This window comes from Gorilla gorilla, chromosome 4, assembly GCF_029281585.2.
Source record: "Gorilla gorilla gorilla isolate KB3781 chromosome 4, NHGRI_mGorGor1-v2.1_pri, whole genome shotgun sequence".
Classification (NCBI taxonomy): Eukaryota; Metazoa; Chordata; class Mammalia; order Primates; family Hominidae; genus Gorilla; species Gorilla gorilla.
Window position 1 is genome coordinate 17,822,677 of NC_073228.2, and position 143,435 is coordinate 17,966,111.

The following is a 143,435-nucleotide window of genomic DNA, read 5'->3' on the forward strand; positions in this document are numbered from 1 at the left end:
GTCCCCACTGCTGCTCCATGCTGGGGATGACAGCAAGGCCTGGGGGGGGCTGATGTTTCTCCTGGGAACAAGGGTTCTTGATAAGGTTGAGGGGTGGTTATACGGCTCCTACTCTTACTGGAAGGCATCCAGGTCTGAATCTGGCTAGCAGCCAGGAGGCTTCTTTCCTCCTGGGCAGGGCCATCCTGGTCCTGGGGCTAATTTCCCAAGGAGAATGGACAGAGTGAGAATTGACTCAGTGCTGGGAATAGGTGACGCCAATTTTACGATTTACTCAAGATCACACAGACAGTGAGGAGTGGGGCTGGGATTTGAACCCAGGTTTCTCTAAATGAGGAGCTTGCCCACGTATCCAAAGCCTCCTGCTACTTCCAACCACCATCTTGGGCATGGCATCTGTTGCACCCCAGCTGTCTGAAACACGGCTAGGGACCTCCCTGTTACCCACGCCTGCACAGGGTGGGATCTGTGATGTCAGAGCCATCTGTCATGCATGGGCAGCTTCCTGCTTCCTGGATCCTTCTCTACTCCCCATCCTCCTGCATCAGGAATCCCCTGCCCACCCTCAGGGCTCTATGCCATGCCCAGAGCATGTGGCCAGTGCTGGGCTATGTGCACACAGGGCCCTCGGCCGGGTAGGCGCTGACTCCAGGCCTTTCTGGGAATTGCCCCTTGCCCTCCCCTTCCCCTTTTCTACTTTAGACCTCACTTTGGCCCTTCTTATGAACCAGGGAAAGAAGTAGCCTCTCCTGGTAGGAAACCTAATAAGATCTATGGGATTTAATAAGATCATCCAAGACTTGGCACTGTGGCAGTTTTCCAGTGACATTCGTTCTTTTGGGAGGTAAATTTCCTTCTCCTTAATCCACTGTTTCTTAAGCAGGTGACCCACTCCGTGTTATTACAGGCCGGTTATTATTTCCATAAATCCTTCTGCCTCCGCTTCTTCCATTTACATTAAATACAGTCTCTGTTATGGTGCCTAAATTAGCTTTCATACACGGAAATCTTTGTATAATTTAAAAGGGATGAAGACGTCGAGTGAGGCTGGGGAAGGGGAGGGCAAACGAGGGAATGCAATGAAGGTTTCGACCCCAAATAGGGGAAGGGGCCTGGGCTCACTGCTCCATGGGATGCTCCAAACCCTATAGAATGTGGGCATCTCTGAGTCCTTTCATGCATTCATTTGTGTATTTGGTAAATGTTTGTGGAAGATCTGTAGTGCCACAGGGGTCAAAATGATGGAGATACTGTGTGATTCTCACTATATGCCATTCTGGACAAGACAAAACAATGAAGACAGTTAAAAGATCAGTGCTTGCCAGCGGCTCATGGGGAGGGCAGAGAGATGGATAGGTGGAGCACAGAGTTTTTTTTAGGGGAGTGGAACTGTTCTGTATGTTATCGCAATGATGGACACATGTCATTCTACATTTGTCAAACCAGCATAACACAGAGCAAACCCTAATGTAAAATATGGCCATTAGTGAATCATAGTGTATCAATATCGGTCCATCAACTGTAACAAGTGTTCCATACTAATACAAGGTATAAATAGCAGGGGAAATGGTGGGGGCAGGGAGAAAGGGGATTGGGGAAATTTGTACTTTCCAATCTTTTTTTTTTTTTTTTTTTTTACATACTTAAAACTGCTGTAAAAAAAAAAAAGTGTGTTAATTACAAAAAAAAAAAAAAGGCTGGAGAGAATGTGCTAGCTTGTGTCTGGCAGCCTGCTGGGGAGGCAGTAATGTACCCATCTGTTCATTTTCTCAAAGGATTTATGGCACACCGTGCATCTGTTTTAAGTACAAGGCACTGTTCTAGGCACTAGGGATACGTTAATAGATAGGACAGTCCCCAGATTCCTGGGGTTTATATTCTAGAGGAGGGGCGTTTGGTAACCAGCAAGCCACCAAATAAAAAAGTAAGATGAGTTCAGGTGGCGGTAAGTACCATGAAGAAATTAAGAAGGGAACAGGACCGAATCGCTGTGTAGGTGGGAAGCCAGGGGCAGTGTCTGCATTGAATATTATGTTTGATCCCCTAAATTTCTTCTCCATCCTTCTCCACTCCGTGTCCAGGGGCTGACCTATAGCCGAGGGCTCCCTTGCCCTCTGAGTTCCGATTCAGTGTGCCCATGGGGAGCACTGACAGGGACAGGAGGGAGGAAGGAGAGTGAAGCTGGGTTTTATTTCCTGGCTCTCATCCGGACAGATCAACACTTTCTGGAAAGGGCTTCCCGTTCTCCTCCCCCACCCCTTTCAGGCCCAGGGGCATGAGCACCAGGCACTGTATTCTATCTAGTGGGCTCCCTACACTCTGGCCTCGGCTTTGGAAACGGTCTCTTTCTGAACTCACCTCCATTTTCCCTGTTTCGCCTGCCATCCCTTTTCTGCAGGAAACCTGATCCATGGAGCCTCTCTTAGGAACACAGTCCTGCAAGGATCTGGGAAAGAACTCTGGAAATGGCGGCAGGGGGTGGTGGGTGCGGGGGAACACAAATGCAAAGGTTCCCAGGGGTATGAGCTTGATGTGCTTGTGGAACTAAAAGAAAAGCTGGCAAGGCAAGAGCAAGGTGAGTAAAGGAGTGAGCTCTGCCAGATAGGGTCCTGTCTAGGTAGGGCCAGATCTTATAGGGCAGGCAAACCAGGCAAAACCCATTAGGTTTCCCATTGTGTCGTGTTCTACTTTTTTTTTTTTTTTTTGCTGACAGGGTGTCACTCTGTCACCGGGGCTGGAGTGCAATGGTGCAATCTTGGCTCACTGCAGCCTCTGCTTCCCTGGCTTAGGTGATTCTCCCACCTCAGCCTCCTGAGTAGCTGGAACTACAGACACATGTTACCATCATGCCTGGCTAATTTTCATATTTTTTTGTAGAGATGGGGTTTCATCATGTTGCCCATTCTGGTCTCCAACTCCTGGGCTCAAGCGATCTGCCCGCCTTGGCCTCCCGAAATGCTGGGATTACAGTTGTAAGCCATGGCACCCAGCCCAGTTCTTTTTAAACTTGTGCTTTTGTAGCATTTTTAAAGGTAAAATTAACAAAAAAAGGAAATGCACAGATCTTAAGTGTACAATTTGATGAGTTCTGACAATGGAAATACCCATGCAACCCAACCTCTCTCCAATCAAAGTATAAAAATTCCCTGTGCTTTTTTCCCGTCAATCCCACTCTTGCCAGAGGCAATCACAGCTCTGATTTCTATTACTGTTGATGAGGCTTGCCTGCTCTTGAACCTCATATAAAGGGAACAGTACAGCAAGTACTATTTTGTGTCTTTCTTCTTTTGCTCAACACAGTATCTGTGAGACTCATTCATGCAAGTTTGTACCTATCACTAGTTTGATACTTTTAATTCCTAAGTAGTATTCCATTGTATCAGTACACATATAATTAATAAAGTACAGGTCGGGGCACAGTGGCTCACACCTGTAATCCCAGCACTTTGGGAGGCCGAGGCGGGCAGATCACCTGAGGTCAGGAGTTCAAGACCAGCCTGGCTAATGTGGTGAAACCCTGTCTCTACAAAAATACAAAAATTAGCTGGGCATGATGGCGGGTGCCTGTAGTCCCATCTACTTGGGAGGCTGAGTTGGAAGAATCATTTGAATCTGGGAGGTGGAGGTTGCAGTGAGCTGAGATTGTGCTATTGCACTCCAGCCTGGGTGACAGAGCAAGACTCCATCTCAAAAAAAAAAAATAGTACATACATACATACATACATACATACATATAATACGCATATATGTATAATTAGTACATGTTAGTATATATATTTTCTCTCTATATTAATATGTACTAATATACTATCTCTTCTTCTGTTGATAGATATTTGGATTGTTTCTGGTTTGTGGCTTTTGTAAATGATGTTGCTGTGAATTTTCTTGTGCAGGTATTTCTTACGGACATTTGTTTTCCTTTCTCTTGAGTAAATACAGCTGTGGTTTAAATGTTTGCATCCCCTCCAAATTCACATGTTGAAATCCTAATTCCTAAGGTATTAGGAGTTAGGGCCTAGTGTTAGGAGTACCTCCTAGTATTAGGACGTAGAGCCTTTGGGGGATGACTAGATCATTAGGGTGCCCTCATGATACCTATCCCCTAATAAGAGGCCCAAGAGAGACCCATGTGAGAAGACAGCAACAAGGTGCTGTCTGTGGCCAAGAAGCCAGTGATATAATCTGCCAGTGCCTTGATCTGGGACTCCCAAGCCTCCAGAATTGTGAGAAATAAATTTCTGTTTATAAGCTACCCAGTTTATGGTATTTTGTTAGAGCCACTCGAATGGACTAAGACAATATCTGGAAGTGCAATTGCTGAGCCATAGGATAGGTAAAAGTTTAATAGTTTTCCAAAGTGGTTGCACCACTTCACCCTCCACCAGCAATGGATGAAGTTCCATTTGGTCCACATTCTTGTCAACACTTGTTAGTCCTTTTGATTTTAGCTTTATAGTTGTACCAGTCGGTTCTCACACTGCTATAAGGACATACCCAAGACTGGATAATTTATAAAGGAAAGAGGTTTAATTGACTCACAATTATGCAGGGCTGGGGAGGCCTCAGGAAACTTACAATCATAACAGAAGGGGAAGCAAACATGTTCTTCTTCACATGCCAGCAGCAAGGAGAAGGGCAGAGCGAAGTGGGGAAAACCCCTTATAAACCATCAGATCTTGTGAGAATTCACTCATTATCACGAAAACAGCATGGAGGTAACTGCCTCCATGATTCAATTTTCTCCCACTGGGTCCCTCCCACAGTACATGAGGATTATGGGAACTACAATTCAAGATGAGATTTGGGTGAGGACACAGACAAACCATATTAATAGTTTTATCTTTTATGTTAAGGCCTGTGATTCTTCTCAAACTAATTTTATTTGTGGTATAAGGTTGGAGTTCAAATTTTATTTTTTTCTATATGAATACCCAGTCATTCCAGCACTGTTGCAGATATTTTTTCCTTAAATTGCCTTGGTGCCTCTAAAAAATCAATTGACATGTGTGAGTCTATTTCTGGACTCACTATTCTACTGCATTGATTTATTTGTCTATCCTTACACCAATAACATATTGTCTTGTAGCTTTATAGCAAGCCTTAAAACCAGGTAGTATGAGTCCTCCAATTTCCTCCCTTTTTCAAAATTGTTTTGGCTATTCTAAGTCCTTTGTACTTCATATAGATTTCCTTTTATTTTGAAAAAACCATATGCAGCACCATTCCCTGTTTATTCTCAGCACCAGCAAGGGAAGAATGTGCCTTAAAAGCAGCTCTGCCCAGGGCTTGCCCAGCGGCTTCTGTGAGGTTTCCTATCAGTCCATGCAGTCATCTTCCTCATTGGTGCAGTTAATGAGGCTTTCCACCCTCCTAATGAAGGGCTCCTGAACTCTAGTTCACAAGTTTATTTTATGCAGAGAAGAGGAAAGAATTAGATATATTGATTGTTCCTCATTTAAACCATAACTTGATTAAAATACAAAAAATGGGAGGGGAAGAAGGGCCAATAGAGCATAGACCATGCTGACATAGAGACTTTACATTTTAGTCTGAGTTAAGACTCATTAAAAGCCAACAGATAAATTTTAGAATTACATTATTTTCTACAAAATGCCTGCTGGGATTGTGATAGGGATGTTGAATCTACAGATCAATTTGAGGAGGAATTACATCTTAAAATACAGAGCCTTCCAATCTATGAACATGATATGTTGTTTCATTTATTTAGGTCTTTTTAGATTTTTTTCAGTTGTGTTTGTAATTATCAATGTAGAGGTCTTGCAAATGTTTTGCTAGATTTATTACTAAGTATTTTACATTTTTGGATGCCATTGTTAATAGGATTTATTGCTATTTTATTTTCTAATTGTTTGCTGATAATATATATATAAAAATTAATTTTGGCCTTTGTCCTTCAGTTTTGTTAAATTAATGTTTTAGCTCTAGTAGATCTTTTTCTTTAGTAGATTAGTTTTTTTTTAAATGTAACCAATCATGTCATGTGTGAAAAAGAGAGTTCATTTCTCTCCCAATAAGTATACTTTTAATTTCTTTTCCTTATTTTATTGCTGTGGTTAGAACTCCAGTTCAATTTTAAGTAGGAGTGATAAAGGCAGAAATCTTTGCATTTTTCCCAATCTTAGGAGAAAAGCATTCAGTCTTTCACCATTAAGTATGATATTAACTATAGCTTTGTTGTATATGACCTTTATTTGCTTGAATAATTTATCCTTCAATTCTTAGTTTGCTTTTTCTGAATCCTTTGAGATCTTGTGCTTATTCTCCTTTAATTCATTAATATACTGAATTACATTCCTTGGAAATTGCAGTGTTGAGCCAACCTTGCATTTCTGAGGTAAACTCTACGTGGTTGAGTTTATACATTCATATGCATGAAATGTGCTATACATTTTATATATTGCTGGATTTGATTTGCTAATTTTGTTGAGAGTTTTTTTTAAAAAGCTATGCTCATAAGGGATATTAGTCTGTATATCATTTTCCAGGGTTTTGGTACAGAGTACCATAAAATGAATTGGGAGTATTCCCTTACCCTCTATTTTCTGAAAAAGCTTTGTGTAAGTTTTATGTATTATTTCTTTTTTAAGTGTTTAATACCATTACCAGTGAAGCTATCTGGGCCTAGCATTTTCTTTGCTGGAAGATTTTTTTTTTTAATTAGGATTTTAATTACTTAAATAGTTATATAGCTATCCTCATTTTCTATTTTTTTTCTTCAGTCTGCTTTGGTAATTTGTGTTTTCCAAAGAACTTGTTCTTTTCGGAGAAGTTGATAAGTATTTTGGCATAATGTTGTTTATAATATTGTTTTATTATCCTCTGCGTTTTTGTAGGATTTGTCCCTTCTTTCACTCACTGGTAAATTATGCTTTCTCTTATTTTCTTTTGTTAAAAAATTTATTAATTATATCAATCTTTTAAAGGAAGAATATTTTGAGCTTTGTTAAATTTCTTCATGGTTTGTCTGTTTTCTATTTCATTTACTACTGCTCTTATCTAGTTTCTTTCTTTTTTTTTTGAGATAGAGTCTTGCTCTGTTTTCTAGGCTGGAATGCAATGGCTCACTGCAACCTCCAATTCTCATGCAAAGTGATTCTCGTGCCTCAGCCTCCTGAGTAGTTGGGATTACAGGCATGCACCACCATGTCCGACTAATTTTACATTTTTAGTAGAGACTGGGTTTCACCATGTTGGTCAGGCAAACTCTTGACCTCAGGTGATCCATCCACCTCAGACTCTCAAAGTGCTGGGATTACAGGCATGAGCCACCATGCCCAGCCTCTCTCTTATTTACTTTCTTTTGCTTACTTGGTTTCAATTTTCTCTTCTTTTTCTAGCTTCTGAAAGTAGAAACCTAGATATTCGATTTTTAAAGCTTTCTTCTTTTCTAATAAGGGCATTTAAAGGTACAAATCTTTCAACAATCACTGCTTTGGTGACATCCCACAGTTTTTAAAAAATGACTTTATTGAAGTACAAGTTGTATACAGCAAAATTCACCCATTTTCAGTCTATGATTCACTGGGTTTTGACTAATGTTGTTACTCATGGGTCCACCACAACATCCAAAGTATAAAATATTCTCATCGCTCCAAAAAATTCCCTTGTGGCTGTTTTAGTCAATCCACTCCAACTGCTATGCCAACCACTGGTTTGTTTTCTGTCACTACAGTTTTGCCTTTTCTAGAATTTCACATAAATAAATTATGCAGCTTGTAGTCTTCTGTGTCTGCTTCTTTCACTACGAATAATACTTTTGAGTTTACCCATGTTATTGTATGTATCAGTAGTTTGTTCGTTTTATTGCTGTGTAGAATCCCACTTTGCACCACAAATAGTTTATCCATTCTCTTGTTGATGGGTATTTGGATTGTTTCTAATTTGAGGCTATTATAAATAAAGCTCTTACGGACATTCATGTACAAGTCTTTGTGTGAACATATGCTTTTATATCTGGTAGAAAAAGATATTAGAATCACTGGGTCATATTGTAAGCATGTGTTTGACCTTTTTTTTTTTTTTTTGAGATGGAGTTTTGCTCTTGTTGCCCAGGCTGGAGTGCAATGGCACAATCTTGGCTCACTGCAACCTCTGCCTCCTGGGTTAAAGCAATTCTCCTGCCTCAGCCTCCCGAATAGCTGGGATTACAGGCATGTACCACCATACCTGGCTAATTTTGTGTTTTTAGTAGAGATGGGGTTTCACCATGCTGGTCAGGCTAGTCTTGAACTCATGACCTCAGGTGATCTGCCCACCTTGACCTCCCAAAGTGCTGGGATTACAGGCGTGAGCCACCGTGCCCGGCCGACCTCTTAATTTTCCAAAGCAGTCGCACCATTTAGCATTTTAGAGTAAATCCATTTTCTGTTACTCCATCTTGGCCAGAAGTAGAACTATTATGTGGATTTAAGCAGCTAGTTATCTTTTGACGAGACTGAAAAATGGATATTATAGATATCCACATATTAACCATTTCTGACATTCTTCCTTTGTGTAGATTTAGATTTCCATCTGATATCCCTTTCCTTCTGCCTGAATATCTTCCTATTACATTTCTTAAAGTTCAGAACTGCTGGTGAGGAGTTCTCTCAGCTTTTGTATGTCTGAAAAAGTCTTTTTTTTTTACTTTTACTTTTGAAATATATTTTCACTAACTAAAGATTACTAGTTTGACAGTTATTTTCTTTCCCTTCTTTAAAGATGTCATTCCACTGTCTTCTGGTTTGCACAATTGTTGAAGAGTCTGCTGTCATTCTTATCTTTAATCCTCTTCAAAATGTGTCTTTTCCCCTTGGTGTGTGTGTGTGTTTTAATGTTTATTCTGTTTGGGGTTTACTGAGCTTCTGGATCTGTGGGTTTATCATTTTCATCCAATTTGTAAACAATTTGATTATTCTCTCTCTCTCTTTTTTTTTTTTAGATGGAGTCTCTCTCTGTCACCCAGGCTGGAGTGCAGTGGTGCGATCTCAGCTCACAGAGGCCTCCTGGGTTCAAGCAATTCTCCTACCTCAGCCTCCCGAGTAACTGGGATTACAGACATGCACCACCGTGCTCAGATAATTTTTTATATTTTTAGTAGAGACAGAGTTTCACCATGTTGGCCAGGCTGGTCTTGAACTCCTGACCTCAAGTGATCCACCCACCTCAACCTCCCAAAGTGTTGGGATTACAGGCATGAGCCATGACACCTGGCCAATTATTATATCTGCAAATATATATATTTTTTGGAGTTTTAATTACACATAGGTTAGAACATTAATACTGTTCTGCAGGTCACTTATTTTCTGGTTGTTCTCTTTTTTTTTCTATTCTTTTTCTATCTGTGCTCAATTTTAGATAGGACGTATTGCTCCACTTTCAAGATCAGGGATCTTCTGCAGTATCTAATCTGCTGTTAGTCCCCTCAAATGCATTTTTACTTTTTCTTTTGGATATTGCATTTTTGGTGTGTCTGAAAGATATTTTGGGGATTTTACATATATTTCATTTCTCTATTCATCATGTTCTTGTTTTCTTTCATAGTCTCTAGCCCAGGGGTCCCCAACCCTTGAGCCACAGACTGGTACTGGTCTGTGGCCTGTTAGGAATGGGGCTGCACAGTAGGAGGTAAGCAGTGGTCCAGCAAGTGAAGCTTCATCTGTATTTACAGCTGCTTACCATTGCTCACATTACCACCTGAACTCCACCTCCTATCAATGGCAGCATTAGGTTCTCACAGGAGCATGAACCCTATTGTGAACTGTGCATGTGAGGGATCTAGGTTGCACGCTCCCTATGAGAATCTAATGCCTGATGATCTATCACTGTCTCCCATCATCCCCAGATGGGACCATCTAGTTGCAGGAAAACAAGCTCAGGGATCCCACTGATTCTACATCATGATGAATTGTGTAATTATTTCATTATATATTACAATGTAATATAATAGAAATAAAATGTACAATAAATGTAATGCAGTTGAATCATCCTGAAATCATCCCCCACACTGTCCATGGAAAAATTGTCTTCCACAAAACCAGTCTCTAGAGCCAAAAAGGCTGGGGACTGCCACTCTAACCTATTAAAGTATTTGTCATCATTTTTAAATGCTTTTATGTCTTAATACCATTATTTCTGTAATTTCTTGCTCTGTTTTCTCTTCGTCATGGGTTATATTTTTCTACATCTTTTCATGACTTGTTATTTTTGATTAAATGTTGAACATTGTGAATTTGTGCTGGATTTTATTTCTTTCTTTAAAATGTTTTGGATTTCATTCTGGCATACAATTACATTAACTTGGATCAGTTTGATCCCTTTGAGTCCTGCTTTTAGTCTTTGTTCAGGCTTTTTCAGAACATCACTTAGTCTAGAGCTAATTTATCCCCACTACTAAATCAATACCTTTCTGAGGACTCTATGAAATCCTGTGTGTTATGAAGTCCTGCCACTCTGGTTCGTAGGAAAACAAGCTTGGTAAACATTCCCAGACCCGTGTGAGCTTTAGGAATGGTTGAATCCACTGCTTTCAAGTGGTTCCTTCCCCTGCCTTGTGGAATTTTACTCCCCACAGAGGCAGATCAATGCTTAGCTAAAGATTTGCAGTGACTCTTTTGGACATCTTCTGCATGCTCTCTCTCTTTGTGTCTCCTTTCTGCCCAGTGTTATGCCCCCAATTTCGGTCCCTCAGCCTCCACAAACTCCAACATTTCTTTTCTTATCTTAGCCAGACCCTTTGCTCTGTTTGAGTTCCTCCTTGCTTTGCTGAGGCTTGGAAATCCTCTTAGCTGTAAGCTGGGGCTTACCTTGTTTGTTCTTTTATTTAAGGGATCACTGTTATGTTCTGTCCATAGTCCAGTATCTGAAAACAGCTGTTTTTTATATTTTCTCCAGTTTTCTGATTGATTACAATAAGAGGGCAATTCTTGCAGCAGTTATGTCTCCATGAATGGAAACAGAGTTTTTCTCATAGATTTTCATATATTTTCATTATGATTCAATTCAACATGTTTTCTTATTTTCCTTCTATGGAGAAGTATGCTGTAATATTTTAATGTTTCAAGTTTATCAAGACTAATGTTGCAGAATATAGTCTATCTTGGTGAATATTCCATGATAATTTGAAAAGAATGTGTGCTCTGCAATTGTTGGATAGAATGTTCTATCAACATCGATTCGGCCAAGTTGATTGATAGTGCTATTCACATCTTCTATGTCCTTTGATTTTTTTTCTAGTTGTCCTATCAAGTATTAAGAGAGAAGTGTTAAGATTTCCAATTATGATTGCAAATTTGTCAATTTCTTTATATAGTTTTGTTAGTTTCCTTCCATATATTTTGAAATTCTGTTAGTAGATACACATATTTTGGGGCTGCTATGTCTTTTTGATAGACTTATCCTTTTATCATTATGGAATGTTCTGTTCTATCTCTGGTAATATTCTTCACCTTGAAGTTTGCTTTATCTCATAGTAATATAGAGACATCACCATTCTGATGTTTATTGTTTGCATGATATATCTTTCTTCATACTTTCACTTTTAACCTAGGTGTGGTATTTAAAATATACCCCTTTTATTTTAAATAGTAAGTTACCCAATCTGATAATCTTCCCTCTTATTTTGAGTTTTTAGTCCATGTATACTTAATGTAATTATTGGTATGATCTGATGTAGGTCTACTGTTCTGTTGTAATAGTTATCCACTGCTGTATAACAGAGTACCATAAATTTAATTGCTTAAATAGCACATATTTATTATCTCACAGTATTTGTGGGTCAGGAATCTGGGCATGGCTTAGCTGCTTCAGGATGTCTCACAAGGCCACAATCAAGGTCTTAAAGGCTAGAGTCTGATCTGAAGGCTTGACTGGGGAAGAGTTTATTTCCAAGATCATGAGGTTGCTGGTAGGATTCGGTTCACCTCAGGCTGTTGGAATGAGAGCTTCCATGTCTTTCTTGCTGGTTGTTAGCCAGAGACTACCATCAGTTCCCTGCCCTGTGGGCTCCTCCACAGGAACGCTCACAACTTAGAAGTTTGTATCAGCAAAGTCAACAAAGGAGAGAATCTGGCAATACAATGGATGTCATGGAAGGGGCATCCTGTCATCTTTCTGTATTCTACTGGTTAGAAGCAAGTCATAAGTCTTGCCTACATCCCAGGGAGTGTCTTACACAAGGGTGTAAATTCCAGAAGGTGGGGATTTTTGGGGACCATCTTAAAGTCTATCAGCCATACCTAGTATTTTGTTTTCTGGTTGTCTTGTCTAACTTGTTTTTTGTTTTTTTCCTGCCTTCTTGATTAAAAAAAAATATTTAATTTTAAGAACTCAATTGGCTTTTTATCTACATTTCTTTATCTATTTTTGATGGTTGTTCTATGCATCCTTATCACAGTATATTTAGAATTAATATTGTAACACTAAACATGAAATACAAAAATCTTAGTACAGGAAAATTCTATTTACTCCTTTGTGCTACTGTTATTATGTATTTTACAATTACACACATAATACATCCCAACTTACAATGCTAATATTTTTACTTTAAATAATTAGCTATCTTTCAAGAAATATATCTCTCAAAATTCTTTTTAAGGGAGCACATGAGGAAACAACCTTTCTGTTGCTGTTGTTGGAGGATTGTCTCTAAATATTATTTGAATATGGCATTTTGGTCTTTTAAAATCTTATGATTCAAAAGCATTCTCCTAGAGGAGATGGGTGGGTGTGTGTGGGGTCACTGAAACTCCTGGTGAAGTGGGAGGAGAAGGTTACCTGAGTAAGAAGAGACTCTCCCATGACACAGGCTCAAATAGTTGAGTCACCTCTGCTTTACAGGTAACCTGGTAGCTGGAGGTAATATAGCTGAATAGTCAGCAGCCTCAGATCTGGAATCAGACAGTCCCAGTTTAATCTCAGCCATGCCACTTTCAGCTATGTGCTGTTGGCCATATTCGTTGGCTGGCCAGAGCCTCAGTTTTGTTATCTATCATATGGGTATAAATTGTGAGGATTAAATAATATAGTATATATTAGTGGCCAGAACAGTGTCTGGCATACCATAAGCACTTAATAAGTGTCAGCAATTCTTGTTCTCATTATAGCTGCTTTCATACTGGAATCAGGAACTCAATTCAGCAGGGGCTCCCCACATCAAAAAAAGGAGCCAGTCTTGCCTTATCCGAGGCTGGGAGCTGACTTCAGGTGGAGAGAAGGTTGGTATCTGGGACTTGCCTTGAAGCCCAGAGACCATTGCTCAGTAGAGGCACCGGGCCCTGGTGTCTGCCTGGACCAGCAGGGAGGAACAGCAGAGCTTCACGGAAGGGTGGAACCAGAGAAAGCCGAGCAATGAAGGCAATTGCTGCAGCCTGGTCCTTAGAAAGTGGAGCCAGGCGAGGACACCAGCAGCTCTTTGTTACATCAGGTCAAGGATCTGGGATATTCACACCTTTTTTGGTTGTTTTTTAATCCCCACAGAGTAGGTTCTGGGTTAGTGGTTCTCCAGATTTGTAGAGTTAATAGTGGGGTGGTAGTTGGCCTCCAAGATAGTGGCCAATGATTCTCACCTCCTGGTAGTCATACCCTCTTGTCGTCTCTCCCACATCAAGTATGGCTGACCTGTGTAACCAATAGGATATTGTGGAAATGATGGTGTGTGACTTCCAATGATGTCATAAAAGACACTAAAGCTTCTCTCTCTCTTCTGGCTCCATCTGGGAGATGCCAGCTGCGATGTCATGAGTTTACTTACATAGTCCTATGGAGAGCCCACACGGCAAGGCACTGAGGCTTTCTGCGAACAATCAGCTCCATGTGAGTGATTGAGTCCTCTTGGAAGCAGACCCTCCAGCTCTAGTCAAGCCTTTGGCTTTGGAAGCAGACCCTCCAGTCCTAGTCAAGCCTTTGGCTTACTGCAGCCCTTGCCAATATTTTGACTGCAGCCTCGTGAGAGACCCCAAGCCAGAACCACCCAGCTAAATCACTTACAGATTCCTGACCCTCAGAAACTATGTGAGATAGCAATGTCTGTTCTTTTAAGCTACTTAGCTTTTGGGATAATTTAAAATTATTTATTTAATTTATTTTGTATTATTTTTTTGAGATGGAATCTTGCTCTGTCACCAGGCTGGAGTGCAGTGGTGCGATCTCGGCTCACTGCAGCCTCTGCCTCCCGGGTCCTAGCTATTCTCCTGCCTCAGCCCGCCCCCTGAGTAGCTGGAATTACAGACGCACACCACCACACCTGGCTAATTTTTTTTTTTTTTTGTATTTTTAGTAGATATGGGGTTTCACCATGTTGGCCAGGCTGGTTTTGAACTCCTGACCTCAAGTGGTCCACCTGTTTTGGCCTCCAAAATTGCTAGGATTACAAGTGCGAACCACCGCGCCTGGCTGGGGGTAATTTTTAAATATAGCAATATATAAATAATATAGGTGGCATTGAGGAAAAAAAGAGCTAATGCTTAAACAAATTTTGGGTTAAATAAAGATAACAGGCTTCTTTACTTAAGACTTCTCCAAAGCCTTTAACATGAATGTGCAAGGGAATGACATAGTGTTCAGGCCTTCTAGAATTTACTTGACTGCAGGCCCCCGGTCTCTATACACCACCCCTTCCCTTTGGTTTTTGTAGAGCATTTCTGGGAACTAGTTTGCAGGAGGCACACTAGGGGTGACGCTACCTGGGGTGGCTGGTGGGAGGAGAAGGGATACTACTTCACCTCTCCAAGGCTCAGTTTCCTTATGTGCAAAAAGAAAGAGTTGGATTTAAGAACATTGGGACTCTATTTCTGCTCTATCATTTTAACGCTGAGGCTGGGTGAGGTGCGCACTCCCTTACGTCCTGGTCATTCCTCAGCCTATTAGGTGCAATTGGGAGAAAAATCCAAGCCAGATTAATCAAGGTATACAGAAGTTATAGATATGCTAATGCTTTATGTTAATGACTGATGAGAGTGGTTAATTGGAGATGGCAGGAAGGTGCAGAGTTGTGAAGAAATTTCAGTTCTTAGAGAAAATATTGTATTCAAAGAGCTTAAGAATGATTAATGGGGGTTCTGGAATTACAAAGAACAGCTGGTAGAAACTATTTGGAACAGAAATTGCTCAGGGGGAGTAACCTTGAAGAGACTGCAGGACAGGTTGGGAGGTTTTGTGAGCAGAACCCAGGGGAGGGGCTGGATTGAGTGTTCAAGGGCAGACATGTGACTGGAACCAGGGTGGGCTGTGGCCCAGCAGGTGACCCAGGAAGATCTGGCTCAGTGTGTGGACAGGGTTGGAGCTGGGGGGATGGAAGAGATCATAAAGACAGGACCTGTCTATGTCCCTGTCCCCCACCTCATTTGGATCGGTTTGTGACCCATGACTACTTCCCGCTGTCATCGGTGGCTGGGAGACTCTGTCTGCTGAACAAGACCCAGTGGAGAGAGACACCACCAGCAAATAGCCACACTTGAAAGGACACTGTTTCCAGATTCTGATTGCCTGGTCCCTTGGGTGTTGTTAAAGGGAAGGTACCAGGTTGAAAAGGAAATGGCAGAGAAGCCCTCTGCTTCCTTGATAAGGTATCCCGTATCTCTTCCCCTGAATGGGGAGAGTCTCTGGGAGGGCTGGATCCAGGCACACTCCAGGGTGTGCTTGTTCTCTTGTAGGAAACCTGAACCCGGGTCCCAGAGCCAAGAGCTCAGGGGCACTGGCCTTGCCTCTTCCTGCTGGGACCAACATGGTTAAGATTCTGGACACCACCTCTTCACATTTATAATCCTCCTGACAGCGGCTGATGAAGGATGGGGAAGTGTGTCTATTCTGGGAGGTTCTGCCCTGAGCCAGATGCTGCGGGTTGAGGCTGTCTCTCAGCCCCTCCATCTTCTTCAGTGCCCACCCCACAGCACCTGCCACCTTGCCTCCCTTCTTGCCTGAGTCAATATCCTCCTCCCAGACAGCCTGGCCAGCGAGTGGGCGCTGGGTGGCACCACTGGCCTTTCCAGCTCTCTGTGTGATGGATGAGTGGGCTGCACACCTCCTGTTCCTGCTCCCAACCTGTCCCCACCCTCCCCACCCTCACTTTCAGTGCAATGGAGAGTCCCTGGTTCTCTGGGTCCCCTGGGGCCTGAAGTCACGATGCCAAGAGTTCATGAGGGAGGGAACTGGTTAAGGCCTGGGAGGAGCCTGGATTCCTGGGGTGAGCTCAGCTTATTTGGGGGGAGTGTATTTTGTCCTGCTCTAGACCCAGAGAAGCAGGACCCATCCTCCTTGCTTGTGGGCAGAACTTTTCTTTAGAAAAAACTCAAGCCTCTCAGCCAGTCCTTCCCAATCCAGGTCTTTCAGATGGTCTCATCCAGTCACTTTCTGACTTCAAAAAATAATCTTCAGAGCCTTATACTCAAATGCAATCAAATCCAGAAGCCTAATAGCTTAAACAGATTAAAATGGAGCTTTGCTTACTCATCTCTCTGCTACCTGCTCCTGCTCTTAGCAGCCCTCTAGGGGCCCGAGATTAAACCCCGGGGCTCCATGGAAACCAGGTTAGAAACCAGGGGTACAGGAGAAGGGGAATGGGGAGTGTTCAATGGGTGTAAAGTCTCAGTTCTGCAAGATGAAAAGGGTTCTGGAGATGGATGGTGATGACAATTAGGCAACAGTATGACTGTACCATACAAATGTGAATGAACCATATGAATGTAATACCGCCGCGCTGTACACTTAAAAATGGCAAAGATGATAATGGCATTCAGGACATGCTATACCTAGATATGCACCTTGGCATTTGAGGAAACAGCAGAAGCGGGAAGGTCTCTCTCACCTTCCCCAAGACCTTGGCTTGAAGTGGGTCATAAGACCCTCATGTGAGATGAACCCTCCCTTATACCCAGAGGAAAGGAACGTCCTTATCTCCGAAGATCCAGGGATGCAGAGAAGAATCTGAACAAGCAGGCTTTGCTAAGTGCCCCCAGTGTATGACTGTTAGATCATATATATTTTTGGAGACAGAGTCTCGCTGTCACCCAGGCTGGAGTACAGTGGTGCAATCTCGGCTCACTGCAACCTCCACCTCCCGGGTTCAGGCAATTCTCATGCCTCAGCCTCCCAAGTAGCTGGGATTGCAGGCATGTGCCACCATACCCAGCTAATTTTTGTATTTTTAGTAGAAATGGGGTTTTGCCATGTTGGCCAGGCTGGTCTTGAACTCCTGAACTCAGGAAATCTGCCCATCTTGGCCTCCCAAAGTGCTAGGATTACAGGTGTGAGCCACCGTGCCCGGCCTAGATCATACTTTTTCATCTGAACATACTTCTCCACAACTGTTCACTTCTTTATCAAACCTAGCATAAAAAATACATAGGCTTATTTGTTTTTTCGGATCTTCATTTCCTTATGAAGTCTCCTGTGTCATGTAAAACATTAAATAAATGTGTATGCTTTCTATGCTTTCCTCTTGTTAATCTGTCTTGTTATTGGGGCTTCGGCCGTGAACCTAGGATGGTGAGGAAAAGATATTTTTTTCTCCCTTACGATGGTAAGTTTTGTTATTATATTTTACTCACCCCCACACAAAAACGTAGTGGTGCAGTCCCATTTGCTGATGGGAAACAGGCCGAGAGAGAGGAGTAATGCGGCCAGGTTCATGAGCTGCTCGGCGACCAGGTTAAAACCTGAGTCTGTGGTCGCCCAAGTCCTGAGGTCATCCCACGCAGGCCCTCTCAGCCAGGCTGGGCTGAGTTCAGCGAGGCATCAAGTTCAACACAGGGAGAGTAAGACAGAGAGTGAGGCAAAACGCATCACGTTCCCGGGTAGGAAGGTGAGATGGAGGAGGCGCCGCTCTTCGAAGTTCTGGTCGGGAGGGCCCACCGGCATCGCTCATTTTGGGTGGGTTGCTACATTTTCACCAAACGACTTTTTTAATTGCTTGATTTACTTATCTCGTCTCGGATCTGCTGATATACTTTGCTGCCTTTTAATTGCTTGAAAAGTTGAGCAGTTTTTCATGTTTTAAGGAGTGCTGAATTGTATAATTAAAACACTAACAGTGTAAATCAACAGTGCAGAAGAAAGACAGCAGAGAATTAAGCAAGTGTGTTGGCATAATAATAAAATCAAACCAGCATGAAGAGGGACCATTACCGAGAAGATGCTCAATACTAATGGCGCCCCGGCCTGGGGGGGGGGGCAGGGAGAAGACCCTGACCTGCCCCCTCCACCCTACCTAGAATGGCTGGGGAGAGAGGGGAGTTGAACAAAAAGATTGCAAACTGGGAAATCCTGTGTGGCTGAGGCCCAGGGCTCATGACAGATGCAAAGCCTCTGTCATGGAAATGTTTTTTGTTTCTTTTTTTTTCTTTTTTCTGAGGCAGAGTCTCGCTCTGTCACCCAGGCTGGAGTGCAGTGGCGCGATCTCGGCTCACTGCAAGCTCTGCCTCCCAGGCTCAAATGATTCTCATGCCTCAGCCTCCCGAGTAGCTGGGACTACTGGCATGCACCACCATGCCCAGCTATTTTTTTGTAGAGACGGGGTTTTGCCATGTTGGCCAGGTTGGTCTTAAACTCCTGCCCTCAAGTGATTCACTAGCCTTAGCCTCCCAAAGTGCTGGGATTACAGGCGTGAGCCACTGGGCTTGCCTGGAAATGGCTTTTAATTCATGTGTGATTGGTGATGTTTGGTTGGGAGGGGGTGGAGGTGGGAACTGAGTGAGGAAGATGAAGGGGGTACTTGGGAGGGGGACGCCTGTGCCTGCTGAACCTTCTCTCATGCCAGAGATTTTCTCTCACTTGAGGATGGGCTGTAGGAGCTGCAAACCCCAGGATCACGTTCACTCTGCCCACTTCTCTCTTCTCTCTGTATCTTTCTCTTCTCTCCCTTCCTCCTCCTTCTCTTCTTCTGTTCCTTTTCTTTCCTCCTTCTCTCTTCCCTCCCTCCCTTCTTTCCTCTCCTGTTTTCTTTTTTCCTCTCTCCTTCCCCCCAGTTTAGTCAATGCACCTGATAGCAATATCTTAAGCACATCCTGAGAATGACCCTGTATGGCAGACACACCTGAATGCGGTTTGGAGTTCTGAGCTAAGGAATCTGGAGTGGCCAACCCAGAGATTCATTCCTTATCTATGAGGAACATCTGAGCCGAGAGGGTGCTAAGTGAAACTGCTATAGAAACTGCATGCCTTTTGCAAACAGTTGCGGTTCTTCTCCCCAGCCTCCTGCCACTGAACTCTCTCCCCTCTGTGTAAGCTCCCAGTAAAACCCCATGTCCCATTTGCTGGCTCTGGGTCCTTTCTTCAGCCTCTTGAACTTGATGCCATTTCCATTGGAGTTGATAGGGGTCAGCACAACACTCCCCTTCTTCCCCTGTCCTCTTTCTCCCCCTTTCCCTCCCTCCTCACAAAGTAATTCATGTGCTGTGTGAGACAATCAAACAATACAGAAATAGTTAATGTAAAATCTGAAAGTCCTTCCTGGGCTTCTCCTAAAGCCCCTCTCTCCTCTTCCTTCCTCTTACACCAAGGCAAGCTAAGTTGGAAAATGGGGCACAGCATAGAGGTTGATGGGGTTTAGGAGCCATTACCCTAAAATATGGCACCTGGCACTTGAGGAACAGCAGAAGCGGGAAGGTCTCTTTGGCCTTCTCCTGCCCTTCTCCCCTGAAACAGGCCATAAAGGAATTCTCTGCCCTTCCTCTGAAGCAGGTCATAGGTCCCTAATGTAAGAGGTGCTCTTCCTGTGTCCAGAGAAAAGGAGCATCCTTAGACCTGAAGACCCAGGGGCACAGAGAAGAATCTGAACAAACGGGCCTTGCTGAGCCCCCCTAGTTTATGACCGTTAACATCAGACCCTCTGTGTCCCATTCACTTCTGCTCGACTGTCCGCTCTTTGACAAACCTAAGCACAGGAATACATGGGTTTGTCTGTTTCTTTGGGTCTTCATTTCCGAAGGCTCCTGTGACACATAACACTTACATTAAATACGTTTGCATGCTCTTCTCTTATTAAGCTGCCTTTAGTTACAGGTGTCTCAGTCATGAATCTAGGGGTGAGAAAAGAAACCTCCCCTCCCCTACAAGGTCAAAGTGCAGGTATGGGTCCTGGCAGGACCCATCAGCAGAACCTGGCTGGAAAACTCTCACGCTAAAAACAGGTCAGTATTTCCTGACTGTATAAGATGGACAACTGGCCCAGGGAGATGTTCCACGAAAGAAGAGTTTTGAGGTCAATGAGTTTGCAAAATGCTGAGTTAAAATCAATTTTTTTTTTGAACTGTAGAACTGCCGAGAATCTTTGATGTCTTCCTCGTGATGGCCCTCCACGCACATCTGCGGGTCATGCTTCTCCAATCATGAAGCCAATCCTTTCAGGTCTCACAAATACACAGCCCATGGAATATGGGTTCCAAGGATGACACTGTGGGAAATGTTGGGTTCTGGTGAAAAGAGCATTTTGCTAGAACCACATCCCAGGTCCACTAATGCTCAACCAGCTGTGTGAATCTGGCGAGTCCCACAATCTCTCTGGGCCTCAGGTTCCCCACCTGACAAAGGAGGCTGACGGTGCCCACCTCTCAGGAGCTGGGTGAGGGGCAACCAGATAGTGCCAGAAAGCATGCAGCTTGGGGCTGATGCGGGTACTCCCTAGGGAGAAGGCACTGATGGCAGGAGCTCTCCTCCTTGCACTGCCTCCGCCACCAGATGCAAAGGCTGATCGTCACTGAGGTGGGTCGTGAGACCATGGGGCTGGGGTGGGGAGTGGGGAGATGGAGTCAGAGTCTAGAAGACTAGGAAGGTCGAGTTGGAGCCAGCTGAAAGTGGGTTGGATAACTGGAAGCCGAGAGCTGGTAAGCAGGGGGAATAATCCCAGAAAATGCAGTCACTTGCAGAGCTGAGGGTAGGGTGAGGCATCATGCTGGACACAAAGTTTAATGGGGCACCAAAGATGCAGTAATCAAGATAAATAATATTTTAGTGCAATATAAAAATAATCAAAAGCCAACATTAATGCAAAAAAAATTATGATGAATGAAATATCCCCCAGGCTTGGGCACAGGCTCATAGCCATAGGTCTGGGCTCCCTCCGGGTTTGCTAAGAGCAGGAACATCCCGTCCAGCTCCTGCTCTGCACGGGACCCAGGCTGGTGGGTGAGCTTGGATCCACTCCCTCTTTTGCTGCCGACTCTCGGCTCATCTCCAGGAAGCCCCTCTCGACTCCCCTCAGCTGGACATGACCTTGCTCTTTAAGCCCCTGGAGCACTGAGCACCCCTCTAACAGCACTTGCTCAGCCTCAGGTTTTAGGTGTTCTGGTCCCTTCCCCCACTGTAGCTTGAAATTCCCGAACGCAGAGACCGGGTAAGGACCGGCTGATTTCCGAGCCCCATGAGCCTTCACAAGCTGTGTGGGCATTCAAACTGAAATCCACCAGGAAAACCAAACTGGGGCTTGAGGGGTATGGCTAGGGTTAGGCTGCTCCTTCCTCAAGTGTGATGTCACTTTACTGGGCACATCTTCTGGAGGTAGTGATGGGACACTCTGGATTGGAGCTGTTCAGCGTCATGCCTCTGATATGGTTTGGCTCTGTGTCCTCACTCAAATCTCACCTTGAATTATAATAATCCTTATGCATCAAGAGTGGGACCAGGCAGAGGTAATTGGATCATGCTGGCAGTTTCCCACATGTTGTTCTCGTGAGAGTGAGCGAGTTCTCACGAGATCTGATGGTTTTATAAGCATCTGGCATTTCCCCTGCTGGCACTTGTTCTCTTTCCAGCCACCCTGTGAAGAGGTGCCTTCTGCCATGATTGTAAGTTTCCTGAGGCCTCCCCAGCCATGCAGAACTGTTAGTCAATTAAACCCCTTTTCTTTATAAATTACCCAGTCTTGGGTATTTCTTCATAGCACTGTGAGAACAGGCTAATACAGCCTCCTGGTCTCATGGCACCAGGAGCCCTTGGCCAGTCTGCATAGTAGTCATACCTACCATGGACACTGGTGGTTATAGACGTTGACCCATTTAATATTCACAACCTTGCCGATTGCTGTCAACATTCCCATTTTACAGATGAGTAAACCAATGCTCCAAGCAGTTAAACTTGTGAAGTTTACGAAGCTGGCAAACAGTGGGCAGGGCAGGATTCCATGCCCAGGTCTCCCTGACTCCACACCCACATGCTAAACCTTAGGCTATGTTGCCTCAGCATACATGGGGATGAGAAACCCTCTCTACCCTGGGGTGGAGATTTGGGGAGCTCAGATGACGGCTTTTCCTGCCATGGTAAAGGAGAAAAGGGGAGGCTCTCTTTCTAGAATCCATGCATATGAATATCTCCTTTCCATTTGAGGGGTCCTCTGTCTCTCCCTCCCCCTCACAAACCACACACACTGTGGCGGGGGTGGTGGCGGGAGGTTGCTGGAGTTGCTCTCATTATAAAATTGCCTTGGGGACTGTCCCAGCCTTAGACCACCTATATCGATAAGTCTTGGGCTGCAGACTTATTATTTGATATTTATAACACCCTGTTCTGTACTCTCATGATGGATGGCTCATATGTTGGGATCAATATGGCCCTCATAACATTTACATATTTATATTATTAATAAGCAATAAGTCACCCAGGCAGCCCTGCTCTGGGTGTTCCATGCGTTCCCTACAGACAGCTAACCTTGTCCTCCGTCTCTTGGCTCAGCCCTGATGGCTGGTATTGATCCACACGGCTGGAAGGGGGCACAGAGCAGAGCATGGAGCCATGCAGTGTCAGAGCTGGGGAAATGGCACTGGTGTCTTTTGCCTTCTGTCTGACAGACCAGCTCTTGACATTCCAGTGTGGAGGGGGACCTTCCTGTGTGGTCCTCTGCAGACAACAGCCACCCAGTTGGGGGATGGCTTTTTCCTTAATGCCTCCTTATCCACCTTGCCCTCTCTGTCCTCTCTGCCCTCCCTCCAGGTCCTCGGTGGTGCATGCCTGGATGCTGACCAGCCTCCTCTCTGCCTCCAGCCATCCACACTCCTGTGTCCCACCCGCTCTGCCGCGAGGCTTTGCTACTCGCTGCCCTGCTGAATGCCTGCCTGGGATCACCACTCTGCTCTGAAATCTCCCACGCCTTTCACATGCTGACTCCTCCACTTGCCTTCAAGACCCTTCATCATCTACCCTTGCTGGCTGACCTGGTGTCCCACCTTTTCCCAACCTGCATCTCTGCTAGTCTGGCCCATCTCCTCCTGTCATCCAACACACACACACACACACACACACATACACACACACACACACACACACACACATTATACTCACCTCTTGGTTTATTCTGGTCTGTTCCACCCACCTAGAATGTCCTTCCAAATGCCTCCATCAACACAAAAATCTACCCCTCCTTTAAGGTCACCTCAAGTCCCACCCACCTCATAAAATGCTGCCCAGTTTTTCTAGTGAGTACTAACCATCTCGCCTCTCAGCATCTGCCCTACAATTATTTTTGCCCTTTCCAAAACATTTAATTTTTACTTTTATTTTTTAAATATTTATGTATTTATTTATTTTGAGACAGTGTCTCACCTTGTTGCTCAGGCTGGAGTACAGTGGCACAATCATAGCCCACTGCAGCCTCGAACTCCTGGGCTCAAGCAATCCTCCTGCCTTAGCCTCCTGAGTAGCTGGGACTACAGGCATGCACCACCACACCCAGTTAATTAAAACAATTTTTCTGGTAGAGACAGGGTCTTGCTATGTTGCCCAGGCTGGCCTCTAACCCCTGGACTCAAGTGATCCTCCTGCCTCAGCCTCCCAAAGTGCTGGGATTATAGGCGTGAGCCATGGTCCTCAGCCTACACATATTTTTTGAGTGCTTACTACGGGCCAGGGCACTGAACTAGCTTTTTGGGTTATAACAGTACCAAAAAACAGTCATAATCTTCAAGAGCTTAAATTTAGCATGAAAGGAAGACATTCGTCAAAGAATCACACAAAGGAATGTAAAATTAAATGGAGATTAGTGCCAGGAAAGAGGGTTACCATTTGGTACCAGTGGGGTTGGTCTGGTCAGAGAGAGCAGGAAAGTCTTCTTAAAAGTGTTGGAGGCCAAGGCGGGTAGATCACTTGAGGTCAGGAGTTTGAAACCAGCCTGGTCAACATGGTGAAACCCCATCTCTACTAAAAATGCAAAAATTAGCTGGGCATTATGGGAGGCATCTGTAATCTCAGCTACTCTGGAGGCTGAGACACGAGAATTGCTTGAACCTGGGAGGCGGAGGTTGCAGTGAGCCAAGACTGTGCCACTGAACTCCAGCCTGAGTGACAGAGCAAGACTCCATCTCCAAAAAAAAAAAAGTATGTGTTGGTTAGCTGGATGTGGTGGTGTGAGCTTGTAGGCCTAGCTACTTGGGAGGCAGGATTGCTTGAGCTCAGGAGGTTGAGGTTGCAGTGAACCAAGATTGTGCCACCGCACTGCAGCCTGGGCAACAGAGCAAGACCCTGTCTCAAAAAAAAAAAAGGTGTATGTTGGAAGGGGGTAAGTCGAATGCATCTTCAGCTGAGGGAACAACAGCATGTGCAAAGGCCCTGTGGCAGGAGGGAGCACAGAGAGTTTGGCAAGCTGAAAGAAGCCCGTGTGGCTGAAACACAGACAGCAGTGCAGGGAGTGGGAGGTGGTTACAGAGGAGGTGGAGTGGGTGGGTTCCACAGGGGCTGGGCCTTGCAGGACCCACTGTAGATAGTGACAGGACATGGGCCTTTAACCTAAGTGCACCAGGAAATCAGTGGAAAGTTTTAAGCAGAGAGATGATTTGGTATTTTACAAAGCTTGCTGTTGCTGTGAGGGCAGGTGAGAGGGGAGAGGCGATGGGGGTGGAGGAGTCTATTAAGGAGGCCATTGCAATGGCTATGCAGGAGATGGTGGTGAGGGACAGCTGTGGGATGGAAAGCAGTGGACCAGTTTGAATGGTATTTAGGAAGCAAAACCATCAGGACTCAGTGACATTTAGGATATGGGGAGGGGGGCGAGGAGGAGGAGGCAGGGTGGCCAGCTGATGACTTGTGGCCCTGGACAAAGCTACTGTCTGACCTGGGCAGAGCAGAACAAAGTCAACTTGATGTTGGGAGGTGGGGGTGGGCACAAGGTTGGATCTGGACTTGTTGAGGGTGAGGGTCCTTGATGCACCCAGGAGGTGATGTTGGATATACAGGTGGGGGACTCATAGGAAAGACTATCTTGGGACATACACAAAAATTAAGATGTGGCTGGCAGAGATGAGAACCCCAGGGAGAGAGAAGAGAAGGAGGAAACGGGCCAGGACTGAGCAGTGTGGGATTTCCCCGCTGTCTGCTTCCCACAGTTCTGTACTTCCTTCTACTCCTTCCCTGGGCACACGGTAGGAGCTCCAGCCCTCATTTCTAAGTGAATGCACGCTTATTCCACTGTCTTTCAGTTTCACATCTGTGTTGTCCTCCAGCCGTACTGGAGGCACGGCTGTGTCTTGGCTTAGTACCTGCCTGCCTTTGCAGTCATATCAAACACCTGCTGGCAGAGGAGGCCCTTCCCCACGCCAGGCACTCCATGGACCCTTGAAGGCTCACAATTCAGATAAGGAAACCGAGTCTGGGAGGGGTTGATTGACAGTTATTTAAAGATGTTCCAGTTATCTATTGCTGTGCAACAAGCCAATTTAAAACTTTGTGTCTAAAAACAATAAGCATTTATTTTGCTCAAGAATCTGCAGTTTGGGTAGGCGTGGTGGGGACAGTCCATTTCTGCTCCACGCAGCATCACTTTAGGAAGCTGGACTGGGGCTGGAAGATTCATTTCCAAGGTGACTCATTCACGTGGCAGGTGGGGTCTCATTGCTGGTAAACGCTATTGATTAAAATACCTTCCCGGCCCGGCATGGTGGCAAACACCTGTAATCCCAGCACTTTGGGAGGCCGAGGATAGCGAGACTCTGCCTCTACAAAAAAAAAAAAAAAAAAAATGCCAGATGCGGTGGCAAATGCAAATGCCTGTAGTCTCAGCTGTGCTTGGGAGGCTGAGCTGGAAGAATTGCTTGAGTCTGGGATGTTGAGGCTACAGGAAGCCATGATTGTGCCATTGCACTCCAGCCTGGGAGACAGAGCAAGACTCTGTCTCTGAAACAAAAATAACAAGTGAACAAACAATCCCTTCCCCTGACTTTCCTGTGAACAGAAAATACAACAAAACAAGATCCTTTCCTGGGGGAGGGGTTTCGACACCCTAGCCTCTGTCCATCTTCTCTCTAATCTTCCCCTCTGGAGAGTGACCCCTCTGGGTGACCCACACTCTGCCCAGACACATCATCTGGCTCCCACCTGTCTGGTTTTGCCTTCTCGACAAGCCTTCATGCTCTGTTTGTCCTATTTCCCTCCAGGCAGGTGTCTGCCTCTCTATGACGTCATCTCCATGAATATTTACCCTGACTGCAGTTATTTATTTAGCTCTTTGTAGTCTCCCTTCTTCTAGAAAAGATTTAGGACAGATAAAAAGAGTGCATAAAATATAAGAAGACTTGCATAAATGAAGAGTTTGGTCAAAGAAGAAATGATGTAAAATGGAGCAGACATAAGACTAAAGATGCATGTCCCTGTGGGATACACCCTGAAACATCTTTGATTCTAAGTTTTCCAATAATCACAGTGAAATGGGCCACATGGTCAAGTACATGGTTCACGGTGTCTAGAAGATGAAAGGGATCAGGAGCTCTAACTGAGCCAGGGGAGAAGACTTCAAACAGATCCAGAACTGAGAAAATACTGCAAATAATACTTTAAGCATCACTCTAACCCAGCAGTTTTCATCTGGGGGTTATTTTGCCCCCAAGGTGAAGGTTGCTGATGTCTGGAGACATTTTGGTTGTCATAGCTGCAGAAGGGTTGGGGGGCTTCCTACTGGCATCTAGAGAGTGGAGGCTGGGGGTGCCACTAAGCATCCTATAACGCACACAGGACAGCCCCCAAACAGAATGATTTGACCCAGAATGTCGACAGAACCCCAGTTAAGAAATCCTGATCTGCCGGGCGTGGTGGCTCATGCCTGTAATCCCAGCACTTTGCGGAGCTGAGGCGGGTAGATCACCTGAGGTCAGGAGTTTGAGAGCAGCCTGACCAATATGGTGAAACCCCGTCTCTACTAAAAATACAAAAGTTAGCTGGGCATGGTGGCGGGTGCTTGTAATCCCAGCTACTCAGGAGGCTGAGGTGGGAGGATTGCTTGAACCCGGGAGGTGGAGGTTGCAGTAAGCCAAGATCGTGCCACTGCACTCCAGCCTGGGTGACAGAGTGAGACTCTGTCTAAAAAAAAAAAAAAAAAAAAGATGAAAAAAAAAGAAATCCTGATCTAGCTTTTTCTTTGGGCTGGAGATATGGCACTGCCTTCAAAAAAAGTCATTTGGGTTAGTCTGTAACTTATCCCTCTGGGAATGTCTCAGCACACCCTGGCCTGATACTGAATACCTTCTCTGGGGAATAGTGTGTTATCCTCCTGGAATCTTACAACGAGAAAGCTAGATGATCTCTGAAAGGCAGTGTGACTTACAGCAAAGAGGTTTGAGTTCATAGTGAGCGCTGGGTTCATGGGCCAGGACAGAAGCACACCAGATGCGTGCCGCTTTGTATGATACAGTATGCGGGCAAGCCCTTACCCGTGTATTGATGATTGCAAACATCCTACGCTGAGTTCGGCACAAGTCGGGGGGCCTGGGAAAGGTTTTCTTTCTCTTCCTTTATGTGGTGGTCTTAAAAACATGGCCCTACAATTCTTTGTTGCTTCTCCATTGGAAGGTGGAGTCTATGTCTCTTCCCCTGGAATCCAGGCTCTGTGACCACTTCATCGGTAGAAAATGGTGGCAATGACGCTGCATTTGTTTCTGGGACAAGGGCTTCAGAAATGGGAAGCTTGCCCTACTTGCCTCTCGGGGCAGTGCTCTTAGAACTCACCATATTGTGAGGAAGCCAACAGCACATGAAGAGGCCAGGGTAGGGTTCTGGCTGATGACCCCAGCTGAGGTCAGAGGTGACAGCCAGTAACAACCACCAGAGAGCAGTGATGGCTTTGAGATGACTCCAGCCCCCACTGTTGGGTCACCCCTGCCTTTGAGCTTCCCCAGCCTATGTCATGTGAGCAGAGATCAGCTGTCTTCCCAGACTCTGCCCAAATTGCATATTCAGGAGCCAAATACATGATTGTTGTTGTTTTAGGCATCCTAGTTAAGGTGGATGGGTATGAAGTGGTAGATAACTGAAATACCTTTCTTCATGTTCCCTCCTTCTGGTGATTCAACAAATATTTTTTAGCATCCTGAATGAGTCAGCCACAATTCTAGATGCTATGAATAGAGTAGTGAAAAAACAGACAGGGATCTTCATGGAGCTTACGATCTGTGGGGGAGACAGACATGTAAGAAAAACAAATAAAATAGATGGTTTGGAGGTGGTGAAACATGCTAAGAAGAAGAACAAAGGCAAAGAAGGGAATAGGAAGTTTATAAATAGGGTGGTCGGGGAAGGCCTTCCAAGCAGGGGGCACTGCATAAAGACTTGAAGGCAATGAGGAGCCAGCCAAGTGGATGCCTGGAGGAACAGCTTTCTTTTCTTTTCTTTTTTCTTTCTTTCTTTTTTTTTTTTTTGAGACGGAGTCTTGCTCTGTCGCCCAGGCTGTAGTGCAGTGGTGTGATCTCGGCTCACTGCAAACTCCGCCTCCCGGGTTCACGCCATTCTCCTGCCTCAGCCTCCTGAGTAGCTGGGACTACAGGGCGGGCGCGGTGGCTCACGCCTGTAATCCCAGCACTTTGGGAGGCCAAGGCGGGCGGATCACAAGGTCAAGAGATTGAGACTATCCTGGCTAACACGGTGAAACCCCGTCTCTACTAAAAATACAAAAAATTAGCCGGGCATAGTGGTGGGAACAGCTTTCTAGACAGAGGGAACAGCAAGTGCAAAGGGTCAGAGGCAGGAGTACGCTAGCAATATCCAGGGGGGCCGGATGGAGGGTGCAGGGCAGTCATAGGATGTGAGATTAGGATGGTGGTGGTGGGGTCAGACGGTGAAGGGCCCTGTGAGGACTTTTTGCCCTCATGAGAGGGTTTCAAGCAGAGCAGTAATGCATTTTAACAGGATCACTATGACTGCAGGGGGCTCAAAGATGGAAGCAGGGAGACCGCTTGGGAGGCCATTGCAATCATCCAGGTGAGAGATGTTAAGGCAGGTGCCTTAAATCAGGATGGCAGCAATGAGGGTGGTGGAAAGTGGTCAGAATTCCAATATATTTTAAAGGGACAGCTACCAGGATTTGCTGAAGGATTAGATGTATGTGGATGGAAGGGAAGGAGTTAAGGATGTCTCCAAGGGTTTGGCCTGAGCAGCTGGAAAGATGGATTTGCCATTCTCACTGAGATGAGGAAGACAGTGAAGTTGGCTTTGTGCACAAAGGGAGAAACTTCGGGAGTTCCATTTCGGGCATGTTAAGTTTAAGATCCTGTGGTCACCAGCCTTCAACATGACCCCATTGACCATAACCATTTTTTTTTTTTTTTTGAGATAGAGTCTCACTCCATCACTCAGGCTGGGGTGCAGTGGTGTGATCATGGCTCACTGCAACCTTAACCTGCTGGGCTTAAGTGATCCTCCTCCTTAGCCTCCTGAGTAGCTGGGACTATAGGCATGCACCACCATATCCAGATACATTTTAAAAAATATTTTTTTGTAGAGATGCAGTCTCACCATGTTGCCCAGCCTGGTCTCAAACTCCTGGGCTCGAGTGATCTGACCACCTCAGCTTCCCAAAGTGTTGGGATTACAGGTGTGAGCCACTACAACTGGCCAGGCCCTACCTCTTGGTATTCACACCTGTGTGTAGTCCCCTCCCACACTGTACCAGAGTTGGTCAGTGTGACCAATAAAATGTGACAGAAGTGATGTTATGCCAGTATTTAGATTAGGTTGTAAAAGACTGTACCCCCTGCCTGTCTCATTCTCTGTCTCCCTTTCTTTCTCGGGTTATTTGCTCTGGGGGAAGCCAGCTGTGATATGATGAGCAGCCCTATGGAGAGGGTGTGTGGGAAGAACCTGAAGTCTCCAGCCAGCAGCCACATGAATGCATCATCTTGGAAGCAGATCCTCCAGCCCCAGTCCAGCCTTCAGATGACTGCAGCCCTGGTCAACATCTCAACTGCAGTCTCATGAGAGACTCCAGACAAGAACCACCCTGCTGAGCCTCTCTTGGATTCTTGACCCTCAGAAACCCTGTGAGATCATAAATGCCAGTCATTTTAAGCTGCTAAGTTTTGGGGTCATTTGTTAGCCAGCAAGATAACAAATACAGATCTGCATGAAACATACAAGCAGAAGGAAGTAGGCAGTCAGGTCTACAAGTCTGAAATTCAGGGAAGCAGTTCAGGCTGAAATATAAATTTGAGAGTTATTAACATATAGGTGATATTAAAAGCCATCAGGAGCAAAGGTTTCTCTTTTTATGGAAACTTTCTCCACTTCCCTACTCCCTCTTCTGTGCTCTGATGTTGGCTTGCCTTTGCTGTGAGGTTGCACGGCGATGGCTTTGCTGTGCGCCCATCTGACCATTAGGTTCAGACATAACTGAGTCTTCTTTGGATCTTCTTCTAAACTTGGTACAAACTGGAAGTGCTTAATAAATGCTTTTGGGATGCTATGAACGCACATGGGAGCTCAGAGGGTGAAGCAGACACTGTAAGTGTTATGACTCTATCCCTTTTTGCACGGTTGGGCTAACTTTCAACTGCCAGCTTTGGCCTCTCACAGCCTTGGGACCTCCAACCCCTGCATTGGGAGGCCCCAGAAAAGCCTAGAATGACCATCTCCCAGAAGCAGCCCTCAGCTGAAGATCATCATGAGTTGACATATAAACATCTCAGCTTACGCCTTATGTAGGTTTGGGAGTGGATGGTTCCAGATCCTGCGTTTTGCGTTGTTTCTCAGTTTCCTCACAGGATGCAGTCCTAGTGCCCACTTTGGCAGTGGGCTTAGAACAGCCCTTCCCTGGCTGCCTTCCCTTCTCTGGGTCATTTCCCTGCTCTCCTGCTGGGGCTCCCCCCATAGCCAGTACCTCTCAAATAAACAATTTGTGCTCAAATCCGCTCAGGAACTGCTGCTTAGGGAACCAAACCGTGATTATGGAGAGGCAGAGCGTGGATACGTGGAGAAGTAAAGCACCAGCTCAGGGCTCAGCATTGCACAGAGGGCGTCTGGGGAGCTGAGCCCCTGGCGGTGTGACCTTGCCTGACCAGCAGAGAGGACACTGGGTCTTCCAAAGCTGGACCCAATTTTAGAGCGTTGCTGAGCCACACCTCTGATCTGGGAGCCCTGTGCTTGGTTTCATACTTTCACCTTGGCAGGGTCACTGTCTTCCTTGGAAGGGGAGAGCAGGTCCAAGGGTGGTGCCAGCTGCCCAAGCACACAGCCTGCAGCTGGCACCACCAGGAGGCATGACAAGCTTTCTGCACAGAAAGAGGCTGTTCCCAGGCAGATGGCACTTGGCTAACATGTTGGCGGTGTGACCGCGTGGTTTCCAGTGCTGAGAGTGTTTGTGCCCCTCACAGGGGCTTCCCCTGAGGGGTTGCAGGAGGGAGTCAGACCGCATCTGGCTTCCAGAACACCCCAATTTTTACCAGCCTCACTCTCCACCTGGAGCCCCCTCAGCTCTGCCTTTAGTTCTCTCACTTTGATCCTAGTCCCTTTCTTTACCTCTCGGGGTGTGGCTGCTGTGTCCTGCGGGGCTCGGCTTCCACCTGACAGATGAGACCCGGAGCTTGGTGGGCACTGGCCTGCTCGGTGTCTCCCTCCTTGTCCTTGTTCACCAGGGAATGCAGATTCCAGGGCAGCACCAGATTCACTGTGAAAGAGCTTGAGCCGGTGGCTCCCACTCACAACCAGATTCATTCAATGACTTCCATTACCTAGGTACTGGCTGTGTTCTCAGCTGGGAGATGCCACAGGGAGTGGAAAGACGTCTCCTAGTGGGTCCACCCTCAAGAGAGGAAGCAAGATAGAGCAGAGGAACAAGAAAGTCATCAGTGCTCCAGGAAGAAGCCGAATAGCTCTCACAGGGCCTCCTTGTGCTAGACGCCTTCATGCACAAGCATTCATGAGGTCCTCCCAGCGAGGCAGATAGCTGCTCATCCCCATAGCCACCCTCAGCCCTTTCCCCGCTGCTCTGCGCTCGGAGGCAGAGCTCCGTGGACCGCATGACTAGGCTCCTGACTCAGGTCACAGAGAGAGGGTGGGAATTTCCCCAGCCCTCCGACCCCTGTCCAAGCTCTGTTCCCATTCTGAGGCCTTCTGCAGCGAAGGGACAGCTATGCTTTCTCCAGGCCACTCACTTGTCGCACAAGGAGTGGTTTCCCTAAACCCTGCCCACATCTTGGTAAAAAGCCCCTTCCAAGGCCAGCTTTGTGGGCCTGTGACCCATGACGTCATCCTGGGCCCGGCGCTTAGAAGGGCCCATTCCTGGTCTAATGCTCTGCTGTTATCATCTTGAAATTCTTAACACTTTTTAACCACGGGGCCCACATTTTCACTTTGCTCCAGATCTGTAGGTTATATAGCTGTTCCTGGTCCCTTGGCTAAGGCCCTCTGGTCAGCCCGTTGGCAGGTGCCATCCGCTTCCTGCCACATCGTTTTTCATCAGCAAATGGAGGTTGAAGGGAGTGCAATAACTTGCCTGAGACCACAGAACTAGTAAGTAGCAGAGCTGGGATTTGAACCTGGGACTTCCACCTTTGTAGTCCCTGTTTCTCCCAGCTTGAGTCCCCGGATGAAATGCCTGTGATGTCAATCTGCAGCACTTTGCATATACACTGATTGCTCCTCCCTGATGGGAAAGTCACGAGGCTTCCGGGGGCCTCTATTTCTCTCCTCCTGATTCTGGTGGTTTTCCTGATTGCCTTGGCCCAGCCGGCCTCAAAGCCTCCCGCTGGCCTGAATCACAGATGCAGCTGCCCTGACTGCCTGATGATGGAGAGGCCAGGCCTCTCCCTGGTCGCCTGAGCTGGGTTCCTCCCTCCTTGCCAGCCCCCTGTCTGCCATTTGCTGCTCCCAGCAGAGAGACCCTCACTTCCCAGTGCAGCCTTGAAGCTCCGGCCTGGACATGACGGATGAGAAAGGGAAATTTGGAAAGGACTTAATGCTCTTCCCGGCTGCCTCTAATTTTATTCTGAAGGGGAGAAAAAAGAGAGGGGCAGGGGCAGACAGGAGACGTTTCCCCTGATGGAGATGAGCTGGGAATCAAGATAAATGAAGGCTCCTTTTGGACACTTGTTCCAACCCTCAAACTGTTTTCCTGGCAGACAGGCACATGATCAAACCCCTGCCAGGTGGCCCTGGGTGAAGCTGCTGCTCAGATGCCCATCCGGTGCTGGGGGTCTGGAAGGGAGGGTTCCACTCCCTTCAGCCTTTGGTCTTGGCCTTTCTGGTCAGCCCAGTCCCTTTGGAGACCACTGGTCCTCCAGAAAAATGGGAAGGGCTTCTACTCTGGATTCAGACAAATCTGGGTCCATTACTCTTTCATTTCCTGTAGGCCTCCAGGTGCAATACTGAACCAAACCCGAAAGGCCCTGCTGTGCGTGAGTTTGGATGCTGTCTCTGCCACTTCCTAGTGAGGCAGCCTTGAGCAAGCTCCTAAACCACTCAGAGCTTTGTTTTCTTCCTCAGGGACACAGGGAATGTCACACTAATTCTCAGCATAAATGTGAGCATCAGAGTTTGTGCATATAAGATCTTCGTCCTAAGTCTGACACGTTGTACCAACTCTAATACACTAACCACTGGCTTTTCTTTGGGAAAGAACGGTAGGCAAGACACGGCTTGGAGGGCAGTGGTCCAAGGGGGACGGTGTCTGGTGTCCCAAGTTTGTGCCCTGTTTATAAATGCCCAGGGCCCAGCCCCGCACGGAGGAAACAATTGAAAAAAAAAAAAAAAAAAAAGAAACCCTCAAGTCGGCAGCATCCTCTTCCAGCTGCAGGCTCACAGCTCCAGGGGGGACCCAGCTCTCCTTCCTCCCTTGTTATTTAAAGTCGAAGGGGTGTGTAAATCAACCAAAATAATTCACGCGAATCATTAGTGACTCCAAGGTGGCATCTTTTTACCAGCAGCATTAAATTAAAAACAGAGCAAAACTGCGGCTTCTAAAAACACATCAGCTCTGTTTCCTCCCTCCGGCCTGCTGTAATCGAAAGCTGCTGGGATCTAATGAAATGGAATTAGCATCTCCAATCCCTCTCTGGCTACTGCTTACATAAAAACATCTCTCTGGATGGAGAGCTGAAGGGAGATGTCAGAATTGCAAGGGAGTCCTACCCTTCTCTGCCGGCCGCCTCGCTCTGTGGCGCCCACCTGTCCAGTGCCGCCCGAGCTGCAGCGACCATGTTGCAGAGGGGTCCGAAAGGAGTGGTCGGTTCTGTTTGTTCATCTCTCGTTTCTGCCTCTGCAGAGACCCGGCCCAGCTCAGCAGTGCTCACACCAGCTCCTTCACGGTTTCCTGTGACAACTGCACATCAAGACTGTCTCCCTCTAACTCCATTTCAGGTACCTTTCACCTGCTGTCCTCTCTCGTATCCCTAAACACTCAGCCGGCTGGGCACGCAGCCTAGAAGCTTTGCCATCCTTTCTCAGTTACCTGCCTCCCACTCCTCTTCCTGAGTGAATGGGAAGTCCTGCAACCCCCCTGTATCATTCCCCTGGGCTGTTTCTAAGTGTTCTTTCAGGGGTGTTCAATGGGGGAGCTGTGGCATTTGGGTCATGAGGAGAGTAACAGGGGCCCCTGGAAGCCTGGTGGCTTTCCCAGGCGCCAGGTCCCTGGTGCCTTGTAAATGCTTGGAAAATGATCCTTTCTTCTGTGGTTATGGTTGCAATAGGCTGTGAATTCTATAAGAGCAAGAGTGGGTGTCTCCCATTCCCTGCTTCCTCTCTGATATCCTGAACTCTACTGACGGCAGCAAACACTTGCTGAATCATTGTTGAAAAAGGAATGAATGAACACTGGGTTTGGAATCAGGGTCTGTCTTTCATTTACCAACTGTGACTGGCCCCTGGACTGAGCGGGCCGCTCTTTGCTGCTGGGGGACTGTTGTGTGTATCGCAGGATGCCTCTCATGCCCACTTGATTCAGGAGTGCCCTCCCCGGTCATAGCAAAAAGGAAAAATGCCCAATACCTTTCAAGTGCCCTGGGAGTCTGGTGCCAGCCTAGCTGAGAAACACTGATTCCTTTCCCTCCTCCCAGACGCTCTCTTGTTAACTCTCTTATTTTTCTAATATGAGATCATCTCCACATTTTCCTTAGAAAACTTTGCTGACTCTCAGGGACTTAATTCTTGGTCTCATTGTCACGGCCAGCATGAGGGTGTGTCTGCACAGCAAGGGGCAGGTGTGGGTGGAGGGAGTGGAGGGGATGTGGGCGTTACCTCTCCTTGGCAGGGGTTGTCCCTGACCTGACGCCTGCCTCCCACAAGCCACAGACTGTACATCTCCTGGCTTTGCTTGTAGGAGGATGTCCCCACATGCCTGTGATTGGTAGAAAATAGAGTCCTAACTCCTTAGCGTGGTGCCAGAGAGTTGCAGCTCCTGCCTGAGCCATTTCTCCTGCTCCCAGAGCCTAGTGCCCTCTTAGTGCATCCCTGCTGTCCTGGCTGTGATGCTCTGCCTGTGGCTTTGCATCGTCCCCTTTCCAGAGACAAAGCTTAGGCTCACACAGAGGTGATCCTCAGGCAGAGAAGAGGCTGCTTTTGCACTCCCAGGTCCACGCCCTGAAACTGTCTTAAAGTTACTCTTTCACTCCTTCATTCACTCACCCATCCATGCTCTGAGTCTGCATGCCTCGCCCACTTCTGATTTGTCTGTAGCTGTGGGGGGCAGTCCATGCATGCTGAAACCATCTCCCAACCTCAAGTGCACCCCGAGTCTCTGCCTGGGGCTGTCCCCAGAGCAGGAAGGAGTGTCCCTGCAGGTGCAGTTGGAAAAGCAGGAGAATCAAACCTCAGCCCATGGGCAGGGGCCCGTGGGAAAATGCCTTAGTCTGCGGTCTTCCAGAGGAACCATTACAAGGCACCCCATGCCTGGCTTTGCAGAGGGGCCCCAGTGGGGTTGAGTCCCATTGTCCACAGTAGTGACAAGCCCAAGAATGCACCCCTCCTTGCTTTTCTCCTTTCCGAGTGTCACTCTTCCTGCCCCTCACTCCTGCTTCCTGGGGTCATCTCCCAAATAAACCACTTGCACCCAAGTCTTCGCTTCTGGACCAGCATCTCCAGTTTGTCTGGGGTGTGGAGAGGACTCTACATATGCTGCAGGATGAGGAGGCCAAGCACCATCCCCTCCAGCATCCACTTCCTCCTCACCGCCCCCCACCCCAAATAGAGCGACAGCATAGCTGGACCACAGATCTGCCTGAGACAGGCCTGCTAGTGACGGCCCAAGGAGGATGCGCAGACCAGCTCCACTGGCTCCCCAGCTTCCCAGTTCGGAGCCAGCTTTGCTCCGCTGTCCAGCTTTGCAGAGAAGTGATGGATTGTGTGGGGAGGTGGCGGTGATGGTGGGGAAGGCTAGGAACAGAGCCCTCTACTGTGGGGAGCAGGCCCTTTCATGGTGCAGCATGGGGTCTCCAGGAGCCTGAGGGGCACTGCACAAACTCCGGGTTGGCCCGGGGGAGGCTGAGCACCAGCCTGAAGACTCACCACCCTGGTCAGGAGCAGCTGGCAGCAAGACCACACCCTGATGGGCAGGCCAGGCAAAGCTTGAGGCTGGAGAACCCAAGGTTGGGAGCTTGACTGAAATTGGGGGTGTCTTTGATCACCTGTTGAACTGCTACACTATCGGAAGTGGCTTATCCACTGGGGGATTCCCTCCTTAGCCTACTCAGCGCCTTGCAGGTGACAGGTGCTGAAATCAGTGCAGATAGAAATGAGAGGATCCCCAAATCAAAACCAGGAAATATTCCTGCCACTCAGCAGCTCTCCTTCTTCCCCCTCCCTGGAGACAGGTGGCAGAATTCCCTATTATTGTCTTTGGGGGCAAATTGAGCCTGGGGCAGAGGAGGGAGAGAGAAAGACAGCTCAACTTGGGGTGGCAGGTCACAGATTATGTCCTGATTGTAAATGTCTGACCCCTGGCCCACCAGCTCTCCGTGTAACCCTCTTCCCCAAACAACCATCTCCTGATTTTCCTGCATCCCCGTCCCTTCCCCACCTCCCGCCTGCCCCTGGCCCCACCCCCTCCCCAGTTCAGATCTGCCTGGAGGCCTGGATGGCGACCATATGTTTAAGATGTTCCACTGCTGCTGCTGAGAGCCAGAAGGGCTGCTTGGGAGAAGGCACTCAGTCAAAGCTGTGTTTATATACACAAGGGCCGGCGTCTTTTTATTATGCATAATTATACGCTTCTTAATGTACAGGCATTTCGAGCCATTTTTCCTTCCTTGGTGAAGTCGCAGCAGAGGCGGGTGTGAGTCCGGGTGCTTGGGGGCCGGGAGATGGCTGCTCTTGTCTCCTTAACTCGGGGGTGCTGAGCCCTGAGCATGGCGGGTCCCTCGACCGATCAGCGTGCGAGGTCGCTCTGACCGAGAGAACGAATTCTTCCAAGGGGATCGGGGAGCCGGGACGCTGTGGTACAACGTGGAAATGTTGTAGATCATGAGGTGAAGCCCTCTCTCTCCCTCTTTGTCTTTGAGCCAAAGCCTCAGATACGCACTCCTGCCCTCATCCTGAAAGAAAATGTTAGATCCTTCCTACAAAGCATTGTTTTACATCTATACCCAGCGATTCTCCTCTTCTTTCTAAATTTCACAAACTTAGACTCTGAAAACCTGACATTGAGAGGTGACAGCATGCTGGCAGCCCTCGCAGCCCTTGCTCGCTCTTGGTGCCTCCTCGGCCTCGGCGCCCACTGTGGGCGCGCTTGAGGAGCCCTTCAGCCCGCTGCTGCACTGTGGGAGCCCCTTCCTGGGATGGCGGAGGCTGGAGCCGGCTCCTTCAGCCTGCGGGGAGGTGTGGAGCAAGAGGCACGGGCGGGAACCGGGGCTGCGCACAGCGCTTGCTGGTAGAGTTCCCCGGGCGTGGGCTTGGCGGGTCCCGCACTTGGAGCGGCCGGCCCGCAGTGAGGGGCTTAGCACCCGGGCCAGCAGCTGCGGAGGGTGCGCCGGGTCCTCCAGCAGTGCTGGCCCACCGGCGCTGCGCTCGATTTCTCGCAGGGCCTTAACTGCCTCCTCGCGGGGCAGGGCTCGGTACCTGCAGCCTGCCATGCCTGAGCCTCGCCCCTGCCCTCGCCCCCGCCCCCGTCCCCGCCCCCGCCCCCGCCGTAGGCTCCTGCGCGGTCCGAACCTCCCTGACAAGCGCGGTGCCCTGCTCCGCGGCGCCCAGTCCCATCTACCGCCCAAGGGCTGAGGAGTGCGGGCGAAAGGCGCGGGGGTGGGAAGGCGGATCCACTGGGTGAAGCCAACTGGGCTCCTGAATCTGGTGGGGACTTGGAGAATCTTTATGTCTAGCTCAGGGATTGTGAATGCACCAATCGGCACTCTGTATCTAGCTCAAGGTTTGTAAATGCACCAATCAGCACTCTGTGTCTAGCTCAGGGTTTGTAAATACACCAATCGAGGCTGTGTATCTAGCTAACCTAGTGGGGACGTGGAGAACTTTTGTGTCTAGCTCAGGGATTGTAAACGCACCAATCAGCACCCTGTCAAAACGGACCAATCAGCTCTCTGTAAAACAGACCAATGGGCTCTCTGTAAAATGGACCAATCAGCAGGATGTGGGTGGGGCCAGATAAGAGAATAAAAGCAGGCTGCCTGAGCTAGCGGTAGCAACCCGTTTGGTTCTCCTTCCCTGTGGTGGAGTGTTTGTTCTGTGGTGGAGTGTTTGTTCTTTTAGTTTGCACTATGTTGCAATAAATGTTATTGGTTACTGTGGGCTTATATTGTCTTTGTGAGCTGTAACACTCACTACGAGGGTCTGCACCTTTACTCTTGAAACTAGTGAGACCGTGAACCCACTGGGGGGAAGGAACAATTCCAGACGCGCCGCCTTAAGAGCTGTAACACTCACTGTGAAGGTCTGCAGCTTCACTCTTGAGCTAGCGAGACCACTAACCCACCAGAAGGAAAAAACTCCGGACACGCCGCCTTTAAGGACTGTAACACTCAACGCGAGGGTCCACGGCTTCGTTCTTGAGGTTAGTGAGACCAATGAACCCACCAATTCCGGACACAACATGGTAATATATGGGGACCCTATCCTTACAGTGAGGGTTAAGCTTTATTTAAATCATCACAATTAAAGCTTTTTGTTTCTCTAGTGTAGCGGTGAGGGAGAATAAGCCCTCTGGAGTCCAGGATTTGGGTTGAAATCCAAGCTTCACCGTAGCTGTGTGACCCGGGTTTATCGTTTCGCCTCTTTGAATTTCGGTTTTCATTGACAAAGTGATAACATTAGTTCCTACATCATGAAAAGCACCTAGCACGGTCCTTGGTGCCTTGTAAATGCTTGGAAAATTATCCTTTCTCCTGTGGTTATGGTTGTAATAGACTGAGTTCTATGAGAGCAAGAGTGGGTGTCTCACATCCTCTGCTTTCTTTCTGATACCCTGAACTCTGCTGATGGCAGCAAATATTTGCTGAATCGTTGTTGAATAAGGAATGAATGAACACCGGGTTTGGAATCGGGGTCTTTTTTTGAGATGCAGTCTCGATCTGTCTCCCAGGCTGGAGTGTGGAGACTCCCATCTCGGCTCATTGCAAGCTCCACCTCGGAGTCACGCCATTCTCCTGCCTCGGCGTCCCGAGTAGCTGGGGCTACAGGCGCCCACCACCATGCCCACCTGATTTTTTTGTGTTTTTAGTAGAGACCGAGTTTCACCATGTTAGCTAGGATGGTCTCAATCTCCTGACCTTGTGATCTGCCTGCCTTGGCCTCCCAGAGTGCTGGAATTACAGGTGTGAGCCACCGCACCCGGCCAGGGTCTGTCTTTCATTTACCGACTGTGGGGCCAGGCCGTACGAGACCTCTGAGCTCCACAGATGCAAAGTGAAGAAGTCATGGATTGGCCCCATAGGCATGTGACTATGAGATTAACTGAGAGGCGCTGAGATAAAGCACGTGAAGTGTTTAGGGTGGTACTCGGTGTCAGGTCATGTCCAATTTTATTAGGAGCTTATATTCCATTCCGTAGCAGCTTGCTATTTTTATTTTTTTATTTATTTTTTTTGAGACAGAGTTTTGCTCTGTTGCCCAGGCTGGAGTTCAGTGGCGCCATGTTGGCTCACTGCAAGCTCCGCTTGTCGGGTTCGCGCCATTCTTCTGCCTTAGCCTCCGAGTAGCCGCTCGGCTAATTTTTGTATTTTTGTTTAGTAGAGATGGGGTTTCACTGTGTTAGCCAGTATGGTCTCGATCTCCTGACCTCGTGATCCACCCGCCTCAGCCTCCCAAAGTGCTGAGATTACAGCGTGAGCCACTGTGCCCGGCCGCAGCTTGCTATTTAAAAGCATTTTTATTTCCACCCCGTGTGATCTTCAAAACAACCTGTGGGCTAGGCAGTCTTCATCCCACAAATAAGAGTTGTTTCAAGCAGGCCACTGGAATCCCAGCGCTTTGGGAGGCGAAGCAGGGGGATCGCTTGAAGCCAGGTGTTTGAGACCAGCCTGGGCAACATAACAAGACCCTTTAACTGTAAAATAAAACCAGTTTCAGAAAGGTGAAATGACTTGCCAGCCACAGTATCCAAGCCCCATGGCACTACCCGCCCCCTACCTACCCCACCTTCCTGTTTGTCACTTTTATTCCAATGCAACTTAGTTGGTCTTTTGAGAGTGTCCCAGACTTTTAAATGTAGGAGATGCTGGAGCTCTGTGTGTACATAAATCTCCTTTCTTTGAAGCCTGCTTCCACCAGGAAGGCCCCCTAGGATGAAAAGACTTAACAGTCCAAAATGTTATCAGCCCACTTTGGAGAGCCCTTTTCTGGGCTCCTACTCTAGTGGGGAAGCACACACAGACTGCCAGGCTGTCATTCATACGGAGTTCACCCTGGGAGGAGCAGACAGATTACTGTGTGTGGGGCAGGGCACTTCCCACACACTTGCTTGGGGTTTGGAGTGGGGACGGTGGCCGGAGCCCTGTGTGTACACATTTTTTTTGTTTGAGACGGTCTTGCTCTGTCTCCCAGGCTGGAATGCGGTGGCGTGATCACAGCTCACTGCACCCTTGATCTCAACAAGCAATCCTTTCATCTCAGCCCCTCAAGTAGCAGCCCCTCAAGTAGCTGGGACCACGGGCACGTGCCACCAGGCGTGGCTCATTTTTTTAAATTTTTGTAGAGACAGGGATATCCCTATATTGTCTAGGCTGATTTTTGAACTGTGCTCAAGCGATTCTCCCACCTTGGCCTCCCAAAGTGTTGGGATTACAGGCATGAGCCGCCGTGCCCGGCCAACGCATGATATGCTCTGTGCTGACAGATTTCTTCTGAGCTAACAGATGTTGTCCTTTGACCCATATTGACCCTGTTGGAACACCCTAAATATTCTTATTTAGCTTTCTCTCACCAAAACATTACAAAAGTTACGCAGTTAGAGCTGTTTTTCAGATTTACGTGGCTGTCCTCTTTTTTTTTTTTTTTTCTTTTTTGAGATGGAGTGTTGCTCTGTCACCCAGGCTGGAGTGCAGTGGCGTGATCTTGGCTCACAGCAACTTCTGCCTCCCGGGTTCAAGTGATTCTCCTGCCTCAGCCTCCGGAGTAGCTGGGATTACAGACACCCACCACCACGCCCAGCTAATTTTTGTATTTTTAGTAGAGGCAGGGTTTCACCGTGTTGGCCAGGCTGGTCTCGAACTCCTGACCTCAGGTGATCTACCTGCCTCGGCCTCCCAAAGTGCTGGGATTACAGGTGTGAGCCATCACACCTGGCCCATCCTGAATTTTGATCTGCTAAACCTAGCAACCCTAAGGACTGGTGACTTCCCAGGGTTGGGGCAGCTGCAGCTCCTCCCAGCTGCACTCTGCAGAGCTGGGGACCAGCCTGCCTTCCGGTCTCACCAGGAGCAAGGGAGATGCCAAGCTCCTTGGATGCTTCTCTGAGGAGACTGCGAATCCACAATAAAGGAAGCGTCCTTGGTAATGGGGAGATTTACCATCTGAAGGGCACCCCTCCCACTCGTAGGTGTGATTAGTTCCTAAGCACTTTTCTTGCAAGTGCTCTGTTTGTTCAGGGACACAGGAGGAGGCCCCCATCAATTCTTTCCCGTTCCCACCGCTTCCCGTGATCTTCCCTCTCGCTTCCATTACTTTAGCGCTTGAGTTACTGAGCCATTATCCCTTTAAGAGTTCTTCATTCGACCTCAGGCAACAAAATCCAAGGAGCTGCAGAAGCGCTTCCCTCTGCTCCGGGGCAGTACCTGCCCACTGGACTCGCCATTCATTTAGCTCTTTGATGGGCTGCCTCTGTGGCTCATGGCTAAACAACCTGGGGTGAGACCTTAAACTCCCTGAGATTTATTTTCCTAATCTGTAAAGTAAGGTGGTTGAAATAGGTGCTCTCTAAGGTCCCTCATTTTCTGTGATTTCTTGCAGCCAATCTGGAGACAAAGCCCCCCATCCCAACATAATAGAGTTAAAAGGCCATGGCCCAGCCCAAGGGGCCATCAACTTTCTCCAGCTCACCTCCCCAAACCTTCACCCACCTCATCATGCAAAGCCAGCAACTCAGGAGGTGGGAAATTGACAAAGTTAATAGAAGACAGGAAAGGACAGTTGGGTTGAGATTCCCTCATTCAATGAGCAACGTGCATGAGGAATTGATTTCCCCCACCTCCTGTTTACTACGGTGTTTTCCCCCTCTGGTGCAGGGAAGAAAGGCTTTGCATCAAGATGAGTCCTTCCACAGTGAGACTGCAACTTACCCAACATGTTTATTATTTCGGGAGCCCGAACACCTGTCACAATAACTTGATTCCCTTGCCCTTGCTTTTCTTTGGTTTGTTTCTTTTTTCCTATAGACAAACAGTTTCAGAGGAAGATCAATTCCTCCTCAGTTCTAGGTTCAGGGTTCTGTGGAGGTCTCGGGTAGGGGCCAAGGTCTCAGCAGGCCTGCTGTGGTGGGAAAGCTGCTGGTGCCTCTGTCTCTCCAGAGGGGCACTTTTTTGACCGAGGATGTGAGCCTCCCAGCCAGGAGTCCAAATGGCTGAGGAGCTCCAGCGATACCTTTGCAGGCTGGGGTACCAGCAGCTCCTGCTCATGCCTTGGTTTCTGAGTAATCAAGATGGCTGGTGTGGGGGAAGGGAGAGCAGGTGGCTCTGATAAGGAGGAAACAAAATGAATGTGTTTTCAAAGTTTCCCCCAGGCCCCAGCAGGATTCTGCAAAACTGTAATCCTATTTTGTAAATAGATGGAATTGCCTTCTCTTTCTTAACCCATTGGAGATGCAAAGCCAGCTGCTCTCTCTCTGTCTTAATGCAACCGGTGAGAGTGGGGAGGCTAAGCTGTCGATTAGTCCCGGCACATGGATGAGGTAAGGGAGCTACAGCGCGGTGACGGCCCCAGAAACCTGTGCTGTTTGTCTCTGAAGCTTGGACTAGTCGATGCCCAAACCAGTGGTCAGTTCATACAATTCGGAATTAGACTTGGCAGACCCAGTGGGACACACTGAGGCGGAGAGAACTGGTGGCTCCTCTGAATCTGTTCTGAGTCTTTTCTGACCAAGGGTCTGGGCTGATGTTCTTGGGACAGAGACTGGGGACACCCACAACTGTTGCATTTCCAAAGGTGACAAGGGGACCTCCGCCAAACACCTGGCAGCAGAGCCTAGCATGAGGACTGGACCTTACCCCAGGCACTGGAGCTGCTGGATGATGTGAAGGCTGGGCACAGTGGCTCACACCTCTAATCTCAGCCCTTTGGGAAGCTGAGACAGGCAGATAACTTGAGAACAGGAGTTTGAGTCCAGCCTGGGCAACATGGGAAAACCCTGTCTCTACAAAAAATTTAAAAAAAAAAAAAAGCTGGGCCTGGTGGCACGCACCTGTAGTCTCAGCTACTAGGGAGGCTGAGGTGGGAGGATCATTTGAGCCCAGGAGTTCAAGACCAGCCTGGGAACATGGCTAAACCCTGTCTCTACAAAAAATACAAGAATTAGCCAGGTGTGGTGGTGCATGCCTGTGGTCCTAGCTACCCGGGAGGCGGAGGCGGGAGGATCGCTGGAGCCCAGAAGGTCAAGGGTGCAGTAAGCTGTGATTGCGCCACTGCACTCCAGCCTTGGTGACAAAGTTGGACCCTGTCTCAAGATGTTAAACAGGGCACAGCGTGATGGCATGTGTGTCTTAGATGCCTTTGCTGGCCAACTGGAGGTGGGGGTGGGTGGCTAGGACTGCAGGAAGGAAGACCAGGTGGCAGCGCTGTGGGGACCCAGCTCAGAGTGATGGTGGTGGTCTTGGCCAGCATCACCCAAGAGCAGAGCATGAGCTCTAGGCCTGTTAAGGATGGTGGGTCATGGCTGGGTGGTGTCTGCTTGGGCACTGGGTGGGTGACGGTGTCATCCACGATGGTAGGGAGTGCAGAGGAGGAGTCCGTTTGATGAGTGGAATTTGTGACGTCCCGCATTTGAGGTCCCTGGAACTCAGTGGCAAGGTCTGGTCACGTGTGTCGTCGCGGGCACAGAAGGTGCGGCACGAAGACCAGCTCTTATCCAGAGGCAGAGAAAGAGGACCATCAAATTCGAGCAATTTTGATGACACATTCATTAAAATTTGTTGAATTGTACACTTAAAGTGGTGAATATTATGATGTTTATACCTCATTAAGGTTGCTTTTTTTTTTTTCTTTCAAAGAAAGACGAGGAGGGAGCGGCTAGAGGGATGGAAATGGGATCACATGACCTTACGAGAGAGAACACAGGGAGAGAGAGAACACTGCGTCTGCTCCCTTTTAGAGCAGGTGAGTGGGGTCAAAGGGCTGGAAGGTTCTGTTCTACCCAGCAGCTGGCAGCTGCCATGACCCTTGGCCAGGCAGTCTCAGGGAGGAGGTGAGAGCAGGAACTTGATCACGGTAGACTTGGGGGGTTTGGCAGGGGGTCAGATTGGGTCTCCTTTAGGATTCTTAAGTCATTTCCTAGACCTTTGCCATCTCCTGCCCTCAAAGATTGAGCTCAGGAAAGCAGAGTGAATTACTGGTGTTCAATAATTCACCAATAATTAGGGATACCACTGGCTGGAGTTTGGGGACTCTTAGGACTAATTGTGACGAGCAGTACCAGGTGTCAAAAGCCATTTATTTTTTAATTGTAATTTTTAGTTGTGGGGTACATGGGCAGAATGTGCAGGTTTGTTATGTAGGTAAACGTGTGCCATGGTGGTTTGCTGCACCTGTCAACCTACCACCTAGATATTAAGCCCAGCATGCATTGGCTATTTTTTTTAGCTATGTTTCCTAATGCTCTCCCTTTCCCCATCCCAACTCCCAACAGGCCCCACCCCCCGCCCATGTCCATGTGTTCTCATTGTTCAGCTTCCACTTGTGAGAACATGCAGTATTTGGTTTTCTGCTCCTGCATTCGTTTGCTGAGGATAACAGCTTCCAGCTTCATCCATGTCCCTGCAAAGGACATGATCTCATTCCTTTTTATGACTGCATAGTATTCCATGGTGTATACGTACCCCATTTGTCAAAAGCTATTTAAAAAAAACAACATAATTCATAGGACAAGGGTTGTCATTGCACAGAGAGGGGGATGACTTGTTAGTGGGCCAGGTGCGCACCCTGGCTTGTCCCTCATCTCCAACCAGTGCCCTGACAGCCCTGCGTGATCAGGCAGGAAAAGAAGGGCTGGGGACAGCTGGAGCTTTCTCTGGGGGCTGCTGTTGTGGGGAGGAGGTGCCACTGCGTGGCTTAAATAGGTGCTGGGGGACGGTATTCACAGGCTGTCCTCTCAGGCATCTCTTCCTTCCCCTTTCCATTCTTCGAGGCTCCAAAGTCTTTTCTGAACTTCTTCAGTGAGTCAAGGCTGGGTATAATCTACAGCTGGAATGAGGTCTTTTCTGGGAAGCCACAGGGTGTGGGGCTGAGTGAGGAACAGAGCACCTGCCTGGCTTCCAGAAGAGACTTTGCCCGAGACCAAAAGCGACCTGGGGCTCCATGGAGCCTGAGGTGAGGTAGCCCAATTTCCCAAAGGTCATTTTCCTGAAATCCAGTGCACCCCATGGCCAGTCCTCCAAAGGGTCCATTTGCTGAATTTACTTGCTGCCTTCAACTCTTCATTTTTGTTGACTGGTTTTCATTTTGTCTTCATAACAGCATATTAAGAGATTGACCTACAGCTGATAAGAGGTGCTTTAGGTTGTTAAGCCCGGAGGCTCGCACAGGCTATTTCATGTAATGGGGTTTATGGACAGAGAAGGCAATACGAAGGCAGAAACCTCATGGGGATCTGGGAGCAGCCAGACTGTCAGGAAAGAACAGGAAGAGAAATGCAGCCAGCATCCTGGAGACTGGGATGAAGGTCATTTGGGATCATGGCAGCTCCAGGAGCCAGGTGTCCTTGCCACCCAACAGCTAGGATGCATCCTGGTCCTTACTGATGAGTGAACACATCTGTGGCAGCTTGAGCAGGTGGCTGTTGGGTTGCGTGCAACACGAGGGCAGGAACTCTGTCCCATTCCTTACTGTGTCCCCAGTGCCTGGCATGCAGCAGGTGCTCCAGGATGTTGGCATACATGAAACTTGCCACCTCCTCTCTTGGGCTCTTCGCCTGTATTCTGAGGTTAGTTCCGATTCAGATCTGCCTGGCCACGTGGGTTTCAGGGCAACAGCACCTACATTCTTCTGCAAAGCCTCCTTGCATCCCAGGAAGTGGACAGGTGGGGACAGCCACAGTTCATCCTGGAGGCTCCTGCCTCCTCTCTACCAAGCCCAAGCCCCTAGAGTTTCCCGGGCAGACCCAGGATGGCAGGACGCTGTGGAAAAGTACTCCATCCCCACTACCACCCCTGGGCCCCTGCCCCCGGGGTAGTCTGTCTGCAGCAGCCCTGCTGGGTTTAAGTTCTTTTTCTGAGAAATAGAGGTGGCTTTGCCCCTCAGGAGGCTGGTACCTTTGGAGCCCTGATGCCCTCTACCCACCAGCCACTAGATAATGGGAAATCATTTCTGGTGGGAAGAAGCAGCGTGGGGCCTTCTGTGCATTGGAGTTGTTGCTGCGTAACTGCAACAAAGGGAAATGTAGGGCAGTAACCCTTCTGGCTCGCCACTCATGCTGTTGAGAACAGCATCAACCAGAAAATACCCGCTAATGGCCTTCACCCAATCTCCTTCCAGATAATGATAAATTATGTGTATTTTTAGTTTGGAATTGAATTTCATCTCTCCATTGCTGGTGTTTTTCAGGTGTTTATTTTCCTTCTCCCTCAGGGTTGGAAAACTAGAGGTTTGTGCATTTACTGTGTGCATTTATTCCTTGCCAAAAATTGACATCTGGACTCATTAATTCCTTTACACTTGTTCTCACCACCCCCCAAACACACATCTGGCTGGACCAGGAAGGGAGCTGTATCTAAGAGGGCTCTTCTGAAGGCATCCTGCAGACCTGGGGAACAGGTGTGTCCTGGAAGCAGGAGACTGGCCCCTCTCAGTGACCATTGGTTCCCACACTTGTGTGTGCCCCTAAGTTCCCAAGTCAGTAGGTTGGGATAGAACGCAAGAAGGTGCATTTCTAAGGAGCTCCTAGGTGATATTGAGGCTGCCAGGTCAGGGGACTGCACTCTGAGAACCAGTGGCCTAAATCCTTCCTCCTGAAAGTGTGGTCCTAGAACCAGCAGTATCAGTATCACTGGGGAGCTTGTTACAGATGAAGATTCTGGGCCCTCACCCATCTAATAAAAATTTTCATTTTAACACAATCCCAGGTGATTTGAATGAATATTACAGTTTCAGAAACACTGGCCTAAATGATTTCTCAAAACTCAGCCCAGTGGCCTCAACCTTAGCTGAAAGATTAGAATCATATGGGGAGATTTTAACATTTCTCTAAGCCCAGGCTGCACCCCAGACCAATTAAGCCAGCATTTCTGGGGCTGAAGCCCAGGTATCTGTGTTTTTAAAAAGCTTCCTAAGTGATTCCATGTGCGGTGACATCTGAGAACCACTGTTCAGGCTGGAGGAATCAAACCAGAAACACATCTCACCCAGCTCTGACCTTGAACGGAGAAGGGCAGAGTTCTTCCATGGCCACTCATCCATACCCGCTTTTCTGGCCCAGAGAGAGTTCAGGCTTGCTTGACCCATGGTTGCCCATCTTTCCAGTGTGCCTTGCGTGGGTTTTGGGAGCCCAGTGGCCGCAGCAGCCCATCCTTCTCTCTCATTTCAGTTTAGCCAACTGCGGCAGGTGGGGAGTGGGAGAAACAGCCCGGATTGGCCAAGCCAGCCTTTGCTCACCTCATTGGCCTAATTAGAGCAGGGCTCATATACAGTTCTGGAATTTCACTACATAAGTCCTTTTGAATTAAATCTGAAATGTCAAATATCGAGTGAACCTACTAGGACTCTCCCCATCCTGTGTCCATGGCAGACATCACCAATTGATCAGCGCACTCATTGAGCCCAGAGGTGGCTTCAGAAGACTTTTTCCTAGTCTTCCCGGGGTGCTTTAGGCAGCTGGCGCCAGCTAGACCGGGCATGGGAGATGGAAGCCACACCTGGGGTGAGAGTATCAAGTTCTTGTTGAGTGATTCATACTCTAGTAATACACACTCTAGTATGAATTACTTATCTGTTCCTTTCCAGGGTTAACCTAGAGCAGGTTTCTAAGTGGGCAGGAAGGAGGTGGTAGGGAGAGAGGTCTGAAAGGTGAGATGCTGTCCTGGGAGGCAGGGCTGGGGAAGCCCAAGTCAGCACGGGGTTTTGGGGGAAAAGAGGATCCCTCCTTCTTTGTCTTCCCCTCTTCTTGCCTCCAGTGCTAGAAGGTTTTGGCTGAGAAGACCCAAGGGTGAAATTCTCTTACCCCCTTCTCTGTACTTGGGGCTGGGGCTCAGTCTGACAATTTGGGGAAGGCTCTTTCCTCTTCTATCATGCATTTCATCGCGGCCAGTTCTTAGACTCAGCCAGGATGGTATGGGTGTGCAGAAAACAAGCAGGGGTTTGGTGGGGTAGAGATCCCCGTGCAGAGCCTGGCATCCTGGGCCAGAAGCGCCCTGGGGACTCTCGAGTGGTTGGCAGCCGGACACTGCAAGGCCAGCTCCAGGCACTGTTCTATCCAGCTGCGGGGTGAGGTGAGGAGTGTGTGGAGGAGGAAGGACCAGCAGGGCCACTCCTCCAATCCTGATCTTAACTCCTCCCAAGTGGACCTGAAGAAAAGGAAACGACATGAGAAGAAAGCAAAGAACAAATACTGGAGTGTGTCCTCCAGAGCAGTGGGAGCCTGCTCAGTAGAGTAGTGTGGCAAGCAGGTAGAACACAGCACCTGAGCTCACAGGCAGGAGAGGATATGACTTTCAGGAGGAGAAGGAAAGAAGAAAATAAAGGAGATGAGCATGAAGAGGCTTCTCCTCCAGGGCTGTGCGTTTATTCATTCATCCACAGATGCAATACTTCTCATCAAACACCTACTCCACAAAAGGCTGGAAGCTGCTTAGCCTTTTCCCGTGTGGAGGAGTCCACTCTGTAGGAGAGGAGTGGCTTGCAGGCCATCTTGGTGCCATAGAGCTTGGGGGCAGAGGAGGTCTCACCAGCTCGAAACACAAGAGGCACTTGTAGCCTGGGATGGTGATGGAGACCCTCAGGAGACTGGTTCAGCCAAGAGCTTGGTCTTCAGAAAAGTGACGAAGCCTGGTCCCTACTTGCCCCAGTGCAGATGGAAGGCAGCCAGTTGGATGTGTGCTCGGTAGCAGACCCTCAAGGTCAAAGGATGCTAAACTAATGGAGCTTGGAACGTCCTCCAAATAGTCTGCCAAGTCACGGGGAGCTGCAGAGGAAGGGAGGTTAGGCACAAGCAGCCCTAATTGCATTTCATGACCTGATATTCATGCCGCAGAGGATGCTGGCCACTGCCGGCTGCCTGCTTCACTTCTCACCCCTTCTCTCCCCTCCCCTGCCAGGCAGGCCTAGCAAGCTCTGAACTGCCCCTTTGCAGCTGGGGAGATCAAACGGAGAAGCTGACCCTGACCTCTTTGTGTAAGAGCCTGCCTTCCTTCCTTCCATATTCTATTCGTGGGCTTTGGGGAAGAGGTTGGCAGTCTCAGGCTCCATGAGTGTCCCCTGCAAGAGTGAAGGGCAGCAGCATGAAAAGGCTGGGCTGTGGGTCTTTGAGAAATGGTCGGAAGGAATTTAGGTGGGTGAAGAAGAGCCTCGCCTGTCTTCCTGGTTTTGTCCCTGGCATCTGAAAGGTACCCCCAGCTTTTCTGGCAGTTAAGAGTAGGAACGAAGTGTGGGATTGTTTTGTTTCATTGTGTGGCTGTGCAAGTGGAGCTCTGGATCTCTATGAGCAGTTTGACAGTGTACATGTGTGCATGCATGTTTGTGTATATGTGCATGCGTGTGTGTGCATGTGTATATATGCACATGTGTAAGTGCATACATGCCTGTGCATGTGTGTGTGTTCTGGAATACCTGTTTATCTGCCGTGCTTGAGAATGTGTGTTGGGGTGAAGCTCTCTGCGCGGACCAGGTCCTATGAATCTGTAACAGAGGAGAGGTCACCTCCGGAAGTAGAAATAGGCTACAGTCCTCATGGGAGGGGACATATTTAGAAGCTGGAGTTATTTTTCCATCCCTTAGGTGTGGAGCTCAGTGTTGCCCGGCCCGGCCCCACTGAATGACCCTTTCCCTGAGAAGAAACTGACACCAGGAGAGGCCGCCCTAAACTGAGGATGGGTTTAGTGAGGTGGTCCCGCTAAGAGGTGAGGCAGGGGGCTTGATGACCTCCGATGAGCCCCAGCTCACATGGACAGCCCCATCCATGTCCTGGACCTCTGCAGCCTGGCCAAGGCTCCGCTCATGTCCTAGGACCATCCCAGCCCCAGCACTCACGGACGGAGGCTTTGCTGACTTTCAGTGACCTTGACTCCTCACCCTCCCCACTTACATAGAGAGGCTTCTGCACTGCATGGTCTGTCTTTGCCACTCCAGAGCCAGCCTTTAAAATGACTTGCTTCATCTCTGCTGTGATGGGAGTCTGAGGGGTTGAGAAGCGATACCTTCCATTTCTACTTTTGATGACAGCGCCAAATGCGGTGACGCGCCCACCTCTCCCCCTACCCTACCCTATCTCATCCCTCAGAGTCCCCGGAAACCCCTTCTCCCTCCTGCTCCCAGGGCTCCTGCCTGCCGTTCCCTGGCTGCCAGCAAAGCCCATCCTACCTGGATGGATGGACCTGTTTGCTGGGGAGAGTGTTTATTTCAAGAGGCATTTCACCTTGGCTTTGATGTGCTTGGCTTATTACCCATAAATATCAACTAACAGAAAAGGGATGGCCTCTGAAAGGAGAAGTGGATGTTTTGGAGGGAGACCGAGAGCAGACAGATTCCCGGGGGAATGAGGGAACCGTTCACGTGGCCTCTTCAGTGACATCCGAAGGGACCCCGGATGTGCCCTGCCACTGAGCCAGGCCTGGCTGTAGCAGTGGGTCCGCTACACAAGACCTGTGCCCTCCAGGACCTGGGTCTCTTGGAGCTAGATCCTAAGCCAAAATCCAGCCAGGGGGCAATGGGACAGGCGGGGGTATGCGGAGGGCCTGGTTAGGAACCAGGGTTGAGGGACTGTGGCTTGCAGGGGTTTCATGGCAGAGACGACTGTTGGAAAGGTCTTGTTGATTGAGCGGAGGAGGGGACGGGCATTCCAGGAGGGGGAAGAGCAAAGGCATAGGGGCCCACTGAGGAGGGCCAGGGGCCTGCAGAGGGAAGGAAGGGTGGATGAAGAGCCGAGCATAGGGAGGGGGTAGAAAATGCCCACAGGCGGTGAGAGGCTTTGATGTCTGGGTTTCCAAACCACACAGAGGAGTTAGAGTGGCTTTCCATTTTGGACTCTGGGGAGTGAGCTTTGAGGGTGGTAATGATGAGGTTCCCTGCCTCAGCCAGGACAGATCATGCAGCTGACAAGGCAGACCCTGCCCAGGGATCGCTCTCCTCTGATTTCACGTGGGAGTCCACCGTCTCCCAGCTGTGATCTCTGCAGGAGGGAAATGGAGTCGACCTCGTCGACCCGTTCCTGAGTGGGCAGCTCTGTGCTGGGTGCCATTTGATCTCTCCTGGTGTCCCCTTGGTGGCCCTCGAGGCAGGCATGTTGACTTCCACCAAGCAGGTGGGGAGAAGGACTCAGAGAGGGTGCAGAGATGGTCTAGGGGTGCACAGTTGCAACCACAGTCTAGGAGTTCTCAGGCAGGGCGGCGGGACAGGGACACCTTCATTGAGGATGTGCTTTTGGCTGCCAGGCAGTTTAGAGACACCTTCTTCTCTCTCTCCTTGCTTTCCCTGGGCATTTTCTCTGGAGGCCTTAGAAACAAGACAGAATCTTTCCCACTGGGATGCTCAGGCTAAGGTGATCCTGCCTGGAGGGGAGTGGAGGGGACAGTGTGAGACTTTCCCAGCCAGGAGGGAGATGCAGCCAGGTGGCCCCGTGTCCCCTGTGGAGCCAGGGGAGCAAACCCACAATGTGCTCTCAGTAAGGCCTGTGTGGAGGCAGTTGGGGGTACCATCTGGACCTTCATCTGGACCTTCAAAGAGACTACGTGACGGAGGAGTGTGAGTGTGTAAGCATATGTGAGAAAGCGTGTGAACGTGAGCACGTGTGTGTGTGCAAATGTGTGTGAGTGGGACCATATGTGAGTGCGTGTGTGTGAGCAAGTGTGTGAATGTGAGACAACATCTGAGAGTATGTGTGAGACTGGGTGAGAGCATATGTGAATGTGTGTGTGTGAATGTGAGAATGTGCATGTGTGAGTGTGAATGTGTGAAAGTGAATGAAAGTGAGTGGTCTGAGTGAGTGCGTGAGAATGTGTCTTTGAGTGTTAGTATGTGGGTGAATTGTGAAAGTTGCATGTGAGTGCATCTGCATGAATGTGTAAATTGTGAGTGTGTGTGTCAGTGTGAGTGCATCTGTTTGAATAGGCACCCATGTGTCAGTGTGTATCTGAAGGAATAAGCACGTGTATGAGTGTGTCTGTGGTGAGCATGAGAGTGAGTGCATCTGTGTATGTCAGTGTGTTGTGTGTGTGCAAATGCGTCTACAAGTGTGAGTGTGCATTTGAGGGTATGGTGTGTCTGTGTGTGTATGCATTTGTGTGTGTGTCAGGGTATGTCTGGTGGGTATGAATGAGGGTATGCAAGTGTGCATCTGTGTGGATGTGCGTGAGTGTGTGTGTGTGTGTGTGTATCCGGAGGCTGAACCTCACCGAGCATCATCCTCTGAGGGCCAGGGTGAGCTGCCCTCAGCCAGTCCTGCCTGGACCCCTCCACACACTGAAGGCAGAGCCGCCCGACTCATGGGTCAGCAGGTGTGAGGGAGGGAATCCCACAATGATCGTCAGCACACGAGGACTTTCCCAGGGGGAGGTGAGCGGCCCCTCCTCTTTGCTCCAAGATCCCCCTTCACCACCCTCCCACTCCCCTGATGCATCCCAGGGCTGACCTCAGACCCCAGTAGAGGTTACTATTAAGGCCCTTCACTCTTCTTGAGCCCCTAGGGACAGGCATGGAACCCACGCCTGACAAATCCCAGGGCCCATCCCTCGTACAAAAGTAATCAGTCCGAGGGGAGTGGGGGGCATGAGAGCAGGGCCAATCAGAGTCCTTCCTTTGAGATTGGGCCATGGATCCTGCCAGCAGGAACTTTTCTCGGGGGATGCGGGAGTGGGAAGGTGTGAATGTGAGGTGTCTGGTGGCCGTCTTCATCAGTGCGGAAGAGAGCCTGTCTGCGACCAGAGACAAGCACAGATGAAAACTGGGTAGGGGTGTGTGGGAGAGGAGACAGATGGACGGACTCATGGATGGAGTTGTAGACAGAATTGGTCCCAAAGTCCTGGTCCCCACAGTCTTTTCTTTAATTCTGTGAGCTGTCCCAGAATCCTCTTAGCTGCAAGAGCCAATAAATCCCTGTTTTGCTTAAGCTAGTTGAGTTCAGTTTCTGTCACTTGCAAATTCCAGAGTTCTGAGTGATATATCGGCCTCCATGGGGCTGTGCCCAGCCCCACTGTGCAGCCTTATCTGTCAACTATGGGGGCGGCATTATATGCATCGGCTCTTCTCTCCTTCCTCTGCAAAATGAGAGTCAGATGTCCCCTTTCAAGCGTCTCTGTCCCTCTCCCTTCCCCTACTTGGTTGTTGATACGGTACATGGTCTCCAATCTTCTCCCTGCTGCAGAAATACAGTAGCATACTTAGAGAAGTTTCCAAAGGCCTGGGCTTGAAAAATGTTGAGAAACCCTGAGTGAAGACATAACTCAGGTTCTCCTGGGCACTCTGACATTGAGGACCAAGGGAGCAGGACTGAGACGGACGGGAATGAGGCCTCCTGGACCATGGTGTTGTTATCGTTTGTTTTTATGGAGATGGGGTCTTACTACGTTGTCCAGGCTGTTCTTGAATTCCCAGCCTCAAGCAATCCTCCCTCCTTGGCCTCCCAAAGTGCCGGGGTTACAGCCATTGCGCCCGGCCCCAGTGCTCTGCTTTTCTTGACATGGAAGCTACTTCATTCACAACATCCCTTCCTTCACTCTCCTTGTTTATATTCAATGACATGAATATTTATTATTAGGCTTCAGCCAGTTTATTGATTTTATTTTTTTCTAAAATGGAAATATATGGGATTTTCCACCTCTTTATAACAGTAATTCACAGTCATGATAATAATAATAAAATAAAACCAAGTTACAAAAAGTGGAAAATTTCCTGACTTCAGTGCTGGCCTGTGCTGTAATTAATGCTACCTGTGTGCCCTACAAGGTCTATCTTGAGTTTGGTTTCTCACATGAGTCCTTCCCAGCAAACTCGTGTACATCTCTCCCCTTCTGGTCACTTGGCCCCTCTGGTAAGCCTGGCCTCTTTTGTCCCCAGACCACGTTCTAGAATTGTAGAATCCTGGCAAGAAAAAGGCAGCTCGTCCAGCCTTCTGTCCAGTGGAACAGCCCCAGCCAGAGCAACTGACAGATGGTGAGCCGCTGATGTCTGCACACGGCCGAGCCGGGCAGCTCACTACTTTCTGTGGCAGCCCTTCTACCATGGGGCAGCTCTAATTGCCGGAAAGTTCTTCCCTTTATTTAGCTGAAATCTGGCACCAGGATGCCCTTGGTTAAAGGCCTGTCCTCTGGAACACCACAAAGTCAATCTGTTATTCTTCCACATGACAGTTTTCACACTGTTGAAGACAGAACATCCCTTGTGGATTTGCTGTTTCCCTGGTGAAACATCCTGATTTCTGAAAAAAACACATCAGAGGAAGAACAGCGCGAGTGCCCTCACTGACCTGGTTTTCTCCTGGTCATGCTCTCTGTCTTAGTCCGTTTTGTGTTGCTATCACAGAATACCACAGATGGGTAATTTAGAAAGAAAATAATTTTATTTCTTACAGTTCTGGAGGCTGGGGAGTCCAAGGTCATGGGGCCCGCATCTAGTGAGAGCATCTATGCTGCATCATCCCATGGCAGAAGGTGAAAAGGCAAGAGAGTGTGAGGAAGGAAGAGGGCAAGCGGGGGTTGAATTCACTTTTATAACAAGTCCACTCTCACCATAACTAACCTTTTCCTGGGATAATAACATTAATCCATTCATGAGGGCAGAGCCCCTATGACCTAATCCACTCTTAAATGTCCCACCTCCCAACCCTGTTGCATTGGGGACTAAGATTCAAACACATAAACTTTGGGGGGCACATTAAAACCATAGCACCCTTTAGTATTCATCTTAAAGTGTGACACCTGGTCAGAGCAAAATTTTCCAGGGCAGTTAGACTCCAGGAATCAGCCAATGGGATGTGGTGATCCCATGCTGCAAACTCGGCACTGCGTGTGCAACAGAATCACTGGTAGCATTACACAAATACCTGGGTCTTATCCCCAGAGATTCTGGATCAGTAAGTCTGGGGTTAAGCCCAGGAATGTGTACTTTAAAGGAGAGCTTCACAGCCCTTTCCATCCAACGGTCGTTTTTCTGCAGGAAAATAGAGATGTGCAGATAAGATGCACTGGGCATGGCACTGTGAAGCTAACATATTAGTCAGGACTCACTTATTTGTAAGTGATAGAAATCCAACTTAACCGGCTCAAGCAAATGGGGAATGTATTAGTCCAGGAGCTTTGAGGGATTCTGGGACAGCAGTAGGAACCTGCCTTCAGGGACGAGACTGAGGACGAAAAACTGTTGCTCCTCTGCCTGCTATCTTTTGTTTGGCTTCATTCTGGGAAATAATCTGTGTGGTGAGAAACATGGCCACAAGTAGCCCTAATTCATATTTTCCAAGCTTATCAACCTCAATTGGAAAGTAAATTTTGTCTTCTAGTGTATTTAAGTTAATTCTAGGGAAGGATTTTTATTGGACCAACTTGAGTCTTTTAACTGATCACTGTGTCATGTAGATGGAATATTTTTTATTGGATCATGGACTTACCACTTCCCTAGATTGGAGAAGGTTCAGTATTGGGTGAGGGAGAATGAACCATCAGGAAAATGATGCTGGGCACATGCCCACTATAGTCAACCTACACAAAGGGCTGGCTAGATTTTTCTCAGGGAAAGAAAGCTTTATTGCAACTTTTAGATGGAGGCAACATTTTTCTAGTAATAACTAGATTTTTAAAAGACTTTAAGGTCACCAGATCAGGATGATGCTACTGGGATGAAAATAAGAAGAAATGTTGGTTCAAATGCCAGTTCAGTCATTTATGAAACTTGATTTATGCCAGCAGAGACTGGTGATCACATCTGTCTTGAATTAATCTCTACTTGTTTCACTGGCATAAACCTTGTCTTATCAGTCAGACTGAAAACAGCTCAAAGCCTGGAATTACAAGATACACAATTTTTATGTTTCTTCTTATACTCAGATCCAGTATGTTGCTGGTTACCCAGTAAGTAGAATGCACATAATGTATTTCACCTCTTTAATGGACACAGCTTTATGTCTGCCTCTAGTTTGTGTTCCCTCCCATGAAAGGCCTAGGTCAGCTATGGTTTGAGTGTGTGCCTCAAAATTCATGCATTAGAAACATAATCCCCAATGTGACACTGTTGAGAAACAGGACCTTTAAGAGGTAATTAGGTCATGAAGGCTCTGCTCTCATGAATGAATTAATGGCATTATCACAAGAGTGGGATCCTGATAAAAAGGGTATGTTTGTCTGTTTCTCTCTTGCTTTTGCTCATGTGCACTCTCTTGCCCTACCACCAACTACCATGGAATGATACAGCAAGAAGGTCCTCATAAGATGCCGGCATCATGCTCTTAAACTTTTTGGCCTCCAGAATCATGAGCCAAATAAACTTCTACTGTTTATAAATTTCCCAGGCTGTTGTTTTCTGTTATAGCAACACAAAATGGACTAAGACAGGAAATTGGTACTGAGAAGTGGGACTATTTTTTATAACAAATACTTGAAAATATGGAAGCAGATGTGGAACTGGGTAATGAGTAGAGGCTGGAAGCATCTAGAGAAGCCAGTTAGAAAAAGTCTAGATTGCCACGAATGGAATAGTAAAGAGTGATTCTGCAGAGGGCTCAGAAAAAGAGAAGAAATGTGGGTAAAGTCTGAAACTAATCTTAGAGATTACTTAAGTGGTTGTGATCTGAATGTTGGTAGAAATATGGATGGTAGAGAGACCATTCTGATGAAGTCTGAGATGGAAATGGGGAAGAAGGTATTGGGAACTGGAGTAAAAGCTATCCTTGTTATAAAGTTGCATAGAACTTGGCTGAATTATGTCCATGCCTGAGGGCCTTATGGAAGGCAAAAATTAAGAGTGGTGAACCAGGATATGTGGCAGAAGAAATTTTTAAGCAAAATAGTGAAGAAGCTGTCTACTTTTAATCATATACATTAAGGAAATAAATGATTTGAAGATGGAATTTATAATTAGCAGAAAAGAGAAGAAGAATGAAAAGATCTTAAAAATTTTCAGCCTGACCATGTGAAGAATGAAAAAACATGTTTAGGAGAGCAAACTAAGGATGTGGTTAAGTGACCATTTGCTAAGAAGGTCAGTAGTGATAGGAATCAACAAGACAATGGGAGAGTGAACCTACTGTGGTTTGAATGTCTCCTCCAAAAGTCACATTGAAATTTAATCATCAATGTGACAGTATCGGGTGGCAGGAACTTTAAGAGGTAATTAGGTAATTAAGAGGACTTTTTCCTCATGAATAGATTAATGCTATTATTGCAGGAGTGGTTTAGTTATTGCCAGAGCGGGCTCCTGATAAAGGGATAAGTTGTGCCCATTTCTTTCTGTCTTGTGTACAAACTTCTGCATTCCACCTGTCTACCACAGGGTGATCATTCCCTGATGCCAGCATCATGCTTTTGGACTTCCCAGCCTCCAGAACCAAATAAACTTCTTTTGTTTATAATTTACATAGTCTGTGGTGTTCTGTTACATTGGCAGAAAACAGACTAAAACAGACCCCAAATGCATTTCATAGATCTTTGAGGCTACTCCTCCCATTACAGGCTGAGAGCTCTAGCAGGGCAGAATGATTTTGAGGGATGGTCCTGGGGTACCCTTCATGGGCTTGCTGCCCAGAGCCACGTTGGGCTTCTGTTCCTCACATTCAGGTGCAGAGCTCCTCAGCCACCCCAACCATGGCTCAAGTAGGCCCAGATGTGGCCTGACCCACTACTCCAGAAGGTACAAGCTGTGAATCTTGGCAGCATTCACATGGTGCTAATTTTGCACATTTACAGAATATAAGAGCTATGGGGGCATGACTTTCTCTACCTAGATTTTAAAGGATGTTGTGGACAGTCGAGGGCTGCAGCCACAGACTTGTCACCAGGGGCAGAGCCACCATAGAAAGCAGCCCCTACTAGGGCAATGCCAAGTGGAAATGTGAAGTCAGAGCTATGACAGAGTCCCCACTAGGGCAATGCCTATTGGAGCCATGAGAGTGGGGCCATTCCCAAGACCCCAGTACTATAGAGTAACTGCTTGAGCTTGCAGCAACAGACTAAGAGAGCTGCTGGCGGCCAGGCATGGTGGCTCATGCTTGTGGTCGCAGCACTTTGGGAGGCCGAGGTGGGCAGATCACGAGGTCAGGAGTTCAAGACCAGCCTGACCAATATGGTGAAACCCCTCTCTACTAAAAATACAAAAATTAGCTGGGTGTGGTGATGTGCACCTGTGGTCCCAGCTGCTCAGGAGGCTGAGGCAGGAGAATCACTTGAACCCTGAAGGCAGAGGTTGCAGTGAGCCGAGATTGCACCACTGCACTTGAGCCTGGGCAACAAGACTCCATCTCAAAAAAAAAAAAAAAAAAAAGGCTGCTGGTCTGAGACTCCAGTCCATGAGATCTGCTGGGTGAACTGAGCCCAGTAAAACCATGGTTGTGGGGCCCAGTCTTTATCCTAGTGTTTCCAGAAGGCAGGGCATGGAGTCAAGAAAAGTTATTTGGAAGACTTAAGACTTAATGTTGTTTTCCCCATTGGGTTTTGGACTTACTTGGGGCCTATTACTCTTTTCATCTTGCCTATTTCTTCCTTTTGGAATGGGAGTGTCTCTCCTACGCCTGTTCCACCATTGTATTTTGGAAGTAGATAACTTATATTGATTTCACAGCTCATAGCTGGAGGAAATTTGCTTTAGGATGAATCATGCCTTCCATCTCACCCACATCTACTTTAGGTGAGACTTTGGATTTTGGTCGTTTGAGCTGTTGCTAGAATGAATTAAGACTTTGGAGACTATTAGAATGGGATGAATGTATTTTGCAGGGTGAAGATATAAATTTGGGGACCAGGAGTGGAATGTTATAATTTGAACACATCCCCCAAAATTCGTGTATTGGAAGCACAATCCCCAATACAATTGTGTTGAGAGGTAGGACCTTTATGAGATGACTAGGTCATGAGGGCACTGCTCTTGTGAATAGGTTAATGGTATTATTGTGGGAGCGGGTTCCTGATAAAATGGATAGGTTAGGTTCCTTTCTCTCTTGCTCTTATTTGCACATACTTTCTTGCCCTTCCCCTTTTGCCATGGGATGACATGGCAAGAAAGCCCTCATCAGATGATAGCACTATGCTCTTGTACTTCCCAACCTCCAGAACCATAAGCCAAATAAATTTCTATTGTTTATAAATTACCCAGTCTGTAGTATTCTGTTATAGCCACACAAAACAGACTAAGACAAGGTCTAACATATTTTTGATATCATAGCTTCAAGTTAATACCGTACCTGAGGGTAAGAGAAATAGTTAGCTGACCAACAAAAATATGTTCCACATCCATGGTGTATCACCATTTCTGGAAAATAGCTGCTCAGTCATAGATTATATTTTCCAGCTCCTCTTGCATCTAGGTAGGTCCATATGATTAGTTCTCACCAATGGAATTTGAATGGAAATGATGCATATTACTTCCAGGCCAAGGTGGTTGAGCATTGGGTGGGAGATTCTCCATGTTTTCTTTCTTTTCTCATCTTTCAGCTCAATATAGGGAATCCCTAACAGAGGACTTCCAGGATATCCTAGGGACAGCAGAGCCTCAAGATCCAGGGAGGATCCTGGATACCTGAGTCACCACTTGGAGGGGAATCTCCTGGAAGAACTGATTGATCAGCAACATCTACATTCAACTTGAGGTGAGTGAGAAATAAACCACTGAGCAGTTTTATTAAACCACCAAGATTTTTGGGCCAGTTGCTAGCTTTAATTACCCTAATTACTACAGTCAATAGGCTCAGCTGGTGCTCAGTGTTGCTTCTACTCCCCCTTTCTGTGTCAAATTACCCCAGAGAACAATCGAACTTCTCATCTTAACCATTACCAAATCAAATTGTCTTGGTGATTTTAGCCTGTGCTGGGCTCTGTAAGAAGGGGGATGCTATGTCTGGGTCTGGAACAGACTGCTCCATGGTTGACCATTTTTATTGTATTTATTAATTCTTTTGTCCATTCATTCACTTACTCCTTTATTAGTTCAGCCTAGTGTGCCGATTGAGCACTAGAGGTGGCATAGTTCTTTGCTGGTTTTTTTGTCCAGCTCTGTGGGCCAGTGGGCCACACTCCCCAACACAGGTGTGGCTGTGGCACCTCTCAACACACCTTTTCCAGTTTACAGTTGGACATCATGCAGGGTGTAGGGCAGTAAAACATCAGAAACCACACCAGTTATTTTAACAGAGAATTTAATAGAAGGACTTGGAGTACTGGAGAACTGCAAAAGTTCTGTGATACTTATGAAGCAATCATAAAGGTAGCAACTGCAAGAAGCAGCCACCATCCCTAGGGCTGAGGGAACAAGGGAAGAGATTGGGATTATTGGAATTTAAAAGCTTGGTGGAGAGGCCACTAGGAGCTGGAACTCAGAGCTCTTCAGGGATGGGGCAGGTGCCAGTTGCTGCTGGGATCTCTGAGAGGGCACAATAAGGCACTCTCTGAAGTGTGGGACAAGCACATTGCAAACTAGGACCAACTACTGACAATGGAACCAGCTCCACCACCAGATTGAAGACCCATCACCAGAGAGGGACAGGAAGGAAAGGGAAAGGAACAAGTCCTTCTCCCTCTTCTTGCCTGTCTCCCGAGTGCCCCCTACTGGCAGGAGCTAACTGGGTGCATCAGGCGAAGCACAACCATGGTTTGCGGAGTATGACTGGGAGGTTTGGAGGTAAGAGTCAGCAGTTTAAGAACCAGCACAGAAAGTTCTTAGCTTGGATCTCCTGATAGGTTTGCCGCGAGGGCCCTTCTTGGAGTCTGAGATCCTAGGAAACAGCTCTTGTCCACAGCCTCCCAGCCAGTCGCAGGGCTGACTTCTTGGTCACACACTGATACCTGAACCCTGGTTTCCAGGTCCTAGAGAGACTCATGTAGACAGACACCAGACTTCTCGTGTGTGGTCTGTACTGTAGGCTCAGAAGGAGGAATTTTGCATCATTGGCTATTCAAGGTCAGCTGCAGATTGATGCTGGGGTGCAGGGGTAAGATCAGCCCTGTGGATCCTCCCCCTAAGAGGAGCAGCTGGAGGACTGCAGCTCCTCCTGGATTTTCCGAGGAAGGCAGCCATTACCTCTCAGTGTTCTGGCAAAGAGGACTGCAATCCTTTCATTTATTGCCATGTGACCTTGAGCGAGTGAATTACCCTCTCCAAGTCTTGATTTCTTCCTCTGGAAAATCCCCTCCGAGGGTTGTTATGCAGATTAGGGCTAATGTATATAAAATACAGTGCCTGGCACATGGTAGATACTCCGTAAGTGGCAGGAATTGTTATTTATCAGAGTGGGGGATGACAGAAGCAGCCTTTGCCCTTCAGGCCTGTGGGATGGCATCAATTCTCCATGGTTGGTGAAGGGGTCCCAGGGAGCAAAGCATGGGCAGAGAGAGGGCACCTCAGTGCTAGACAGTCCTGAGCCCTCCCCCAGGGGAAAGCCTTGGCCCAGAAGCCCTGGAGGGGCCAGACCCACAGGGAGAAGGCTGCCCCACCCTGATGGGGCACTTGGAGGCCCAGGGCAAAGGAAACTGCCCTGCCTAGTGGGCGCCTGCCTTCCAGCCTGTGAGGGCCACAGGACAGCTCCTGCAGTGGTCCAGGGGAGGTGTGTGGAGATGCCTGAGCTGCATGCACAGTTTCCAGAGCCTGCTGCTGTGGAAGTTTTGATCTGAGCGAGTGGGTGTAAAGAATGTCAAGCAAGATTCGATTACAATTTTTATTTTGGAAAAACCTTCATCAAAATATGTGTATCTAATTAGGACAATTACAGCACAGGAACAAAAAACTGATTAAAAATCAGACACTCCATAAATTACAAGTGTTTTGCTCCAGCTGGGGCACATCTCCGGCTGCTGAGCCGCAAGGCCAATCAATGGAGCTGGGGCTCTGGGAGCAGGAGTGGAAGATGGTGACACCCAGGACAAGACATGGAAGGGGCTGCTGAGTGCAGGCTGCAGGGGACAGGGAGGCAGCTCCATCTGCTCAGGGCCAGAAAAAGTGGCAGTGCCCTCTCCGAGCAGGGGCCTCTCTCAGTGGGGTCTGGGGAGATGTGGACATGCCTATATGGGACAAGTGTGTGTGTGTGCGTGTCTGTGTGCACTTTGCTGATCTGAGTGGCAGATCATGTATGTGTACGTGTCTGTCAGCATATGAACATCTGTGCAAACATCTGTGGCACTGCAAGAGAGTGCAAATGCCTGAGCAGAAGCAAAATGCACAGCAGCATCTGGAGCCTGCGCCAGAGGCAGGCTGTGTGCAGAGGGACAGCGGGCAGCGAGCCTGTCATATGTGCCCTGGGTGCTATGTGCATGCTGGCCTGGGTGTGATGTGTGTGCAGGGGATGGGGCACAGTGTGTCACAGGCAGGCGGAGCTGCCCTTTGAAGACATCACAAAAAGAGGCCATGTCCATGAATACAGCTGCCCTTTATCGAGTGGTTTCTGTGTACCAGGCATTGTGCTAAATCCTTGCCTTAAACCCGCTCAGCAACACTAAAAGGTAGATGTGGTAGGCAGAATTATACTCCCTTCTCCCAAAAGATAGGCACATCCTAATTCCTGGAGCCCTACATGGCAAAAGGGACTTTGAAGATGTAATTAAGGATTTGAGGCTGGGGGGTTTATTATTATTATAACTTGGGTGTGTCTTTAAAGTGGAAGAGGGGGTCAGAGAAGGAGATGTGATGACAGGATGGTCAGAGAGATGCTGTGCTGCAGGCTTGGTAGACAGAGGTAAGGGACCATGCGCCAAGGAATGTGAGCAGCCTCTAGAAGCTGGAAAAAGCAGGGGAAATGATTCCCCCCAAAGCCTCCAGAAGGAACGCAGACCTGCTGATGCCTTGCTTTTAGCCCCATGAGAGCCATGGCAGACTTCTAACCTATGGAATTGTAAGATCATAAATTTGTGTTGATTTTGTTGATTGTGTTGTCGCCATTAAATTTGCGACAACATGTTACAGCAGCAATGAAAAACAAATACAGTAGGCAATGCTATCCTGCTACTTTATAGGTGAAGAAATTGGAGCTCAGAGACAGACATAAAGTGGTTTCCTGAGCTCACCCAGTCAGTAAGTGGCAGAGCCACACCCAGAGAGGCAGCCTCACCCCCAAATCTAAGCTGGCGTCTCCAGCCTGACCACTGCACTGCACTGTCTCTCACAGAGCAAATAGCAAGGGGGCAGACTTCTAATTTCCAGGCAAAGTTAGAGATGTCCTTCGTTAGTTGCCAGCTCAGAGAAGATGGAATTGAAGGGCCTATTCTGGGAAGAGAACATTGAAACGCCTGGACACGTTCCATTTAAAGCCTTCATTGAAAGCAGCTTGTGTATTTTCCCTCTAAGGAGGGGAAGGGGGCTTATGTCTGAGCTCGGATCTAGCTTTGACATACGGTGCTCTTGGCGTCCACAGCCAGTCCCCTCAGAGCACAACTCTGGGCCTCAGCCCCCTCCACTCCCTTTCTTCCTGCTCAACCCAAATCCCCCTTAAGTCTGCACTCTTTTGGACAGAGCTTCTGCAGCCTTTGGAAGCTCAGGGGATTACTGTGGGCTCAGAAGCTCCCTGCCCTGGGCAGAAGGGCGGGGTGGGATGGGCTTAGAGGCCTACTGTCTGCCCCACACTATCCTTGTCTGTGGCCATGAGCCGGCCATGCTGTGCTGAGAGACCTAGAGCCCCTGTCTGAGACGATATGGCATTGGGAAGAGGGGGGATGCTGGAAGAGAGTGTGGGGTTAGGAGACAGGTGAGCTGGGCCCCAGCCTTGGCCAGCCCAGCCGCTGATCCCTGTGGGAGGCTTTCTAGACTCTCTCCCCCTGCTGGGCCTCAGTTTCCTTATCTGTGAACTGAAGCACTTAAATAACATTGCTGAGATTCCCTCTAGCTCGGGGAGTGAGGGTTCTCTTCCTGCCTGCATGCTGTGGTCCAGCATCCTGGGGCCCACAGGTGTTCCTGCCCTACTTGCGTTTGTTTTCTTTTCTTTTCCTTTTTTTTTTTTTTTTGAGACAGAATCTCGCTCTGTCACCCAGGCTGGAGTGCAGTGGCACAATCTCGGCTCACTGCAATGTCTGCCTGAGGCGATTCTCTTGCTTCAGCCTCCCGAGTAGCTGGGACTACAGGTGTGCACCACCACACCCAGCTAATTTTTGTATTTTTAGTAGAGACGGGGTTTCACTGTGTTGGCCGGGATGGTCTTGATCTCTTGACCTCGTGATCCACCCGCCTCGGCCTCCCAGAGTGCTGGGATTATAGGCGTGAGCCACTGCGCCTGGCCCCTACTTGGCATTTTCTATAGGGAGAGGTAGGTGTCACAGGAGAGGAGCAAGGGGGCCCTGAAGTGGGTGTCAGGTTTGTGTTTTGGCCTCTCGGGGACTGGGATTGGGGTGGTGAGAGCTGCTTGGCAGGAGGTTGTCCTAAACTCAATGCTAGGGCCACCCCTGATACAAATCCCACATTGTGCATTGTTCCTCACCCCAGGAGGATGCTTTCTTCCAGGTCTGCTGTCCTGGCAGCTTCCTATAGCCGCAGGGCATGGGGGATGTTGTATAGTAGGAGAGATACTTGCCTGGAGCCACTGCCACCTGAGGCAGGTGAGGCCTTCAGAGAGCTTTGTCTGCATCATCTGTGGGTGCACTGGAAGGGGAGTTCTGGCTCTTCTCATTCTCTTTTTCCAGTGTGGGGGGAGGGGATGTTAATAAAGAAATAAAAGTGAACATGACACACCTAAGGTCACACACTGGATTAATGAGAGGCTGGAATCAGACTTAAGCTCTTGACCTTCTAGGCTTAAACATCTTTTGGAAAACATATGACTTGATCTTCCAGTTTGGGAGGCAAATATATTACAGCTCTTATTTTTTTCCAGTTGTTTGCCAGAATACTCATAATGTCCAGGATCTCCTCCTGTGGCCTTCCTCACACTGGATTTGTCTGAGAATCTCAGGGACTTACTCTGCATTAAGGGGTACAGCCCTATTCCAACAGAGACTTGACAAGTATAGTCTCATTGGTCAATCATTGCCATTACTTCCCACTACCACCTGATGTCGCTGTTGGAGACTGGGCCTGCAGAGCTCAGTGAGTGACACTAATTAATGGCAGGTGCTTCATGGTCTCAATCCCAACTCAGGGTACAGCAGTGCCACCCAAGGGCATCGAGGTCACAGCCCTCTATAGTTCAGATTTTCATGCTTGGCCAACAGCTCTCACTGTGCAACCAAGTGATAGGATGATTTGATCTTGGGAGCTTCCAACATCAGCCTTAGCTTCTAGTAAAATCTGCTCTTCTGAACAAACCTTTAAGCCATTGCACTGAGCTGGGTCACCAGCCTAGACTCTTCCTTTCACATGGCAGTTTTATAAAGCAAGAGTTCTCATTGTTTTTCTCAGCCACTAAGCTTTGTGCATAGCCATGCTGGTCTATCTTGCTTTATCCACATAAATCTCTTTACCTTTGAATCTCAGGAACAGGAGTTGAAGTTTCTTTTCTTTCAAGTCTTGGGTTATATGCTCATTTATCCATTGATTTATTTCACTGGGGCTTTTTTGTTGCAAGTAACAGAAACACAACTTGAATTAGGGAATTCATTGGTCCATGTATCTGAAATGTCCAAGAGTTGTGCTGACTTTATGCATGAGTGTTTCCAGGGGTTCAAACAATGTCATCAGGACTTTCTGTTTCTCTCCTCCTCGAACTTCAGTTTGGATTCATTCTCATGACAAGGTCCTGCACAGCACAGGCAGGATAACTACTGGCCCTGCAGGCTCTCGTTCACCCAGCACCAGCAACTGTAGTGCAAAATATTATTACAATATTCAGACTCAATAAAAATGATTTTTTAAAAGATAGTTACAAATGGCCTTTCATACCATCTCATGCCCCATACACAAAAGAAATTCAATAGCAGCTAAGCTATTTAAGTAATTCCTGTATCTAAATGCCCCCCCAAAAATATATAATTTCATAGAAATAGCTTAGTTTGCATTTATGATTTTTTAAAAGATAGTTACAAATGGCCTTTCATACCATCTCATACCCCATACACAAAAGAAGTTCAATAGAAGCTAAACTATTTAAGTAATTCCTGTATCTAAATGCCCCCCAAAATATATAATTTCATAGAAATAGCTCTTATTTTGCAAAGCGCAATTCCCAGCCCCTCTACCTCACACACAGAAATATTTCAACATTAAATTATGATGTTATTTCTTCCTTTCTTTCTTTTTTTTTTTTTTTTTTTTGAGGCAGAGTCTCACTCTGTCACCCAGGCTGGAGTGCAGTGGTGCTATCTCCACTCTGCAACCTCCACCTCCTGGGTTCAACTGGTTCTCTTGCCTCAGACTCCCGAGTAGCTGAGACTCTGGGCATGTGTCACCATGCCCAGCTAATTTTTGTATTTTTGTCCTTTTCTTTTTTTTTTTTAATTTAATTTTATTTTTTATTGATCATTCTTGGGTGTTTCTCGCAGAGGGGGATTTGGCAGGGTCATAGGACAATAGTGGAAGGAAGGTCAGCAGATAAACAAGTGAACAAAGGTCTCTGGTTTTCCTAGGCAGAGTGTTTGTGTCCCTGGGTACTTGAGATTAGGGAGTGGTGATGACTCTTAACGAGCATGCTGCCTTCAAGCATCTGTTTAACAAAGCACATCTTGCACCGCCTTTAATCCATTTAACCCTGAGTGGACACAGCACATGTTTCAGAGAGCACAGGGTTGGGGGTAAGGTCATAGATCAACAGGATCCCAAGGCAGAAGAATTTTTCTTAGTACAGAACAAAATGAAAAGTCTCCCATGTCTACCTCCCTCTACACAGACACAGCAACCATCCGATTTCTCAATCTTTTCCCCACCTTTCCCCCCTTTCTATTCCACAAAACCACCATTGTCATCATGGCCCGTTCTCAATGAGCTGTTGGGTACACCTCCCAGACAGGGTGGTGGCCGGGCAGAGGGGCTCCTCACTTCCCAGCAGGGGCGGCCGGGCAGAGGCGCCCCTCACCTCCCGGACGGGGCGGCTGGCCGGGTGGGGGGCTGACCCCCCCCACCTCCCTCCCGGACCGGGCGGCTGGCCGGGCAGAGGGGCTCCTCACTTCCCAGTAGGGGCGGCTGGGCAGAGGCGCCCCTCACCTCCCGGACGGGGCGGCTGGCCAGGCGGGGGGCTGACCCCCCCACCTCCCTCCCGGACGGGGCGGCTGGCCGGGCGGGGGGCTGACCCCCCCACCTCCCTCCCGGATGGGGTGGCTGGCTGGGCGGGGGGCTGACCCCCCCACCTCCCTCCCGGATGGGGTGGCTGGCCGGGCAGAGGGGCTCCTCACTTCCTAGTAGGGGCAGCTGGGCAGAGGCGCCCCTCACCTCCCGGATGGGGCGGCTGGCTGGGCGGGGGGCTGACCCCCCACCTCCCTCCCGGACGGGGCAGCTGGCCTGGTGGGGGCTGACCCTCACCTCCCTCCCGGGGTGGCTGTTGGGCGGAGACGCTCCTCACTTCCCAGATGGGGTGGCAGCCGGGCGGAGGGGCTCCTCACTTCTCAGACGGGGCGGCTGCCGGGCAGAGGGGCTCCTCACTTCTCAGACAGGGCGGCTGCTGGGCGGAGGGGCTCCTCACTTCTCAGACAGGGCAGCTGCTGGGTGGAGGGGCTCTTCACTTCTCAGACAGGGCGGCTGCCGGGCAGAGGGGCTCCTCACTTCTCAGACAGGGCGGCTGCCGGGCGGAGGGACTCCTCACTTCTCAGACGTGGTGGCCGGGCAGAGATGCTCCTCACCTCCCAGACGGGGTCGCGGCCGGGCTGAGGCGCTCCTCACATCCCAGACGGGGCGGCGGGGCAGAGGCGCTCCCCACATCTCAGACGATGGGCGGCCGGGCAGAGACGCTCCTCACTTCCTAGATGGGATGGCAGCTGGGAAGAGGCGCTCCCCACTTCCTAGGTGGGATGGCGGCCGGGCAGAGACGCTCCTCACTTTCCAGACTGGACAGCCAGGCAGAGGGGCTCCTCACATCCCAGACGATGGGCGGCCAGGCAGAGACGCTCCTCACTTCCCAGACGGGGTGGTGGCCGGGCAGAGGCTGCAATCTCGGCACTTTAAGGGGCCAAGGCAGGCGGCTGGGAGGTGGAGGTTGTAGCAAGCTGAGATCATGCCACTGCACTCCAGCCTGGGCATCATTGAGCACTGAGTTAACGAGACTCCGTCTGCAATCCCGGCACCTCGGGAGGCCGAGGCTGGCAGATCACTCGCGGTTAGGAGCTGGAGACCAGCCCGGCCAACACAGCGAAACCCCGTCTCCACCAAAAAAATACTAAAACCGGTCAGGCGTGGCGGTGCGCCCCTGCAATCTCAGGCACTCGGCAGGCTGAGGCAGGAGAATCAGGCAGGGAGGTTGCAGTGAGCCGAGATGGCAGCAGCACAGTCCAGCTCCGGTTCGGCATGAGAGGGAGACCGTGCAAAGAGAGGGAGAGGGTTCGGCATGAGAGGGAGGAAAGGGAGAGGGATCAATTTTTGTATTTTTAATAGAGACGGGGTTTAACCATGTTGGCCAGGCTGGTCTTGAACTCCTGACCTCAAGTTATTCACCCCCTTTGGCCTCCCAAAGTTCTGGGATTACAGGTGTGAGCCACCACACACAACCTGTATTTCTTTCTTTTCTATATTGGCATCTATCTGGTTTTTTTTTTTTCCTCCTGATTTAAAGACCTTAACCTTTTTGCTTTTAATAGACTTTATTTCTTAGAGAGTTTTAGGTTCACAGCACAATTGAGTGGAAAATAGTGTTCTCGTATACCCCCTGCCCCTCATACTGAGAGCCTCCCCTGCTATCTATGCAGGCACCTAGTGGTACATTTGTTACCATCTGTGAACCTGCCAAAGTATCATTTTTCCAACAGAGTCAATAGATTTTCCCCAGGCAAGACTACTTGGCTGGCTTGAACTCCATGTCCATCTCTGAACCAATCACTCTGATCTGGGGAATGCAGCCCCGAGACAGTTCAGTCACACGATCACATGCATGATGTCACATGATCACTCTGTAACCAGGAGGGACCACTCAGGCTACTGTGTTTGAAGCTCATGTAGTGCATGAGGGGTCTCCCAAAAGAGCCCAAAGAAGGGCTAGCAATTTAAGCAGACAAAAGTGCTTTCCTAAATGCTCACCATGTGCCAGGTATGGTGTTAAGGCGCTGCTTTGGGCCAGCTATCCTGGGCGACCTTTGGACCATCTATTCCAAGTGACCTCTGAATCCCGGGGCTCTCAGGGCATGTCACAGTTTATACCTTTTACCTGCAACAGGTGGTGGCCTCCTTGCCATACACCTGTAGCTTTCAAGGTGTTCCCTCTTGGAAAAGGTCAGCTATGCTGCTGTGAGTTCTCCTCCACTAGATAAGGAAGGGGCTGAGACTATTTCTAAGTGCCCCCCTTCAATGAGCATCTTATTGACTCCCTGCTTTAATAGATATTCTGTTGCATTTTGACATGGTCTGGTCTGAGAGCCTTCCCAGGGAACTTTAATTCTGGGACACCTTGGTATGTTGTGCCCGCGCATGCATATGAGTGTGTCTAGTAGGGGTGGGCGTTAGGGATTTGGACACCCAGTCTTCATAGCAAGGGAGTGGTAGGGGAAGGGGCGGCCATCTGGGCTGCTGCCACACTTTCTCTGTGTCTGTGGCTCCCTGATTATCATTCTGGGCCAAGATAGAAGCAGCTGCGTGGTGGGGGGAAAGCTGACAGGCAGTGGCAGGTAACACCGGCTGCTGGGGTTGGAAGCCGACCAGATCCCAGCAGGGGTGGGAGGATGGGCCTGGAGGAGACAGAGCCAACTCTCAACACCCCCAGCCCCTAGCTCCCTTTTTATTCAACTCAGCTGCGCTGTCTCCACTGGCTCCGGTGCATGGGACAGGCCTGTGGTGCCTCTCCTCCTGGGTCTTCTTCCTCACCCTCCTCTTCACAAGTCCCCGGCAAGGCCTGAGGGAGGGAGGGGAACAACATTTGGTTTGGAAGTTCTTGTGCTGGTCAATTGCCTGCTGGTTCTCAGACCCGTTTTCTATGCTCCTCCTGCTCTGCTTAGCACCTTGAGGGGCTGACCGTGGCAGCTGGCTCCCGACTGGTTTGGGCATTAAGTCCCAGCGGGAGATGGGAGCAAGCAGGAGGGAGAAGCTAGAGTATTTTTCCTCCTCCTTTCCAGCATTGCTGGATTTCATCATTGCTTCTGCTCTCTTTAGATAGATCCACCAGCTTCCACGATGGACCTGGCTGTGGGGTCCCCTGATGCCTTCTCCTCCGTTTGTCCTCCAGCCTGAGGTGGTAGCAGCTTCCCACTGTTGCTAATTCCCAGATTGCCTCCCTATCACCTTCTCAGTTCTTCCTTCACCTGTGCAATCAAGTCCCTGCATACATCTCCCCCTTTTAGACACTCAGAGTGGTGCCTGTTTTCTGCTTGGACCCTGATGCTGCAGCCATCTGATTGGGCCTCAGGCAAACTTGAACTCAGAGCTCCCTCTGCCACTAATGAGCTGTGTAACCTTGGCCTAGTGGCTTTGCTTCTCTGGACTCGACTTTTCTTATCTTGAAATGGAGAGGGGAGTGTAGAGAGCAGCCCCTTCTGAGCGCTGGATCCTCTGCCTGGGGCACTCAGGGCTTTTCCAGTGTTGTTCTGCTGTGGCTCCTGGGCCGCCTCCAGCTGTCTCCACCTCACTTGGAAGAGAGTGAGACACATGCTCATGGGGCGTGGCTTTGAGTCCTAAGCCCCCTTCTCCATGTATGTGGGGTTCATACCCAGGGCCCTGGGTAACACTTCTAGCCCCCAGGTGAGTTGGGAAGAAGACTAGGTGCCTCTGAGGAAAAGTAAGGATGCCAAGGTGGGGCAGGCACCCCGAGGGCAGGGCTTCTCAGCCGCAGCACTTTCGGTATTTTGGGCTGGATCATTCTTTGTTGTTGGGGTGGCCAGGGCTGTCCTGCACATTGTAGGATACTTAGCAGCATCCATGGCCTCTACCCGCTTGATGCCAGAGCAGCACTTCCCGGTCACAATCATCTTCAGACATTGCCAAACATCTCGGGGGGAGCTTTGCCCCCCCCGGTTCAAAACCCCTGATTTCCAGGGGTTTGGACCCCCAAAGTAGGGCTGAGCAGGTGGAGTTGGCTATACTGGGCAGTCGGAACCAGGGAAAATTTTCAGAAGAATCTCTTCCTCTCCTGCCTCCAGCTGCCTCCCAAAATCATTTGGAGGTGGTAAGGGGAGAGGAGGGGAGCACGGGTGAGGGGTGCGAGGGCTGGGAGGGAGCAGCCAGAAGGTGCCAGTTGTTTTGGGCCCCTGTACTCAGGCCCCAGGTCCAAGTGAGGGGCAAGAAGGCGATGAGATCTGCTGGAAACCCCCCAGGTCCCCTCCCCCAGGAAGCCTGCCTCTCACCCTGATCAGGCCCAGATGGTTGTCATTGTGGGGAGGGGGTAACAGTCCGGGCTGGGAGCTGGGAGGGAGGGCAAGATCAGAGCAGAGCTGAGGCCTTGTTTTGGGTTTGAAATGCCCAAGCTGTTAATTTGAGAATAATCAATGCTAATTTGCACATATCTGGTTGCTACAGCAGGTTATCTATTTCCCGTCAAGATGTCCCAGAGGCTCCTGCAGCTCTTCCCGCTGCTGCCCACCCCGTCTCCCGCTCCCCACCCCGAGGTGCTGTGGGGCCAGCCCGACCAGGGGAACAGCAGGTCAGCACCCTTCCTCCAACCTCTGAGTCCATCCCAGCTGCACGGTGGGCTGGCAGAACTCCAGGGCGCAGGAGCAGAGGAGCGAGGGGGCTAGCGGGGCAGCCAACTGAGCCTAGGAGGGGGAGAATTAAGCAACAGTGCAAATTACCCAAACCCGTGATTAACATTTCTTCCAAATCTGCATGAATATTAAAGCACAACCCACCCTGGTCCCCACACAATGAATTCTGCATGAATCTTAAGATAAATCGTTTGGATAACTTAGCGGCAGCTGTACTCCCCTGCTGCCAGCTGCCTCCCAAAATCATTTTGAGGCGGGTAAGGGGAGAGGAGGAGAGAGTGGGTGAGTGGTGGGAGGGCCAGGAGAGAGCCAAGTGGTGCCTTTTGGACTCCTGTGCTCAGGCAGCAGGGCCAAGCAGGGCATCGAGCTGAGGGTGACCAGTGAGTTTCGCCAAGCCTTGGCCCCGCCCAGTTGCTGAGGCCAGAAAGGCACAGGGAGGAGCTGCGATGGAATCTCTGCCTGGCCGAGGACCCCATTCTTGGGTTTCTCCCCATGCTTGCTCTGTGCTTCTCCTAAGAAGCAAACCAGCCCAGCTAGCCCTCAGTTCATGCCCCACCATTTTGGAGGTCAGGGTTTTCAACCAGGGGCTACTCTCCCCACCAGGAGATGCTTGGCAATGTCTGGAGATGATCGTGACTGGGAAGGGGTGTTTCTGGCATCAAGTGGGTAGAGGCCACAGATGCTGCTAAATATCCTACAGTGTACAAGACAGCCCCGGCCACCCCAACAACAAAGAATGATCTGGCCCGGAATACCAGTCGTGCTGAGGCTGAGAAGCCCTGCCCTCGGGGTGCCTGCCCCACCTTGGCATTTTTGGACTCCTCGGAGGCATCTAGTCTTCCTCCCAACTTACCCTGGGGCTAAAAGTGAGTTACCCAGGGCCCTGGGTGGGGTCTGGGAGTCAGGCTTTTGAGCTTCAGAGCATGGCAACATCATCGTCATGACTGTCATTGTGCCAGGCAGGGTCCCGGCGGGAAGCAGATGGTATCCTTGAGGGGTTCCAGCAAAGGCAGTTTACTAAAGAGGCCATTTATAGATTTGTGAGAAGAGTTAAGGAAACCAGCTCCCCTGTTGTAGGATCCAGGGGCCAGCAAGAGTGGGGAGGCTTTGCCACCTTTAGGTCCAAAGGGACAAGGAAAATAAGTGGAGCTATCGGAGCCTGGAGCCGTGGAGAGGGAGCCACCCAACAGGAACCATGGCCCTGGTAGAAACAGCTGCTCTCAGAACAGCAGCAGGGAGGGAGGGAGAGGGTGGAATCAGTATCCCCATTGCTCCCTCCTCCTGCCCTCGGTCCCCTGCCAGTGCCTCTGATAGGCCAAACCCAATTAGAAGGCAGGAGACAAAAGGGCCCAGCTGACACAGCCTGGAGAAGTCACCCTTCCAAGGCACAGAGCAGAGGGGAGAAGAGAGCATGGTTTTGGCAGGGCAATGGGGGCAGGGGACGATGGGGAAGTCCAATGGAGTGCGGCCAGCACAGTCATTTCCATCAGCACCAATGGAAGCTGCCTACAGGGCAGCCCCGGGAACTGCTCCTAGGAGCTCAATAAGTGGCACAGTAGTTAAAACCCATGGAACAACCCGTGACCAGGAACATGAGGGTCAGTACAAAATGCCTTTTGGAAAATTCTAGAGTCTTCCAGCGGTAGAGATAGGGTTAAAGTGTTAGGATTCCCTGGGGAGCCAACCTCAGTGAGAGCTTGGGTAAGCCAGTGGCGTGCTGGGGTTCAGTTTACAAAAATGCAGTTTAAGCCCAAATTTGCAGGAACACATCCATTATAAAAGGAATTCCACTTATAATAGAGTGTCCAAAGAAGCGGAAGTCAACCCCAGCCTGTCAGGAGAATGGACACAGACCGGTGGGATTGCTTCTCTGGAAAGGACTTGCTGATGATTGGATGTAGGGGTGAGAAAAACAGGAGTCAAGAGTGAGCACACGAGCTTCGGTCCTGAACAGTTGGGTGACCGTGGTGGTGCTTCCCAATATGGGGAAGACTGGGAACCCGGTTCTGTTAGACTCCAAAGCCCGGCTCAGGGTAGACAGCCACTTTCTGTTCTTGCCAGGCTGCCGGTCAGTGTCCCGGGACTGTGGTCAGGTCCTCTCCTCTTTCCAAAGATGCACTCTGTGTATCTTCTCCTATCTGGCTACAGGCGGGATGGCAGCATTTGTGGAAACTGCTGGGGGACATGAGGAAAGGGGTTTGGCCCAAAGAGCGTGAAAGGCAAGTGGACCAGAGGGACTGCCTCCTGTTTCTGCTTTGAAGCAGCAGCCTAACAAGAAGTAGACAAACAGGAGCGCTTCTCAGCTCAGCAGGACAATGGGGGAAGCGAATTAAAATCCCATTATAAGAACACTGCGGAGGCTGCTGGCAGCCTGGCTGATGATCATTTACACCAATGTACACACACGAAAGCCTTCTTCGCTGTGACTCAGGCCACAGAGGCAGCCTTGGGAAGAATTCTGAAGTCCACCTGGCTTTCTCAACTCCAAGCTTGTGTCCTTGGGCAAGTTGCGTAAAGTCTCTTAGTCTCAACTTCTTAGCCTCGGCTGTGCTGGCAGGTGTCCGTTTACTTTGCAGACCACCCTCCCTTCTTCTTCACCTGCTCTGACTGGGAGGCTGGTCTCTGAGGACCTTAGCTCTGGCTTGCACAGATGTGGCAGTGACAGAGCTCAGAGGGTAAGATGAGAGAAGTGACGACATTGGGTCCTGGCTCCTTCCAGGCCAGGCAGTGGCTTGGCAGTAGCTGTCAAGGCCTTCCCCTATAGTCCCCTCTGTCTCCAAGCTCTTCCTTTACCCACTCATTCCTAGGGGCATACTGGCTTCCCTCTCTGGCTGGGCGCTGGGTGCGACACCCACATTCCTTGGATCTTCTTAGCCTGTTTCACCATTGTCAATGGTTCTTTCATTAGGACTCTGTTAATACGAGTCCAATTAGTCCATTTTCATGCTGCTGATAAAGGCATGCCATGTGAAAGCAGAAGCCCCTTATAAAACCATCAGATCTCGTCAGACTCATTCACTAATTCAGTACCATGAGAACGGTAGGGGGGAAACTGCCCCCATGAGTCAATTATCTCCCACTGGGTCCCTCTCACAACACGTGGGAATTATGGGAGCTACAATTTAAGATGAGATTTGGGTGAGGACACAGCCAAACCATATCAGACTCTCTCCCATCACACCTCTAAGTAGGCCAACTGCTTCCTCCCAAGACCTCGGTAGCACACCTATTGCATAGAACTGAAGCCATCATGGAATGCAACAACTCATAGAAAGATGCAGAGTGCAGGGCCAGGCTCATAGGAAACATCGGAAGGCAAGAGGCCAGGTTGAACAGTGGTTAGCAGCCTAGACTGCCTGGGATTTGTCCAGCTCTGGCTTGGCTAGCTGTGACACTGTGGGCAGCTTGCTTGTTCTTCGTGTGTCTTGTCTACAGTTCTTCCTCCATAAAATGATGATGATGATGATTGATGATGATAACCCATGCATGATAGGGTTGCTGTGAGTTCAAATAAGTAAATTTGTGTAGTTTTTAAATGGCACATCACAAGCCATCAGAAACATTAACTATTACTTTTTACTGTAGTAAGTTCTCAAAAAATCTGTTTTCTTCCAGGCCACACAAAAGGCTTAGTCAGCAGCCAATTTATGCATCCTTGAATAATGTGATTATGGCGCAATGTCTATGGTTAGAAGGACTCTGAAGCCATCTTTGTCTTAAGGGAGGTCCAGGCTTCCCAACTCCTAGATTAGGATACTCCTCCCTGAGAGCTTCAGGAAATACTTTTGAATCCAACTGTGGATATTTCTGGTCCTCAGTTAAACTATAGCTTGCTGAAGGGTTTGTTTATTCATAAATGTGTATCAAGGGCCTGTTATAGGCCAGGCACTGTGCTGAGCCTTGAGAGTGATGTGTTAAACTTACAAGGACTCTCCATTTGCATTGGGTTTTTAACTTAGAATCAGTAATAGCTCTTCAGCCACAGTGAACCAGATTTAGAACAAACATAGGAGAGAAGGCAAGTGTCAACAGCTCTGAGGCTCTTGGCTGCTGGAAGAGTTTGGAAGGGCCTTATATAATCAGCTCTATTCTATGGATGCCAAGTACCATGCCCATCTCCTTTTGTTGGACTTTAGAGGAGAGGGTTTGGCATGATCCTGACCAGAGGCCTCCCTTTTCTGCAGAGAGGGTGCATGGCTTTTGACTAACACCACCGCCATCGTCACTGACACCACTATCAACACTACCATGCCTACCACCAACACCACCATCATTTCCACCACCACCATCATCATTACCACCACTTCCAGCACTGCTACTACCACCACCATCATCACCACTATCACCATCACTGCTAACACCACTACCACCATCACCATGACCACATCTACAGTCACCACCACTGTTGACTCCATCATCACTACTAACACCACTACCACCATCACCACCATTACTATCACCATCATTGCCACCACCATTATTACCACAGCTACCATCATCACCACCACCAGCACTATAATCACCGCCACTACCTCCATCACTATCACCACCAGCACTACCACTATTACTAGTATCACCACCATCACCACCACCACCATTACCATCACCATCAACATGACCAAAATCATTACCATCACCATCATTATTACCGCCACCAACATCACTACCATCACCACCACCATCACTACTATCACCATTACCACTACCACCATTATCATCACCACCATCATCACTACCATATCCACCACCGCCACCACTATTACCACCATCACCACTACCACCACCACTGCTACACCACCATCACCACCATAGCCATCACCACTACCATCACCACCACCACCATCACTATGATCACCACCATCACCATTATCACCATCATTACTATCACTACTACTATTTCCACCACCACTCACTACCATTCACCATCATCATGGCCACCTCCACCATCACCATCACCATCATGACAACAACAATACCAGCAAAACAGCTCTTCCCATTTTGGTCATTGCCTTTCCAGAACAAAAGACAGCACAGGAGGGAGGCTTCTCTCTTAGGTTCATTGTTCTTATGTCAAAAAATAGGCTTTTCTGTAGTCCTCAGCAGGAGAATAAAGAGCAACATGTACTCCAGATAAAATCTTGAAGTGAGGCATCCAGAAAAGAGGTCAGGCTGGTGTCATGAATAGTTAAGGTCTGCCTGAGTTAATTAGGCCTAGAATTTCTATTACTTTCACTCTCAGTTTCACACTCTTACCTGTGCTCCACACAAGACGTGTCATGATCATGGACTTTGAGGTCAGGAGAACCTACTCCATACTAGCTGTGTAACCTCAGGAACATTATTGAAACTCTCTAAATCTAAGTTACTGTTTCTATAAATGGGAATAAGAATACCAGCTTCATAAGATTGTTGTGAGAATTAAAAAAGAGATAATGTCAATAAATCCCTTGGTCTAGTGTCAATGACTACTGTGAACACATAGTAAGTACTGATTTGATGTCTCTCTGTTACCCTATCCATCTCCTCATCCATCTATCCATCCATTCATCCATCTATCCATCCATCCACCCATTGATCCATCAATCCATCTATCAGTTTATCTATACATCATCTTCATGATTATAGCATTATTGCTTGGTTTGGGTTGCCTGTAGGTATGTAACAAACCAACTCAAATGTAGTGGTATGAAACAACTGTTGATATGCTTTGGATTTTTGTCCCCACCCAAATCTCATGTTGAATTGCAATCCCCAATGTTTGAGGAGAGGCCTGGTGGGAGGTGACTGGATCATGGGGGCAGACTTAGCCCTTGCTGTTCTTGTGATAGTGAGTTCTCAGGAGATCTGGTTGTTTAAACGTGTGTAGCACCTCCCTATTCTCTCTCTTCCTCCTGCTCCAGCCATGTAAGACATGTCTTCTTCCTCTTCATCTTCCACCATGACTGTAAGTTTTCTGAGGCCTCCCCAGTCATGCTTCCTGCACAGCCTGCAGAACCATGAGCCAAGTAAACCTCTTTTCTTTATAAATTACCCAGTCTCAAGTAGTTCTTTGTGGCAGGGCAAGAACAGACTAATACAACTATCATTAATTATTACTATTCCTCATGATTTTTGAGGTTAACTGGTCTTAGCCAGTCAGTTATCACTTGGGTTCTCTCATGTGGTTTTATTCCGATGGTGGCTGGAGTCATCTGAAAGACTTCCTCACTCTCATGTCTGGTAGTTAATGTTGGCTATTGGCTGGGACCTTGGCTGGAGCTGTCTGACAGGACACTTACACATGGCTTCTCCGTGTGGCCTGGGGTTCCTCACAACATGGCAGCTGGGTTCCAAGAATAAGCATCCCAAGAGAGAGGCAAGTGGAAACTGTCATCTGTTATGACCTAGCTTTGGAAGTCACATAGCATCATTCCTGCCATACTTTGCTGAAGGAGTCACTAAGGTCTGATTAGGTTCCAGGGAAGATGTTGACTTTCCTTTTTGATAGGGGAAGTGGCAAAGTCACATTGTGAGAAGACCATGTAGGATGAGTGATATGGTCAGAGCCATTTTTGTAATAAAATTTTAACACTTTGATAGTGCCATTAAGCCTTGATATTTTCTTGTCCTCAGGTATTCACCCTCTCAGCCACCCTAAGCAGTCTTTTCTGGATCAGATAATGTGCTTTCTTTGCCCTTTAGGAAATCTAGTGCACTAGAAAGAGCACTGTCCTGGAAGCCCAGATTTCTAGTTCCTTGACCCAACTCTACTCTTTGTAGTGCTTTTGAGCAAATTTGGAGCTAACCACTGCTCCTTCCTTCAACTTCCGTGCCTTCCATGCCTTCAGGGCTCTGTAGCTTCAGAGGGAGGAAGATGGCATATCACATCTGATTTTTTCACTCTGGTTATCTCAGCAGTTCTCCTCCATCCCAAAGAAGAAAATCAAATCATTTAATAGACTTTGGTGTTGGGATGTCTGCAGCCAAGACTTTTCAACATCAGCTCATCTGGGCTAAGTGTCATTCCCAATAAGCTCATCCCTGATCCACCATCCCGGCAGCTCAGGGTCTCCCAAGAGTATCTTTTCTTCTGTCTTCACTTTATCTAAGACTGCATAAAAATTAGCCTAAAATGGAGTAGCTTAAACCAACACACATACAATATCCTCTCACAGTCTAAGGGTCAAGAATCCTGGTGATCTTTGCTGGGTGCTCTGGTTCAGGGTGTCTCTCCAGGCTGTAATCAAGCTGTCAGCTAGGGATTCAGTCTAATCCGAAGTCTTGGTTGGGGAAGGATTCACTTTCATGCTCACTCATGTGGTTGCTGGCAAGCCCTAGGCCCTAGAGGGCTCTTGGCCAGAGGCTGTCCTTAGTTCTTTGCTACATGGGCTTCTCCATAGAAAAGATTACAACATAGTGGGTTGATTCAATAGAGAAAGTAAGTGAGCAAGCAAGAGACTGAGAGCAAGCCAGAAGTTACAGTGTTTTACAGCCTAATCTTGGTAGTGACATCCCATCACTTTTGCTATATTCTATTTCTTAGAAATAAGTCACTAGGTCCATTCCATGCTCAAGGCAAGAGGATTACACAATAGCATGAATACCAGGAGATGGGAGAACACTCAGAGCCATTCTAGAAGCTGCCTGCCATACTCATCCTAATGCTGGGTTTTGGGGAAGACAAATATGAAATTCTCACTATTTCGCTAATGATAAAAGTGGTTAGGGGTTCACGCCTATAATCTCAGCACTTTGGGAGGCCGAGGCAGGCGGATCACGAGGTCAGGAGATTGAGACCATCCTGGCTAACACGGTGAAACCCTGCCGTCTCTAATAAAAATACAAAAAATTAGCCGGGCGTGGTGGCAGGCTCCTGTAGTCCCAGCTACTCAGGAGGCTGAGGCAGGAGAATGGCGTGAACCCAGGAGGTGGAGCTTGCAGTGAGCCGAGATCATGCCACTGCATTCCAGTCTGGGAGACAGCGAGACTCCGTCTCAAAAAAAAAAAAAAAAAAAAAAAAAAAAAGTGGTTAGGGGTTGTACATGAATTTTCACAGCGTTATTCAGAATAGCCAAAAAAAAAAAAAAAAAAAAACCCCATATGTCCATCAACTGATGAATGGATAAATATGATGTTGTATATCCATATTATTCAATAATTGAAAGAGATGAAATACTGATACATACTAGAACATGGATGAACCTTGAGAACATTGTGCTAAGTGAAAAAAACCAATCACAAAGGACAGCATATTGTATGGTTCCATTCATATAAGATGTCCAGAATAGACAAATCTATATAGATTAGTGGTTGCCAGGGGCTGGGGAAGACAGAGGCAAAAGGACAATATAGTGGGTGGAATTGTGTTCCCCCAAAAGATACGTCCATATTCTAACCTGAAGAACCTGTGAATGTGGACTCATTTTTGTAAGAGTCATAGCAGATATAATTAAGTTAAAGGTGTCAAGATGAGGTCATCCTAGATTTAGGGGGGACCCTAAAGATGAGTTCATCCTAGATTTGGGGTGGACACTGAAGATGAGGTCATCCTATACTTAGGGTGGACCCTAAAGATGAGGTCATGCTAGATTTATGGTGGATCCTAAAGATGAGGTCATGCTAGGTTTAGGGTGGGCCCATTGACATGTGTCCTTATAAGAAAAAGGCTGAGAGAGATTTGGTCCTCAGAGGCACAGGGGAGAAGGCCAAGTGAAGACAGAGGCACAGGTTGGAGCGATGCAGCCCCAAGCCAAGGAGTGCCTGGAGCCACCAGGAACTGGAAGAGGCAAGGAAGGACTCTCTCCTGGAGTCTTTGGAGGGACCGCGGCCCTGACCACACCTTGATTTCAGACTCTGGCCTCCACAACAGACAGAGGACCAATTTCTGTTATTTTAAGGCACAGAGTTTATAATTAATTTGTTACAATTGCCCCAGGAAACTAGTACAGGGGTGATGGCCAAGGGGTGCAGGGTATTTATTTGGGGTAATGAAAATGTTCAAAAGTTGATCATGGTGATGTGTGTACAACTTTGTAAATACACTAAAAGCCATTGAATTGCAAATTTTATTTTTATTTATTTATTTTTGAAATGGAGTCTCCCTCTGTCGCCCAGAATGGAGTGCAGTGGTGCAATCTCTGCTCACTGCAACCTTCGCCTCCTGGGTTCAAGCGGTTCTCCTGCCTCAGCCTCCTGAATAGCTGGGATTACAGGTGCCCACCTCCACGCCCGGGTAATTTTTGTACATTTTTAGTAGAGATGGGGTTTCGCCATGTTGGCCAACTGGTCTCGAACTCCTGACCTCAAGTGATCTGCCCACCTCGGCCTCCCAAAGTGCTGAGATTACAGGTGTGAGCCACCACGCCTGGCCTGAATTGCACACTTTAAGTGGCAAATTGTATGGTATGTGAATTATATAAGACTGGTTAAAGAAAAAGGCTAGGGGATTTGCCCCTCTTACAGCCAGGTAGGGAAAGAGGCAGGACCAGAAGGTGGGATGGGAAGGTGGGTTGCTCCACGCTGCCAAGGCATTTCCCCTGGACAGCAGCACTCCTGTCCCCAGGGCCATCACCACACAGGCAGAGGTGACGCGTGCAGGTGGTAGGGAGCCTGGTCACGTGGCCTCCCCTGCCCCTCTGTCTCATGCATGTGATCATTCCCTCCTGCTGGTGTTTAACTTTATCTTTTCCCTACCTCAGTTTTCACGCCTCACTGACTCCCCACCTTCCCTTTGTGAGCTGTCTTCATCCCTGTACCCCCTTCCATCGGCCCCTCCAAATAGCAAACCTCCAGGGGCAGAATCCATTTCCAATCCCTTAGATGTCAGGGGAATTGAAAGCACGGCAAATATTTCCAAGATCTAAATTACACCGACCCCGGAAGGCTGAACTTGCAGTATAATCCAGGTTATGAATTGTAAATCAGATGCCATGCAAAGTACTCGCAAAAATTCAATAAAGCTTTCTTTGCTCCCAGCACAGCAAAGTTGGGCCTAGGGAGGCAGGAGGAGGCATGCTGGAACTTGGAGGAAAGGAGACCTGTGACTGGGGAGGAGGGGGTAGGGAGTGGGTGGGCAGGGTGTGGGGGCTCTGACCCTGCTTGGCCAAGACTTCTCAGGGGGAGGAGCTGCCCATTTTCCTGTTGGAGGAGTCAAGAGGTCTCTGTGGCCATTGGATAACATGCCCTACAAGATTTAGTCCAGGCTTGCAAATAAGAATGATACAGTTACCAGCCTGTCCAAGCTAGGGAGGCCGTGGAAGGAAAGGTGGCCTTCTAGACTACTCATGTGGCACAGACTGTCAGGCTGTGTGTACATGCATGTATATAGTCAGAGGTGGAATGGATCCTGATATTGAGATGTTTTTTTTTTTTATCCCTGCTTTAGTAAGAAAGAAGCCAGAGAACTCACTTTGGACCCACTGATGATAGGTACCCCTAGAATGGAGAAAGCAATGCACACTGGAATCTTTCAAGAGTTTTACTTGGAAGGGAGGCTGAAGAGCAAATGGCGCCACTCTATGGCTGGAAGGGGATTGCATAGAAGCTTTTATGTTTTAAAACCTGGCAATCCCCAGAGAAAGAAATGCGGGTGGGACAATGGCAGGTGTTCACTTCCAACCCTGGAGGTACACTGAGGCATGGCAGCTCTACCCTGTCTGAATTGGAAGCGGGGGGTGCTGGGAGGGCCATATTTTGTATGGTTACATCCCTGGGGCACCAAGAAGGTAAATATTTACAAAAGCACTCAGCCTGCTAATCTCAGGTGTCCTCCCCTCTGCCTTGGTCTTCTGGCCATTAGAGAGTTTGAAAACATCGCCCTCACCCAAAGATAGATGGGAAATCAGAAGCTGGTGGAGACTAATTTTCCCTGCTCAAACTTGGTCTCATGGGCATCCTACCACATCTGCATAGATGACCCCTGTGGGCAGCCATTGACTCATCTCATGCGCTGAGGCCCACCTGCCAGGCACTGTGCTGGCTGCCAGGGAGACAGGGATAGGAGATGAGGCTCTTCCCTTGAGCAGGTTGGGTGGTGACGGGTTGGGTCTTTCACCCTTGTCTCCCAGATGCTCAGAAGACCCAAGTTCCAGGCACATACTATACCAGCCTTGGGGAAAAGGCCAGGTGTTGCCCTTGGTTACTGCAGGTCTGTGGGGCTGGTGTAAAGAAGGCCTGGAGAAGACTTGAGCTGCTTGTGTTGGTGGGAGTGGGGGTTGCCAACCCTGGGCTTGAGCAGCCCTGAATGTTCCCAGCCTATTAATAGTCATGATGAGGAGGATGTGGCAAGTCTCCCCTTTAGGTGCTCAGGGCTCTGCCAGGCAATTAAAATACAGCCCTGCTCATGACTCTAATGAGGACACCATTAATATTGGGGGCAGCCTTAGCTCTGGGCTGTGTCCTGCAGGAACAGCCTCATCAGTGTAGCCTGGCCAGGAAGAGCTTAATGCATCTTTTTGTTCTATATAAAAGTCTCTCTCTTTCTCTCTCCCTCTTTGCCTTCCCCCACACACTGCCTACCCTTGAAGAACATGGAGAAAGTATAGTGCAATGATATGGGCTTGAGCCTCCTCTACAAAGCCAGGGTGCATGTAGCTTGGCTTTCTGGCACCCACAGACCTTTGGCAAGCATGGTGGGAAGACTCCGAGATGGTCCCCCGCCCTGATTCCCACCTCGTGGTGCTCATGCCCTTGTGTTAGTCCCCTCCCCTAGAGTGTGGGCTGGACCTAGTGACTTGCTTCTAGCCAATAGAAGACAGCAAAGGTGAGGAGATGCTCTTCGATGACAGGCTGTATCAGATGACAATCTCTGTCTTGTTAGATTCTAGTGCCTTCTTGGCTTGCCACTTTCATGAAGCAAGCTGCCATGTTGGAGAGGCTCATGTGACAAGAAACTGAGAGTGGCCTTCAGCCACCTGCCAGCTAGGATCCAAGACACTCAGTCCCTTAAGGAACTGAATCACAATGACCACATGAGCTTGGATGTGGATCTTTCCCCAGCTGAACCTTCAGATGAGACCCCAGCCCCTCAATTGCAACCTACAAGAGACCCTGAGACAGAGGACAGTTGAGCTCTGCCCAAATTCCCAGCCCATAGAAAGTGTGAGATAATAACTGTGTTTTAAGCCACAGTTTAAGTTTTGGGATAACTTGTAACTTAGCAATAGATAACTCATATAGCAAGTTATTTAACCTTTCACTTTTCTATTTCTCATCTTAAAACAGTTCTAATCCTACTACCTTTCAAGATTGCGGAGAAGATTAACTGAGTAGATGCATGGAAGGTGTGTTGTGTAGTGTTGGGCACCTAGGAAGCAAGAAATAGCAGCTTTATTATTAATTTACATCATCCTAAATAGTAATGGCTGTTCTGGGCCACGGCATTTAGAGCCCCTGTGCTGGCTTGCCCTTAATACACACGCATTTATGCAGCTCACTCCCTTCATGTCCAGCCCTGCCCTGGCTGCATTCAGAATAACAATGAGATCCTAAATAATGCCCCAGTAATAATGTCTGCTTACGTTTATAGAGAGCTTTATAGTTTACAAAGCTCACTTATATTGCATTGACTCAAAAGGCAGAGTGGGGACTAGGGGCCTTTGTTTTCTTATTTATTTGGGGTGTGTCTCCGGGGAAAACAGATTCCCATTTTCCTACTTTTGGGTGCCCTAGCCTGGTTCCTGTACTGCCTGGATCTTAAGCATTCACTGAAGGTTACAGCTGGAAGTTCCTTTAATTTTTTTTAGTTGAGGTAAAATTCTCATAGCATAAAATTAACCATTTTAAAGTGTATAATTCAGCAGCATTTAGTACATTCATCACCTCTATGTAGTTCTAAAATATTTTTTAAGCACCCTAAAAGGGAACCTGGGACTCATTAAGCAGTCATTCCCTACTCTCCTTCCCCCCAGCCCCTGACAACCACTGACCTGTTTTCTGTCTCTATGGATTTGCCTATCCTGGATATTTCATAGAAATGGAATTGTAAAATATTTTTGTGTCTGGCTTCTTTCACGTGGCTTGTTTTTGAGGTTCATCCGTGTTGTAGCCCATATCAGTGCTTCATTCTGTTTCATGGTGAGTAATATTCCATTGAATGGATAGACCACCTTTTGTTTATGGAAGGGGCCTTTTAAGAGAAGGAAACTGATGCCTGGAGGAGGGACTGGCCCAGGTGAGAGGAGCCATCCATGGCAGAGTCAGGGCCAGGACCAGGAGCTGACATGGCATTGGGGTAGCTGTTCATCATATCTGGGGTTTCCTCCTTGCCCACTGCTGGGCCAGGTTCACCCTTTGCTGTTAAGTGGGGCCAGTAGCCCATGGACAGAAGTGATATCAGTCACTTCCAGGCCTGGCCCCTCAATCTCTCCACACTGCCCCTGAGCTCATTGGCCAGCTGGATGTGAATGATCCAGTGGAGGGCCCTGAGGCTGGGGGTCAGTGAGCCATGAGTGGAAGGAAGCCTGGGGCTTGAATGACTGTATGGAGTAAAACCCATTGAAGAGCAGGTCTCTTCAGAGGAGTAAGCAGTAAACCTTTGTGACATTCAGTTGCTGGTTAAAAAAGAAAAAATTCAGCTCATTTGTTTTCATCTGGGGGTGATTTTGCCTCCAAGGAAACATTTAGCAATGTCTGGAGAAATTTTTGATTGTTATAATTGGGGGATAATTCTGGTATCTAGTGGATAGAGGCCAGGGATGCTGCTAAACATCCTATAATGCCTGGGACAGGCCCCTGCTCCCTCCAACACAAAGAATTGTCTGACTCCAAATGTCCATAGTGCCGAGGCTGAGGAACCCTCTCTTAGCTAGTACGTCTGTCTTCCAGTTCTGGCTCCTGCTATAACACTTTGCTGCCTCCCAACTTCACCTGAGTTACGACCACTGAAGATTCGCTTGCTGACCAGCAGATGTCTGTCCTTGCCTAAGTCGTGATCTGTCCTCTCTGCCTGTCTCATCTCCCGTCCACTGGGATCTGTCTCTCTCAAGCATCTCACCTGCCCCTCTACTGCCTGAGAGCTGCTCTCTGCTGTCCCTATCTGGCACAGACTTCCTGCGCTTTGTACAGGTGGACATACTGGGGCCAGATTCTGGATTTCCTTCTCGTGGAGTCTTCCCTAGCCTTCTGGATTTGTCACCTTACGAGACATGTCCCCAAGCCTGTGGCTTCCTCTCACAGAGGACTCTCCAGCTCACAGCTCCTCTGGTTTCTCCTGGGCCCCAAGGTGACCATGTGGGCTGCGTCTAGTCCCATCTACTCCCAGCGGGAAGCTGCCCAAGGAATGTGTCAGTGGAGCTCCTGCTTCTGTGCCACATTCACAACAGCTGATCCAATTTTTCTTAATTAGTACGTTTAATTATTAGTAACATTTTACTTAAGTAGAATTAATTACTCCATCGCCAGCTCTGGCCAACTATGTCTTCTCACCATGGTTTCCTATTGATATTCTTCTATTGAGGCCACATTTCCCCTCTCCCTCCCAGGGATGATCATCTCCTGGCAAAGACTCCTGGGAATAAAATCTCCCGCTTCATGCATCTGTTGCAGACTCCAGCCAAAGCATCACATCGAGTGAGAAATTATGGTGGGTGTGGCTGAGCCCCAGGTGGGGACAGAGGGGCAGCTGCTCAAAGTGATTAGTGTCTCTGTTCCTCTGGGCTGAGTCTAACCACTGGAAAGATCCTTTCTGCCTTTGGCTGGAAGGTTCCAGAACTGGTATCCAGCCAGGAGCATGATGAGGAGGAAGAGCGTGGAGTCCATCCCACCTTCCTCAGCTCCCTGCTTCAAGGTGGCCCAGGGAAGAGGATAGAGAGGTGGAAGCACTGGTCCCCATCCAGCCAAAAATTTGGATTTTCCCCAGGGGCTCCTGCCTTTGGATTCAGGCCCCCCACAGCGCAGGAGCTTCCCTGGGGAACAAGAAAGAGGCACTACTCAGAGACCAAATCAACTTGCATTTGCTTCTAGGTGTGCCGTTGAACCGAGCTCTGATAGCTACCTGAGCTAGCTGGTCAGGGAAGCTGTTTAAACCAGAGTTCTTAAATATTCCACAGAACCTGAGTCCCAGGAGATGCTCTGGGACAGAACAAAGGATGGGGCAGATCCAGAGTTGAGTAAGTTTGGGAAGTGTTGTGTTGTCTACCTGCCTCTGAGTCGCTGCTGATTCTAGCTTGCTCATCTTGTCCCATCACACCAGAACTCCTGGCCTTGGGCAGGTCACCTCCTCTCTGTGTCTTGGCTTCCTGAACTGTAAAATGGGGATAGCAGTATGGAAATGAGTTAGTATTGGAACAGTGCTGGGCACATTGGGCCACAGGCAACATGGGCTGTTCTTATTAAAATCAAGATGATGGAGGTTCCAAGAAACCCTGGATCAAAATAATCTGTTTAATTTTAATTAACCCAAAGTTCCCCAAATTTATTTGACTGCAAAATCGTTTGAGAACTTCAGACCCCTTGTTCCTTGGGACACATTGAAAAAGGCTGGTCTAAATACTCTAGGGTTGTGCTTTCCTGGACGGTGCCTGGAGAGACCCCACAACTTATGGTACAAGTGCATTTGGGGGCTTTGGCTGCCTGACCCCTCTTCTTGGTTGGTGTTTCAGAAATGCGGGTCTCGGGCTGGGTACTGTGGCACAGGCCTGTAATCCCAGCACTTTGGGAGGCCGAGGCGTGTGGATCACCTGAGGTCAGGAGTTTGAGACCAGCCTGACCAACATGGTGAAACCTCGTCTCTACTAAAAATATATATATATATATATATAAAATTAGCCAAATGTGGTGGTGCGTGCCTATAGTCCCAGCTACTCAAGAGGCTGAGGCAGGAGGATCGCTTGAACCTGGGAGGTAGAGGGTGCAGTGAGCCGAGATTGCATCACTGCACTCTAGCCTGGGCGACAGAGTAAGACTCGGTCTCAAAAAAAAAAAAAACCACAAAAAAAAAAAAAACAAAAAAAGGAAATGCAGGTCTCAGGGAGCTAAGATGCTCCCAGTGATGTTTTGTGCTACTTTCTCAGGGTTCTTCAGCCTTTACCTTGTGCTGGTGTCATGTCAACTCAATAAACAGTTTCGGAGGGGTCATGGGTCAAGTCTACAGTGTGGCATTCTGACAGTTCCAGCTGTTAGTCTCTAAAAGCCATGTCTCCTGCTTTTCCACTTTAATACATGCAGTGAGAGCTATGGGGCATCTCGAGTCTGCGTTCAGGCCTGGGCAAAGAGTGGACGCGTGATCCACAGCGCAGACAGCCATGCAGAAGCCCAGAGGACTCCACCCATCTCTAGTCCTGTCTGGATCAGACGCACCATTTACAGCAAAGGGCAGGTGGCATGAAAGGGGTCCCAAATTGGAAGCTGGAAACCAAGGTTCAAATTCTAGCTTATTAGCAGCATGATCTTGGATGAGTTGCTTAACTCTGCGGATCCAACCTGGAAAACTGGGAATAACTCTCTCCTTCCTGACTCCCCCACGTGGTGGTGTTGAAGATCAGTTCACATGCTAGATGGCAAAGTGTCTTGTCCTGAGTAAAATGCCATGATGTGATGCCTTGGCCACTGTATTCATCTATTTCATGTTGCTATAAAGGAATACCTGGGGCTGGGTAATTTATAAAGAGGTTTATTTGGCTCATCATTCTGCAGGCTGTGGAAGCATGGCACCAGCATCATCTTGGCTTCTGATGAGGCCTCAGGAAGCTTTTACTTATGGTGGAAGGCGAAGTTGGAGAAGGCATGTCTCATGGTGATAGGGGAACAAGAGAGAGGGGAGGAGTTCCTTAAACAACCAGGTCTCCTGTGAACTAGTAGAAGAAGAACTCACTCATTACCACAGAGAGGGCACCAAGCCGTTCAGGAGGCATCTGCCCCCAGGACCCAAACACCTTCTATTAGGCTCCACCTCCAACATTGTGGATCATATTTCAGCATGAGATTTGGAGAGGACAAACATCCAAACCATGTCAGCAAACCCCTCCTCTCCCTTCCCACCCTCCCCTGGCCTTACCCCACCTGGGTCAGGCACGGTGAGCAGGACCAAAGCCCAAGCAGTCACAACAATGCGGGAATGAACGTTATTATGCGCTGTGACAATATTTGATGAATTCATATGCGCCTAGGGGAGCAGACTAAGTAGGTGAATAAAGTGAGACTATTCTCTGTGACAATCAATATTCCTTCAATTGAACCATCTCTGCAGATCTGACATTTTGATTTTTCTTTTTTGGACACATTAACTGGATTTATGCCTCCATACGGTGGAGACGGCAGGGAAGACGACGTGGAGACAGTGCAAGTAGAGAGATATGGTGGCGCCTCCACAGGCACCTGGGTAGGTGGGTGGGAGCAGGTCCATTTGCATAAGACCCTGGCTCAGTGGGAGCCACTGCCCCAGAGCACTGTGCTCACCTGGCCGCTGCAGCTCAGAGCTGGGAGGCCCCACCTGCCTGTGGTTCTTTCACAAGCAAGCTGAGAAAGGAGCCAGCTCCAGCTCTGGGAGTCCTTCTGCCCTGGAAGCCTGACCCAGGCTCCCGGAACACCCACTCAGCTCTGGACAGAACGGGGGCATGGTGGGGGCAGATGACTTCTTCAGGGCCCTCCCAGGGTCGACGTGAATCCGACAGCCTCTGCTGACTGCTTGGTTTCAATTTCTGGCTCTGCCATTTGCTAATAAATGGTGCCAGGTGAGTGATCTTGGACAAAGTTCATAACTTCTTTTGTCCCAGTGTACTGATCTGCAAAATGGAACTGATGATAACACTAACTTAATAACAACTTGAGTACCTTTAGCTGCCAAGCATTCGTTTCAGAGCTTTACTGAATCAGTGTACCCAACTGTCACAGTAATGCAGCAGGGTGGGTACTAGAATAGTCCCATTTCCAGGTGAGAAAACTGAGAGATGCAGCTATGCATTTTAGGCATATGAGGGTTTGAAACTCAGTTCTGTCACTTAATAGATGCATAAGTCAAGATTCTTTATGAAAAAATAAAAGTACAACTCAAAGGAGCTTAAGCAACAGAAGGATACAGAGATACTGTCTTTGGTACCCGGAAAAGGATGCTGAGGTTACTTGAGGAATCCAAGGGAAGAAAGGCTCTAGAACCTCCTAAAGGTTCCAGAGCCATAGGGGCTAGAACCCACCCCCAGCCCCATCTGCAATCTTGCTCTGTCATTGCCCATCATTATTTCTCTCTGCTTTTCTTTCCAGGTTGTTCCGTAAGACAGGATGGCACAGAGCTTTAAGCAACAGCTCTGGCATCTGACTTCCGTGTTTGCATCTGGCTTTGAATGTGACTTTGGACAAGTTCCTTAGCTGGCCAGATACTCTTGTCCTCATCCATAAGATGGAACAACAACGAAGCCTTTCTCATAGGTTATTGTGAGGATTGAATGAATTAGTATATGCCAAGCATTTGAAGCAGTGCCTGACATGTAGTAGATGCTGAGTAACATTGGGGATCTGCCTTTTCTTTTTCCTGTATGTGACTGGCAGCCTGAACCAGACCACATCAGCTGAGATGATTTTCTCTGTAAGTTACCAGGATCACCTAGATCTGGCCAAGGACTTGCCCCGTAAGGAAATTTGGAATAAGCAAAAAAGATCACTAGGTGTTGCCGATGGAAAACTAGGTTGTTCTGAGCATACCTTTGCATGTTATCTGATTTTAGCCTTTCAGGGTCTTTGAGCTATTTTATGGCTCTGTAAGTTGTACATAACTGATAGCAATGCAAAATAATTCTTGTCTATAGACATGCAAATAAATCCTGTCCAGCGGTTCAATTGACTACCCTCTTCCCTAAGGAAAAAGCCAGTTTCAGTCTATTTGTAAATTCATTTCCACTTTCCTTACTCCCTATAAATTTCTGCTTTTCAGATTTCTCCTTTGTTAACTTCTGCCTGGTTCCCTCATTAAGTCAAATAAAATCTTTAACATATGTTAAAGTATGAGAGTCATGATCTCCCCTGTTTTGGGAAAATTATCTTTTAATACTTCTGATAGGAAAGTTTCCTAAGCAGACCAAAAAGTAGGTACCACGGTCCCGTCTCCTGGTGGTGTGACCTTGATCCAGCTATTTTTCTATCCTGGTCCCAGTTTTCACATCTATGAAATGGGAGTAACATTATACACCTAAGAGTACGCCTGAGTATTTCTAAGAAATATATGGAAAGCATCCAGCCTCCACCTGGGCACAGAGAAGCTGCTTAAGGAAAAGGAGCTGGCATTGTTGCAGGGATGGTGATGTTTAATCCTGGTTATTGGTAACTCAGTCAGCAGAGGTAGCATAGGTGTTGAAACACAGGGAGGAGGACAACAGACAGGATGTGCTTTCTAGGCTAACATGGATGGGAACAGAGAGGAGAGGAGACCTTCCTGGGCTGAGCTGCCTGTCACCTACCCGTGCACTCAGCACCTCTGCAGCTGTCACTGGACACATCCAACCCAGAGTGCAATTGACATGGGAAAAAACTGCACATGTAGACGTTTCAGAGTGGTGAGAGTATGTTGGCATGGAGATGGCTGCGTCTGCCCTTGTCAGGATGAAGGAGGGGACGGTCAGTGAGGTGCCAGGAAAAGAAGTGCAAATCTGGGTGTGTCGGCTTGTTTCCCGGGGAGGTGTTGCTTTGCCCTGGGCAGATGTGATCATCTGGCTCTTTGTTCAGCATCTTCTGTGCTGCAACTCTTAGCTAGTCCCTAGATTATTCATCAGCCATGCAACCACTTGGTTAGCTTGAGTCTGTTCCCTCCACCTGGAGAAACCTTGGTGCACTCATAAAATGGGGTCTGCCCTGCTCAAAGGAAGAGCAGGCTGTGTGCTGGTTGTCAAATCAGGAATGTAACTGCTTTGAGGCAGCAGTAAAGTGCTAGACCAGCCTTCTAGACCTAATACATAGTCCAGCAAATTTTATCTCTAACTGTTCCTAGTTTTCACTCTCCCTGGCTTTGACCTGAGAAAGAGAGCAATCGTTTGAAAAGTATTAATGATACTTTTCCCTTTGTTTCTTAGCCTAAATCAGCATCCAGCGGCCTTGAGGAAAAAGACTGAGGTTGCTACAGAGGAGAGCAGAAAGAAAAAGGGAGCTAACGTTCAGCTTTTGATATTCAAAATGAGATTTCTTGGCAAAATAATAGGAGAGGAAAAAATTTTTCCAAGTTTCTTTAGCTCCTATTTAACAGATCAAGACTGGCTTTGATGTGTTGCTCCAGTTCCCCTACCCTCTCCTGCCCTGCTTAGGGCTTGCCTCTTGGTTACATAGAGGGAGCAGTTGTGGGGAGGAAGAGGCCACCTCTGCTGGTCTACAGTCAAGGTATTATCTGGGGCTGGGGTCTCATCTGAAGACTCAACTGGAGAAAGATCCACATCTAAGCTCATGTGATTGTGGGGGAGGAAGGGAGGGAGAAGGATAGAGAGGGAGGTGCTGTGCTTTCTTCCCTGAGCCTTGGGAGGTGGGAGGTCTGGAGGTGGCCTTGAGACCAGCCTGCTAGGAGGTTATGGGACCTGAGGGGCAGGGGAAAGCTTTTGCCCAGCTACAGGTGGAGTGTGGTCACATCTCACATGCTCAGCCTGCTTGGGCTGAAGGAGGCCTGAACATTTCCATCCCCAAGCTGACCTCAGTTTACACTTGTTAGAGTAGCTGATGGATTGCTGAGAAGCTGGCTACTGGGGAGGACAGTCATTGTGGTTAGTGTTTTTTTTTTTTTTTAAGAGGTTGGGCAATGTTGAGGTCATCCTGCAAAAAGCCTGGGGTCCTGCTTTCCTAACCTTCAGCACCCCTTGAGTGTGGTGGAAGAGGGCTTTGAGTCTTGAGCAGTCAGAGAAACCACGTTGTGACTTGCTGCAAGGGCAAATGACAAATGATGGCCAGGCAAACCACCTAGGGACTTTGTCAGGCAAGACACAGGACTGTGGAAGTCACAGGAGGTATGGGGCAGCTGTCCCTCCTGGCTGGAGAACACAGCCAGGTATGCTCCTCCCCACTGACACCCAATCCCATGTGGCACACATCTCAAGGTCTGCCCTCAGTCCATTCATCCACTCAGGCTCCAAGAGACTCAAACCCAAGTGACTGAATTGGATGGAGATTAATGCATGGGGTTGCAATCAAGTACTTCCCTCCCCACCCCCACTGCTTTCTCCCTGCTACTTAGCTAGTGGGAGTTTGTGTAGACAGCACATCTCTTATAGGCAATAAAGTACTAGTGTGAGGGATTTTGTGGGATGCTCCACAAGGCCTGTGATCCTCCTCTTACTATCCCCACCCCGATGTTTTTCCTTTGCTCACCAGGGCTGGCCAGGAAGGCTGCCTCTTCCAACGTCCCCAAGGCAACCACTCTATGTCAGCAAGGACTCCTGAACCCATGGCAACCCACCAGCTGCTGCTCTGGGAAGTGAGACCTTACCAGCTTGCTGCCTCCCCAGCAATGCAGCTGCCCTGCTGGTCAGGACAACCTCTCAGGAGGGTATCAGGCCCTGGTGTACAGTCCTTTCTTCTAGAAAGAGACAAACAGTGCAATCACCACAGCCTCCCACTTCTTCTTAGACAGATCTCACATCAGATTCACAGGGGCTTCCTGGGAACATAATTCTGTTGAGCCTTAGAAATCAGGTAGGATTTTGACTGATTTGGGAGGTTGGTTAATTTTACCTTTATTTTGTTCTCTACAGCTGCTGTTAAGCCTGGCTTAGGGGTCCACCCTTTCCCAGCCCCCTTCCCTTTCTTTATAACCTGGATTTTGCACAATCTATATCTCTCTATATCTCTGCATCCATCCATCCATCCATCCATCCATCTCCCTCCCTTTGCCCATTTGTCTCTTTCTTGATATAGGCTAGACTTTCCCAAAGTAATTTCAACAAAAAGTAAAGGAAAAAATCAAATGAGATGCACACCTTTCTCTCCAAGCCACAAACAGTGCATAACATCATCAGGTAGTCAGGCTTCTGAAGGTTCTCTACATACGCCTGATCTCTCCAATAGCTAAGGCTCTCACTTTCAGTGTGGTTAGTGGTTAGGGAAATGGACTTGAGAGCTGGACTGTCTGGGCTCAATTCTCAGCTCTGGTACTGGTCTCATGGCCTTGGGAAAGTGTTTTGTTGTTGTTGTTTTGTTTTTACATTTCTCTGCCTCAGTGCTTCTTCGGTAAAATGGGAATAAAAAGAGTAACTGTCTCATAAGATGACTGTGAGAATGAAATCAGTGAATTAATATGTACAAAGAGCTTAAACATCACTTGGAACATAGTAAGTGATATATGAGAGTCAGTTCTTATGACTAGTACTGGGCACATAAGGTGGCAAGACCCCCTTATCCCCATTTTTAGTTCTTGGCAAGTCCCCCTTTGACTCCAGGTTGCTAAGCACAGCTATGCAGGTTGCACACTACATACCCCATCTCCACAGACTCACTCACTCACTCTTCTCCTGTGCAGGAAGGAGTTAGGGTGGCATTTCAGGCAGATCATTATGGCAAATGGAGTTTGCAGCAGGACTGACAGGTCACCTTCAGGGACCTGGATGAAGTTCATTCTTTCAGGGCCACAGAAGCATAGAAGACTAGTCATAAGTTGGTGGGGGTGCCAAGAGGAAAGGCACAGCAGAGAATGCTAAGAGCCTAAGGATGTGACTGGAGAATCTCCTGAAGTTATAGATCCTGCAGGCAGGGCTGGCTTCAGGGAAGTGCAACCTGTGCAGTCGCACTGGTCCACATGCTTGGAAGAGGCCCCTTTTTTTCACTTTGCACTGAGTCCTCAAGTTATGTGACTGGTCAGTCCTATCCCATAAGGCATGGATTGCAAAGGAGAACAAAGAATCCACGGAGGTGATCGACTTTGAGGTGAAGCTGGGAGAGGAAGATGATGGTGCCATCAACAGAAAAAGGTCAGCCAAAGAGCTACATTTGGGTGGAAGAAAATGTTAAATTTGGATGTGGCCCCATTGCGTTAGCTTTCCCCAAGCTCACAGGGAGGCAGTGCCTTCTGTCTCCCAGGAGGAGGCCTGTGTAAACACACACACCTGGGGATGGGTTTGTATCAGACATGTCTCATACATGGCTTCGGTTCTCTGGGGACCTCTTTCTTCAGCTACTGAGGCAGCAACCAGTTCTATGCGAGCTCCGATTGCCTTTCTCAGCACCTGTCCCATCCAGGACTCCCCTTGTGTCCTGTTCCTTTCTGACAGCATGGTGTGGGCTATCCTAGGAGCCTGATCTAGAATCCTGCACATGCAGCCTGGAAGCATGGGGAAGTTAATAGCAGTGGAGCCACCCTTGACCCTCAGGGTCAGTAGCTGATTGATGGTTAAATTCTTTCCCCTTTTGTTCCCTGGACAAAAAAAGTTCCCCTAGTTTTACAGGATTGAGCACTGGGTGCCTGTAGCCACGGCCAATTCCAAACAGCACATCTTTGAGTTGGCTTTTTCTCCTTCCCTGCTGCTCCCTGAGGACACACCTGTAAATAAACTTGTGCCAGGGAGACTCTACAATGATGCCCAATCACCCCTTTCTCCTGAAATTCATTATGCAATTCTCTCCCCTTGGGTATGGGCTCAGCTACTTGCCTTTAACCAATAGAATATGGAAAAAGTGATGGGATGTCCCTTCTGTGATTAAGTTACAAGAGAGAATAACTTCTGTCATGTTACAGAGTCTTTCTGTTGCCTTCTTGGCTGGCAGGCTTTGATGACTCAGGCTGCCATACTGAAGATGTCCACATGGCCAGGAGCTGGGACCTTTATTCTAACAACCCTCAAGCAGCTGAATCCTCCCAATAATCATGTGAGCTGGGATGTGGGTCCTTCCCTACTTGAACCTTCAGATGAGACCCCAGCCCCAGCTGATACTTTGACGGCAGCTTTGTGAAAGACCTGAGACAGAGGACCAAGATGAGCCATGCCTTGGCTGCTGGCCCACAAAAACTATGAGATCAAAATGATGTGTTGTTTTAAGCCATTAACTGTGTGGTAACTTGTTAAACAGTGTATTAGGCCATTTGTGTTGCTACAAAGGAATACCGGAGGCTGAGTAGTTTATTAAGAAAAGAGGTTTAATTGGCTTATGGTTCTGCAGGCAATATGAGAAGCATGGTGCCAATATCGGCTTGGCTTCTGGTGTGGCCTCAAGAAGCTTACAATCACAGTGGAAGGTGACGGAGCCGGCATGTTACATGGCAAGAGCAGGAACGAGAGAGGAGAGGGAGCCAGGTTCTTTTAAACAGCTCTCCAGTGAATCAGCAGAGCAAGAACTCACTCATTGCCATAGGGAGGGCACCAAGGCATTCATGAGGGACCCACTCCCATGACCTAAATACCCCCAAAGGCCCAGCTTCCAACATGGGGATTACATTTTAACATGAAACTTGGAGGGGACAAAACATCCAAGCCATATTCCATAGCAGCAGGTAACCAGTACACCACATGTACCAAAGCCTTGGTCCAAGGCTCTGTCTTCATAGAGCCCAGGCTGTCCTGCGGTCTGCACTGAGCTCACCCTCCAGGAGGCATCCTAGAGATCTTTGCACCTCCTCCTCCTCTTACCCACAGGACAGATATCTTGGCCAGTCTTTCTGATTGCCCAGCTGGCCGAGGATGCCTTTCTTTGCTTTTCTCCTCTGTATGGGGGCTGGAGGCAGGTGAACCCCGTGGTGAACAGGGTCTCTCTCCTGGGTTGTGCCCAGTTGCAGTTCACCCCCCTTCCCCATGCTTTGTGCCTGTCTCCCAGTTGCTGGGTGGTCAGGGGAGACTCTGCAGAAGGGGCAGGTGCCTGTGCCTCTGGATGGTTCCACTGAGGAACTGATGTAAGGGATGACATGTGGGGACTGTAGGGCTTCCAGGATCAGGAAGCGGGTGATGGAAGCACCTAGGCCCCAATATGGCCCCAAGCTCCTGAAGACCACCTTCTCCCGTCTCCCTCCTCTCAGCCCCAAAACAACAGACAAGCAAACCTACCCTGAAACAGTGTCGTCACTGCATGAGGCACTGTGCTCATGCAGTATGCCATCCGGTGCCAGCCTTGGTGGGAGGTGTCTTCATGTCCCTTTAACAGATGGGAAAGGCAGCATGGTGAGTGACTGCTGGGAAGTCACAGGGCAGCATTTGGCCCAGGTCTGTCACACTCCAAAGTCTGCATGCTCTTCAGATTCCACCTGGAAGGCTCCTCCCCTCGGCCTAATGTCTCAGGCACACAGCAGCCAACTCAAGATGAGGGTCCCTATTTGGAGAGTCTGGATCCGTGTTTCGCAGTGTGGTCAGTCCATGGGCCAATCACATCAGCATCAGTGTCTCCTGGGGTCTTGCCAGCAACCACAGATCCCCAGGCTCACCCCAGACCTGCTGTCTCAGTCAGCTAGGGCTGCTGTAACTACAGACCACAGACTGGGGCTTAAACAACAGGCACTGATTTTCTCATTGTTCTGGAGGCTGAAAGCCTGAGATCAGGGAGCCAGCACGGTCGGGGGTTGGGGATGCTCTCTTCTAAGCTTGTAGAGGGCTGCCTTCTCAATATGTCCTCACATGGTGGGGTGGGGTGGGATGGGGAGGGAGAGAGAGAGAGAGAGAGAAGGGGAAAAAGAAGGAGAGAGAGAGAGAGGGACAGAGCAGAGAGAGAGGAAGAGAAAGAGAGGGAGAGGCCGGGCGTGGTGGCTCATGGCTGTAATCCCAGCACTTTGGGAGGCTGAGGCGGACAGATTGCCTGAGCTCAGGAGTTCGAGACCAGCCTGGGCAACATAGTGAAACCCCATCTCTACAAAAAAGAATATATATATATACATATATAAAAACACAAACATTAGCTGGGCATGGTGGTGCATGCCTGTAATCCTAGCTTCTCAGGAGGCTGAAGCAGGAGAATCACTTGAACCCGGGAGGCCAAGGCTGCAGTGAGCCGAGATCGTGCCACTGCACTCCAGCCTGGGTGACAGAATGAGACTCCTTCCCTTCCAAAAAAAAAGAAAGAGGGAGAGAGAAAGAGGGAGAGGGAGAAAGGGAAAGGGAGAAAGAGACGGAGACGGAGGGAGAGGGAGAGAGGGAGAGCGAGAAAGAGAAAGGGAGAGGGAGAGAAAGGGAGAGGGAGAGAGTGAGACAGAGAAAGAGGGAAAGGGAGACGGGGAGAGAGAAAGAGGGAGAGCAGGTTCTCTGGTTTATCTTACGAGAGCACTGATCTCGTTATGAGGGCCTGGCTTTCATGACTTTAACTCTCATTATCCCCCCAAAAACTCCACCTCCAAATACCAGCACACTGGGGGCCAGGACAACATATGAATCTGGGGGGGACACACACATTCAGTTCATAACAGCCACTGAGTCAGTGGTGATTCTGATGTGCCCCAGCGTTTGAGAGCCACGGGAGAGTCTGTGTGGAGGTTGTGGGATCTGATTGTTCCAGCTGTGTCCATGCATGTCCTTGGGCTGTTCTTGAGGAAAGTTTCATAGACAAGGAGAAAGTGTCAACATGTTTACAGCGCTTTGAGCTGCTGGGCACCCCAGATGCTGTCTCAGCATTTCCCAGATGGCAGGCCTTGAAATCAGTGTCCCAAACCAAGTAGGGGGCTGCTTGTGACTAATTATTGCTGGAAGAGAGATGGCTGGTAATATTCTTGTGCATCATCAGGCTTTGCAGGGAGAATGTGTGTTGGTTTGACTCAAAAAGACTGAACTGCAGTAGGAGAGACTGAAGTTAGACACCTTGAAGAACTTCCAGGCTGTTATGTGTCTTACTGATTTTTTGAGTCAAAAAGGAGTAGGTAAAGGCAACCAGGTCTGGAAGCCAGGGTCACACAGATGGCTACGTTGGATCTTTCTTAGCAGCTGGACATGTACTTCAGCAAACTAACCTCATAAGCATTCATTACCTGGGTGGCTGGGACGCTAACAACCATTGTTCAACATCACTTTGCTCTCTGTCTTAGCAAGAAGGAAACACATAAAATAAATAAAGGGAAGGAAGAGATTTCATGTTTTTCTAATAGAACGGGTGGGCGGGGTGGGGGGTGGTGGAAAATGATTTCAGCCCAGCACTTCCAAGCTGCTGTCATAGCCATCCCTCCCCTCAAAGCAGCAAGAACCGCAAAGCCAAATTCGATAAAGATGAAGAACAGCATGTGTGAGCTGCTCTGGAATGAGCCCGTCATTCCCAGTGAGGCCCAAGGGGAGAGCAAGATGATGGGCTCCTGGAGTTCCGCCACCGTTTTGAGATGGTGGCCTCTTCTGGCTCTGGAGATGGAAAGGCAGCAACAATCAGAGGTGCAGGCTGTCATGGGGCTGGGCCTCAGAGGCTCTCGGAGCAGCCAGGGTTGTGACAGGTGTCAATCAGGGCGGACAGTCTCCAGGTCAAGCTGCTGCAGCTCTGCTACCTTGGAGTGGCAGGTGGGAGCGAGAGAGAGGGAAGGCAGGAGGATGGGAAGCTTTTTGGAGGCATCGGGTTCTTGATCTGCTTTAGCTCGGAGCAGCTGTTTGCCCCCGGGCTGGTTGCCGCTCCTCTGCAAGCCTCTGTTTCCTTATCTGTAACAGGCAGGGGTGGGACAGACTGGTGGTTCTTCAACCTGGCAGGGCTGGGGTCCCGGCATTGCTACTGTTGAAAGGTTCCCAGAACATTCTCATGCTTTGGGCTGAGGACCACTGGCTTGGAGTCTGCACGGCTGAGCCTGGGGCCTCAGTGATCGCTAAAGACTCTCCAAACGAGGATACAAAACCATACTGCAACACCCTAGCCTGTCCCTCACCAGGGCTCCCGGGATCTCTCCACCAGGAACAACAGAGGGCGCTTGGAATCCCTGTAAGTGGGGTCATGCCCTCACCCCTCAACAGCCATGGAGAGGTGGTTATCAGAGTTTGCAGGGTTCTCTGGCCTGGCACTGGAACGCAATGCGCAAGTCTCGGAAGGACTTCTGATAGATCACTGCTTCTCTCTCCGGTGCCCTGGGGAAGGGAGATCAGGATTACGCAAGGACTGCGGGGAACCAGGCAGGTCCCAGCCCGGGTTCCTGTTGCTCAGGGGTCTGCAGCATCAGCACTGAGCTTCTCCAGGCCTGTTTACCCATCTGTGAAATGCAGATGAGAATCCTACCTGCCTCACAGGTGAGGGTGAATGACAGCAGTGCCTGGTGCATGGAAATGAAGCCCACTGTCCGTGTTACTGGCTTTCTGATTGAATGATGCCTTTCTGGAGGGCAGGGCTGGCCAGTGCTGGGCTGAGCTTGCACACCCGGCAAGCCGGAGAGCAGGCTGTCCACACACATTGTTGAATGTATGGAAAGAAAGAAGGGAGGGGAGCAGGGAAGAAGAGATAAAGTGGGGTGGTGCTTACTACTTCTAGAACCTAACCAGCAGTAGAATGTGCCCAGGAAGCTTTGAGGTGGTCCCTGCAGGGATGTGGCCCCACCGAGTGGGCCTAGACACAAGTGAAGTTGGAGGAGGAGGAGGACAAGGAGGGCTGACAAGGGGACCTCCCTCCTTCCATCTCCTAAAAACCAAATCTTTGCCCCAACAAGTGGAATTCAACATGGAACACCATGGGTGCCCCAAGGGTTGGTGTCAGAGCTCAGCTAGTTTTACAAGCTCGAAAACAACAACTCAGGCTGGGCGTGGTGCCTCAGGCCTGTAATCCCAGCACTTTGGGAGGCAGAGGTGGGAGGATTGCTTGAGTCCAGGAGTTCAAGACCAGCCTGGCCAACATAGTGAGACCCTGTCTCTTCCAAAAAAAAACAAAAAACAAAAATTAGCCAGGTGTGGTGGCGCGTGCCTGTGGTCCCAGCTGCTCTTGAGGCTGAGGTGGGAGGGTCATTTGAGCCCCAGGACTTCAAGGTAGCAGTGAGCTGTGATCATGCCATGGCACTCCAGCCTGGGCAACAGGGCGAGACCCTGCCTCAAAAAAAAGAAAATGACAACCCTTTTACTTGTTTTTTTTTCTTTGGCTGTCACATCAAAGCTATTTTGTTAGTATATGTTCAAAAAATGTTTTTTAATCTCTGAAATTATAGCTTCTGTAAATGTTCTTGTTGTCGTAAATTACATTGTGATTCCCAAGCCAATTTTTGTTGTTGTCGTCGTTTTTTGCTGGAGTCAATTAAAAAATTCCCCCCAGGGGCCTCTGCGGTGGAGTTCTGCCTGCTCATCCTACACCCCTGCAGTGATGTCCCGGCCCTGCCTCTGTTTCTTCCCACATCTTGTTTCCAGTAACCTGCAGGTGCACCAGCCTCATTTTCCTGTTCCTCCACTGGGGAAGGCTGTGACATCTCTGTCATCAGCCTGTGGGGAGGGCAGGGCCCTCCAAGCAAACCCAAATCCATGCTCCCTGGGAGAAGCATGAACCCCACAGGCCCTTTGCCCTCGCGGGGCCCTAGGGCTTCCCCAGCCCGGGCAGAACTCTGGGCTCCACCAACCCCCCCGGCTGCTCCAACCTGTTGGCCTCACTAATTGCCCAGCACAGGGCAGCTCTCTACTCGTCACCCAGCCTCCCCAGCTAATGACTCATCCTCCCATTGCCATTTGTTTGTGCTGGTTTCGGACAGACTAATGGTTTTAATGGCACATAATCATTTTTCAGAAGTCATTTGATGCCACTAATCATCTTGGTAATATGCTGCGATGGAACACAAAATGACATTTGGAATAGGACAAATGGCAGCGTGATTCCCGGCTTTCCCAACTCTGATCTATATTTTGCCACGTCCTGGGCTGTGAATGCCACCAGATGCTGTTAATAAGCAACTGCTTTAAGGATATTTTCCCCCTTTGGTGGTTGGAAGGGACGTGAGGGCACCCATTAAAAATGGTTCCTTCTGGAAGTGCCCGTGGGCAGGTGGGAGAAGGGGAGGGGATGTGGCCCTGGGGAGCCTCCCCTCCTTGCAGGGGTAAAGGCCTGGCTGGGGTTCATTTTGCCCAGGTGGGATGTGAGTTTCCAATGAGAAGATCAGGATGGAAGAGGAGAGAGTGGGAAGCCAGAGAAGGAGTGAGAATTGCTGACCAGGGAGGCTTTCAGCCACTTCCCCAGAGCCAGAAGGTTCTTCAGAGAAATGATTGTACCTGAGAGAGGTGGAGATGGGGCTCCGAGGAGACAGGTGGGGAGGGCAGAGGCGTCTTCTTGCAGAAACCTGCTGGCCTTCTCCTTATCTGCCAAGGCCTTGGGTCACAGGGAGGGTCAGGGTCAGTGTGTGGAGCCTTCAAGGGATTTGTGGCTGCAGTAAACTCAGGAGAGACTCGATGTGAGTAGATGGGCATGTATGACACGCGTCTTGTCTACAGAGCCTCCTCAGGCTGGGGAAACTGGACTCGAGCTGTCCCTCCATTAAAATGGGCACGTGAGGCTCTTGGAAGATCTGAAAGTCAGCCACCTGCTACCTGGAGTTTCTGAGACAGTTAGTTCCATTCAGTTGCAAAGTATAAAATCAAGGATCCCCTCCTGGTCCTGAGTCTTAGGGGCCTCCAAATTGCTGTGATCAGATTTTCTCACTGACTGACTGTCCTTATGACAAAGCTTTTAACAATGATTTAAATGTGATCACATTATACCTACTGCCCGCCAGAGAGTTGGTGCTCAATAAAATGCAGCAATTACAATAAATAATAATGACAGGGCAGGCTGGACACCTCTTTGGGAGACCCGTGGACAGGGCAGAGGGCAGGGACCGTGATAGCTGCCTCACCACAGCAAACGAATCCTGGCAAGCAGCCCGTTGTCATCCTCTGGGTCCTACCCACATGAAGCGGGGGATGTCCAGAGAGGAGGGCTGAGCTCGTTCCAGCATTTTCTTCCCTGTTCCTCCCTTTTTGGGCCTCCAGGGAGGATGTGAGCATAGGAAGTCGCCAGTGGTGATTCTCCCTGTGCACTCTCAGGCCAAGGGGAGCTGGGGAGGGTTTCAGAGTCGGTGGACAGGGGCCCAGGGGGGGCAGCACAGTGGAGAGGTTAGGCTGGAGATGTCAGAGGGACATGGATCTCAGCCCTGGCTCTGTCACTTAGTAAGTGTGCCACACTGGGCAATAAGCCACTCTGGGTCCCACGTGCTCATTTATAAAGGGATGTGAATGACACCTCCCTTGCAGGCTCACTGTGGAGATTAAATAAGAAATGCAAGGGAAATGCTGAGCACCAAGTAGACCCTCATGCAACATTAATTATTACAGTTGCTGCTCTGGGCAGGTCTGGTGCCCCGCTGGACTCAGAGAGCCCCTTAGCAGGGGGACAAGAAGCAAAACTGACACAGGTGAGTGAACCCGACAGGAGCTTGCAGGGACAAGGTGGGCAGTCTCCACGGGGGTCCGCAATGCCTTTTTCTCCTCCAGTGCTGCATCCCCGGGCTGTGCCCAATCCCCTGTACATATCACATCAAGATGATGCACAGAGATTCAGTTGAGAGCCATCTGTTAACAAATGGCAAAGCCCCTGGCGTCCTTGCCGACGTTTAATAATTTAGCGTAAGCTGCAGGATGAGGGCCGACTGGAGCTCTGACATCCATCTTAATAAAGTCGTTCTCCATCTCTCCTCAAGCTCAGGCCTGAGGGGCCAGGGGCTCCACCAAAACCTGCAGGTCCCTAGTCACCTCAGCCTCCCACTTGCAGGTGGGCAGAGATGCGGGGGTGGAGAAAGCAATTAATCCAGACACACAAAGCCTGGTGCTCAGAGAGTTCCAGATGCACATGGAGCTGCCAGCAGGGACAGCTGTCCTGCAGCTTGGGCAGGAATGAAGTCAGAGTCTCCAAGAGGGTCCATTCTCACCAGGGGGTCCCGGCCACGGCATGGCCTGCCCTGCTTTCAGGCCAGAACCAGGAGGCCTCTTTTGCTAAAGTCAGAAGAGCTGCAGCAATAGCTACTTTTGATTGGCGGTTATTCCATGCCGGGCATTAGGCTGAGGTCTAAAATGATCTCATGTAATCCTCACCCAGACCCTGAGAGAGAAGTATCCATATCCTTGTTGTATAGACAAGGAAACCGAGTCTATGAAAAGTAAAGTAACTTGTGCAGCTAAGAGGTGGTAGAATGGGGGTTCGGCACTGGAACCCCAAATTCCTGCTCTTCACCAGCTGGTAAGCTTAAGATTTTTCTCTGTTTACTAAGAAACTCAGAAAGGATTGCCTCTAGGGGTTTCTCTTTCTCTCCCTCCCTCTCCCCCTCTCTCCTTGTCTTTCTCTTTCCCTTCTTCCTTTCATTCATTCATTATTGCTCAAAAGCTGCTTATTAAACCAGGCACTTGCCTAGGAGCTGAGAACAAATACAAACTGTGCACTTTCCTGAGGAGCCTTCAGAAGCCCAGTGGACTGCTCTACCGGGGGCCTCTCAGGAGGAAATGAGCCAGAGCCTTCTCCATCCCCACCCTGAAAGCTTCTATTTAGGGATTCCCTCTTATGATCTAGGCCAAGAACACTGGAGCCCACACCCCTAGGCAGAGCTGTGGGACAACAGCCACTGCTGCCTCTTCCCCCTGGAAATCTATACATCTAGCAAATTGTTGCTTACACTGTATCGGTCAGAGGACGACCCCAGGCGTGTGTATGGCTGATAATAGCAGGCCATGAAGTGGGTGCCATCTTCCCCAACAGGGTGGTGAGCCTCAGGGCCATGTGCCTGCAACAGGGATGGAAAAAGCCAGGCAGTGATGCCTAGACCACTTCCTCCTCCCAACCCCTGCTACTCCCCCGACCATCCTCTTTGTGATTTTGTGGCCCAAGTCCAAACGACAGAGACTTGGTGTTGGAGGGCAGCAAGCCTCAGGGATCGCTGTATTTACTTGCAGGCAGTGGCTGGCATGTCTGTCTAGTGAAACCTGCAATTTCATTGTTTTCAGAGCACAAATGTGCTGAGAAAACACGTCTCCGATCGCCTTTCTCGTGCTTCCTGCTGCCGATTCCCCAGGGTCTTACAGAAGGCTGAGTCTTTTCTCTCCCTACACATACCAGGAGGATCACCTTATGTGGGCCACACACTCACCAAATGTGGCGTCTTCAGCATCAGGTACAAGAAAGTCCAGTGGGCTCACCCTGCAGGGCAGGTGGAAGCGCAGTCCTCGACTGTAACCCCCTCTGTGCAGGGCTGTATGCTTCCCCATTGCACCCAGCACCGTGCCCTGTCCTGCGAAAGGGCTCCAGGAGATGCTTGTCCAACAAATGAATGAATGATGGAGTGGATGGCCTCTCCATGGTGCTCGTGGCTGTCCCTGGCCCATCCCTTCTTTTTCTAGCTGCATGGCCCTATTCTTATCTCCAAAATGGAGGTAGAGGAGTACCTACTGGCCAGGTGTGGTGGCTCACTTCTGTAATCCCAGCACTTTGGGAGGCTGAGGCGGGCAGATCACCAGAGGCTGGGAGTTCGAGACCAGTCTGACCAACATGGTGAAACCCCGTCTCTACTAAAAATACAAAAAATTAGCTGGGCATGGTGGCGCATGCCTGTAATCCCAGCTACTCAGGAGGCTGAGGCAAGAGGATCACTTGAACCTGGGAGGCAGAGGTTTCAGTGAGCCGAGATCATGCCATTGCACTCCAGCCTGGGCAACAAGAGCAAAACTCCATCTCAAAAAAAAAAAAAAAAAAAAAAGGAGTACTTACCTCACAGTTTTTCCTGCAGATTAATTGAAATAATGTATGTTCAAGTACCTGGCTCAGGGTAGGTAGGTGCTCAGTGAACACCCTTGGGCCTCATCCATAGCTTGTGGTTTGTCTATACAGTGAAATTCTGTTTTTTTGAGATGGTGTTTCACTCTTGTCACCCAGGCTGGAGTGCAATGGCGTGATCTCGGCTCACTGCAACCTCTGCCTCCCAGGTTCAAGCGATTCTCCTGCCTCAGCCTCCCGAGTAGCTGGGATTACAGGTGCCCGCCACCATGCCCAGCTAATTTTTTGTATTTTTAGTAGAGAGGGGGTTTCACCATGTTGGCCAGGCTGGTCTCGAACTCCTGACCTCAAGTTACCCGCCTGCCTTGGCTTCCCAAAGTGTTGAGATTACAGGTATGATCGACCACACCCGGCCCATACAGTGAACTTCTACTCAGCACCAAAACGGAACCAACTACTGAGGCACAAAAGTGCCTGGATCCGTCTTAAATGCAGGTGATTAAGTGAAAGACGCTGGAATCAAAGGGCTTCCCAGTGTCTATGACATGATGGCAAAGGCCAAACTATAGGGAAAGAAAACAGATCAGTGGTGGCCAGGGGCTGGGAGTGGGAGGAGAGGTTGACCATAGAAGGTGCAAGGAAACTCTCTGGGGTGACAGAACTGTTCTGTGTCTTGCCTGTCTTGGTGGCCACACAACTGTATGCACTTGTGAAAACTCTCGGAGCCATTCCCTTTTAGAAAGCATGAGTTTTACTGTATGGAACTTCTACTTTAATTAAAAGAAATGAAAAAAAAAAAACAATCTATGGACCTGAAACAATGAAAAATCCAAGAGACCCTCTCTGGCCTTTGGAAGACTTCTGTGGTTGGCTGCGTCTTGATTTCTCTCATCATCTTTGGCTCAGAAGGTCACGGGCGGTGTTGGTATTTCCTGCTGATGGGAAGATGGAGTCCAGGACATGGCTTGGCTCAGATGAATACTTCCCCGGGGAAACATTGCCAAAGTGGAAAATTCACACCTGGATACCTGAGAGTTGGCTAATGAGGGCCCAGTGGTTCATGTCCGGGAAATAACTAATGGTAGCAGGATCATTGGGTTAAAAAAGCCTGCGTCTGTTAGGGAGAGGGGCAGCGTGCAGCAGAGGACACTGAGCTCATTGGAGTGTGTGTTGGGGAGGGTGGTGAGTTCCCGGCCTGATGGATGGCTTCAGTCAAGTGGCAAACCCAAGAGCATAAAATTGCCTCCTGCAATAGGTCAGTTTCGGTTCCAGCAGGCGGCAAAGGTCCTGTTAGTGCCTCCGTCATTAAGCAATGTAGACACAGGTAATTTGCTTCACTCTTCAGATGCAAAGTTAAATGGCTCATCATTATCTTATTAATGAAATCAGAGGCTGAAAATGAAGCTCCACTAGCATTTCTCCACACCAGCACTTTCTGGAGGGGTCAGATGTTCATGGCCCCTGCGGTTCACTTCCTTGACACTTTGGCTGCCATTGGAAGAGCTCATTTGTTTGCTCTCGGTCTCCCTGGGCCTCTGGGCAGGCAGTGGCATTCGGAGCCTGGAGGCAGAAGCTCTGTTGCTGCTGAGTCAGTGAGGCTTCTTCTAAATCCCAGCCACTGGGTGGCTGCCTCGGCGCCTGGGCTGGGCTCCGGAAAGAGTCCTTTTTGCTTCACAGGACTAGTTGGTTTTGGAGGCATGAAGTTTAGGTTTGGCTAAAGAGAAGACGGGCCACGTGTTGTGGGCGTCCTTTGGATGCTGCACACTGCTGCACAATTCACAGGTGTCATGTGAACCTTCTCATGGCAACCTTCCAACACTGGCAGTATTCCTCTCTTGACTTGATAGCTGTGCCCGTTAGGGCTTGGAAAGGGGGTGTGCTCAGCTGCAAGTAACAACATATAGCTAGAACGGACTTAAATCATTTATTTCCTCACACAAGACTCTGGAGGCGAGTGCTCTGGGGTGGCTTCAGCAGTGTGGTGATGCCAGGGCTCTGGCCGGCCTCTTTGCAGTCTTCTCAGTCTTCCCTTTGCATTAAAAGATAGAAGCAAGCCAGGTGCGGTGGCTCACACCTGTAATCCCAGCACTTTGGGAGGCTGAGGCAGGTGGATCATGGGGTCAAGAGTTTGAGACCAGCCTGGCCAAGATGGTGAAACCCTGTCTCTACTAAAAATACAAAAACTAGCCAGACATGGTGGCATGTGCCTGTAATCCCAGCTATTTGGGAGGCTGAGGCAAAGAATTGCTTGAACCTGGGAGGTGGAGGTTGCAGTGAGCCGAGATTGTGCCACTCCAGCCTGGGCGACAGAGCGAGATCTGTCTCAAAAAAAAAAAAAAAAAAAAAAAAAAAAAAAAAAGATGGCGGCAGCAGCCCCAAGTCTCTGTCTTCACCCATCCATGTGCACAGATAGCTAGGGGCAGCAAGGGCTGCCCCCTTGCCTCTCTTCTCTCACTCTCTCCCTCGCTTTTTTAAATGAGGCAGGACAGTTCATTTCTGTAGACTTTCAACAGATTCCTTGGGTCTCATGGACCAGACTGGCCACATACTCATTCCCAGCCAAAAGGGGGCAGAGATGTGAGTCCCAGTCAAGTGGCAAACCCAAGGGCCTCTTCTTACGTCTTTTAGGGGATGAAGTTATTGGACCTTCCTTAACATTCACAGAGCGTTTCCTTGCCTATATTTCCAGGCTTTGCCTCCAGGTCAGATGCAATTGCCGAAGTCCTCACCGTCAGACTCACGGGGGTATTACTGAGCATGCGTGGCGCTAAAGGCTGAGCCATCTCAGAGGCAGGGGTGTTGCTGAGCTTTAAGCAGCTTTGAGGAAGGAGAGGGAAGCAGATGGGACCAGTGAAAAACTCAGAAAAAAAAAGGGGGGGCCGGGCATGGTGGCACCTGCAATTCCAGCACTTTGGGAGGCTGAGACGGGCGGATCATGGGTCAGGAGATCAAGACTGTCTTGGCTAACATGGTGAAACCCCATCTCTACTAAAAATACAAAAAAATTAGCTGGGCGTGGTGGGACGTGCCTGTAATCTCAACTACTCAGGAGGCTGAGGCAGGAGAATCACTTGAACCTGGGAGGCAGAGGTTGCAGTGAGCCAAGATCGTGCAACTGCACTCCAGCCTGGACGACAGAGTAAGACTCCATCTCAAAAAAAAAAAAGAAAAAAGAAAGAGAGTGAATATTTACTTAGTACCTGCTCTGCCAGGCCAGATTCTTGGCACACCTCTGAGGAAAGCACTTTGGCCCCATTTACAGGTGATGAAACAGAAGCAAAGAGAAACTAAGTAACTTTCCAAAGACTGCACAGCTGGCAAGGGGTAGAGCTGCAGGACTTGAAGCCATCTACATTAACTCCAACACCCTGGCATCCAGGCAGGCAGCGTGGCCCGATGGTCTGGTCCAGAACTAGGCATGACAGTAGTGTTGGATTCTTACTGTGCCTCAGCTCTCTGCTGAGCCAAGGCCAGCCTCAGTTTCCCCACCTGCGCAGAACTGGCCTGAGATTGTGCCTGATGTTTCCAGCTGTAACTCTTGCTGGCAAGGAGTTCTTCCCTGATACATGAGCAGACCACTTGGGGCTGTGGCTTCTCACTAGGAACCAGGTGGCTAGAATCTTTGGGTCACACGGTGCCGTGCTGCTGGCCTTGGGAATCAGGGCTGGGTACATCTACAGGGTGGGCTGCCTGTATGTGTAGAGAGGTACTGGCCAGAGCCCCAGGGAGTGTGGTCACTCAGGGGCCTTGGAGCAGTCCATTGCTGAAGGCCAGGTGATGCCCCCCATATCTGATGGAGGTCATTGGGAACCCTAGAGCCTGCCAGCAGGCTGTGACCTCTGGGACCCTCCTGGTATCACCCATTTGTCCATGGCTGTGTGCTCTTTGACTTCTGATTCCTGTTGCAGGGTCTTCTTGCTTGGTGAGCCTGGTGGTTGGCCATCAGCTCTGGCATTGTGGGACCCACACCAGCCAGGTTAGCCTCCCATCCGCTGGACATCATGGGAGTACTGAGCATCAGTTCCTCCTTAGTCTTGCAACAGGTGTGTCCTGAATGTGTGGTTATGAAACCTGCAACTATTTGCTGCATGAAAGATTCTTCCTTTTCCTCCCCTGGACTTCCCCCCATCCTTCCTCCCTGCCTCCCCTCCCCAAGAAAAGTGCGGGCAGCTTAGGGAGTGGAGGGAAGGGGTGGCTTTGTCAAACACAGTCTGGCCACATTCTACCTGGAGTAGGCCAGGCCTCTAAGAAGAACAGCCAGGGCTCAAACCAGTTTCTCATCCTTCTCTGTCCTCTCCCCATCTGAAAGGGAAAAGAGAGGGGACCCTAGAAGTCTCAGAAGATTCCAGTCCTGCTTAGGGTGATGAGCCAACAAGCCATATGACAGCTATTGTCATGTGACTCATCTCAGCCTCAGGTTTCTGTCCCGCTGTGCCACCTGTGAGTCATTCCTGCGAAGCCTCCAGCTCTCCATGGAGAAGGCTTTGGGCTGCCAGCAACTCCCTCACTGAGTCATCTCGCACTGCAAGTGAGGTTTTTCATGACATCCTGCTTTCCACACAGACTCTCGGAGGGCCCAGAGAGTGAGCTGAGTTGGGCTCATGCAGTTATTTTGGGTGGCTTGAGAGAGGGCTGAAGAGAATAATAAGAACGATAAATCACGTACAGTGGGCACTGCTCACGTGTCAGATACTGGGATTTGTACGGATAACCTCGTCTAATTGTTCTGTCTTATGAGGGAGAGTCTATTACTTAGACCATTTTAGAGATGAGGATGCTGAGACTGGGGAAGGCTAAGTAACCTGCCCAAGCTCCCACAATTAGCCAGGGTGGAGATGGGGTTTGAGCCTCCTTCTTCTGGTAACCACTGCATGGCTTTTTCCACAATACTAGTTGCCTTTTTAAAACATTTCCAACATTCAAAGCAAGCTCTCTGTTTTCAGGATGGAATGGTTCCCAGGGCGCTGGCACTTCCATTGGCAGCAGCAGAAGAACCAAAATAGGACACACCAAATGGATCTAATTTTGCCTGAACCTCGGTCTGCAAGGTTTGGGGGTACACCCTGGGGGAGGATCAGAGCTGGGTCCAGAGGGGCCTTTGCTCTCCCTCCTTGCTCCTTCTACCTTCACCCCATTTGACAAGCTGTGCCGTGTCAGGGCTTGGCTCCATAGTGCTGGTTTTGAAAAGGCGCCTCACTCATAGCTATTCAGATTTCAGAAATAAATGCTCTACACCACTGATCAAAACGCCTGGAGTCAACAGAGCCGGTGACATCTTAAGAAATGCACCCGGTACTTAAGGCTTTCTTCTTAATTATACATGTTCAAATCATAGACAGATTTTCTCCTTCTGGTCCTGAATATCGGAGCTGCCAAATCCAATTGAATCATCTTCTTTTAAATGCATTTTGCAGTATGCGTTTCGCCGTTTTCCCAATTTCCATTGTAAACGAGCACCAGAATTGTGCTGAGGGCCCTTTTCTTACAGGCTGCATTATTCAACCAGCAAATGAAGAAAGGAAAGTGCTGATTGCAAAAGAATTAAAAAATGGTCCCGGGCGGCCTCTGGGTTTGGCTAGTGCTGGGTGCAGCCAGGCCCAGGAACTATCTTTGTTAGGGGGTTTGGATCCTTTTACCCCACGCAGGGACAGAGAGAGGAAGGTGTTTCTTCTAGGAGGGCATGGCCATTCTGAATGAGCCGGCTCTGAGGCTGGCTTCCAGGGCTGGGCAGGCAGGAGAGCCGTGGATGTCTGCAGGCCTGTTGTCATTGTATCATCACGGTCGTCAGCGTGCAAGCCACATACTGTAACTTCTGGGGCGTCCTGGTTCAGAAGCCTGGGGAATGTGGCTGTGGATGCCCCGGGGAATGCCTTTTGATGGGCTGTACTCACCATCAGTGCCCTTATCCACCAGCTGTGCCCACTGGTTCCGTCTCTCCTGGGGCGAGAATGGGAGGTGATGGACTCTTAGACTTAGGGTGGTGACAGTAGCTGGTGGTGGAGGAGCAAGCCAGGAACCCAATGCCTGGAAGTCTGCTGAGGTTTGTCTTCCATTTCTCGCTTTCCATTCTCTTTCTGCTCAGGCGGAACTCCATTGTCAGCACACACTGTGGTTCTTTGCCTGTGTGGTGTGGTCTGCGTTCTCCTTTCCAATCACTTTCCACTTGTTGATTTCACTAAAGGCCAAAGCCCAGTGCAGTTATCAGAGCAGAGGTCTTTGGGCCCATTTTACAGAGAAGAATGTGCCTTTGCATCAGACAGGGCTCGGGATCCCAGCTGTCCCCTTAGGCAAACCAATTAACGTCTCTATTCCTCAGGCTGCTAATCTGTAAAGTGGGGGTAGAGACGATGCAGAGATTAAATGGATTCGCCCTTGTAAGGCGCCCAGGGTAGTGCCTGGCAAAGAGTGAGTGCTCAATCAGTGTTAGCTCTTGTCACAAGCTCTTGGGACATCACACAGCGTGGTGGGGGCAGAGCTGAGGGTGGAGCCCAGCTGTCCTGCACTCAGGCAAGGCTCCTCGGCCCCGCATCCATTCACCTGCTCACATGTGCACACCATTTCTCCTTCTGTTTCACAGGATCATGATTTGCCATCTGGGCACAAGCTTAGGGAAGCTCTGGGAACAGCTCTACTCCCAGAAAGCTGGGTGAAAATCAACTAGACCCAGCAGGGAAGTCTCCGCGTTGATCCGTGGGGCCTTGCTGGGCTGCCCTCCCAGTCCCCACAGGTGTTCCAAGGAGGGACCTGAACTGGTGTTCAGGGACCAGGCCCTGGAAAACCTGAGGATGATGTTGCTGGAGTTGGTGCCGGGGCTCGCTCTAGGACAGGTGTGGGCTCCTCCTCTCCACTGGTGAGTGCTGGCTCATGCCTGCCCTGCTGCAGCCTCTCGCCTCCAACCTGTTGTATGTAACCACCATGAGGAGGCCTGGGCCCCACCCGCCGGCCAGCTCCCTGTCATAGCTGGGCCTTGGAAGCAGATGGTTTGGTGTCCTGTGTCATATCGTCCAGCTGACTTGGAATTTCAGCCCTAGCTGTGGTGGGCAGTGTCCAGGTACACTCATAAGCTCCCACGGCGGGCACCATCCCGTGCTTTCCTTTTATATTCTGGATTTTTCCTCCAGCTGCTGGGGTTGCCACCTAGAGTGCATGGCAGCCCAGAAATGCAGGGGAGCTGACATCCTTGGGGGTGGGAGGTGGTGGATGAATGTCTCAGCCTCCTTATCTTCTGGGGGGCGATTCCGAGGCCCATGCTGCCTGGTTCCCCAGCAGAACTGAGTTCAGTTGCCACAGCAGGGATGCTATTTGATGCACTCTGTTGGCTTCTCCTCATCCCTCACTCTTCCTGCTTCTGCACACCTGCTAATGGACATTCTACATTTTTTTTTTTTTTTTTTTTTTTTGAGACAGAATCTCCCTCTGTCGCCCAGGCTGAAGTGCAGTGGTGTGATCTCAGCTCAATGCAACCTCTACCTCCTGGGTTCAAGCCATTTTCCTGGTGCAGCTTCCTGAGTAGCTGGGATTGCAGGCTCCTGCCACCACAACAGGCTAATTTTTATATTTTTAGTAGAGAAGGGGTTTCGTCATGTTGGCCAGGCTGGTCTTGAACTCCTGACCTCAGGTGATCTGCCTGCCTCAGCCTCCCAAAGTACTGGGATGACAGGCATAAGCCACCATTCCCGGCCCATTCTATGTTGTTTAATCCACATTTTTTGTTTGCTTGATTCAAGGGCAGAGAAAAGTAAAAGCTGAGACTTTAGTAAACTCAAAAAGTTACATAGTAAGTAGCAGAACCAGGAACTTAACTAGCTCTGATTTAGCTCTTTTACATTTAACCACCTCAGGGCAGCACCACTGAACTACTCTACACTTAAGGACCAGGCTGATCCTGCTGGGTCTGAACTGCTACCAAGTTGCCCCCACTGGGTCACTCTCTCCTCACCTCCCCACTAAGTAAATGTCAGCCAGGGCTTAGGCTTGAGACATTGGCATGAGTATCTCTTTCTCTACATTTATTATTTAAAAACACACGCACAGTTGCAGAGAGGGAGCAATTGAGCCCTGAGGTTGTGGTTTTTTCAGGGGTGTGTGACTTCCATCCCTCCATCCCCCATATCACCTCATCCAGAGCCTTACACATAGCAGGGTTCAATGTGTCTGTCAAACGATTGAATGTAGTAGTCACAGCTGATCAGAGGGCTGGGGGAGCCCTGTGAAGCACCCCCAAACCTGCCCTGAAAGCAGTGGGCAGGCTCAGCTACATAGTTGGTAGAGCCCAATTTAAAATGGGGCCGGGTGTGGTGGCTCACGCCTGTAATCCCAGGACTTTAGGAGGCCGAGGTGGGAGGATCACTTGAGGTCAGGAATTTGAGACCAGCCTGGCCAACATAGTGAAATCCTGACTCTACTAAAAAAAATAAAAAAATTAGCTGGGCATGATGGCACACGCCCGGAAGTCCCAGCTACCTGGGAGGCTAAGGCGGGAGAATCGCTTGAACCTGGGAGGCAGAGGTTGCAGTAAGCTGAGATTGGGCCACTGCATTCCAGCCTGGGCAATAGAGTGAGACTTGGTCTCAATAAAAACCAACAAACAAAACAAAACAAAAAAACAAAAATAAAAGATAAATAAAATGAAAATGTAGGGATCCTTACTCAAAAAGGAAAAAAAAAAAAAGCTTGTTCCTTTCTCTTACTGTCTTTCTCTTCTACCCATCATGATGTTTATATTTGTTGTAAGTTTCCCTCCTTCAGTATGGGGATATCTGTGGGGTGACTGCAGATGCCCACAGATGCTTGGGGCCCCACTGCACAATTTGGTCCATGGGGTACACACCTCCGCAATGACCCTCTGGCACCCCAATTTGCCACAGGGGGATGGCAGGGCAGCAGCAGTTGCTGGAGGAGGTGGAGTTAGCAGCGGAGAATCATCCCAGGGAGGTGTGGAAACAGAGGGAGGGGCCACCACCCAGGGGCCCCAAGCCCCCAAGAATGCTCCACTGTCCCATCTGACTTCACTTACTAATCAGGTGTTCAAAGATAGATAGATAGATAGTTTTTATTTTGTTTGGTTTTTTTTTTTTGAGACAGAGTCTCAATCTGTTGCCCAGGCTGGAGTGCAATGGCAAGATCTCGGCTCACTGCAACCTCCGCCTCCCAGGTTCGTGCCATTCACCTGCCTTAGACTCCCGAGTAGCTGGGGCTACAGGCACCCGCCACCACGCCTGGCTTTTTTTTTTTTTTTTTGTATTTTTTAGTAGAGACGGGTTTTCACCATGTTAGCCAGGATGGTCTCGATCTCCTGACCTTGTGATCCGCCCACCTCGGCCTCCTAAAGTGCTGGGATTACAGGCGTAAGCCACCGCGCCCCGCCTTTTTTAAAAAATTTTTTTTTTTGAGGCGGAGTTTCGTTCTTGTTGCCCAGGCTGGAGTGCAGTGGCACAATCTCAGCTCACTGCAACCTCTGCCTCCCGCACTCAAGCTATTCTCCTGCCTCAGCCTCCTGAGCAGCTGGGATTACAGGCACGCGCCACCATGCCTGGCTAATTTTTGTATTTTTAGTACAGACAGGGTTTTGCCATGTTGGCCAGGCCGGTCTTGAACTCCTGACCCCAGGTGATCTGCTCGCCTCAGCCTTTCAAAGTGCTGGGATTACAGGTGTGAGCCACCGTGCCTGGCCTTAAAGATAAAATTATCAAGTTTTAAGAAGGTGACTTCAGAGGATCAAACTCCAAGCATGGGGCCCCCTCTGACTGCAGACCCTGGGTGACACTGCATTGGTCACATGATCAGGAAGCCGGCCTGGGCAATGAGTCTTGGAGCGTGAATACTTTAGGAGGTGTGTGTGTGTGTGTGTGTGTGTGTCACTCTTTCTCCCTGGCTACTTGGCAGTTGGCATTTCTTTGCACACACAAGATTCCCTGGGTTACTCCCACTGGCTCAGTGCCCAGGAGATTCAGTCTTCTGGTCTATGGAGGTGCAGCTATCTCTAGGCAACACACACACATCCTCCCAGCCCCTAGCGTGGGAACTCAGGAAGGCCCCTCCCTCCCGAGCTCTGCCCAGGCCCCTGGGCTCAGAGCTGCCTGATGCTCTCTGGCATTTACACTGTGTGGGGATGAGTAGATAAAGGTGCTAATAAGAGTGCTAATTAATTGCAGCAAGCTTTATAGTGTTGCTGTTTTAATGCTGAAAGAGAAAGGCATTTACGGTTTTCTCCCTTCCACCCGCTCTTCTGTACAGTTATTTCATCTGCCGTAGAGAATATGCAGATCACTAATAATTATTGAATCTGATCATCATTGCCTCTGAGCTCCAAGGAGCATGCACAGCACATTCTTGACTCCTGCCCTCGGTCACGGAGTTCAGGGATGGACAGGAGGCAGAGGAGGGACGATGACCCACTTTCTCGGGGGATCAGAGAAGACTTGATGTTCCTATTCTGACCTCTTGCCTTTTACTAGAAAGAAGATCTTGCTCCTGCTTTCCTGTGCATAGCTGTATATAAGACTTCCAGGGTCGGCCAGGTGTGGTGGCTCACGCCTATAATCCCAGAACTTTGGGAGGCCTAGGTGGGTGGATCACTTGAGGCCAGGAGTTTGAGACCAGCCTGGCCAACATGATGAAACTCTGTCTCTACTAAAAATATAAAACTTAGCTGGGTGTGGTGGTACGCACCTGTAATCCCAGCTACTCGGAAGGCTGAGACAGGAGAATTGCTTAAATTCGGGAGGCTGAGGTTGCAGTGAGCTGAGATGGCAACACTGCACTCCAGCCTGGGCTACACAGCAAGAATCCATCTCAACCAAAAAAAGAAAAAAGAAAAAAAGTACTTCCAGGGTCACTTTGTGTATGTATTGGAGGTGGGAAATCGCCTATGAAAATATCTATTAGATCTGCTTGCATATCTAAAAGCTTATTCTAGAGAGACTCCAGTTCTGTTTCAGGTGTAGTTAATGACCAAGCCCAGGGCCCAGGTGAAGAAAATCCAGGTACGCTCTTGGGGAGGAGAGAACAGGGTCAAAGGTAAGCATAGGCTGCCTTTTGATTTAGTCAGGGCCCTGCAGGAAGCAGCTGGCACATTCAAAGGCTTAACAGAAAAGTTTATTAAGAGGATGATTTTAGAAGTCTAGGTAGGCGTATTAGCCATGTCCTAGATTCTCTACACTTAGTGCTTTAATATCAGCCCTGCACCCATAGGCTGCACATGTCTGAGCAACTGGATGATGCTCGAATCGTCTTTTTTTTTTTTTTTTTGAGACGGAATCTAGCTCTGTCTCCAGGGTGGAGTGCAGTGGCACAATCTCGGCTCACTGCAACCTCTGCCTCCTGGGTTCAAATGATTCTCCTGCCTCAGCCTCCTGAGTAGCTGGGACTACAGGCATGCACCACCACACCCAGCTATTTTTTTTTGTATTTTTAGTAGAGATGAGGTTTCACCGTGTTGGCCAGGATGGTCTTGAACTCCTGACCTCATGATCCGCCCACCTCAGCCTCCCAAAGCGCTGGGATTACAGGTGTGAGCCACCGCGCCCAGCCATTGCCCGAATCCTCTTGCTTCAGACTCCTGCATTCCTCTTTCCCTCCTGCACCCACTTCCTCAGGAGGAATCTTCTTGGGAGGCAGTATATGTGAACCTTTCAAATACAAACCAACTGATCCAGAGTCTACGCCCTCAATTCCATCCCTTGCTGGGCTCTCACACTCTGACCACATCTGCCTGCACTAAACACCCCAAGGCTAGGTGCCAGACATCTAGGGATGGCTCCAATGCCTCAGAGTCTACTGAAATTACTCACACTCACCAATGCTACACCTGCTCACTGTGCCTTGCTCATTTCATCCCAAGGAACCACAGCGAAGGCTCTTGCCCTTGGTTGTCGCCTTCCTCTGTCTCAAAACCAAGCCTGTTGCCTTTCCATGTGGCCCCTGTGAGTACCATAGACAGCCTTTTCAATGGCAGTTGTCTGCTGATCCGTTGACCTTGCAGCACCTAAGTAGTAAAACCCATTCGACAGCAGGGCTGAGGGAAACGAGGAGAATGAGACATCCAGGGAGTAGCTGTTGTGCTGAATCCCTATTAATTCCAATGGGGATGGCACCAGGTTCAGGAGACCAAAGAAGAGACCCAGAGCCAGCAGATGAGACATGGGGCTTTGCTGGGGGCTTACATGCAGGGGAGGGTTCAGCGGCAGTGAGCCCAACAGGATGAAGTACAGCTCAGTGGCTGTGGGCTTGAGAACCATCACTGCTTACAAAAGCATGCAGTTTACATGGCATTTTTACTTAGCACCCTCCCCTAACCATCTCCACCTGGGCACCTTCACTTAACCCAAAACCATGGGCCTTGATCCCCTGTATGGCCTGTGTTCCACAGACTGGCTAGGGGCTCAGATGTTCCTCATAGATAAGGAATGACTTTCTGGGTTGGCCCCTCGTGGATTCCTTAGCTCGGAATTCAGAGCGTGCATTCAGGTGCACCTGCCATACGGGGTCATTCTTGAGGTGTGATCAAGTTATTCCCATCAGATGCATCTGCTAAACAGTAGCCAGGAAGCCGCTGTGCCCCTTAGGCCTGACCAGGCAAGAGGTGGGAGCCGGGTTAATAGAGCTCAGCATAGAGCTTAGCCTTGGAGGGGGGTGCCCAGCAGATGTGAGCAGAAGGAGAAGAGCAGAGCAATTGAAGGGGCTTCAGTTTGAAGCCCTTTAGGGAGAGTCAGGAATACCTTCCCCAGCATTTCTCTCTTCCTGCCTCCCATCGGCTGGATCCAACCAGACACCACAGGACAGTTCCTGGAGCCCCAGCAGAGCGGTGAGTGGAGGACTGATCTGCTGGGGAATGGAGTTGCATCAGAAGACATGGAACCATTGAGAGGACCTTTCTTGGTGAATGGCCAGATGCTTTAGAAATGGGTGGGGTTACCCAGAAGACTCCATGCCCTAAGGAGCCTCCACCGTTGGTGCCTGGGGAAGATCAATACAGGATGGGTGGGTCTCAGAGTGGGATAGACCAGCATCTCTCAAACCTGTACTGTGGATACAAATCCCCCCAGGAGTCTTGCTAAAATTCAGATTCTGACTGAGGGGCTTGGGGTGGGGCGTGAGATGCTGCATGTCTTACAAGCTCCCCAGGTGATGCCCGTGCAGCTGATCCATGGACCACACACTGAGTAGCCAGCCAGCCGAAGGTGGCCTGGGTCTCTCTCCCCCTCTGCTCATGGGGACTGGGCTTGTCATGCTGTCCTAGTCACTCATTTCTCTCTGACATATCCTCCCCAGCTCTTTTCCATCTTTTCATTGCTCCTGAGTGTCTCTGAAATTTATTTTTCTCCTTCCACCTCAGGTGAGGGTAGATAAAAGCATTTCTTACCATCTGGCCAGAAATCCACTTCCCTAAGATAGCCTGACCTGGGGTAATTTAAAACTTAAAAAAAGAAAGAAAATAAGTTTAATTGGCAGCAATTAACACAAACAAATTGGTTTGACACAGCTGCAATTATCAGTTTTCCCTTCTCACCCTGAATCTGCAGTTCATTTCTCCCTTTGCCAAAGACAGACCTGGGAAGGATTTTTAAGAAGCTGGTGGTCCCCACCCAGCTTGGGTGGGCTCTGTGGGTCCCTGACTGATAGTTGCCTTTGCAGTGGGGGTCTGGGGTGTGGAAGGACTGGGCAGAGGAGGGAGCTGCCATGTTACTGAGCCTCTGCTCTATGCCAGGCTCCGTGCCAAGGTCAGCATTTGTTAACCGTCTCACCATCAGCCTGCAGTGGCACTAGTAGCCCATTTTTATGGAGGAGGAATTGAGGCTTGGCTAGGTGTCATGGCAAAGCTGGACTTGGTTTTGTGTCTGATTCTTAATGTTCATTGTTCACTACCCTGTATGGCTTCCAAACAGGACCAAGGGTTGGGTGAGTAAGGCATTCCCCTTGGGCACTAGATTTGGGAGGGGGATTTTTTAAAAACTAGGTAATCAAGATATACAATATTAAAATCAAAATTCAAAGCTCCTCAATCCACAACGAAAAAAATATGCAAATTTTTAAATAAAGACAGGGTCCCATAGGGCTAGAACTAGAGTGAGAGGCGGGAGGCCAAGGGCAGGGCTGGGTCTGGTCTTTATTTAACATTTGGACATTTTGTTTATCATGGATTTTTTTTTCTCAGGCCCATTCTGCACAGGTGGGGAAACTGAGTTTACCCTGTAAATGGGGGCAAATATGTCTTCCTTGGGGGTGTGCAAAGAACCTGGCCTGGCAGGGCAGGTACTAAGCGAGCATTAGCCGTCTTCGCTTCCTTTCCTTTCCCTGACTTCCTCTCTCTTCCCATCTGGCTTACTCTCCTTCCTCAAAGCTGCTTAAAACTTAGTTCTCACCTGGGCCTCTGGGAAGGTGCTGCTTTAGCAGGGATTCCCTGGGAGTCTAAAATTGAGGACCCTGGCAAGTGCATCTGCCGGGGAGACAAACCTGGCAAATATGCTGAGTTTTAGGGGGCGCCCCCTTAAATTTGGAGGCAAATGCTTCACTGGCCTTACCCTAGTTTACCCAGCTTTTCTTCAAAAGCATAGGGAAATCTTTACCCTGTCCCTTTCCCACCTACCCTGCTGGCCTCCCTGGTTGAACTGGACGGAAGTCGGGGGTGGTCCACAGTGTTGTTAGAGGCTGGGGGAGGGGAGGAGAGGAACCAGGACCCCTTGTAGATGCCTAATGGTGTTCATATTTTGAGATCCAATATTGCCTCCTCTACAAATGGAGAAGCTGGAATGCTCGGTGCCTTTAACACCTTTGAATGATGTAATTTCTTCCAGATGTGGTGGGTGGGGGGATGCTCCGAAATGGCCCTGCTTTCAGGCTTTATTCATGAGTTAGTGGTGGGCAGGGGGCAGGGTCTGGGTTTACTATGCTTAGGACACTGGGTGAGAGGAATACCGCATGGACCCTCGGCCCTCCTGAGGTCACCTGGCCTGACTCCTTCTCCCATCCTCCCAGGTGTGCCTTTGGGAAGGGTATCCTCCACCCACTGTGCAACCACCCGACATGTGGCTTGGAGCAGGCCCTCCCTGGCCAGCAGCTCTGCTTCTGCTGAGTGAAAAGGAAGGAGCACTTTGCTCTCCCTCCAGGAGGTGCATGAAGATTAATTAGGTAAGTCTGTAAAGAATTTGGAAGTGAGAAGCATGGCCCGTGTCTTTCTCCAGGGACAAAATATTTCAACGGGGTGGGGAGAATTCCCTGACCTTGGCCAAGGTTCCTGGGGCTCAGCCCTGGGAGGGGACTGTCCCTCTGTCCCTGCCTTGCTCTCCTCGGTCTCCCAAACCCAGGGTGATCCTTTCCCTCTTGTCTCCTTTCCCAGCAAATCAGTTTGGGCAGGGAAAGGAACAAGGCTATTAAAGTTAACACCCACTCCACCCGACAGTCGCTGGGTCTTCGCTATGCATCATTCCTAATTAATTAAAAAGTAATTACTTATGGATCTGACTTTCATTACTTACACCCCCCGGGCTGTGACGATATTACTTTCCTCAGTCCCTCTGGTTCCCTAAGCTGCTCTGGCGCCAGCAATTGCAGTGGCAAGTGTGACGAGGTCCAATCACGCACAGCATCCCAGTAAGGGGATTTAAATCCCCATCAGAGGCTGTGCACCTGTAGCCCCTGCTGATGGCCCAGGAGGGGACTCTGAGGAGGCAGAGATACCCTGTCTGCTCCATGTGGCAGGTTAACCCTATGAAGATTGGAGCTGCCTCCAAACCTTGCTGCTCATTGTGTGGCCATCAACCAGCATCCATATCATCTGGCTGCTTATTAGAAATGCAGATGCTCAATCTCCAGCCCAGATCTGCTGAATCAGAATCTGCATTTTAACAGCATCCCCCAGGCCCTGGCAGCACATTCGAGTGTGAGAAGCGCTGCCCCAGTGTACAGAAGCAAAGCCTATCACACCCGCACCGACTCTCCCGGGTTCTGCACACAGCTGTGCAGGTTGTATACTGCACTGCACCTGGGCCCCCACTATGCGGGGGCGGGGGGTGGCGGGGCGGGGGGGGGTGCTTCCTAGCCTGCTCCCCCACCATTTAGTCCTCTTCAATGGCTTTCCTGCTCTGAAAAGTTATTTGTTCAGGGCTCTATCTGCTCCCTCTTGTCTGAGGTGTCTAATCTGGTAAATGAATCCAAGCTAATTACCCATGGGTGTGTGGGTGATACATTTCCCTCCTCCTGGCCTGTAACAAAGTTGCAATATAAAAGGGCATTGGATGCCTGAGGTTTTATCTAAGGCTCATGAACTGTGTGCATTTGGAGAGGTGATTTCTCTGGGTTTCCTTTCCTCAGTGGGAGATGCGGATGCTCCCAGTCTTAGAGCAGCTGTGAAGAGTCACTGGGCACAGGGCAGACACGGTTAGTTCAGTGGTTATCATCATCGTTGCCCAGCCTGAGGCTCAGCCCCAAAGTCTCCGCAAGCTGACTGGGGCACATCTGGACCTGGGACACGGTGTCTAGGGAAGGTCTATTATTTTTTTGCATTTGAGGCCGGAGTCTTCTGGGCAGAGATGGGGGCCTTGGGGAACTCTCTAGGCAGGTCTAGAGTGCCATGAATTTCTCTAACAGAGAAAGAGGATTGAGGCTTGCCGAGTAATGGACTTGGGGTTTAAGATGGAGCCAAATATTCCATCCTGTTCCCCTGTCTCTGCTACTTGGGGTGCTGGGAGGATGAAAGGTGGAGTATGCTGTGGGTCTTGGCAGTCACCCTGCCTTGAGCAGGGACTATGAACGTTTTCAGAAGGGGGGGTCCGAATGTTGTCAGACTCATATGGTAACACTGGCCTCACCAGGGAGGTGGCAGCCACAGCCACCCAGTTGTCTCTGCCTTTACCAGTGGATTTGTCTTAGTGTTTAACAGTGCATTAGAGATGAGCATAACAGGAGCTGGGGAGGGCATGGGATGGGCCAGGAGAGGAAGGTGGGAGCGGACCAGCGGGATGATGGAGGCAGGAGGGGGAAAGGAAAAACAGTCATGTCTGCAGGCAAGTCTCACTGTTAGTTTGTTTGTTTATTGAGACAGAGTCTCTGTCACCCAGGCTGGAGTGCAGTAGCGCCATCTCGGCTTACTGCAACCTCTGCCTCCCGGGTTCAAGCGATTCTCCTGCTTCAGCCTCCCGAGTAGCTGGGATTACAGGTGCGTGCCACCACGCCCAGCTAATTTTTGTATTTTTTTTTTTTTTTTTTTTTTTTTTTTAGTAGAGATGGGGTTTCACTATGTTGGCCAGGCTGGTCTTGAAATCCTGACCTCAGGTGATGCACCCACCTCTGCCTCCCAAAGTGCTGGGATTACAGGCATGAGCCACTGTGCCGGGCCAAGTCTTACAGTTTAGACCACGGACCCTGGGATGGGGCCTGGTATGCTGAAGAGGGAATCAGCCTCAAAAAAGCTGAGTCTGCAAATGTTGTATGAGAAGGTGTGACTCCAGCCTTCCCCTTCCCCGCCCGGCCTCTGGCCCTTTGTGTGCTGCTATCCAACCCTGATGACATTGCTCAGCCATCATTGGCATGGGCAGGCCACACCTGTGGTCACCACACCAGCTGCTTTCCACCCCCACAGTTCTGAGGATGGGGCCCCATCTCTCTTCCCCACAACCTTCTCCCTTTCTTCTCCGGATCACACAGGACAGGCTAACACTGATGTTGATTGGCGTGTTGTTTTTACTGGAGTGGAAGGCTCACACTGTCTGGGTTTGGTTCTTTGTATTTTCCACTCCCCTATCCCAGGGAGTCGTTCTGCCTGTTTGTCTTAGGGAGCTTGCAGGGCTGAGGTAGAAGCTGTAAAGTCCAACTCACTCCTCCTGACTCCTGTGAAAGGATCGGCTCACAGAGGACGTGGTGCTGGGTGGCTGAGATTGGGAAGAGAGAGGGCTGAGGCTTTGCAGGGACAGAGATAAAAGTGGAGAAAGAAGAGATTCTCCCAGAATAGGAAGGGGATGGCCCCCACCCCTGAGTTCTGCAGCTGGCTCCCCTGAGATGCCCAGGGGTTGTGGAAAGTGGGTAGGGGTTGTGGAAAGTGGGGTGGAGGGCAGGTACCAGGGTTCCCCCTCAACACAGTCTAAGCCTTAACCTAGCACAGATGCTGAAGAGCTGCTGGACATCTAGGACCAGTATAGACCACAGACAGGCTCCCCAGGAGTTTTACTTTGCAGGGATGTCTCTCTCCTTCAATATGACCCTGGGGAGGGAGCCCCAACATTGAATGGGATTGTTTCTTGCCATCCCCATGGGATGGGGCTTGGAGTCAGATTGAATTTGACTTAAAGAAAATAAAGTCATGCACCATTTCTTGCACCCTTGAGATGTTGATTACAAATTTATTCCTGGCATGGCCCTGGAGGGCGGGGAGGAAATGACTTCATTAAATGAATGGCTTTTCATTTCGAGGCCTCTTAACTTCTTGGTTCATCATCTCCACCTTGCCCAGCTAGTGGATGTGGTCAAGGGAAGTAACCAAAGTGGTGGTAATTTCTGGCCTTGGTTAAAGGTGTTTGCATTTAGCCGTCTGTGTTGACACGTATACAAACGTGGAGGAGCCCCACCCTGAGGCACCCCCTGTAACAGTCACACTGAGCTACCCACAGGGTGCCCATCCCGCGCGAGAAACCCGTACACTGCTCCACCTGCCCACAGACGCATATTCTCAGGTGCCTTCCACCAAACCTCCCATGATTCAGGAGCCAGTGAACACGGACGGACTGGGGAAACCCAAGGGTCGGGGTCTCGCAAGGCACTCTCTAACAGGCTGATGTCAGCCACGCAGGATCTAGGACTTAATGCCTGTGCTTCCCAAGTAACTCTAGAGTCCCAGCCTCCACCTGAGCACAGAAAACCCAATCTGTTACAGATTCCTTAGTGCAGAGATTTTTGGGAACCCCTGAGGAATACTTCTACATTCCCAGATCAGGCCGTCCCAGCCAGTTATCAGAGCTTGCCTGCTGCTCTGCTCCTTTTTTTTTTTGTTTTTTTCCTCTGAGACAGTCTCTCTCTGTCGCCCAGGCTGGAGTGCAGTGGCGCAATCTCGGCTTCACTGCAACCTCCGCCTCCTGAGTTCAAATGGTTCTCCTGCCTCAGCCTCCTGAGTAGCTGGGGCGTGTGCCACCATGCCCGGCTAATTTTTTGTATTTTTAGTAGAGACGGGGTCTCACCTTGTTAGCCAGGATGGTCTCGATCTCCTGACCTTGTGATCCGCCCACCTCGGCCTCCCAAAGTGCTGGGATTACGGGCTTGAGCCACCGCGCCCAGCCTGCTCTGCTCCTTTGGCCACTTGTAACCAGCTTCCCCAGGCTTCTGTCCACTGCTGCTCCATGTGGTTTTGCCCTAAGTGTAACAGGCGCACTGGCGCGTTGCTGGAGCTGGCTGATACCGGTATACCAGTGCTGATTGTTGAATTTCAGGAATTTCTCAAGCTTGGTAGCTTCAAATTGGCTATGGTGATTGTATTGACACCACGGAAATTGGCAAATGCTGCAAACCAGAAATCTTCCTCTCCCACTTTCCAACTCCCAGAGAGTGAGTTGTTAAATATTTGGCAGCACACCACTGGGTGCCTCCCTTTAGCTCCCCACAGGCTGGACTACCCATAGACTTCCCAAAGGCCTGGGCAGGCAGAGGGAATTATAGTTCAGAAAAGAAAACACAGGTGGCCTGCCTACTCCTGGAATCCATGGGGTTCCCTCCTTCCTCCCTCATCTCAGTCCTAACTTTGGCTTTGATTCAACCTTATGCTCCCTGCTCCAGGAGTGTCTGAGCCAGGTCTCCCTCCTAGAGTCCAGGCCTCCAATCCTCTGAAGTGCCCTGGGGAGAGGAAACTTTTATATTTTAAAGCAGCTAGAATTTCAGGGGAAGTTTTCATTGCTATGCAGAGCATCTGTTCTCCATATCAAACTTGCTGGCTTCTTAGTATCTTCATTTTAATGCTGGAAGTGGGTGCCAGCTTTGCAAAACCAAGAGGCCCATGAAGAGGGTAATACCCTAAACAAGGGTTCAGTCTGCCCTCATTGAGAGATTCAGATTTGTGTCTGTAGATTAAAAACACACAACAGCAACTACAGGAAGCTCTAAAAACGAGGCTTTCTTGTCTGTATTTGTGTGTGCATGTGTGTGTGTGTATCCAGTGACGATGCTGAATTTCACCTGAGCCCCCCTGTTCCTGGAGAAGAGCCAAGGTTACAGGAATCCCCTCACCCTTTGTTCTGGAAAACACCTTGCTGCAAAGACTCATCTTTCTTCTCATGACTTAGATAAGACTCAGGGATGCCTCCCATGTTTACCTGTGTACAGCAGGGACAGACACAGGCCTTCCAGATTCTCGATCTTGGCCTCATAAGTGATTAGCAGAATGCTGGTCCCTATTGGTCAATGGGAACAAAGTGGCTCTTAGCCAAACTTTGGTTCTGCTTCTCTCCTTTCTCCAGACCCCTGCACTTTGGCCCACTCTCAGCACACCGCCCCTCCTGAGAACAGGCTGGACTCAGGTGGAAACACTCTCCCTGTCTGCTGTCCACTCAGTCTACCTTTTCATCCACTTCCCCACACTGATTCTTTCTAGCTTTGTTTTTTTTTTCTATTAAAAAAAACCTCTTTTTTTTAGATGGTATATAAATCCTTACCCCTGACTGTTCAGAGAGCCACTCCTTGTAGAGCATTCCCATGTGCATGCAACCTAAACCTGCCCTCGAGACACTCGGAGATCGCTTGGTCACAGCATTCTCCCTATTGCAGTGTCCCCTAGACCCTCACCCCCTTGCAATAATAAACCTTTTGGATAAAGTCTCTCCTTACGAAGTCTGAATTTATTTATTTTTTTGTTTTGTTTTGAGTTGGAGTCTCGCTCTGTCATCTAGGCTGGAGTGTAATGGTGAGATCTCAGCTCACTGCAACCTCCGCCTCCCGGGTTCAAGCAATTCTCCTGCCTCAGCCTCCTGAGTAGCTGGGATTAGAGGGGCCCACCACCATGGCCAGCTAATTTTTGTATTTTTAGTAGAGACAGGGTTTCACCATGTTGGCCAGGCTGGTCTTGAACTCCTGACCTCTGGTGATCAGCCCACCTCAGCCTCCAAATTTGCTGAGATGACAGGCGTGAGCCACTGTGCCCGGCCAAAGTCTAGATTTATTTTCACCCAACCCCAGCCTCTGTTAGAGTGTCAGGTGCACAAAAAGAATGGGCCATTCTGGCTGGGGACAAGACTTAGGCAAAAGAAAACACAGGTCCCATCAGAGGAGCCAGTGACAGGGAAGCAGGTTATGATCTTGCACGTTCGGAGGAAAGGGAGATCTGAAGATGAGGCTGCTGTCTGTGGGCACAGAGAGGGCTGAAGACATTCTCTGTCCTCTCCGGAACCTTATTAAGGAAATGAGAACTCCGTGCTCACAGTCATATGGTGCCTGGCTCTGGTGGGAGGAGAACTTTTCCTCTACCAACTTAGGGTCGTGTGGTGGGGGACTGCGAATAAACAGGTTAACAGGAGAAAAGACAGGTTTATGTCACGTGCATGCAGGAGTACTCTGTAAGGAGGAGCTCTCTGAACAGCCAGGGGTAAGGGTTTATATACCAGCTTTATTGGTGGGAGGGATGGGGTGGTTGGAGGGCAGGGTTGGGGCTTTAGTGGGAAAGTATAAAAGGCTTGGACAGGCTGGGCGCAGTGGCTCACGCCTGCAATCCCAGCACTTTGGGAGGCAGAGGTGGGTGGATCACAAGATCAGGAATTCGAGACCATCCTGGCCAACATGATGAAACCCTGTCTCTACTAAAAATACAAAAAAAAATAGTTGGACATGATGGCACGTGCCTGTAGTCCTGGCTACTTGGGAGGCTGAGGCAGGAGAATTGCTTGAACCTGGGAGGTGGAGGTTGCAGTGAGCTGAGACTGCACCACTGCACTCCAGCCTGGTGACGGAGGGAGACTCTGTATCAAAAAAAAAAAAAAAAAAGGCTTAGACAAGGCTTATGTCATGGATGTAATATTTGTGTCCCCACCAGATTCATGCATTGGAGCCCCAACCCCCAGTGTGATGATTAGATACAGGGCAATTGAGGGGTCATTAGGGCAAGATGAAGTCATGGAGGTGGGACCCTCAGAGGGGATTAGAACCCTTGTAAGAGACACCAGAGAGCCTGTTGTCTCTCCCTCTCTGCCATGTGAGGACATAGTAAGAAGGCGGCTGCCTGTAAGCCAGGAAGTGAGCCCTCACCAGAACCTGACCCTGCCGATGCCCTGCTCACAGACTTCCAGCCTCCAGAACTGGGAGAAATAAACGTCTGTCATTTAAGCCACCTGGTCTATGGCATTTTGTTCCGGCAGCCTGAGCTGATGGGGACAGCTCATTTACACAGTATTCGTGGAATGTCACAGTGTTAAAGGTCAGTTGCCTTCATGTCTGGAGACTCCCCAAGTGGGGGCGATGGCAGCTGACTTCTCGGGAATCTCTGTTTTTGTCAGATAAGGGAAGCTCAGAAAAGGTCCCTTTGTGCATCTGCCACATCTCAAATGCCTTCAGTTTAAAAGAGTCTTTCTGTTATCCTGGTTGGCTGTCAGCCCTTCCCGCTCTGTTGTGCTTTCGGTCTTGTTACAGCTGGAGACCACCAGGCCCAGAGGCACGCAGGGCCAGGGACACTGAGGAATCAGAGAAACCTGCTGGGGTGGGCAGGACTTGGGCTCAGCCCTTCAGCATACAGTGGCCTCCTCTCATTGGCGAGGCATCTCTCCGAAGCTTTCACATGCTTCGTCTCCATTCTCTCAACCTCTCCTTTTGACATAGGCAGGCAGCAGCATCCCACCAACTGGCAAGGAACCCTCTGACCCATGAGGTTGGAGGATTGCAGCATGGAAGCCTGCATGACTCCTGGGAGAGTCAGGAGGAGAACCAGCTTGCCCGCGATTTCCGCCAGGATTTCCACCAGTCATTTCCACCAGGATTTGGATAAGCGGAGGGAAGAAGAGTCTTCTAGGATTGGGGGCTGTGGAACAGAGGCACAGGGATGAGGGCGAGCCTGCGGGGTGGCAGGGAGAAAGGATGCTACCCCAAGCGAGCAGAAGGGTGCATGGGGCGAGGTCATGAAGAACTTTACATGTCGGGCAGATGAATTTGGTTGGATGGCATGGGGAGCCGAGTCAGGAGTGACACGTTAAAGGCCGGGCGCAGTGGCTCATGCCTGTAATCCCAGTACTTTGGGAGGTTGAGGCGGACGGATCACGAGATCAGGAGTTCGAGACCAGCCTGGCCATCATGGTGAAAGCCCGTCTCTACCAAAAATACAAAAATTAGCCAGGCGTGGTGGTGGGTGCCTGTAATCCCAGCTACTCAGGAAGCTGAGGCAGGAGAATCGCTTGAACCCGGGAGGTGGAGGTTGCAGTGAGCCGAGATCATGCCACTGCACTCCAGCCTGGGCAACAGAACAAGACTCCGTCTCAAAAAAAAAAAAAAAAAAAAATTGCTGCAGTGTTCTGGGATGTAATATACCCCTAGACTCTGAGATGCAGAGACTCGTCATACACCGACTGCCAGTGATTCCCTACCGAGCACAGCCAGGGCGTCTCAGCCCAGGGACCTGAGACTCTGCAGCCTGCAAAGCTTTGTCTACGTCTCCTCCCCCAGCCTTCCAAGGACGAGAGCCTTCCCGCATAGTGGATTACACGTGTGGTTTTTAACTGTCCAGTGTCCGTTCTCCTTTCTAACAGCATTCTGGTTTTCATACGCAGGGTCCTGGTTTTCATAGGCCTGTGGTTCTGCTGTAGCTGGTTCCAGCCCAGGCTGGGGTGGAGCACATGGCCTAGGCTGAACCAGTGAGTGGCTTCCACCCTCTGGCCTCTGGGATTGGCTCAGGGATGGACACATGACCTGAGTTGGACCAAGTAGAGCCAACAAGCCTTCATTCTGGGCCTTTTGAATTGAGCTCCAGGGCCCGCACACTCTCTTCGTCTGTATTGGGGGCTGGGGTTTGTGAGCTGGGGATTCTTATAAAAGCAGAATATGATGCCAGTTCAGAAAGGCAGAGCCAGGAGAGGAAGAGGAGCTGGGTCCTGAGCCACTCAACACCAGTCCCACTGATCCTTGGAGGTTCAAGTTATGTTGGCCTAAAAATTCCCTTTTTTGACTGTGTCAGCTTGAGTTGGGTTCTTCCAAGTTCAAGCAGAGGAGAACCAACCTCCACCCTGCATCGGCTCCTGGGTCCTCCTGGTTGTAAAGAATCAGGGGAGGAGGCAGACACAAAATAAAGCCAAGCACCCCTCCACACCCCGACAAAGCAAAACAAAAGCCAAACAAAGAAGGGAGTCAGGGGAACTAAATGCATGCACCACATAAATGTTAAACCAGAGGGAGGCGGTGGGAGAAATGAGGAGTGTGGAAATGAGAGACAAGTTTCAGGAGTTTGGCTGCAGGTGATGAACAGAATCACCTTTGATGTTCTTTGAGAAGTTCCAATAGAGATTTTAATTGAATTTCATTCATTCTGGGCTAACAAAGTGGCATTTACTTGTAACATTCCTCAAAGCGTAGATCGCACAGACTTTTTGCCGGGCTATAATAAGAACAACGGCTACCATTTATTGAGTGCGTACTACGTGCCAGGCACCATGCTAAGTCCTTTATGTGTTTTATTCTCTTACAACAACCCTAGCAGGTGGGCACTGTCATTACCCTACTTTTATATGTGAGGGACCCAAAGTTTAGAGGATAAGTAATTTGCTAAGGTCACACAGCTGGGAAGAGGACGGGGCAGGAACATCCACCCCCAGAGGCTGAGTTATTTAATGTGATGCTTGGATGAAGCACGCCACATGTGGAAGTGTGCTTTTATTTTTTTACTTTTTTTGAAATTTTGAGACTGGGGTCTCGCTCTGACACCCAGGCTGGAGTGCAGTGGCACAATCATGGCTCACTGCAACCTCCATTTCTCAGGCTCCAGCAATCCTCCCACCTCAGCATCCCAAGTAGCTAGGACGGCAGGTGTGGGACCATACCCAGCTAATTAAAAAAAAAAAAATTTTTTTTGTAGAGACAGGATCTCCCTATGTTTCCCAGGTTGGTTTCAAACTCCTGGCCTCAAGCGATCCATCTGCCTTGGCCTCCCAAATTGTTGGGGTTACAGTTGTGAGCCATCATGCCTGGCTGTGTTTTTATTTATTTATTTATTTATTTTTATCTTACTGTAGCTCCTGGCCATCTTGGCATGGCCTGGGTGTTTATTAGAAATGTCGTCTTAGGCACCACCCCAAACTTATTGAACAAGAACCTGTATTACAACAATACCCACTGCATCCCCACACACCTAAGTGTGAGCCGTATCCCTGCAGCCAGCCTCCCATTGCCCATTGTACACTTCCTTGCAGACCTGACCCTCATATGCAATTTAACCCTGAGGCTGGACAAACTGCTCTTATGTCTGCAGGAGGGATTTATGGAATTCAAACCTGAGGTGCATCTTATTATACCCAAACCCTTATTATACCCAGAAAATGTTTGTCCTTTTGCCAGTGAGAGAGAGGACAACCATCCCATCCATCAGTAGGAAGATTCTGGCTCAGCTCATTTTAAGGGACCCTCCCTATTTTAACTGGGACAGCCAGTGGTAACATTCTCCAAGCCATACTCCTTTTCACATTCTACCAGTTGGCATGCTTTGTGTTACCACATACAGAAAACTTGACTCAAAGTGTCTTAAAAAAATTAAAGGGATTAATTGGTGTATGTGCAAGTCCAGAGATAAGGTACACTTCAGGTGAGAGTTGATTCAGCAGCACAGTGGTTTCTCCAAAGAACAGTATATTTCCCCTCCATTTCCATACTGTGCCTTCCATGGCATGGCCTTCTTCTGGGGCTGCCTGGCTCCTCACCACTTGCAAGGATCCATGCTTTTTTTTTTTTTTTGGATGGAGTCTCACTCTGTTACCCAGGCTGGAGTGCAGTGGCGCGATCTTGGCTCACTGCAACCTCTACCTCCCAGGTTCAAGCAATTCTCCTGCCTCAGCCTCCTGAGTAGCTGAGATTGCAGGCGTGCACCACCACACCTGGCTAATTTTTGTATTTTTAGCGCAGACAGGGTTTCACCATGTTGACCAGGCTGGTCTCGAACTCCTGACTTCAGGTGATCAGCCCACCTCGGCCTCTCAAAGTGCTGGGATTGCAAGCATGAGCCACTGCACCCAGCAGAGCCATGATCTTTCAATCTAGGTAATGTGGGATCCTGCCATCTGATTCCACCCAATTCACTGCCACTGAAGCTTCCAGCGTCTGAATTGCCCTGGCATTTCTTCCACATTCCTCCATTCACTTCTACTTCTGTGCTTTGTTAATGCTATTCCTCTCTGTTTCCTTAAAAAAAAAATATCCTTTTATGATTGTAAATGTGATGCTTTTTCATTGTAGAAACTTACAAATCCACAGAAAGTTTGAAGAAGAAAGTGAAAAAACTTCCTACCCCCATCACCTCAAGATATTCACTGTGGGTGTGTTGGTGGACTCCTGATGGACATCCCAGCTTCTCAATGCCTGGGAGTGCAGGCACAGACCTGTAATGTTCTGTTGTTTCATTTGCTGAGGAGGGAGAGAGTCTGGGGCAGGTGTGCAAGGAGCCCTTTGGCTGAGGCAGGAGCTGCTTGCTGTTTGGCGTGGGTGCCTGGATGCAGCTCTGCTGGGCTTCACGCCCCTTCCTCTGGGCACTCTCCAGAGGGGAGAGGCTTTCCTTCCTGTGCGAAGTGGCCTCTGAGTGGGAGATCAAACTTTAGAGAGAGCTGAAAAAGCAATTAACTTCACTCAAAGTGAAGGATATTGTTTTGTGCCACTAGATGATTTTCTTTCCCCCAGAAAATTATACCCTCAAAATCAACATTTGATTTAGTCTTTGTTCGTTTTAAGAATGATGTGAGGATATGTCCAGACAACATGGGACTTTATAAAAAACTATGATGCAGTTGAAATGATTTTAAGGCTGGATATAATTTTGCATTTCCTTTCTGGAAAGGCTGTACCAATTTACACCCTACCAGCGGTGTACAAAGAAGGCCTAGTTCTTCATAACCTTAGCAGCATTGAGAATTATAATTTAGAAAACATTCATTTGATGGCAAAAATATTGCTTTCTTATATGTTTCTTTGCTTACAGTGAAGCTATTAATAAATATTCTTCCCTGTGGTTCTTACTCTCTTTCATTTTCTATCTTGTTTTTCAGAAAAGGTTTCTGTTTCTGCCCATTTTTTCCTCATTGCTTTCTATGAGCTCTTTACATTTTGTGGTTAGCATCCCTTGATTTTATACAGAGGTCCTTTGTTCTCATATTACTACAGTCTCAGTTCCTGAAGTTATAATATTGCAACACAAAAATATGCATTCTTGGGCGTATTTTTGCTTGGGTGCCGTGGCTTATGCCTATCATCCCAGCACTTTGGGAGGCTGAGGTGGGTGGATCACTTGAGGCCAGGAGTTTGAGACCAGCCTGGACAACATGGGGAAACCCCATCTCTACTAAAAATACAAAAATTAGCCAGGCATGGTGGCGTGCCTGTAATCCCAGCTACTTGGGATGCTGAGGCAGGAGAATTGCTTGAACCCGGCAGGCAGAGGTTGCAGTGAGCCGACATCGCACCACTGCACTCCAGTCTGGGTGACAGAGCGAGACTCTGTCTCAAAAAAAAAAAAAAAAAAAATTCATTTTTGGGATGATCTCTTATAAACTCTGCCCCTCTTCCTGCATCCCTTAAAGTTAACTCCAGCATATTTCCCCAGCCTGTATTATCATATTTGTGGGTCTGCCTGTTCCTGGTGGCCATATGTTGCAAACACTCTGGAGGATAATGCAAGACAATTTCAAATTTTGCAAAAGATGCAGAATTTCCTGAGGTTGATCAAAGTGATTACGGAGAATCGTGTGCATCATGTGCAAAGCTCCTGGCCAGTGAGGATACGGCAGAGTTCTTAGCCAGTTAACAATTACAGAAGGGAAAATCTACAAGGCTGATGAAATGACAGGCACTTCAAACGAGAGAGATTTGAATTTTAGAGGATTAAGACAGGCCATTGGGAAAATTGATGATGCCTTCCAATATTTTTTTTTGCAAAAATGTCCTTTTTCTGATTGTGCTGAGAAAGTCAAACATGAAATCAAGGCTGTTGGATCATACGTGCTATCAGACAATTTCGTCAGAAAAAGTATGTCCCCACAAATCAATATCTTGTTCTTTTTTCATCTGAAGAATTAAAAAGTTGCATTAATAGCCTACTTTGTCAAATGTAAGCTAAAATAAACTTTCATAATTTGTCTTTTTTTCCAAATATAAAGTTACGATCAAACATTTATTTCTTTCCATCTTTTTTTTTTTTTTTTAATGGAGTCTCGCTCTGTCACCAGGCTGGAGTTCAGTGGCACGATCTCAGGTCACTGCAACCTCCACCCCCCGGGTTCAAGCAATTCTCCTGCCACAGCCTCCTGAGTGGCTGGGACTATAGGCGCACACCACCATGCCCAGCTAATTTTTGTATTTTTAGTAGAGATAGGGTTTCACCATGTTGGCAAAGATGGTCTCGATCTCTTGACCTCATGATCCACCCACCTTGGCCTCCCAAAGTGCTGGGATTACAGTCATGAGCTACTGCGCCTGGCCTCTTTCCGTCTTTTTAAGTGGATTCACTTTGTGGTCTTTCTTTCCCCCAGTCCCAATTTTTCTTGACTAATGAGGACCTTCAATATTTTAATTTGGGCTTTCATAACAAGGATATGTGCTGCCCTTAGTTCCCAGTTTGAGGCACTACAGGATCTGCCGGCCCGGCCCATACCTAAAGTTCTGGTGCAGGTGTCTTCCCTCGGTTGATCCTCCTAATGCCTGGGGATCCCCTTAGAGTACACAGGGAACCCAGGACATGAAGCATCTCTCCTGGAAGCCAATTTGTGGTGCAAAGGCTCAGAGGCCTGGCTGTACAAGCTCCCATCAATACTATGGCTGGGCCCTGCTGGACTAGACTCTGCAGCAAAAGCCAATCATGGTTCCTACTCACAGTAGAGCCGTTGCCAGGCTTGTCGCCCCTGGAAATGCTTCTGTGTCAAACAGCTCCTGGATGGACAAAGGGCGTCCTTGCTGTAGTTCTGGGTTGACCACATGCCAGGGTGGCTTCACGTGTCCTAAACTTGGATGAAGATTTCTTTTCCTGGTTCTCTCCTTAGGACTGTGTTTCTCTCTCTCCTTGATCCTAGACTTCTAGATAGAAGCTATTTCTTTTTCCCTGACATCATTTTAGCATTGTGTATTTAAAAACCTCTTCCCACCCCTCTGCCAAAGGGGGCTGCCTTAGATCCTTACACACGTCCCCTCCATGGCTGCTAGCTTTAGTGTCTTAAGGAAATGGGACTAAAACTTTTTAAGCTTAATCTTTAGCAGGTGTTATGTTATGTTTTCAATTGGCTTATAATGCTTTGTGATGCAGAGTCGTTTAATAATTCTGCAGTTAAATCCATCCATCTTGTTTCTTCATAATATTTCATTGCTTTTTAGCTTTGAGAGTCTTTTTAAAACTTATTTATGCTTTGATTTTTTTTTTCCTTTAGTTTTAAGTGCATCTGGAATGTATTTCTGTATGCAGGGTGAGGTGCACTGTGCCAGTGAGTCGTGGCCACGTAGAGTCCCGTAGAACAGCAGTATAATCTTGCTGGCGCACACCAGTGAGCCTCTGTTCTGGTGCTCATTTATTCTCGGCAGGTCGGCTGGGGCTCAGCTCATCCAGCCCAACCCCTGCTGACCCTGACTCCAGGCTGGGGCTGGAATCAGATCCTGCTCCATGAGTCTCTCATCTTCTTTGGACCAGCAGGCTACCAGAGTACGTTCTTTTTGTGGGGGTGGCTCAAATCTGAGGGGGCAAGGCCAGTCCTGTGGGCTCACACTGAGCCTTTGTTTCCTTAGCATCTGCTCCTACCCCACTGGCAGAAACATTGTATGCAGCCTGAAGTCAGGGGTGGGGAGGTTCTCTCTGCCTGCCTTGGAGGCCCGGCCAAGGGCCACAGGGAGTAAAGGACCTAGACCCAAATTCTGTCTCCCACACTAGCCAATTTCACCAGCATCCGCTTGAATAAGCCACGCTTTTCCCTTAAATGATGGACCTAGAAAAGTGACAGGAAGGAATAACTCTCCAAGGATCCTCAAACCCTCGTATAACATGAAGAGAGGACATATATGTATAAGACAGGACAGACAGGGGCCACTAAGGCCTAAGATGGCTCAGCTGCTGGAGCTCTGGACCCTGCAGGCAATTCTCCATCCAAACAAGACCACAGACAGCAGATCCAAGGCCCTGCCCTGGTCCTTTGGGCAGGTAACTGGTCGATCCAGGTCACTAGTTAGCCAGGTGTGGATGTTTATGGATGTATGCATGTGTACACACGTATGTGTGCATGCACACATAATTACATATGTGAGCGAGATTGTACCTTTTGGGTAATGATAAGAATAGTAATAAAGGCAACTGATCTTTTTGCACACTCCCTGAGTTCTAGGCACTGTTTGAGCCTGAACATCAGGAGGCGTGGTGGGAGAGGCTGAGCATTGATTACTTTCTACAAAGAGGCCATTGTCCTAAACTTTTCCTTCTCGGTGATCAGCTGCTCCTCTCCTCTCCTCTTGGTCATTTAATAAAGATGGGGAAGGCAAGAGAGGATGATGTAAAATCCAATTAACTCGGGCTTCAAAAGGCACGATCTCCATGTGGTGCCACCTCCCACCTCCGTAACAGTCAGGCCCAGCTGCCTTGCTGGCTTCGTAGAGGCCGGTGCTGGGGAGCAGGGCTGCTATGAGCATCCATTCCCCAGACAGCAGCAGAGGTGAAGGTTGCTCCCTCCCCGTCAAGGCAGGGGTGGGGGTGGAAAGGATGGGGAGTGCATTGAAGTGCGTGGGCCCTCAGCTGCCTGTTGCTGCCCAGTGCCCCCACTTCTCGGCCCCTCTGTTTTGACCAAACTCTCTGCTCCCTAAAAGTCACCACATGTTTCTCTCAGCCTGAGAGTGAGCCTGTTCTGAGGTTTGCAGAGACAGTCCCAGGCCCTGTGCAGGCAGCCAAAACCCATCTTGGGCAGAGGTGGGAGAGGGGGCTTTGCTGCAGGCAGATGTTTCTGTTCTCCAATGGAGATGGGGGACGCAGAGACTCGGAGTGTGCAGATGGGTGGGAGTGGAGAGGGAGCCTGGGGGACTGTGAGCAGGATCGATGCAGATGGTGTCAGTCGAACGCAATTTTGGTGACAGACGCCGATTTTGATAAAGCGCAGTGTGAGCTGTACATGGCACATGAGCGCTTCTGATGTTTCCTGATGGCTCCCACACCCTCGGTGCTGTCTCTCCTCCCTCTTTCACAGCGGTTTCCTCTGCAAACTACCATCTCCAGTGACTTCAGCTCTAGCCCCTCCTGGTCCTCCTTGCACCCAGGGCTCATGATTCCCAAATTTTCAACCTCTCTGAGCTTCAGCTCCACTCCTGCCAACCTCTCCGGGCTCCTTCGTTGTCATCAGAAATTTTCTACCTCCACAGTCTCAATGTGAGCCCCTCCCTCACCGCAAGTTCCTTCCACTTTCTCCACCTCCAGTGGTTGTAAAACAAGCCCACAGATTCTTTGGCACTCTTGTTGTGGAGAAGGTGCATCTGTTCACCACCCTTCAATCTGGTGGACTTGTGGCTGCTTCTCCTACCAATAGATCATGGTGGAAGTAACACGATAGGGCTTCCAAGGCTAGGTCGGAAAAACCAGATAACATCTGCCTGGGTCTGTTGGGACACTCACCTTTGCAGCCCTGAGCTACCAAGTAAGAAGTTCAACAACCCAGAGGCTGCCGTGATGTAAGGAAGCTCAGATCACATGAAGAGGCCACATGCACATGCTCCTGCAGAGTCCAGCCGAGGTCGCAGCCCACAGTCAGCACCAACCGCCAGACAGGTGATGACCATGCCTCCAGATGATTCCAGCCTCCAGGAGTTATCTCCAGCCATTGAGTCTTCCCAGCTGAAGCTCCAGACATTGTGGAGCAGAGATAAGTCATTCCTGCAGTGCCCTGTCTAAATTTCTGCAGCATCTGTAAGCATAATAAAATGGTTGATGTAAGCCACTAAGTTTTAGGGTAGTTTGTTATGCAGCAATAGTTACTGGGGCCACATCATCCTTTGTATCTCTCCAAGGCTGGCACAGAAATGCACTTCAGGATCTTGAACAATTATCTTTTCCACCCCACCCCCTGTAGTTGTAGGGAACAGGAGAGGGTAGAAAGGATGTGTTGTGGAGGGAAAACATCAGAGGATCGCCGGATAAAATGCAGGACACCAAGTTAAACTGAAATTTCAGATAAACAATGAGTCATTTTTAGTATAAGTATGTCCCATAGGATGGTTGGGATATATTTATATTAAATAAGCTATTTGCTATTTATGTGAAATCCAAATATTTTCTGGGTGTCCTCATTTTTATTTCAAAATCCAGAAACACTAAAAAGTAGAGGCCTGAGGTCCTGAACACCCTTCCCAATGTCCTGATATCCAAGGAGTTCATGTTGCTTCTGAGATCCAGTCTCTGAGTGGTCACAGCCAGTGCTCCTGCAGTGAGGATGAGTGCAGATATTTTCTGTAGATAAGATGCATCTGTTCTTCCTGCTGCAATCTAGTGGACTTGTGGCTGCTTCTCCTACCAAAGATCATGGCAGAAGTAACATGATAGGGCTTCTGAGGCTAGGTCAGCAAAGCCAGACAACGTCTGCCTGGGTCTCTTGGTACACTCACCTTTGTAGCCCTGAGCTACCAAGTAAGAAGAAGTACAAGTCAGGCTGGACGGTGTTGTGATAGGATCGATCCTGGGTCCTCCCTCTCCAGGCAAGCCATGCCCCTTGGACTGAGGGAACCTTCATCTGAGGAAACAGGGCTTCTCCTTTTGCATTGGTTTCCACAATGGGTAGTAGGGGCTTTGCCTGTCCCCAAGACCCAGATGCTCGTGGTGCAGGCTCCAGAAAGTGTCATTCTCTGTGGTCGGCAAGCATTCTGATACTTCAGGAAGTTGTCTGCAGGGGCCAGACGATGGCTGCAACCAGAGGCAGAAGCTGGTTCTGCCCATAGGTTGATTTCCCTGTTCCTAGAGTGAGGATGTCTTCATTCTCTCCAGAGCAAAACAGAGAGATGTCCATTCGGATTCTTCTCCTCCTCCCAGCCAGGTGCACCCCTAACTTCCTCGGCTCTTGCCTGACGAAGGAGAATGGGAAAAGGCTCTCATCCCCTTTTTCCAGCCAGCCGCCCCTTTCTTAGATCATTTGCATTCATTAGCCAGGAATGAAAACCAGCTCACTCTCAACTTGCCGCAGTGTCTCCTAAATAATAGTGGGCAGAAAACTGTCTAGTCTACCTTTCAATCCCATAGTTCTCTCATTTAACTTCTCAGTCCCAGCTCATTAGGCCAAGTGATAATAATGAGTCATTCTATTTCTTCCTTCTGCCTCCCACCCTTCCCTGAGCCCCGATTGCAGGGGAGATAAGCCCATGCTTATCTACAAGGCTGAATAAATGACTGATTTAATAGAGGCGGATGACTGGGGCCAATCTCTGAAGGTGTGCCCTAACTTTATATGTGTGTGCGTGCTCTTTCAAGAGAGTATAATCTCTTTCCTCTTTTGTAGTGACCACTCTGTAATGCCACTATCATGCTCAGTTGTCCTGCTATAGCTGAAATCATTTCTGCAGCAACCTCTTGGAATTACCTTGAAGAAGCAGCCCAGACAGATCCTCTGAACATTCTCTAAGGTAAGAAAGCTGTTTCTTTGGGGTCAGATTTGTTTTGGGGGTGGTGGTGGTCAGTCAGTCACCATTTGGAAACTGCTCCAGCCCAAACAATTTCAGAGTTCTGACACCAGAACCACCCTCACCCCGACCTTCGCCTTCGCCCCCTCCCGCTACACACACAGCCAAGGTTACGGCTTTGTGCTATAAAACATTTCTCAGGAACTCACTCTAAAGGGAGTTTCAAAAGGAACATTTCAAAATAAGGTGTTTTGAGTAATGGCTACATTCCAGGAATAAGGCTACAGCCTCCCAGAGGGACAATTTGGATTTGAACTCCTCCTCTGATGGAGGAGTTCTCAAATGTTCTTTCCAAAAAGTTTGTTACTTTCTACATAGACCATGTGATTTCCACCATTGGAGATCACAAGAGCCTGTCGGTGGTCTTCTTTTCTTTTCTTTTCTTTTTCCTTCCTTCCTTCCTTCCTTCCTTCCTTCCTTCCTTTCTTTCTTTCTTTTTCTTTCTTTCTCTTTCTTTCTTTCTTTCTTTCTCTCTCTCTTTTTCTTTTTTCTCCTCCTCCACCTCCTTCTTCTGCTTCTTCCTCTCTCTTTTTCTTTCTGTATCTCTCTCTTTTTCTTGTGTTATATCTGGTTATCATAGGTTTGGTTGGGAGGGCACCTTTTCTTGGTAAAGATGAAGTGGGTAAGGACTGGCCATTCCTCTTGTCATCACCACCTTTTAGCTCCCTCCTCCTCTTTCTTCCTGGCCTGCCAGCTGGACACTCAGGCCTGGGGCTCCTTGGGGGCCGGCAGTCCCATCCTTCTGGCTCTGCAGTGCAGCTGTCTTCAAGGCCCCCCTTGCCACTTTCTTTTGGGGAGGAAGCAGATGGAGACACGCAGACTTGCTCAACTCTGTCTCTGGCACTTTGTCAACATCCTCCCCCACCCCTTTTCTCTGTCATGTCACCTAAGGATGTCCTCATCGGTTGGTGAAAAATCACTCCATTTGATCTGTGTTCAGTCTGCCCTCTCTTCCTGTCAGTACGAATAATTTGGCGATATAAACAGTGTCATCAGTGATCGTTTGCAAGCTCCTTTCCATCAAGTGTGCTTTATCTATTTATTTACTTTTTTTTTAAAAAAAGGGAAAGAAACTGGAAGATATCAGAGGAGGTTATGTTTCTTCTGTCTGTAGAATTTCAGGAGATTTGATAAAAAAAGTTCTGACAGCTGGTAAGCTGAGGCTACTTTTAAGTGAGGGCTAATAAATATCCCCTGGGATTCGGGGATGGTGTCTAAGGAGGGGGATTGCCCCTTCCCTGTGTTGTGGTTCTCATGTCACACGCAAAGCCCGGCTCAGCTGAGCAGGCTGGAGTGGTGTTGAAATGAATCCAATACTTCACCATCTGGCCCTGATTGTAAACATGTGTATACAAAGTGAGTGTCACTTCAGCTAATTCACCAGAGCCAGGCTGCTTTTGTGGTGGCTGCAGCTGTCCCTGGGTGGAGGGCAGAATGGTGGCCCCAGAAGACAGCAGGTACAGGTGGCCAGCCTGTCTTCCAGCAGGGCCTGTGACCGGCAGAGGGAGGTGGCAAAGCTTCGGTCTGCTGGCCTGAGCATCGCACGTCCACATTTCCTTAGAGCTGATGGCGGCCTCCTACCCAGCTGCCTGGTCATCATCGCTTTGAGAGTTAATAATTTTCCTTCTGGACTGTAAATATCTCACAGGCAGGTGGTATTACTCACCTGTTTCACCTCATCTGGAGACTTGCACTTGAGAAGTTATCACTGAGCTAGCAGCTACTTCTTCAAGTCGACCTAACAGCTTTTCTGTTCTCTATTATTATTATTTATTTTATTTTATTTTCTTGAGACAGAGTCTTGCTCTGTCACCCAGGCTGGAGTGCAATGGTGCAGTCTCGGCTCACTGCAACTGCTGCCTCCCATGTTCAAGTGATTCTCCTGCCTCCTCAGCAGAAGCTGGGACTACAGTTGTGTGCCACCACACCCAGCTAATCTTTGTATTTTTAGTAGACACAGGGTTTTGCCATGTTGGTCAGGCTGGTCTCAAACTCCTGACCTCAGGTGATCCACCTGCGTTGGCCTCCCAAAGTGCTGAGATTACAGGTGTGAGCCACCGTGTCCGGCCTCTGTTTTCTTTTGCATTGATTTCTTCTACGTCTGCCTCTGTTGGGCAGAGAGAGGAGTGGAGCCCTCATCCTTCTCGGGGTGGAAGGATCTATTAATTAACGAGTTCTCTTTGTCTCTTGAGCAGGAAGCAGTGAGCTCTTAGTTCTCACAGTCTCCCCTAGGCCTCGGTTTTATCATCGTTCCAGTGGGATCATGGGCCCCACACCTTCACATGCATCCTCACAGGCCTCCAAACCCTCGTCCTTGAGGGAGGAGAAGGAGGCTGCAGAGTGACCTCGGATGGACAAGTGCTGCAGGGGGCTGGGTCCACTTCACAGTGACAAGTCACTACCTTTCATTCGCTGCAGCCCAGCCTCGTTCTTCCTGCACCCCCTGCAGCCTGTCTTGGAAAGTTTGGATGTCACTGGGTAGGCGTAGCTGTTGCTTTGTTCCAGGAAACTAAGAGTTGCTCCATAGGTTTGTTGGCTCCATAAATGTCTTCTTTTGAGAAGTGTCTCTTCATATCCTTTGCCCAGTTTTTGATGGGATTGTTTGTTTTTTTTTTTCCTTGTAAATTTGTTTAAGTTCCTTGTAGATTCTGGATATCAGACCTTTGCCAGATGGGTAGATAGCAAACATTTTCTCTCAGTCTGTAGGTTGTCTGTTCACTCTGATGATAGTTTCTTTTGCTGGGCAGAAGCTCTTTAGTTTAATTAGATCCCGTTTGTCTATTTTGGCTTTTGTTGCAATTGCTTTTGCTGTTTTAGTCATGAAGTCTTTGCCCATGCCTGTGTCCTGAGTGGTATTGCCTAGGTTTTCTTCTAGGGTTTTTATGGTTTCGGGTTTTACATTGAAGTCTTTAATCCATCTTAAGTTAATTTTTGTATAAGGTGTAAGGAAGGGGATCCAGTTTCAGTTTTCTGCACATAGCTTGCCCATTTTCCCAGCACCATTTATTAAATAGGGAATCCTTTCCCCATTGCTTGTTTTTGTCAGGTTTGTCGAAGATCACGTGGTTGTAGATGTGAGATATTATTTCTGAGGTCTCTGTTCTGTTCCATTGGTCTATATATCTGTTTTGGTACCCGTACCGTGCTGTTTTGGTTACTGTAGCACGTGTATCCCAGGACTTAAAGTTAAAAAAAAAAAAAAAAGAGTTGCTCCAAGGAGGAGGCGGTTTCCAGGCAGGACCAAGAGGCCAAGTCTGCAGCCTGGGTCAGCTGGCA

The 143,435-nt window shown here is 48.9% G+C and overlaps 1 long non-coding RNA gene across 1 annotated transcript; it reads left to right on the forward strand.

Moving 5' to 3' along the window:
- Window positions 1-38,793: 38,793 nt before the first annotated feature.
- On the forward strand, window positions 38,794-94,973 carry LOC129533888 (uncharacterized). The gene is made up of 4 exons (XR_008680285.2): window positions 38,794-39,163; window positions 44,808-44,913; window positions 60,591-60,745; window positions 91,008-94,973. It is a non-coding gene; the product is annotated as an uncharacterized lncRNA (long non-coding RNA).
- The last annotated feature ends 48,462 nt before the right edge of the window (window positions 94,974-143,435 follow it).